This window comes from Gorilla gorilla, chromosome X (assembly GCF_029281585.2).
Source record: "Gorilla gorilla gorilla isolate KB3781 chromosome X, NHGRI_mGorGor1-v2.1_pri, whole genome shotgun sequence".
In the NCBI taxonomy this organism is placed as follows: Eukaryota; Metazoa; Chordata; class Mammalia; order Primates; family Hominidae; genus Gorilla; species Gorilla gorilla.
The window spans coordinates 168,233,078-168,377,256 of NC_073247.2; positions in this window are offsets into that span (position 1 = coordinate 168,233,078).

Below are 144,179 nucleotides of genomic sequence, written 5' to 3' on the forward strand. Positions count from 1 at the left end.
TAGATACTTGCATGTTCCTACAGATAGCGGTGTAGATATTTCCATGTTCGTACAGATAGCCGTGTAGATATTTCCATGTTCCTACAGATAGCGGTGTAGATATTTCCACGTTTATAGAGATAGCAGTGTAGATATTTCCATGTTCATACAGATTGCGGTGTAGATATTTCCATGTTTATACAGATAGCAGTGGAGTTATTTCTATGTTTAAAGAGATAGCAGTGTAGATATTTTCATTGATATACAGATAGCTGTGTAGATATTTGCATGTTCATACAGGTAGCGGTGTAGATATTTTCATGTTCATACAGAATGTGGAGTAGATATTTCCATGTTCATACAGTTAGCGGTGTAGATATTTCCACGTTCATACAGATGGCGGTGTAGATATTTACATGTTCATACAGATGGCGGTGCAGATATTTCCATGTTTATACAGATAGCGGTGTAGATATTTCCATGTTCATACAGATACCGGTGTAGATATTTCCATGTTCATACAGATAGCGGTGTAGATATTTCCATGTTCATACCGATAGCAGTGTAGATATTTCCATGTTCATACAGTTAGCGGTGTAGATATTTCCATGTTCGTATAGATGGCGGTGTAGATATTTCCATGTTCCTACAGATGGCGGTGTAGATATTTCCATGTTCGTACAGATGGCGGTGTAGATATTTCCATGTTCATAGAGGTGGCGGTGTAGATATTTCCATGTTTATGCAGATAGCGGTATAGATATTTCTATGTTTATACAGATGGTGGTGTAGATATTTCCATGTTTATAGAGATGTCGGTCTAGATATTTCCATGTTTACAGAGATAGTGGTGTAGTTATTTCCAAGTTTATAGAGACAGCGTTATAGATATTTCCATGTTTATACAGATACCGGTGATGATATTTCCATGTTTATACAGATAGCGGTGTAGATATTTCCATGTTTATACAGATAGCAGTTTAGATATTTCCATGTTTATAGAGATAGTGGTGTAGATGATTTCAATTTTATACCGAGAGCAGTGTAGATATTTCCAAGTTCATACAGATAGCGGTGTTGATATTTCCACGTTTATAGAGATGGCGGTGTAGATATTTCCCTGTTCATACAGATGGCGGTGTAGATATTTCCACGTTCATACAAATGGCGCTGTACATATTTCCATGTTCATAGAGATGGCGCTGTAGATATTTCCATGTTCATACAAATGGCGGTGTAGATATTTCCATGTTCATAGAGATGGCGGTGTAGATATTTCCTTGTTTATACAGATAGCAGTGTAGTTGTTTCCATGTTTATAGAGATAGCAGTGAAGATATTTCCATTGATATACAGATAGCTGTGTAGATATTTGCATGTTCATACAGATAGCGGTGTAGATATTTCCATGTTTATACAGATAGCGGTGTAGATATTTCCATGTTCATACAGATAGCGGTGTAGGTATTTCCATGTTTATACAGATAGCGGTGTAGATATTTCCATATTAATACAGATGTCGGTGTAGATATTTCAATGTTCATACAGATGGCGGTGTAGACATTTCGAAGTTTATAGAGATAGCGCAGTAGTTATTTCCATATTTATGGAGAAATCTGTGTAGATATTTCCATGTATATGCAGATAGCTGTGTAGATATTTCCATGTTCATACAAATGGCGGTGTAGATATTTCCATGTTCATACAGTTAGCGGTGTAGATATTTCCATGTTCATACAGATCGCGGTGTAGATATTTACATGTTCATACAGATAGCGGTGTAGATATTTCCATGTTCATACAGATGGCGGTGTAGATATTTCCATGTTCATACAGATAGCGGTGTAGATATTTCCATGTTCATTCAGTTAGCGGTGTAGATATTTCCATGTTCATACAGATGCCGTTGCAGATATTTCCATGTTCATAGAGATGGCAGTGTAGATATTTCCATGTTCGTACGGATGGCAGTGTAGATATTTCCATGTTTATACAGGTGGCGGTGTAGATATTTCCATTTTTATACAGATAGTAGTGTAGTTATTTTCATGTTTATAGAGATAGCAGTGTAGATATTTCCATTGATATACAGATAGCTGTGTAGATATTTGCATGTTCATACAGATAGCGGTGTAGATATTTCCATGTTCGTACAGATAGCGGTGTAGATATTTCCATGTTCATACAGATAGCGGTGTAGATATTTCCATGTTCATACAGATAAAGGTGTAGATATTTCCATGTTCATACAGATAGCGGTGTAGATATTTAAAAGTTCATACAGTTAGCAGTGTAGATATTTCCATGTTCATACAGATGGCAGTGTAGATATTTACACGTTCATACAGATGGCAGTATAGATATTTCCATGTTCGTACAGATGGCGGTGTAGATATTTCCATGTTCATAGAGATGGCGGTGTAGATATTTCCATATTTTTGCAGATATCGGTATAGATATTTCCATGTTCATGCAGATGGTTGTGTAGATATTTCCATGTTTATAGAGATGGTGGTCTAGATATTTCCATGTTTATAGGGATGGCGGTGTAGATACTTTCATGTTTACACAGATGGCGGTGTTGATATTTCCATGTTTACAGAGATAGCGGTGTGGATATTTCCATGTTTAAGCAGATAGCAGTGTAGATATTTCCATGTTTATACAGATAGCGATGCGGATATTTCCATGTTTATACAGATAGTTGGGCAGATATTTCCATGTTTATACAGATAGCGGTGTAGATATTTCCATCTTAATAAAGATGGCGGTGTAGATATGTCCATGTTTGTACAGATGGCGGTGTAGATATTTCCATGTTCATACAGACGGCGGTGTAGATATTTCGAAGTTTATAGAGATAGCGCTGTTGTTATTTCCATATTTACAGAGAAATCTGTGAAAATATTTTCATGTATATTCAGATAGCTGTGTAGATATTTCCATGTTCATGCAGATAGCGGTGTAGATATTTCCATGTTCATCCAGATGCCGGTGTACATATATCCATGTTCATACAGATGGCGGTGAAGATATTTCCATGTTCATACTGATGGCGGTGTAGATATTTCCATGTTCATACAAATGGCGGTGTAGATATTTAAATGTTTTTCGAGATGGCAGTGTATATATTTCCATGTTCAAACAAATGGCGGTGTAGATATTTCCAAGTTCATACAGTTAGCGGTGTAGATATTTCCATGTTTATACAGATGGCGGTGTAGATATTTCCATGTTCATAGAGATGGCGGTGTAGATATTTCCATATTTATGCAGATATCGGTATAGATATTTCCATGTTCATACAGATGGTGGTGTAGTTATTTCCATGTTATAGAGATGGCGGTCTAGATATTTCCATGTTTATAGGGATGGCGGTGTAGATATTTCCATGTTTACACAGATGGCGGTGTAGATATTTCCATGTTCATACAAATGGCGGTGTAGATATTTCCATGTTCATCGAGATGGCGGTGTAGATATTTCCATGTTCATACAAATGGCGGTGTAGATATTTCCAAGTTCATACAGTTAGCGGTGTAGATATTTCCATATTCATACAGATGGCGGTGTAGATATTTCCATATTCATAGAGATGGCGGTGTAAATATTTCCATATTTATGCAGATGTCGGTATAGATATTTCCATGTTCATACAGATGGTGGTGTAGATATTTCCATGTTTATAGAGATGGCGGTCTAGATATTTCCATGTTTATAGGGATGGCGGTGTAGATATTTGCATGTTTACACAGATGGTGGTGTAGATATTTCCATGTTTACACAGATAGCAGTGTGGATATATCCATGTTTATGCAGATAGCAGTGTAGATATTTCCATGTTTATACAGATAGCGGTGCGGATATTTCCATGTTTATACAGATAGTTGGGCAGATATTTCCATGTTTATACAGATAGCGGTGTAGATATTTCCATCTTAATACAGATGGCGGTGTAGATATGTCCATGTTTGTACAGATGGCGGTGTAGATATTTCCATGTTCATACAGATGGCGGGGTAGATATTTCGAAGTTTATAGAGATAGCGCTGTAGTTATTTCCATATTTACAGAGAAATCTGTGAAAATATTTTCATGTACATTCAGATAGCTGTGTAGATATTTCTATGTTCATACAGACGGCGGTGTAGATATTTCCATGTTCATACAAATGGCGGTGTAGATATTTCCATGTTCATAGAGATTGCGGTGTAGATATTTCCATGTTCATACAAATGGCGGTGTAGATATTTCCATGTTCATACAGATGGCGGTGTAGATATTTCCATTTTTATACAGATAGCAGTGTAGTTATTTCCATGTTAATAGAGATAGCAGTGTGGATATTTCCATTGTTATACAGATAGCTGTGTAGATACTTGCATGTTCCTACAGATAGCGGTGTAGATATTTCCATGTTCGTACAGATAGCCGTGTAGATATTTCCATGTTCCTACAGATAGCGGTGTAGATATTTCCACGTTTATAGAGATAGCAGTGTAGATATTTCCATGTTCATACAGATGGCGGTGTAGATATTTCCATGTTCATACAAATGGCTGTGTAGATATTTCCATGTTCATAGAGATGGCGGTATAGATATTTCCATGTTCATACAAATGGCAGTGTAGATATTTCCATGTTCATAGAGATTGCGGTGTAGATATTTCCATGTTTATACAGATAGCAGTGTAGTTATTTCTATGTTTAAAGAGATAGCAGTGTAGATATTTTCATTGATATACAGATAGCTGTGTAGATATTTGCATGTTCATACAGATAGCGGTGTAGATATTTTCATGTTCATACAGATAGCGGTGTAGATATTTCCATGTTCATACAGATAGCGGTGTAGATATTTCCATGTTCATACAGATAGCGGTGTAGATATTTCTTTGTTCATACAGATAGCGCTGTAGATATTTCCATGTTCATACAGTTAGCGGTGTAGATATTTCCATGTTCATACTGATGGCGGTGTAGATATTTACATGTTCATACAGATGGCGGTGTAGATATTTCCATGTTCCTACGGATGGCAGTGTAGATAATTCCATGTTCATACAGATGGCGGTGTATATATTTCCATGTTTATACAGATAGCAGTGTAGTTATTTCCATGTTTATAGAGATAGCAGTGTAGATATTTCCATTGATATACAGATAGCTGTGTAGATATTTCCATGTTTATACAGATAGCGGTGTAGATATTTCCATGTTCATACAGATAACGGTGTAGGTATTTCCATGTTCATACAGATGGCGGTGTAGATATTTCAAAGTTCATACAGATAGCGGTGTAGGTATTTCCATGTTCATAGAGATGGTGGTGTAGATAATTCCATGTTTATACAGATAGCAGTGTAGATATTTCCATGTTTATAGAGATAGCAGTGTAGATATTTCCATTGATATACAGATGGCTGTGTAGATATTTGCATGTTAATACACGTAGCGGTGTAGATATTTCCATGTTCATACAGATAGCGGTGTAGATATTTCCATGTTTGTACAGAGAGCGGTGGTGTAGATATTTCCAAGTTTATAGATATAGCGGTGTAGGTATTTCCATGTTTATACACATAGCGGTGTAGATATTTCCATGTTTATACAGATAGCGGTGTAGATATTTCCATTTTTATACAGATAGCAGTGTAGATATTTCCATGTACATACAGAGAGCGGTGTAGCTATTTCCACCTTTATAGAGACGGCGGTGTAGATATTTCCATGTTCATTCAGATGGCGGTGTAGATATTTCCATGTTTTTACAGATGGTGGTGTAGATATCTCCATGTTTATAGAGATAGCGGTGTAGACACTTCCCCGTTTTGCAGATAGCAGTGTAGATATTTCCATGTTTATACAGATAGTAGTGTAGATATTTCCATGTTTATACAGATAGCGGTGAAGGTATTTCCATGTTTATACAGATAGCGGTGTACATATTTCCATGTTTATACAGATAGCGGTGTAGGTATTTCTATCTTTATACACATAGCGCTGTAGATATTTCCATGCTTATACACTTAGCGGTTAAGATATTTCCATGTTTATACAGATAGCGGTGTAGGTATTTCCATCTTTATAGTGATGGGGCTGTGGAGATTTCCATGTTCAAACAGATGGCGGTGTAGAAATTTCCATGTTTACACAGATAGCGGTGTAGACATTTCCATGTTTACACAGATACCGTTGTAGATATTTCCATGTTTATAGAGATAGCGGTGTAGATATTTCCATGTTTATACAGATAGCTGTGAAGATATTTCCATGTTTACAGAGGTAGCGGTGTAGATATTTCCATGTTTATGCAGATAGCGGTGTAGATATTTAAATGTTTATACATATAGCGGTGTAGATATTACCATGTCCATACTGATTGTGGGGTAAATATTTATTTCCATCTTTATACAGATGGTGGTGTAGATATTTCCATATTCACACAGATGGCTGTGGAGATATTTAAATGTTTATAGAGATGGCAGTGTAGATATTTCCATGTTTCTACAGATGGCGGTGTAGATATTTCCATGTTTATAGAGATAGCGTTGTAGATATCTAGATGTTTATACGTACAGCGGTGTAGATTTTTCCATGTTCATACAGTAGGGGTGTAGGTATTTCTATGTATATACAGATAGCGGTGTGGATATTTCCATGTTTTTACAGATGGCAGTGTAGATATTTCCATGTTTATACAGATAGCGGTGTAGATATTTCCATGTTCATACAGATAACGGTGTAGGTATTTCCATGTTCATACAGATGGCGGTGTAGATATTTCAAAGTTCATACAGATAGCGGTGTAGGTATTTCCATGTTCATAGAGATGGTGGTGTAGATATTTCCATGTTTATACAGATAGCAGTGTAGATATTTCCATGTTTATAGAGATAGCAGTGTAGATATTTCCATTGATATACAGATGGCTGTGTAGATATTTGCATGTTAATACACGTAGCGGTGTAGATATTTCCATGTTCATACAGATAGCGGTGTAGATATTTCCATGTTTGTACAGAGAGCGGTGGTGTAGATATTTCCAAGTTTATAGATATAGCGGTGTAGGTATTTCCATGTTTATACACATAGCGGTGTAGATATTTCCATGTTTATACAGATAGCGGTGTAGATATTTCCATTTTTATACAGATAGCAGTGTAGATATTTCCATGTACATACAGAGAGCGGTGTAGCTATTTCCACCTTTATAGAGACGGCGGTGTAGATATTTCCATGTTCATTCAGATGGCGGTGTAGATATTTCCATGTTTTTACAGATGGTGGTGTAGATATCTCCATGTTTATAGAGATAGCGGTGTAGACACTTCCCCGTTTTGCAGATAGCAGTGTAGATATTTCCATGTTTATACAGATAGTAGTGTAGATATTTCCATGTTTATACAGATAGCGGTGAAGGTATTTCCATGTTTATACAGATAGCGGTGTACATATTTCCATGTTTATACAGATAGCGGTGTAGGTATTTCTATCTTTATACACATAGCGCTGTAGATATTTCCATGCTTATACACTTAGCGGTTAAGATATTTCCATGTTTATACAGATAGCGGTGTAGGTATTTCCATCTTTATAGTGATGGGGCTGTGGAGATTTCCATGTTCAAACAGATGGCGGTGTAGAAATTTCCATGTTTACACAGATAGCGGTGTAGACATTTCCATGTTTACACAGATACCGTTGTAGATATTTCCATGTTTATAGAGATAGCGGTGTAGATATTTCCATGTTTATACAGATAGCTGTGAAGATATTTCCATGTTTACAGAGGTAGCGGTGTAGATATTTCCATGTTTATGCAGATAGCGGTGTAGATATTTAAATGTTTATACATATAGCGGTTTAGATATTACCATGTCCATACTGATTGTGGGGTAAATATTTATTTCCATCTTTATACAGATGGTGGTGTAGATATTTCCATATTCACACAGATGGCTGTGGAGATATTTAAATGTTTATAGAGATGGCAGTGTAGATATTTCCATGTTTCTTCAGATGGCGGTGTAGATATTTCCATGTTTATAGAGATAGCGTTGTAGATATCTAGATGTTTATACGTACAGCGGTGTAGATTTTTCCATGTTCATACAGTAGGGGTGTAGGTATTTCTATGTATATACAGATAGCGGTGTGGATATTTCCATGTTTTTACAGATGGCAGTGTAGATATTTCCATGTTTATAGAGATGGCGGTGTAGCTATTTCCTTGTTTATACAGAAAGCGGTGTAGATATTTGCATGTTTATACAGATAGCGGTGTAGATATTTCCATGTTCATACAGATAGCGGTGTAGATATTTCCATGTTCATCCAGATGGCAGTGTAGATATTTCCATGGTCATACAGATGGCGGTGTAGGTATTTCCATGTTTACAGGGAAAGCGGTGTAGATATTTTCATCTTGATACACATAGCGGTGCAGATATTTCCAAGTTTATAGAGATAGCGGTGTAGATATTTCCATGTTTATACAGACGGCAATGTATATATTTCCATGTTCATACAGATGTCGGTGTAGCTATTTCCATGTTTACACAGATGGCAGTGTAGATATTTCCATGTATACACAGATAGCGTTGTAGATATTTCTATGTTTATAGAGATAGCGGTGTAGATATTTCCATGTTCATAAAGATAGCGGTGTAGATATTTACATGTTCATACAGTTAGCGGTGTAGATAATTCCATGTTCATACAGCTAGCATTGTTGACATTTCCATGTTCTTACAGATGGCGGTGTAGATATTTCCATGCTCATACAGATGGCGGTGTAGATATTTCCATGTTCATTGAGATGGCAGTGAAGATATTTCCATGTTCATATGGATGGTGGGGAAGATATTTCCATGTTTACACAGATAGCGGTGTAGACATTTCCATGTTTACACAGATAGCGGTGTGGATATTTCCATGTTTATGCAGATAGCAGTGTAGATATTTCCATGTTTATACAGATAGCGGTGCGGATATTTCCATGTTTATACAGATAGTTGGGCAGATATTTCCATGTTTATACAGATAGCGGTGTATATATTTCCATCTTAATACAGATGGCGGTGTAGATATGTCCATGTTTGTACAGATGGCAGTGTAGATATTTACATCTTCATGCAGATGGCGGTGTAGATATTTCGAAGTTTATAGAGATAGCGCTGTAGTTATTTCCATATTTATAGAGAAATCTGTGTAGATATTTCCATGTATATTCAGATAGCTGTGTAGATATTTCCATATTCATGCAGATAGCGGTGTAGGTAATTCCATGTTCATCCAGATGCCGGTGCACATATATCCATGTTCATACAGATGGCGGTGAAGATATTTCCATGTTCATACAGATGGTGGTGTAGATATTTCCATGTTCATACAAATGGCGGTGTAGATATTCCCATGTTCACAGAGATGGCGGTGTAGATATTTGCATGTTCATACAAATGGCGGTGTAGATATTTCCATGTTCATAGAGTTGGCGGTGTAGATATTTCCATGTTTATACAGATAGCGGTGTAGTTATTTCCATGTTTATAGAGATAGCAGTGTAGATATTTCCATTGATATACAGATAGCTCTGTAGATATTTGCATGTTCATACAGATAGCGGTGTAGATATTTCCATGTTCATACAGATAGTGGTGTAGATATTTCCATGTTCATATAGTTAGCGGTGTAGATATTTCCATGTTCATACAGATGGCGGTGTAGATATTTACATGTTCATACAGATGGCGGTATAGATATCTCCATGTTCGTACAGATGGCGGTGTAGATATTTCCATGTTCATAGAGATGGCGGTGTAGATATTTCCATGTTTATGCAGATAGCGGTATAGATATTTCCATGTTTATACAGATGGTGCTGTAGATATTTCCATGTTTATAGAGATGGCAGTCTAGATATTTCCATGTTTATAGAGACAGTGGTGTAGTTATTTCCAAGTTTATAGAGACAGAGTTGTAGATATTTCCATGTTTATACAGATAGCGGTGAAGATATTTCCATGTTTATACAGATAGCGGTGTAGATATTTCCATGTTTATTAGATAGCGGTGTAAATATTTCCATGTTTATAGAGATAGTGGTGTAGATATTTCCAATTTTATACAGATAGCAGTGTAGATATTTCTAAGTTCATACAGATAGCGGTGTAGATATTTCCATGTTCATACAGATGGCGGTGTAGATATTTCCATGTTTATAGAGATGGCGGTGTAGATATTTCCATGTTTACACAGATAGAGGTGTAGACATTTCCATGTTTACACAGATAGCGGTGTGGATATTTCCATGTTTATGCAGATAGCGGTGTAGATATTTCCATGTTTATACAGACAGCGGTGCGCTTATTTCCATGTTTATACAGATTGTGGTGGAGATATTTCCATGTTTATACAGATAGCGGTGTAGATATTTCCATCTTATTACAGATGGCAGTGTAGATATGTCTATGTTCGTACAGATGGCGGTGTAGATATTTTGAAGTTTATAGAGATAGCGCTGTAGTTATTTCCATATTTATAGAAAAATCTGTGTAGATATTTCCATGTATATTCAGATACCTGTGTAGATATTTCCATGTTCATACAAATGGCGGTGTAGATATTTTCATGTTCATAGAGATGGCGGTGTAGATATTTCCAGGTTCATACAAATGGCGTTGTAGATATTTCCATGTTCATAGAGATGGCGGTGTAGATATTTCCATGTTTATACAGATGGCAGTGTAGATATTTCCATGTTTATAGAGATGGCGGTGTAGATATTTCCATGTTCCTACAGATGGCGGTGTAGGTATTTCCATGTTCATACAGATGGCGGTGAAGGTATTTGCATGTTCATACAGATGTATGTGTACATATTTCCATGATCATACAGATGGTGGTGTAGATATTTCCAAGTTCATACAGATTTCGCGGTAGATATTTCCAAGTTCATACAGATGGCGGTTTAGATATTTCCATGTTCATACAGATGGCGGTGTAGATATTTCCATGTTTATAGAGATTGCGGTGAAGATATTTCCATGTTTATACAGATGGCAGTGTAGGTATTCCCATTTTTATTCAGATGGCGGTGTAAATATTTCCATTTTATACAGATAGCGGTGTAGATATTTCCATGTTCATACAGATTGCGGTGAAGATATTTCCATCTTTATAGAGATAGCGGTGTAGATATTTCCATGTTCATACAGATAGCGGTTTAGATATTTCCATGTTTATAGAGATGGCGGTGTAGATATTTCCAAGTTCATACAGATGGCGGAGTAGATATTTCCATGTTTATAGATATGGTGGTGTAGATATTTCCATGTTTATACAGATGGCGGTGCAGATATTTCCATGTTTATAGAGATAACGGTGTAGATATTTCCATGTTTATGAACATAGCGGTGTAAATATTTCCATGTTTATAGAGACAGCGGTGTAGACATTTCCATGTTAATAGAGATAACATTCTGGATATTTCCATGTTTCTACAGATAGCGGTGTAGATATTTCAATGTTCATACAGATAGTAGTGTAGATATCTCCATGTTTATAGAGATAGCGGTGTAGACACTTCCCTGTTTTACAGATAGCAGTGTTGATATTTCCATGTTTATACAGATAGCGGTGTAGATATTTCCATGTTTATACATATAGCGTTGTAGATATTTCCATGCTTATACACTTAGCGGTGTAGATATTTCCATGTTTATACAGATAGCGGTGTAGATATTTCCATGTTTATACTGATAGCGGTGTAGATATTTCCATGTTTATACAGATAGCGGTGTAGGTAATTCCTTCTTTATAGTGACGGCGCTGTGGATATTTCCATGTTCAAACAGATGGCGGTGTAGAAATTTCCATGTTTACACAGATAGCGGTGTAGACATTTCCATGTTTACACAGATACCGTTGTAGGTATTTCCATGTTTATAGAGATAGCGGTGTAGATATTTCCATGTTTATACAGATAGCTGTGAAGATATTTCCACGTTTATAAAGATAGCGGTGTAGATATGTCCATGTTCATACAGACAGCGGTTTAGATATTTTCAGGTTTTTACAGATAGTGGTGTAGATATTTCCATGTTTTTACTGACAGCCTTGTAGATATTTCCATGTTTATACAGATGGCGGTGTAGATATTTACGTTTATACAGATGGCGGTGTACGTATTTCCATTTTTATGGAGATGGCGGTCTAGATATTTTCATTTTTATGGAGATAGCGGTGTAGTTATTTCCATGTTTAGAGAGTTAGCGGAGTTGATATTTCCATGTTCGTTCAGATAGCGCCGTAGATATTTCCATGTTCATACAGATAGCGGTGTAGATATTTCCATGTTCATACAGATAGCGTTGTAGATACTTCCATGTTCATTCAGATGGCGGAGTAGTTATTTCCATGTTTATAGAGATAGCGTTGTAGATGCCTCCATGTTTATACAGATGGCGCTGTAGATATTTTCATGTTCATGCAGATAGCGGTGTAGGTGTTTCCATGTTTATAGAGATGGCGGTGTAGATATTTTCTTGTTTATACATATAGCAGTGAAGATATTTCCATGTTCATAGAGATCGCGGTGTAGATATTTCCATGTTTTTCCAGATATCCTTGTAGATATTTCCATGTTTATACAGATGGCGGTGTAGATATTTCCATGTTTATACAGATGGCGGTGTAGGTATTTCCATGTTTATGGAGATGGCGGTCTAGATACTTTCATGTTTAAGGAGATAGCGGTGTAGTTATTTCCATGTTTAGAGAGATAGCGGAGTTGATATTTCCATGTTCATTCAGATAGCGGTGTAGATATTTCCATGTTCATACAGATAGCGGTGTAGATACTTCCAGGTTCATTCGGATGGCGGAGTTGTTCTTGCCATGTTTATAGAGATAGCATTGAAGATGCCTCTATGTTTATACTGATGGTGCTGTAGGTATATTCATTTTCATACGGATAGCGGTGTAGGTATTTCCATGTTTATAGAGATGGCAGTTTAGATATTTCCTTGTTAATACAGATAGCAGTGAAGATATTTCCATGTTCATAGAGATAGCGGTGTAGATATTTCCATGTTTATACAGATAGCAGTGTAGGTATTTCCATGTTCATACAGATAGCGGAGTAGATATTTGCATCTTTATGCATTTGGCGGCGTAGATATTTAAATGTTCATACAGATGGCGGTGTAGATATTTCCATGGTTATAGAGAGGGCGGTGTTGATGTTTCCATGTTTATACAGATGGCGGTGTAGATATTTCCACGTTTATACAGATGTCGGTGTAGATATTTCCATGTTCATACAGATGGCGGTGTAGATATTTCAATGTTTATACAGATAGTAGTGTAGATATCTCCATGTTTATAGAGATAGCGGTGTAGACACTTCCCTGTTTTGCAGATAGCAGTGTAGATATTACCATGTTTATACAGATAGCGGTGTAGATATTTCCATGTTTATACAGATAGCGTTGCAGATATTTCCATGCTTATACACGTAGCGGTGTAGATATTTCCATCTTTATACACTTAGCGGTGTAGATATTTCCATGTTTATACAGATAGCGGTGTAGGTATTTCCATCTTTATAGTGATGGCGCTGTGGATATTTCCATGTTCAAACAGATGGCGCTGTAGAAATTTCCATGTTTACACAGATAGCGGTGTAGACATTTCCATGTTTACACAGATACCGTTGTAGATATTTCAATGTTTATAGAGATAGCGGTGTAGATTTTTCCATGTTTATACAGATAGCTGTGAAGATATTTCCATGTTTATAAAGATAGCGGTGTAGTTATTTCCATGTTCATACAGATAGCGGTTTAGGTATTTTCATGTTTATACTGATAGCGGTGTAGATATTTCCATGTTTTTACAGATAGCCTTGTAGATATTTCCATGTTTAAACTGATGGTGGTGTAGATATTTCCATGTTTATACAGATGGCGGTGTAGGTATTTCCATGTTTATGGAGATGGCGGTCTAGATACTTTCATGTTTAAGGAGATAGCGGTGTAGTTATTTCCATGTTTAGAGAGATAACGGAGTTGATATTTCCATGTTCATTCAGATAGCGGTGTAGATATTTCCATGTTCATACAGATAGCGGTGTAGATATTTCCATGTTCATACAGATAGCGTTGTAGATACTTCCATGTTCATTCAGATGGCGGAGTAGTTATTTCCATGTTTATAGAGAAAGCGTTGTAGATGCCTCTATGTTTATACAGATGGCGCTGTAGATGTATTCATGTTCATACAGATAGCGGTGTAGGTATTTCCATGTTTATAGAGATGGCGGTGTAGATATTTCCTTGTTTATACAGATAGCGGTGAAGATATTTCCATGTTCATAGAGATAGTGGTGTAGATATCTCCATGTTTATACAGATAGCAGTGTAAGTATTTCCATGGTCATACAGATAGCGGTGTAGATATTTGCATCTTTATGCAGGTGGCGGCGTAGATATTTAAATATTCATACAGATGGTGGTGTAGATATTTCCATGATTATAGAGATGGCATTGTAGATATTTCCATTTTTATACGAATGGCCATGTGGATATTTCCATGTTCATACAGATGGCGGTGTAGATATTTCCATGTTTACACAGATGGCAGTGTAGATATTTCCATGTATACACAGATAGCGTTGTAGATATTTCTATGTTTATAGAGATAGCGGTGTAGATTTTTCCATGTTTATACAGAAGGCGGTGTACATATTTCCAACTTTATAGAGATGGAGTTGTAGATATTTCCATGTTCATAGAGAGGGCGGTATAGATATTTCCGTGTTTATAAAGATGGCGGTGTAGATATTTCCATTTTTAGAGAGATGGCGGTTTAGATATTTTCATGTTTATAGAGATAGCCGTGTAGATACTTCCATGTTTATACAGATGGCGCTGTAGGTATTTTCATGTTCATACAGATAGCGGTGTAGATATTTCCATGTTTGTAGGGATGGCAGTGTAGATATTTCCTTGTTTATACAGATAGCGGTGTAGATATTTCCATGTTAACAGAGGAAGCGTTGTAGATATTTCTATGATTATGCAGATAGCGGTGTAGATATTTAAATGTTTATACAGATGGCGGTGTAGATATTTCCATGTCCATACTGATTGCGGTGTAGATATATATTTCCCTCTTTATACAGATGGTGGTGTAGATATTTCCATGTTCATACAGATAGCGGTGTAGATATTTCCTTGTTCATACAGATAGCGGTGTAGATATTTCCATGTTCATACAGTTAGCGGAGTAGATATTTCCATGTTCATACAGGTGGCGGTGTAGATATTTCCATGTATACACAGATAGCGTTGTAGATATTTCTATGTTTATAGAGATAGCGGTGTAGATATTTCCATGTTTAGACAGATGGCGGTGTACATATTTCCATCTTTGTAGAGATGGTGTTGTAGATATTTCCATGTTCATAGAGAGGGCGGTATAGATATTTCCGTGTTTATGAAGATGGCGGTGTAGATATTTCCGTGTTTATAGAGATGGCGGTTTAGATATTTTCATGTTTATAGAGATAGCCGTGTAGATACTTCCATGTTCATACAGATGGCGCTGTAGATATTTTCATGTTCATACAGATAGCTGTGTAGATATTTCCATGTTTATAGAGATGGCGGTGTAGATATTTCCTTGTTTATACAGATAGCGGTGTAGATATTTCCATGTTTACAGAGGTAGCGGTGTAGATATTTCCATGTTTATGCAGATAGCGGTGTAGATATTTAAATGTTTATAGAGATAGCGGTGTAAATATTTCCATGTCTATACTGATTGCGGTGTAGATATTTATTTCCATCTTTATACAGGTGGTGGTGTAGATATTTCCATATTCACTCAGATGGCTGTGGAGATACTTAAATGTTTAAAGAGATGGCAGTGTAGATATTTCCATGTTTCTACAGATGGCGGTGAAGATATTTCCATGTTTATAGAGATAGCGGTGTAGATATCTAGATGTTTATACATACAGCGGTGTAGATATTTCCATGTTCATGCAGTAGTGGTGTAGATATTTCTATGTATATACAGATAGCGGTGTGGAAATTTCCATGTTTTTACAGATGGCAGTGTAGATATTTCCATGTTTATAGAGATGGCGGAGTAGCTATTTCCTTGTTTATACAGATAGTGGTGTAGATATTTGCATGTTTATAGAGATAGCGGTGTAGATATTTCCATGTTCATACAGATAGTGGTGTAGATTTTCCATGTTCATACAGATGGCGGTGTAGATATTTCAATGTTTATACAGGAAGTAGTGTAGATATCTCCATGTTTATAGAGATAGCGGTGTACACACTTCCCTGTTTTGCAGATAGCAGTGTAGATATTTCCATGTTTATACAGATAGCGGTGTAGATATTTCCATGTTTATACAGATAGCGGTGTAGATATTTCCATGTTTATACAGATAGCGTTGTAGATATTTCCATGCTTATACACTTAGCAGTGTAGATATTTCCATGTTTATACAGATAGCGGTGTAGGTATTTCCATTTTTATAGTGATGGCGCTGTGGATATTTCCATGTTCAAACAGATGGCGCTGTAGAAATTTCCATGTTTACGCAGATAGTGGTGTAGACATTTCCATGTTTACACAGATACCGTTGTAGATATTTCCATGTTTATAGAGATAGCGGTGTAGATATTTCCATGTTTATACAGATAGCTGTGAAGATATTTCCATGTTTATAAAGATAGCGGTGTAGATATTTCCATGTTCATACAGATAGCGGTTAAGTTATTTTCATGTTTATACAGATAGCGGTGTAGATATTTCCATGTTTTTACAGATATCCTTGTAGATATTTCCATGTTTATACAGATGGCGGTGTAGATATTTCCATGTTTATACAGATGGCGGTGTAGGTATTTCCATGTTTATGGAGATGGCGGTCTAGATACTTTCATGTTTAAGGAGATAGCGGTGTAGTTATTTCCATGTTTAGAGAGATAGCGGAGTTGATATTTCCATGTTCATTCAGATAGCGGTGTAGATATTTCCATGTTCATACAGATAGCGGTGTAGATACTTCCAGGTTCATTCAGATGGCGGAGTAGTTATTGCCATGTTTATAAAGATAGCATTGAAGATGCCTCTATGTTTATACTGATGGCGCTGTAGGTATATTCATTTTCATACGGATAGCGGTGTAGGTATTTCCATGTTTATAGAGATGGCAGTTTAGATATTTCCTTGTTAATACAGATAGCGGTGAAGATATTTCCATGTTCATAGAGATAGCGGTGTAGATATTTCCATGTTTATACAGATAGCAGTGTAGGTATTTCCATGTTCATACAGATAGCGGAGTAGATATTTGCATCTTTATGCATTTGGCGGCGTAGATATTTAAATGTTCATACAGATGGCGGTGTAGATATTTCCATGGTTATAGAGAGGGCGGTGTTGATGTTTCCATGTTTATACAGATGGCGGTGTAGATATTTCCATGTTTATACAGATGTCGGTGTAGATATTTCCATGTTCATATAGATAGCCGTGTAGATATTTCCATGTTCATACAGATGGCGGTGTAGATATTTCAATGTTTATACAGATAGTAGTGTAGATATCTCCATGTTTATAGAGATAGCGGTGTAGACACTTCCCTGTTTTGCAGATAGCGGTGTAGATATTACCATGTTTATACAGATAGCGGTGTAGATATTTCCATGTTTATACAGATAGCGTTGCAGATATTTCCATGCTTATACACGTAGCGGTGTAGATATTTCCATCTTTATACACTTAGCGGTGTAGATATTTCCATGTTTATACAGATAGCGGTGTAGGTATTTCCATCTTTATAGTGATGGCGCTGTGGATATTTCCATGTTCAAACAGATGGCGCTGTAGAAATTTCCATGTTTACACAGATAGCGGTGTAGACATTTCCATGTTTACACAGATACCGTTGTAGATATTTCAATGTTTATAGAGATAGCGGTGTAGATATTTCCATGTTTATACAGATAGCTGTGAAGGTATTTCCATGTTTATAAAGATAGCGGTGTAGTTATTTCCATGTTCATACAGATAGCGGTTTAGGTATTTTCATGTTTATACTTATAGCGGTGTAGATATTTCCATGTTTTTACAGATAGCCTTGTAGATATTTCCATGTTTAAACTGATGGTGGTGTAGATATTTCCATGTTTATACAGATGGCGGTGTAGGTATTTCCATGTTTATGGAGATGGCGGTCTAGATACTTTCATGTTTAAGGAGATAGCGGTGTAGTTATTTCCATGTTTAGAGAGATAGCGGAGTTGATATTTCCATGTTCATGCAGATAGCGGTGTAGATATTTCCATGTTCATCCAGATGTCGGTGTACATATATCCATGTTCATATAGATGGCGGTGAAGATACTTCCATGTTCATACAGATGGCGGTGTAGATAGTTCCATGTTCATACAAATGGCGGTGTAGATATTTCCATGTTCATACAGATGGCGGTGTAGATATTTCCATGTTCATACAAATGGCGGTGTAGATATTTCCATGTTCATAGAGATGGTGGTGTAGGTATTTCCACGTTTATACAGATAGCAGTGTAGTTATTTACATTGTTTACAGAGATAGCAGTGTGGATATTTCCGTTGATATACAGGTAGCTTTGTAGATATTTGCATGTTCATACAGATAGCGGTGTAGATATTTCCATGTTCATAAATATAGCGGTGTAGATATTTCCATGTTCATACAGATAGCGGTGTAGATATTTCCATGTTCATACAGATGGCGGTGTAGATATTTACATGTTCATACAGATGGCGGTATAGATATTTCCATGTTCGTACAGATGGCGGTGTAGATATTTCCATGTTCATAGAGATGGCGGTGTAGATATTTCCAAGTTTATGCAGATAGCGGTATAGATATTTCCATATATATACAGATGGTGGTGTAGATATTTCCATGTTTATAGAGATGGCGGTCTAGATATTTCCATGTTTATAGAGATAGTGGTGTAGTTATTTCCAAGTTTATAGAGACAGCGTTGTAGGTATTTCCATGTTTATACAGATAGCGGTGAAGATATTTCCATGTTTATACAGATAGTGGTGTAGATATTTCCATGTTTATACAGATAGCAGTGTAGATATTTCCATGTTTATAGAGATAGTGGTGTAGGTAATTTCAATTTTATACAGAGAGCAGTGTAGATATTTCCAAGTTCATACAGATAGCGGTGTAGATATTTCCACGTTTATAGAGATGGCGGTGTAGATATTTACATGTTCATACAGATGGCGGTGTAGATATTTCCATGTTCATACAGATAGCGGTGTAGATATTTCCATCTTCATACAGATACCGGTTTAGATATTTGCATGTTCATACAGATAGCGGTGTAGATATTTCCATGTTCATACCAATAGCGGTGTAGATATTTCCATGTTCATACAGTTAGCGGTGTAGATATTTCCATGTCAATACAGATGGCAGTGTAGATATTTACATGTTCATACAGATGGCGGTGTAGATATTTCCATGTTCGTACAGATGGCGGTGTAGATATTTCCATGTTCATGCAGATAGCGGTATAGATATTTCCATGTATATACAGATGGTGGTGTAGATATTTCCATGTTTATAGAGGTGGTGGTCTATATATTTCCATGTTAACAGAGATAGTGGTGTAGTTATTTCCAAGTTTATAGAGACAGCGTTGCAGATATTTCCATGTTTATACAGATAGCGGTGAAGATACTTCCATGTTTATACAGATAGCGGTGTAGATATTTGCATGTTTATACAGATATCAGTGTAGATATTTCCATGTTAATAGAGATAGTGGTGTAGATAATTTCAATTTTATACCGAGAGCAGTGTAGATATTTCCAACTTCATACAGATAGCGGTGTAGATATTTCCATCTTAATACAGATGGCGGTATAGATATGTCCATGTTTGTACAGATGGCGGTGTAGATATTTCCATGTTCATACAGATGGCGGTGTAGATATTTGGAAGTTTATAGAGATAGCGCTGTAGTTATTTCCATATTTATAGAGAAATCTTTGTAGATATTTCCATGTATATTCAGATAGCTGTGTAGATATTTCCATGTTCATGCAGATAGCGGTGTAGATATTTCCATGTTCATCCAGATGTCGGTGTACATATATCCATGTTCATACAGATGGCGGTGAAGATACTTCCATGTTCATACAGATGGCGGTGTAGACAGTTCCATGTTCATACAAATGGCGGTATAGATATTTCCATGTTCATAGAGATGGCGGTGTAGATATTTCCATGTTCATACAAATGGCCGTGTAGATATTTCCATGTTCATAGAGATGGCGGTGTAAATATTTCCATGTTTATACAGATAGCAGTGTAGTTATTTCCATGTTTATAGAGATAGCAGTGTAGATATTTCCATTGATATACAGATAGCTGTGTAGATATTTGCATGTTCTTACAGATAGCGGTGTAGATATTTCCATGTTCATACAGATAGCGGTGTAGATATTTCCATGTTCATACAGATAGCGGTGTAGATATTTCCTAGTTCATACATATAGCGGTGTAGATATTTCCGTGTTCATACAGATGGCGGTGTACATATTTCCATGTTCATACAGATGGCGGTGTAGATATTTCCATGTTCATACAGATGGCGGTGTAGATATTTCGAAGTTTATAGAGACAGCGCTGTAGATATTTCCATATTTATAGAGAAAACTGTGTAGATATTTCCATGTATATTCAGATAGCTGTGTAGATATTTCCATGTTCATGCAGATAGCGGTGTAGATATTTCCATGTTCATCCAGATGTCGGTGTACATATATCCATGTTCATATAGATGGCGGTGAAGATACTTCCATGTTCATACAGATGGCGGTGTAGATAGTTCCATGTTCATACAAATGGCGGTGTAGATATTTCCATGTTCATACAAATGGCGGTGTAGATATTTCCATGTTCATAGAGATGGTGGTGTAGGTATTTCCACGTTTATACAGATAGCAGTGTAGTTATTTACATTGTTTACAGAGATAGCAGTGTGGATATTTCCGTTGATATACAGGTAGCTTTGTAGATATTTGCATGTTCATACAGATAGCGGTGTAGATATTTCCATGTTCATAAATATAGCGGTGTAGATATTTCCATGTTCATACAGATAGCGGTGTAGATATTTCCATGTTCATACAGATGGCGGTGTAGATATTTACATGTTCATACAGATGGCGGTATAGATATTTCCATGTTCGTACAGATGGCGGTGTAGATATTTCCATGTTCATAGAGATGGCGGTGTAGATATTTCCAAGTTTATGCAGATAGCGGTATAGATATTTCCATATATATACAGATGGTGGTGTAGATATTTCCATGTTTATAGAGATGGCGGTCTAGATATTTCCATGTTTATAGAGATAGTGGTGTAGTTATTTCCAAGTTTAAAGAGACAGCGTTGTAGGTATTTCCATGTTTATACAGATAGCGGTGAAGATATTTCCATGTTTATACAGATAGTGGTGTAGATATTTCCATGTTTATACAGATAGCAGTGTAGATATTTCCATGTTTATAGAGATAGTGGTGTAGGTAATTTCAATTTTATACAGAGAGCAGTGTAGATATTTCCAAGTTCATACAGATAGCGGTGTAGATATTTCCACGTTTATAGAGATGGCGGTGTAGATATTTCCATGTTCATACAGATGGCGGTGTAGATATTTCCATGTTTATACAGATTGCGGTGCGGATATTTCCATGTTTATACAGATAGTTGGGCAGATATTTCCATGTTTATACAGGTAGCGGTGTAGATATTTCCATCTTAGTACAGATGGCGGTGTAGATATGTCCATGTTCGTACAGATGGCGGTGTAGATATTTCCATTTTCATACAGATGGCTTTGTAGTTATTTCGAAGTTTATAGAGATAGCGCTGTAGTTATTTCCATATTTATAGAGAAATCTGTGTAGATATTTCCATGTATATTCAGATACCTGTGTAGATATTTCCATGTTCATGCAGATAGCGGTGTAGATATTTTCATGTTCATCCAGATTCCGGTGTACATATATCCATGTTCATACAGAAGGCGGTGAAGATATTTCCATGTTCATACAGATGGCGGTGTAGATATTTCCATGTTCATACAAATGGCGGTGTAGATATTTCCATGTTCATAGAGATGGCGGTGTAGATATTTCCATGTTCATAGAGATGTCAGTGTAGATATTTCCATGTTTATACAGATAGCAGTGTAGTTATTTCCATGTTTATAGAGATAGCAGTGTAGATATTTCCATTGATATACAGATAGCTTTGTAGATATTTGCATGTTCATACAGATAGCGGTGTAGATATTTCCATGTTCATAAAGATAGCGATGTAGATATTTCCATGTTCATACAGATAGCGGTGTAGATATTTCCATGTTCATACAGATAGCGGTGTAGATATTTCCATGTTCATACAGATGGCGGTGTAGATATTTCCATGTTCATACAGATGGCGGTGTAGATATTTCCATGTTCATACAGATGGCGGTGTAGATATTTCCATGCTTATAGGGATGGCGGTGTAGATATTTCCATATTTGCACAGATAGCGGTGTAGACATTTCCATGTTTACACAGATAGCGGTGTGGATATTTCCATGTTAATGCAGATAGCAGTGTAGATATTTCCATGTTTATACAGATTGCGGTGCGGATATTTCCATGTTTATACAGATAGTTGGGCAGATATTTCCATGTTTATACAGATAGCGGTGTAGATATTTCCATCTTAGTACAGATGGCGGTGTAGATATGTCCATGTTCGTACAGATGGCGGTGTAGATATTTCCAAGTTCATACAGATGGCGGTGTAGACATTTCGAAGTTTATAGAGATTGCTCTGTAGTTATTTCCATATTTATAGAGAAATCTGTGTAGGTATTTCCATGTATATGCAGATTGCTGTTTAGATATTTCCATGTTCATGCAGAAAGCGGTGTAGATATTTCCATGTTCATCCAGATGCCGGTGTAGATATATCCATGTTCATACAGATGGCCATGAAGATATTTACATGTTCATACTGATGGCGGTGTAGATATTTCCATGTTCATACAAAAGGCGGTGTAGATATTTCCACGTTCATAGAGATGGCAGTGTAGATATTTCCATGTTCCTACAAATGGCGGTGTAGATATTTCCATGTTCATAGAGATGGCGGTGTAGATATTTCCATGTTTATACAGATAGCTGTGTAGTTATTTCCATGTTTATAGAGATAGCAGTGTAGACATTTGCATTGATATACAGATAGCTGTGTAGATATTTGCATGTTCATACACAAAGCGGTGTAGATATTTCCATGTACATACAGATAGCAGTGTAGATATTTCCATGTTCATACAGATAGCAGTGTAGATATTTCCATGTTCATACAGATAGCGGTGTAGATATATCCATGTTCATACAGATAGCGGTGTAGATATTTCCATCTTCATACAGCTAGCGGTGTAGATATTTCCATGTTCATACAGATGGCGGTGTAGATATTTACATGTTCATACAGATGGCAGTGTAGATATTTCCATGTTCATACAGATGGCGGTGTAGATATTTCCATGTTTATACAGATAGCGGTGTAGATATTTCCATGTTCATTCAGTTAGCGGTGTAGGTATTTCCATGTTCATACAGATGGCGTTGCAGATACTTACATGTTCATACGGATTGCGGTGTAGATATTTCCATGTTCGTATGGATGGCAGTGTAAATATTTCCATGTTCATACAGGTGGCGGTGTAGATATTTCCATGTTTATACAGATAGCAGTGTAGTTATTTCCATGTTTATAGAGATAGCAGTTTAGATATTTCCATTGGTATACAGATAGCTGTGTAGATATTTGCATGTTCATACAGATAGCGGTGTAGATATTTCCATGTTCGTACAGATAACGGTGTAGATATTTCCATGTTCATACAGATAGCGGTGTAGGTATTTCCATGTTCATACAGATAACGGTGTAGATATTTCCATGTTCATACAGTTGGGGGTGTATATATTTACATGTTCATACAGATGGCGGTATAGATATTTCCATGTTCATACAGATGGCGGTGTAGGTATTTCCATGTTCATAGAGATGGCGGTGAAGGTATTTCCATATTTATGCAGATAGCGGTATAGATATTTCCATGTTTATACAGATGGTGGTGTAGATATTTCCACGTTTATAGAGATGGCGGTCTAGATATTTCCATGTTTACAGTGATAGTGGTGTAGTTATTTCCAAGTTTAAAGAGACAGCGTAGTAGATATTTCCATTTTTATACAGATAGCGGTGAAGATATTTCCATGTTTATACAGATAGCGGTGTAGATATTTCCCTGTTTATACAGATAGCAGTGTAGATATTTCCATGTTTATACAGACAGTGGTGTAGATAATTTCAATTTTATACAGAGAGCAGTGTAGATATTTCCAAGTTCATACAGATAGCAGTGTAGATATTTCCACGTTTATAGAGATGGCGGTGTAGGTATTTCCATGTTCATACAGATGGCGGTGTAGATATTTCCATGTTTATAGGGATGGCGGTGTAGATATTTTCATGTTTACACAGATGGCGGTGTAGATATTTCCATGTTTACACAGATAGCGGTGTGGATATTTCCAGGTTTATGCAGATAGCGGTGTTGATATTTCCATGTTTATACAGATAGCGGTGCAGATATTTCCATGTTTATACAGATAGTTAGGCAGATATTTCCATGTTTATACAGATAGCGGTGTAGATATTTCCATGTTTATAGAGATAGCAGTGTGGATATTTCCATTAATATACAGATAGCTGTGTAGATATTTGCATGTTCATACAGACAGCGGTGTGGATATTTCCATGTTCATACAGATAGCGGTGTAGATTTTCCATGTTCATACAGATAGCGGTGTATATATTTCCATGTTCATACAGATAGCGGTGTAGATATTTCCATGTTCATACAGATGGCGGAGTAGATATTTCCCTGTTCATACAGATGGCGGTGTAGATATTTCCATGTTCATACAGATAGTGGTGTAGATATTTCCATGTTCATACAGTTAGTGGTGTAGATATTTCCATGTTCATACAGATGGCGGTGTAGATATTTACATGTTCATACAGATGGCGGTATAGATATTTCCATGTTCTTACAGATGGCGGTGTAGATATTTCCATGTTCATAGAGATGGCGGTGTAGATATTTCCATGTTTATGCAGATAGCGGTATAGATATTTCCATATTTATACAGATGGTGGTGTAGATATTTCCATGTTTATAGAGATGGCGGTGTAGATATTTCCATGTTCGTATGGATGGCAGTGTAGATATTTCCATGTTCATACAGGTGGCGGTGTAGATATTTCCATGTTTATACAGATAGCAGTGTAGTTATTTCCATGTTTATAGAGATAGCTGTGTACATATTTCCATTGTTATACAGATAGCTGTGTAGATATTTGCATGTTCATACAGATAGCGGTGTAGATATTTCCATGTTCATACAGATAGCGGTGTAGATATTTCCATGTTCATACAGATAGCGGTGTAGATATTTCCATGTTCATACAGATAGCGGTGTAGATATTTCCATGTTCATACAGATAGTGGTGTAGATATTTCCATGATCATACAGTTAGCGGTGTAGATATTTCCATGTTCATACAGATGGCGGTGTAGATATCTGCATGTTCATACAGATGGCGGTGTAGATATTTCCATGTTCGTACGGATGGCAGTGTAGATATTTCCATGTTCGTACACATGCTGGTGTAGATATTTCCATGTTCATAGAGATGGCGGTGTAGATATTTCCATATTCATACAAATAGCGGTGTAGATATATCCGTGTTCATAGAGATGGCGGTGTAGATATTTCCATGTTTATACAGATAGCAGTGTAGTTATTTCCATGTTTATAGAGATAGCAGTGTAGATATTTCCATTGATATACAGATAGCTGTGTAGATATTTGCATGTTCCTACCGATAGCGGTGTGGATATTTCCATGTTCATACAGATAGCGGTGTAGATATTTCCATGTTCATACAGATAGCGGTGTAGATATTTCCTTGTTCATACAGATAGCGGTGTAGATATTTCCATGTTCATACAGATAGTGGTGTAGATATTTCCATGTTCATACAGATAGCGGTGTAGATATTTCCATGTTCATACAGATGGCGGTGTAGATATCTGCATGTTCATACAGATGCCGGTGTAGATATTTCCATGTTTGTACGGATGGCAGTGTAGATATTTCCATGTTCGTACACATGCTGGAGTAGATATTTCCATGTTCATATAGATGGCGGTGTAGATATTTCCTTCTTAATACAGATGGCGGTGTAAATATGTCTATGTTCGTACAGATTGCGGTGTAGGTATTTCCATGTTCATAGAGATGGCGGTGTAGATATTTCGAAGTTTATAGAGATAGCGCTGTAGTTATTTCCATATTTATACAGAAATCTGTGTAGATATTTCCATGTATATGCAGATAGCTGTGTAGATATTTCCATGTTCATGTAGATAGCGGTGTAGATATTTCCATGTTCATCCAGATGCCGGTGTAGATATATCCATGTTCATACAGATGGCGGTGAAGATATTTCCATGTTCATACAGATGGCGGTGTAGATATTTCCATGTTCATACAAATGGCGGTGTAGATATTTCCATGTTCATAGAGATGGCGGTGTAGATATTTCCATGTTCATACAAATGGCGGTGTAGATAATTCCATGTTCATATAGATGGCGGTGTAGATATTTCCATGTTTATACAGATAGCAGTGTAGTTATTTCCATGTTTATAGAGATAGTGGTGTAGATAATTTCAATTTTATACAGATAGCTGTGTAGATATTTGCATGTTCATACAGATAGCGGTGCAGATATTTCCATGTGCATACAGATAGCGGTGTAGATATTTCCATGTTCATACAGATAGCGGTGTAGATATTTCCATGTTCATACAGATAGCGGTGTAGATATTTCCATGTTCATACAGATAGCGGTGTAGATATTTCCATGTTCATACAGATAGAGGTGTAGATATTTCCATGTTCATACAGTTAGCGGTGTAGATATTTCCATGTTCATACAGATGGCGGTGTAGATATCTGCATGTTCATACAGATGGCGGTGTAGATATTTCCATGTTCGTACGGATGGCAGTGTAGATATTTCCATGTTCGTACACATGCTGGTGTAGATATTTCCATGTTCATAGAGATGGCGGTGTAGATATTTCCATGTTCATACAAATAGCGGTGGAGATATATCCGTGTTCATAGAGATGGCGGTGTAGATATTTCCATGTTTATACAGATAGCAGTGTAGTTATTTCCATGTTTATAGAGATAGCGGTGTAGATATTTCCATTGATATACAGATATCTGTGTAGATATTTCCATGTTTATACAGATAGCGGTGAAGATATTTCCATGTTTATACAGATAGCGGTGTAGATATTTCCATGTTTATACAGATAACAGTGTAGATATTTCCATGTTTATAGAGATAGTGGTGTAGATAATTTCAATTTTACACAGATAGCAGTGTAGATATTTCCAAGTTCATACAGATAGCGGTGTAGATATTTCCACGTTTATAGAGATGGCGGTGTAGATATTTCCATGTCCATACAGATGGCGGTGTAGATATATCCATGTTTATAGGGATGGCAGTGTAGATATTTTCATGTTTACACAGATGGCGGTGTAGATATTTCCATGTTTACACAGATAGCGGTGTAGACATTTCCATGTTTACACAGATATCGGTGTGGATATTTCCATGTTAATGCAGATAGCGGTGTAGATATTTCCATGTTTATACAGATAGCGGTGCGGATATTTCCATGTTTATACAGATGGGCAGATATTTCCATGTTTATACAGGTAGCGGTGTAGATATTTCCTTCTTAATACAGATGGCGGTGTAAATATGTCTATGTTCGTACAGATTGCGGTGTAGGTATTTCCATGTTCATAGAGATGGCGGTGTAGATATTTCGAAGTTTATAGAGATAGCGCTGTAGTTATTTCCACATTTATAGAGATATCTGTGTAGATATTTCCATGTATATGCAGATAGCTGTGTAGATATTTCCATGTTCATGCAGATAGCGGTGTAGATATTTCCATGTTCATCCAGATGCCGGTGTAGATATATCCATGTTCATACAGATGGCGGTGAAGGTATTTCCATGTTCATACAGATGGCGGTGTAGATATTTCCATGTTCATACAAATGGCGGTGTAGATATTTCCTTGTTCATAGAGATGGCGGTGTAGATAATTCCATGTTCATGCAGATAGCGGTGTAGATATTTCCATGTTCATACCAATAGCAGTGTAGATATTTCCATGTCCATACAGTTAGCGGTGTAGATATTTCCATATTCGTACGGATGGCAGTGTAGATATTTCCATGTTCATACAGGTGGTGGTGTAGATATTTCCATGTTTATACAGATAGCAGTGTTGTTATTTCCAAGTTTATAGAGATAGCAGTGTAGATATTTCCATTGATATATAGATATCTGCGTAGATATTTGCATGTTCCTACACATAGCGGTGTAGATATTTCCATGTTCGTACAGATAGCGGTGTAGATATTTCCATGTTCATACAGATAGCGGTGTAGATATTTCCATGTTCATACAGATAACGGTGTAGATATTTCCATGTTCATACAGATGTCCGTGTAGATATTTACATGTTCATACAGATGGCGGTGTAGATATTTCCATGTTCGTACAGATGGTAGTGTAGATATTTCCACGTTCATAGAGATGGCGGTGTAGATATTTCCATGTTTATGCAGATAGCGGTATAGATATTTCCATGTTTATACACATGGTGGTGTAGATATTTCCATGTTTTTAGAGATGGCGGTCTAGATATTTCCATGTTTATAGAGATAGTGGTGTAGTTATTTCCAGGTTTATAGAGACAGCGTTGTAGATATTTCCATGTTTATACAGATAGCGGTGAAGATATTTCCATGTTTATACAGATAGCGGTGTAGATATTTCCATGTTTATACAGATAGCAGTGAGGATATTTCCATGTTTATACAGATAGCGCTGTAGATATTTCCCTGTTTATAGAGATAGCAGTGTAGATGTTTCCATGTTTATAGAGATAGCGGTGTAGATATTTCCTTCTTAATACAGATGGCGGTGTAAATATGTCTATGTTCGTACAGATTGCGGTGTAGGTATTTCCATGTTCATCGAGATGGCGGTGTAGATATTTCGAAGTTTATAGAGATAGCGCTGTAGTTATTTCCATATTTATAGAGAAATCTGTGTAGATATTTCCATGTATATGCAGATAGCTGTGTAGATATTTCCATGTTCATGAAGATAGCGGTGTAGATATTTCCATGTTCATCCAGATGCCGGTGTAGATATATCCATGTTCATACAGATGGCGGTGAAGATATTTCCATGTTCATACAGATGGCGGTGTAGATATTTCCATGTTCATACAAATGGCGGTGTAGATATTTCCATGTTCATAGAGATGGCGGTGTAGATATTTCCATGTTCATACAAATGGCGGTGTAGATAATTCCATATTCATATAGATGGCGGTGTAGATATTTCCATGTTTATACAGATAGCAGTGTAGTTATTTCCATGTTTATAGAGATAGTGGTGTAGATAATTTCAATTTTATACAGATAGCTGTGTAGATATTTGCATGTTCATACAGATAGCAGTGCAGATATTTGCATGTTCATACAGATAGCGGTGTAGATATTTCCATGTGCATACAGATAGCGGTGTAGATATTTCCATGTTCATACAGATAGCAGTGTAGATATTTCCATGTCCATACAGTTAGCGGTGTAGATATTTCCATGTTCATGCAGATGGCGGTGTAGATATTTCCATGTTCATACAGATGGCGGTGTAGATATTTCCATATTTGTTCGGATGGCAGTGTAGATATTTCCATGTTCATACAGGTGGCGGTGTAGATATTTCCATGTTTATACAGATAGCAGTGTTGTTATTTCCAAGTTTATAGAGATAGCAGTGTAGATATTTCCATTAATATATAGATAGCTGCGTAGATATTTGCATGTTCCTACACATAGCGGTGTAGATATTTCCATGTTCGTACAGATAGCGGTGTAGATATTTCCATGTTCATACAGATAGCGGTGTAGATATTTCCATGTTCATACAGATAACGGTGTAGATATTTCCATGTTCATACAGATGTCCGTGAAGATATTTACATGTTCATACAGACAGCGGTGTAGATATTTCCATGTTCGTACAGATGGTAGTGTAGATATTTCCATGTTCATAGAGATGGCGGTGTAGATATTTCCATGTTTATGCAGATAGCGGTATAGATATTTCCATGTTTATACACATGGTGGTGTAGATATTTCCATGTTTATAGAGATGGCGGTCTAGATATTTCCATGTTTATAGAGATAGTGGTGTAGTTATTTCCAAGTTTATAGAGACAGCGTTGTAGATATTTCCATGTTTATACAGATAACGGTGAAGATATTTCCATGTTTATACAGATAGCGGTGTAGATATTTCCATGTTTATACAGATAGCAGTGAGGATATTTCCATGTTTATACAGATAGCGCTGTAGATATTTCCCTGTTTATAGAGATAGCAGTGTAGATGTTTCCATGTTTATAGAGATAGTGGTGTAGATAATTCCAAATTTATACAGATAGCATTGTAGATATTTCCAAATTCATACAGATAGCGGTGTAGATATTTCCACGTTTATAGAGATGGCGGTGTAGATATTTCCATGTTCATACAGATGGCGGTGTGGATATTTCCATGTTTATAGGGATGGCGGTATAGATATTTTCATGTTTACAAAGATGGCGGTGTAGATATTTCCATGTTTACCCAGATAGCGGTGTAGACATTTCCATGTTTACACAGATATCGGTGTGGATATTTCCATGTTTATGCAGATAGCGGTGTAGATATTTCCATGTTTATACAGATAGCGGTGCGGATATTTCCATGTTTATACAGATGGGCAGATATTTCCATGTTTATACAGGTAGCGGTTTACATATTTCCTTCTTAATACAGATGGCGGTGTAAATATGTCTATGTTCGTACAGATTGCGGTGTAGGTATTTCCATGTTCATAGAGATGGCGGTGTAGATATTTCGAAGTTTATAGAGATAGCGCTGTAGTTATTTCCATATTTATAGAGAAATCTGTGTAGATATTTCCATGTATATGCTGATAGCTGTGTAGATATTTCCATGTTTGTGCAGATAGCGGTGTAGATATTTCCATGTTCATCCAGATGCAGGTGTAGATATATCCATGTTCATACAGATGGCGGTGAAGATATTTCCATGTTCATACAGATGGCGGTGTAGATATTTCCATGTTCATACAAATGGCGGTGTAGATATTTCCATGTTCATAGAGATGGCGGTGTAGATATTTCCATGTTCATACAAATGGCGGTGTAGATAATTCCATGTTCATATAGATGGCGGTGTAGATATTTCCATGTTTATACAGATAGCAGTGTAGTTATTTCCGTGTTTATAGAGATAGTGGTGTAGATAATTTCAATTTTATACAGATAGCTGTATAGATATTTGCATGTTCATACAGATAGCGGTGCAGATATTTCCATGTGCATACAGATAGCGGTGTAGATATTTCCATGTTCATACAGATAGCGGTGTAGATATTTCCATGTTCATACAGATAGCGGTGTAGATATTTCCATGTTCATGCAGATAGCAGTGTAGATATTTCCATGTTCATACCAATAGCAGTGTAGATATTTCCATGTCCATACAGTTAGCGGTGTAGATATTTCCATGTTCATACAGATGGCGGTGTAGATATTTCCATGTTCATACAGATGGCGGTGTAGATATTTCCATATTCATACGGATGGCAGTTTAGATATTTCCATGTTCATACAGGTGGCGGTGTAGATATTTCCATGTTTATACAGATAGCAGTGTTGTTATTTCCAAGTTTATAGAGATAGCAGTGTAGATATTTCCATTGATATATAGATAGCTGCGTAGATATTTGCATGTTCCTACACATAGCGGTGTAGATATTTCCATGTTCCTACAGGTGGCGGTGTATATATTTCCATGTTTATACAGATAGCAGTGTAGTTATTTCTATGTTTATAGAGATAGCAGTGTAGATATTTCCACTGATATACAGATAGCTGTGTAGATATTTGCATGTTCATACAGATAGCCGTGAAGATATTTCCATGTTCATACAGATAGCAGTGAAGATATTTCCATGCTCATGTAGTTAGCGGTGTAGATATTTCCATATTCATACAGATAGTGGTGTAGATATTTCCATGTTCATACAGATAGCGTTGTAGATATTTCCATGTTCATACAGTCAGCGGTGTAGGTATTTCCATGTTCATACAGATGGCATTATAGATATTTACATATTCATACAGATGGCGGTGTAGATATTTCCATGTTCGTACGGGTGGCAGTGTAGATATTTCCATGTTCATACAGGTGGCGGTGTAGATATTTCCATGTTTATACAGATAGCAGTGTAGTTATTTCCATGTTTATAGAGATAGCAGTGCAGATATTTCCATTGATAAACAGATAGCTGTGTAGATATTTGCATGTTCATACAGATAGCGGTATAGATATTTCCATGTTCATACAGATAGCGGGGTAGATATTTCCATGTTCATACAGATGGCGGTGTAGATATTTACATGTTCATAGAGATGGCGGTGTAGATATATCCATGTTCATGCAGATTGCGGTATAGATATTTCCATGTTTATACAGATGGTGGTGCAGATATTTCCATGTTTATAGAGATGGCGGTCTAGATATTTCCATGTTTATAGAGATAGTGGTGTAGTTTTTTCCAAGTTTATAGAGACAGTGTTGTAGATATTTCCATGTTTATACAGATAGCGGTGAAGATATTTCCATGTTTATAGAGATAGCGGTGTTGATATTTCCATGTTTATACAGATAGCGGTGTAGATATTTCCATGTTTATAGAGACAGTGGTGTAGATAATTCCAATTTTATACAGATGGCAGTGTACATATTTCCGTGTTCATACAAATGGCGGTGTAGATATTTCCATGTTCATAGAGATGGCGGTGTAGATATTTCCATGTTTATACAGATAGCAATGTAGTTATTTCCATGTTTATAGAGATAGCAGTGTTGATATTTCCATTGATATACAGATAGCTGTGTAGATGTTTTCATGTTCATACACATAGCGGTGTAGATATTTCCATGTTCATACAGATAGCGGTGTAGATATTTCCATGTTCGTACAGATGGCGATGTAGATATTTCCACGTTCATAGAGATGGCGGTGTAGATATTTCCATGTTTATGCAGATAGCGGTATAGATATTTCCATGTTTATACAGATGGTGGTGTAGATATTTCCATGTTTATAGAGATGGCGGTCTAGATATTTCCATGTTTATTGATATAGTGGTGTAGTTATTTCCAAGTTTAAAGAGACAGCGTTGTAGATATTTCCATGTTTATAGAGATAGCGGTGAAGATATTTCCATGTTTATACAGATAGCGGTGTAGATATTTCCATGTTTATACAGATAGCGGTGTAGATATTTCCATGTTTATAGAGATAGCGGTGTAGATAATTTCAATTTTATACAGATAGCGGTGTGGATATTTCCAATTTCATACAGATAGCGGTGTAGATATTTCAACGTTTATAGAGATGGCTGTGTACATATTTCCATGTTCATACAGATGGCGGTGTAGATATTTCCGTGTTTATAGAGATGGCGGTGTAGATATTTTCATGTTTACACAGATAGCGGTGTAGACATTTCCATGTTTACACAGATAGCGGTGTGGATATTTCCATGTTTATGCAGATAGCGGTGTAGATATTTCCATGTTCATGCAGATAGCGGTGTGGATATTTCCATGTTTATACAGATAGTGTTGCAGATATTCCCATGTTTATACAGATAGCGGTGTAGATATTTCCATGTTAATACAGACGGCCGTGTAGATATGTCCATATTCGTACAGATGGCGGTGCAGATATTTCCAGCTCATACAGTTAGCGGTGTAGATATTTCCATGTTCATACAGAGGGCAGTGTAGATATTTACATGTTCTTACAGATGGCGGTGTAGGTATTTCCATGTTCGTATGGATGGCAGTGTAGATATTTCCATGTTCCTACAGGTGGCGGTGTATATATTTCCATGTTTATACAGATAGCAGTGTAGTTATTTCTATGTTTATAGAGATAGCAGTGTAGATATTTCCATTGATATACAGATGGCTGTGTAGATATTTCCATGTTCATAGAGATGGCGGTGTAGATATTTCTATGTTTATGCAGATAGCGGTGTAGATATTTCCGTGTTTGTAGACAGAGCGGTGTAGTTATTTCCACATTTATACAGATAACGGTGTAGATATTTCCATGTTTATATGGATAGCGGTGTAGATATTTCCATGTATATACAGATAGCGGTGTAGATACTTCCATGTTTTTGCAGATTGCATTGTAGATATTTCCATGTTTATAGAGATGGCGGTGTAGATATTTCCGTGTTGATACAGATAGCGGTGTAGATATTTCCATGTTTATAGTGATAGCAGTGTAGATATTTCCATGTTCATACAGATGGCGGTGTAGATATTTCCATGTTCCTAGATATGGCGGTGTAGATATTTCCATGTTCATACGGATGGCGGTGTAGATATTTCCCCGTTTATAGAGATGGTGGTGTAGATATTTCCATCATTATACAGATAGCTGTGTAGATATTTCCATGTTTATACAGACGGCGGTTTTGATATTTCAACCTTTATAGAGATAGCGGTGTAGATATTTCCATGTTCCTTCAGATGGCGGTTTAGATAGTTCCATGTTTATAGAGATGGCGGTATAGATATTTCCATGTTTATACAGATGGCGATGTAGATATTTCCGTTTTTAGAGATGGCGGTGTAGATATTTCCATGTTTGTACAGGTAGCGGTGAAGACATTTCCATATTTATACAGGTAGCGGTGCAGATATGTGAATTCATTAAACCTCTTCTTCTTTATAAATTACCCAGTCTTGAGTATGTCTTTATCAGCAACATGGAAATTGACCTATACACTCACTGTCCATGAATGATTCTCTGTTAGCCCATTTGCATTGTTATAAAGAAATACTGGAGGCTGGGTGGTTTATAAAGAAATGAGGTTTATTTGGCTCCTTGTTCTGAAGGCTGTACGTGTAGCATAGTACTGGCACCTGCTTCCAGGGAGGGCCTCAGGAACCTTCCAAGCATGGTGGAAGGTGAAGGGAATCCAGCATATCACATGGTGAGAGAGAAAGCAAGAGAGACAGGGAGGAGGTGTCAGTCTCTTTTAAACAACCAGATATCGCATGAACTCACAGGGTAAGAACTCATTCATTACCAAGAGGACAGCACCAAGCCATTCAGGAGGCATCTATCTCCAACATTGGGGATCACATTTTAACGTGAGATTTGAAGGGGACAAACATCCAAACTATGTCAGATACCAAAGCTGACAATGCTTAGGATCTTTAGCTGTTCCAGGTTCTGGGAAAAGGGAGAGAGTTAGCTTCCCTCGTTTATGCTGTGCTACTGCATATTATATTAGTAATTATTGTTCTCTAAAGGTTCTTAAAAGCAAATAAACAAATGCAAGGCAAGACATATGATATGCAAGGCAAAACATACGAAATGCAAGGCAAATGCATTAAAAACTTTTGAGTGTTAATGTATAGATTTTATTTTATCTTTTTAATTTCTTTTGCTTAACCAAATAGATTATGTAGTTTTGATTAACTGGCCATGAAATAGCTCTGCCTACATAGAATTTCCCATGAATAATTGGTTGTGGAGACTTTTGTGTGTGACCCAAATCCTCCCTCAAAACTGAAGTTTGCCCAGCTATTGGGAGTGTTGGCAAATCATGCCTCTCAGCTGATTCTCTCTAGAATTTATTCTCAGGAGATCTAATTAATAACTTGTCAAGCTGATGTCCATCCTTGGGGACAACTCGTATCTGAAGAATGGCCAGTGAAAGGTATTAAAACTCCATACTCCTGCCTCAATTTAGGGCAACTCTGAAGGGTCACCCCAGCTTCTCATCTCCCCCTTGAGATTAGCTGAGGTATTTGTTGTGACTGCCTCACATCTCAACTCCCTTTATCCAATTCAGCTTTTTCGCCACAGTTGTTGGTTCCTAGGATTTTACCCAGTTAAATGTTCTCTACACAAATCTCTATCTCAAATCTGCTTTACAGGGAATGTGGCCTCAGACAGGTTTTCATTAGGTTCTGGACATAACTCTCATTAGTCATTGATATGATTCGGCTGTGTCTCTGCCCGAATCTCACCTTGATTGTAATTATCCCCGCATGTCAAGGATGGAGTCAGGTGGAGATAATTGAATCATAGGGGCGGGTTCCCCCTACTGTTCTCCTGGTAGCGAATAAGTCTCACGAGATCTGATGGTTTTCAAATGGGAGTTTCCCTACACAAGCTTTCTTCTCTGCTACCATTTAAGATGTGCCTTTGCTTCTTTTTTGCCTTCTGCCGTGACTGTGAGGCCTCCCCAGCCATGTGGAATTGTGAGTTCATTAAACCTCTTTCCTTTATAAATTACCCGGTCTTGGGTAGGACTTTATTAGCAGCATGAGAACAAACTAGTACAGTCTGTTCTATAAGCCCAAGTCGGATCACAGAGTCCCGCTTTCTGTTTCTTTTTTTTTCTAGCCCATATTTCTACTAAAACTTGACTCATAAAGACTCAAAACAAAATAATTAAGCATGCCTAATATTTATTTAATATTTTATACGTGTCAGGTACTGTATTTTGTAACTTATCTTTTAATAATCTTTCCAAATCTCTAAAAGGAGAATTCTGCTTTTTTATAGAGAAAATAAGGATGGCTCTGAAAATGTTAGTAGTAGGGGAAGCAGGGTGAGGGACATAGGGGGCACTTTGTGTTATTTGTGCATTTTACCATCAGTCTAAAATCAGGTCAAAATAAAAAAAAATGAGAAGTAGAAGCAGGTTGTTAAGATTTTCAGTGTGACTCTAGAATTTTTTTGTTTGTTGTTTGTTTTGGAGTGTAGTGGTAAGATCTCTGCTCACTGCAACCTCCACTTCCCAGGCTCAAGCAATTCTCCTGCCTCAGTCTCCCAAGTAGCTGGGATTATAGGTGCCTGCCACCACACCCAGCTAATTTTTGTATTTTTTTTTTAGTAGAGATGGGGTTTCAGCATGTTGGCCAGGCCAGTCTCCAACTTCTGACTTCAAGTCATCCGCCCGCCTCAGCCTCCCGAAGTGCTGGGATTATAGGCATGAGCCACCACACCTGGCCCAAAGTTCATATTTTAACTACTAACCTAAATTATTTTAAAAACAAAAGCCTCCTTGGACTCAAACCAGGTCAGAGTGACATGATCATGTGCCTGTTTTGTGCAGGGTGAAGTGAGATTATTATCTAGGAATTAGCTGAAATGTCTTGTTGTGGGCATAATTATTTCATATAAATTCTAAGCTTCATATTAGCACTTAGATTATAATTATCTAAAGAATAGAGAACAATTTCATATAATTTTCAGTGTATCAGGTGAATCAACAGTATACATACAAGCATGCAGATGAATTTCAGTGAATATAGTGGTGACAATGCTCAACAGAATAAGTGTCCCCCACCCCAACCCTGCATCTTGCTCTTTCACTGTCCTAAAGATAGAACAAAATGGTTCAGGCATCCAGCTTGTCCCCTCCACACTTCACACTTTTACTTAATAGCAGCTTATCTTTAACACTTTGTCATCTTTAAGATGTTGCTAATTCTTTCTGGTAGATCCCAGGACTGAGGATGAGGAAGAATGATTTTATTTAAATAAGGTTGCTTAATTAAAAAACAATTTTTTTAGTTTTAAAATATTTTCATTATTTTATAAAATGTTTGTGGGTACAAAGGAGGTTTATATATTTGTGGGGTACATGAGATGTTTTAATACAGGCATGCAGTGTGAAATAATCACATCATGAGGAATGGGCTTTCCATCCCCTCAAGCATTTATCCTCTGAGTTAAAAACTATTCAATTGGCTGGGCGCGGTGGCTCACGCCTGTAGTCCCAGCTCTTTGGGAGGCCGAGGTGGGCGGATCACCTGAGGTCAGGAGTTTGAGACCAGCCTGGCCAACATGATGAAACCCCATCTCTACTAAAAATACAAAAATTAGCCAGGTGTGGTGGCGAGTGCCTGTCATCCCAGCTACTCGGGAGGCTGAGACAGGAGAATCATTTGAACCTGGGAGGTGGAGGTTACAGTGAGCCGAGATCATGCCATTGTACTCCAGCCTGAGTGACAAGAGTGAAACTCCATGTCAAAAACAAACAAAAATCAATTACATTCTTTAAGTTATTAAAATTAAACATTGTAAATGATATTTTTTCCCAAAGCTTTTTCAAAGAAAAAAAAAGTAGAAACAAAGACACTTTCTACTGATTTCCAGCATGGTGACTCTGTATTTCTAGCATGTGTTAAGGTGAAAAATTGATTTTATGTTTAATACAAAACATAGCATAATGTAATGAAAAGCAAGATTGTAATGATAAAGGAAAATAACACTAGTGCTAATTTTTTTCAATTTGAAGCATTGGATTAAAATGAATTAGGTTATATTCCAACATGTTTATATTGAATTTCTTTTTTCTCCAATTGGTTTCTTTTTATTAATGGGGGAGTGTTGCATTTGTATAAGGTTTCCCTATTATATTCAATTGTTTTGAGATGCTTTTAATATGAAGTTTTTATGTTTTCTTTTTGATGTATACATGTTATGCTTTTATGCTGAATTTGATAATTGGTGCTGTATGTGCAAAGCAAATGTAATTTCCCAGCTTTTATTTTTTAAAGCCCTGGGAAGCAACATAATAAAGTAGAAATGGTATCAAGACAAGAGTTAGAATACCTGGATTCTAAAATTTAAATTAAATTAGGATCTAGTGACATTATAGGTGTTCCTTGATCTTCTGATGACCTGATTCCTCAAAAGAAAAATAAAATAATCTATAAATTGTTTCTAATTCTAAAACTCTATCAATCCTATTTTTAAAATTGTAATTAGTTGAACTGTGTAAGGTCACAAAAATCCCTATTAAGAAACTAAAATAAAATTTTATCATATCTTAAAAATACTCTGATCTTTTTTTATATGCTGACATGAATTCTAATTATTTTTGAGCCCCTAAAAAACATTTAAGATCACAGTTTATGTTTTATTATTGACTTTCAGATAATTAACATTTTACTGATAGATATGAACAAATCTACTCTAACAGAGATAGTCATTAGTTTATTTCTCTCTTTTCAGTATCAATAAAAAGTATCGATTTACCAATAACAATGAATTAATTGCCTGAAATAAATGAAACGTAAGCAGCAAAAGTGAACCTTTTAGTATAACTCTTCTTGTAAACATTGACTTAGTTCAAAGGGAGCTTATCTTTAAAAAAAAGCTCTAATTCATGTCTATTGGTATAGATATAATCTTTTGTTCCTTGAAAATAGATCCTACTATACTCCAGACACTATGCCACTTGGTGCAGATATTAACACAAATAGCAATTGATCATTGTCCTCATGGAGTTTATTTTAAAGAGAACAAAGTGAGACAAAGGCACACAAGCAAAGAACTACAATACAAAGGGGATGGCATCTGACTCAGCATGGAGGTGTCACGGAAGGTGTTGTTTTGCTTAGGTTTTGAAGTGTGGGTAGGAGATGGCCCATGTTGAGAGTGGGAACTGGGAATTAAAAAGATGAGGAGGTCTCTGCAAATCTACATGGATGGGAAGTAGCATGCTGATGTGGGAAACAACTAAAAAGTTCCAGAATGCATGGTTTATAAAGCGTGAGTCAGAGAGGGCTAGACCAGTAGCCAGATCAAGGATATCTCACATGTTATAGTCATGAATTAGTGCATTGACCTGCAGGCCATGGGAGTCACTGAAGGTTTCAGTCAGGTAAGTGAGCTGATCAGAACAGTCCTTTAGATAGGCCGCTCTTTTGGCTGTAAGGGGGACACGTTTGAAGTAGGGCTATAGCTAAAAATATACAGACACTTCCTCTTGTCTACAGCCCTGCTGGCATCTGTTGTATTTTGACTTTTTAATAATAGCCATTCCAACCGGTATGAAATGGTATCTCATTGTGTTTTGATTTGCAATTTTCTGATGATTAGTGATTCTAACCATTTTTTTTTTGTATTTGTTGGCCATTTGTATGTGCTCTTTTGAGATGAGTTTGTTCATGTCCTTTGCCCATTTTTTAATTGGGTTATTTTTTTTGTAATTGATTTAAGTTCCCTGTAGATTCTGGATACTAAAAAACAAACAAAAACCAGAAGTAAATAAATTCTCAGGACACACACACCCACACCCACACCCACAGAGAGAGAGAGAGAGACAGAGAGCGCCTAGGTAAGAGGCCACCAACCACCAGGGTCTAAACTGGGAACACTTTCTAGTACAGAATGAATGGAAAGGATTCATGAAATATCTAGAAAGTAACGTTAATGAGATTTACATGTATGGAGTGAATGAGGAGAAACAGGGATCATTCAGGATTCTGGTAGGGATAACAGGGGGAGCCATTAGTTGAAATTTTGAAGTGGGAGAAGGAGAGGCAGTTTTAGGGAGAAAGATGAGATGTTTTTTAGGTATTTCAAACCCTTGAAGCTTCTATGGGACATCGAAGTGGAAATAACAGTCTGTGGGTTGGGACAATAAAGAAAGAAATTGGTTGAAGACTAGGGGAAGAGTATAGAGCAAAGAAATATTTAAGATAATAAACATAGAGAGATAGCTGAAAATGTGGGACTGGATTACAAAGGAAGAGTGATTTAGTTATGAAGCCCAAGGGCTGACAGGAATGGGTGACTACTCGAGGAGTTCATATGCATCTGTTATTGTATGAATAAAAAAAATTATCTGTTCCTTCCTAAAGATATCTTCAACCTGTTTTTGGATACATATGGGCACTGCTTTTCATTCTCTTAGCCCCATTTCTTATTTTAGCCTCTGCTGTAGCAATCAGTTCTGCACAGGCTTTGACCCAGGCTTTGACTAGTTGGTGCAGGTGTGATATGACACTTACCTGGAATGGCCCACAGTTTGTGGCTGCTCTCACTTAAGCAGGTGGGATGCTCATGTAGGTGTAACCTAGAAGCTTGGTAGAGTTTATGCCCATGGGGCAACCTGTGACTACTCAAAAATAAAGCCCTTTCCTCCTCCCAGATTGAGGAGTCTTGCATTATGTAATAAAACTCCTTAGAAGGCCTATTAGGTTCCAATACAGCATTAGGCAACTTGATAAGGTATCCCATCATCAGCCTTCCTTTCTTCCCTCATTCCTCTGCCTCTCACTCTTTCTTCCTAAGTTAACTTCTTAGATAAAATGCCAACTTTCTATGTTTTGTTTCACATCAGGGAAAATAATTGTATATCCCATTTCAAAAGCACATAAAAAGGTTACTGTATAGAAAATTTGTCTTTAATAGATTAAGGTGTAATTTTCAAAATACTTTAAAATTTTATTTCAGATACGTTTTTCATTTTTATAAGCTTTATCTAAAAGCAGAGTTCACCTAAGAATATACCTAAGAGCATATTACATAGAATATATTTTATATTTCAGTAGTTTAGCTAGGATTCTTTCAAAATTGAGAGGATCTACAAATATTTCTAACACATTAGTTTTCAGTCTTAAGGCTCAGTCAAGAACAAAGCTCCTAAACTTTGCATTGGTGATTGAGAACATTTTAAAATTGTTATTTAATTCATTAATTTATTTTTAAAAAATTTTCACATTGTAATCATATAGATTTATAGGATACAATTTGATGTTTCAATGAATATGTATGTTGTCTAATGATCCAATAAGGATAGTTAGTGTATTAATTACCTCATGCATTTATCATTTCTTTTTCATAAGAAATTTCAAAATCCTTTCTTCTAGATACTTTGTAATATACAATACTTTACTTTTAACTATAGTCACCCTGCTTTGCAAAGAACACTTCAAATTATTCTTCCTATATAATTGTGATTTCATAACTGTTAACCAATCTATCTCCATTTTGCCCTCCCCACTTCTTCCTCACTGTTTGGTAACCACTATTCTACTCTACTTCTCTATTAACATTTTTTTTTAAGATTCCACATATGAGAGAGATCATGCGGTATTTGCTTTCTGTGTCTGGCTTATTTCACCTAACATTGTATCCTACAGGGTCATCCATGTTGTTGCAACTGGCAGAATTTCATTCTTTTTTTATTGCTGAATAGTATTTCATTGTGTATGTGTCCATATATATATATATTATATATAATAATATGTATGATTATAATTACACATAAAATTATATATAATTGTAATTAATTTTATGTATAATTATAATTACACATAAAATTATATATAATTATAATTATAATTATATATAATTATATATATATAATAATATATATTATATGTAATATATAATATACATAACGTATATTATATATAATATACATAACGTATATTATATATATTATATATAATATATATTATATATATTATACATGATATACATTATGTATAATATACATGATATACATTATACATAATATACATGATATATATTATACATAATATACATGATATATATTATACATAATATACATGATATATATTATACATAATATACATGATATATATTATACATAATATACATGATATATATTATGTATAATATACATGATATATATTATGTATAATATACATAATATATATTATATATATATAATTCACTTCTTTGTTTTTAGACACATAGGTTGATTCCATATCTGATTATTAGAAATAGTGCTACAGTAAACATAAGAGTGCAGATATTTTTCAAACACAATGATTTCATTTCCTATGGATATATACCCAGTAGTGGGATTGCTGGGTTATGTGATCGAATAATTGTTTTTTTGTTTTTTTTTATTTTTTAGCGAACTTCCATAAAGTTTTGCTTAATGGTTGTACTAGTTTACAACTCCATCAACAGTGTGTAAGTGTTCCCTTTTCTCCACTTCCTTGCCAACTCTTGTTATCTTTTCCCTTTTTGGTAATAGCCATTCTAATGGGTGAACTGGTATCTCATTGTGGTTTTGATTTGCATTTCCCTGATGGTTAGTGATGTTGAACATGATTTTATTATATATTCGTCTTGACCATTTCTATATTTTCTCTTGTGGCATGTCTTTTAGTTTATTTTGTCCTTTTTTTTTTTTTGAGAAGGAGTCTTGCTCTGTTGCCCAAGCTGGAGTACAGTGGTGCAATCGGGGCTCACGGCAACCTCCATCTCCCTCTTTCAAGCATTTCCCCTGCCTCAGCCTGCTGAGTAGCTGGGGTTACAGGCACACGCCATCATGTTTGGCTAAATTTTTGTATTTTTAGTAGAGAAATGATTTCACCATATTGGTCAGGCTGGTCTCAAACTCCTGACCTCAGGCAATCCACCTGCCTCAGCCTCCCAGTTTTGCCCATTTTAAAATAAGTTTTTTATGTTTTTGCTGTTGAGTTGTTTAAGTTTCTTATATAATCTGGGCATTAACTCCTTAGCAGATGTATAGTTTGCAAATATTGCATCCCACTCTGTAGGTTGTTTTTTCACTCTGTTAAGTTTCCTTTGCTGTGCAAAAGCATTTTAGTTTGATGAAACCCCATTTATCTATTTTTGCTTTTGTTGCCTGTGCTTTTGACGTCTCATTTAAAAAATCCTTGTACAACCCAAAGTTATAGAGAATTTCCCACATGTTATCTTCTAGTAGTTTTTCATAGTTTTCAAACTTACCTTTAGGTCTTTAATCGCATTTGAGTTGATTTTGTATAAGGTAAAAGATAGGGGTCTAATTTCATTATCCCACATATAAATATCCAATCTTCTCAGTACCATTTAATGAAGACACTGTCTTTACCCCTGTGTGTGCTCTTGACTCCTTTTTTGAAAATCAGTTGACTTTAGGTATGAGAATTTATTTCTGAGCTGTATATTCTCTTCCATTGGTCTATGTGTTTGCTTTATGGCAGTGCCATGCTGTTTTGCTTACTATGGCTTTGTAGTATATTTTGAAGTCAGGTAGTGTGGTGCCTCCAGCTTTGTTATTTTTGCACAGGATTGCTTTGGTTATTTGGGGTCTTTTCTGGTTTCATACAAATTTTAGGGTATTTTTTTCTATTTCTGTGAAGAATTTCATTGTTATTTTGATAGGGATTGCATTGAATCTGTAGGACATTTTGTTAGTATGGTCATTTCAGTAGTATCAATTCTTCCATTCCATGAGTATATAGTGTCCATTTTTTGTGTATCGTAAATTTTTCCATCAGTGTGTTATAGTTTTCATTGAAGAGATCTTTCACGACCTTGATTAAATTTATCTGCAGATTTCTTGGTAGCTATTGTAAATGGAATTCCTTTCTTGACGACTTTTTCAGATAGTTCACTATTAGTGTATAGAAACACCACTGAATTTTCTGTGTTGATTTTGTATACTACAACTTTACTGAATTTATTTATGATTTCTAGTAGTTTTTGGTCAAGTCTTTAGGGTTCTCACTCTATATAAGTATATATAGAAAGAACCCTAAAGAGAGAGAGATCATATATATCTATATGATCATATATATAGATGTATACATATGTATGTGAGATCACATTTTCTACAAACAGAAACAATCTGACTTCCTTCTTTCCAGTTTGGATCCCTCTTATTTATTTCTTTTGTCTAATTGCTCTGGCTCTGACCTCCAGTACTATGCTAAATAGAAGTGGTAGAAGTTGACATCCTTGTCTTCCTCCATATCATAGAGGAAAAGCATTTAACTATTCACCATAAATAAGATGTTAGCTGTGGGTTTGTCACATATGGCCTTTACTGCGTTGAGGTACACTCCTATACCTACTTTCTTGACAGTTTTTATCATAAACGAATGTTGACTTTTGTCAAGTGTTCTTTTTGCATCTGTTGAAATGATCACATGGTTTTTGTTTTTCTTTCTATTGTGGTGGTGTATCATATTTACTGATTTGTGCATGTTAAGCCATCCTTTCATCCCTGGGATGAATCCCACTTGATTATAGTGAATACTCTTTTTAGTGTGCTGTCGAAGTCAGTTCACTTGTATCTTGTTGAGAATTTTTGTATCTATGTTCTTCAGGAATATTGGCCTGTTATTTTCATTTTGTGCGTGTCTTTGTCTGGTTTTAGAATCAGGATATTGCGAGCCTCATAAGATGAGTATGGAAGTATTCCTTCCTCATTACTTTTGTGGAAAAGTTTGTGGAGAATTGGTAGTTATTCTTTAACTGTTTGGTAGAATTCAGCAGTGAAGACATCAGGTCCTGGGTGTTGGTTGTTGTTGTTGTTGTTTTGATGGAAGATGTTTTATTATTGATTCAATTTCCAAACTCATTATTGATGTGTTCAGATGTTATATTTCCTCACAATTTAATCTGGGTAGTTGTATGTGTGCAGAAATTTATTCACTTTATTCTACATTATCAAATTTGTTGGCATATAGTTATGAGTAATGTCTTACAATCCCTTATATTTCTGTGGTGTATCAGTTGTAATGTCTCCTTTTTCATCTTTTATTTCTTTGAATTTTCTCTCCTTTTGTCTTAGTTTAGCTAAAGGTTTGTCAGTTTTACCTTTACACTTTGTCTTATTTATCTTTTGAAATATTTTTTAGTGTCTGTTTCCTTTATATCTGCTGTGAGCTTTATTATTTCCTTCCTTCTACCAATTTTGGGTTTAGTTTGTTTTTGATGTTCTAGTTACTTGAAGTGTATAATTTTGCTTTGTGATTTGAAAATCTTTCTTCATTTTTGGTGTAGGCTTTTATTGCTATAAATTTCCCTCTTAGAACTGCTTTTGCTACGTTCCATAGGTTTGGGTATGTTGGATTTTCATTCTTACTTGTCTCAGTGACTTTTGAAATTGTCCTATTAATGTCTTAATGAGACCTATTGATTTCTTGGGTGCATGCTATTTAATTTCCATGTTTTTATAAAATTTCCAAGGGCTTTCCTGTTGTTGATTTCTGGCTTTATATCACTGTAATCAGAAAAGATACTTCATATGATATCTGTCTTCTTAAGTTTGTTAAGACTTATTATGTGTCATAATGTATGATTGGTCCTAGAGAATGTTTGGTGTACAGTTGAGAATAATTTGTATTCTGCAGCTGCTGGATGATGTATTAGTCTGTTTTCATACTGCTGATAAAGACATACCCGAGACTGGGTAATTTACAGAGAAAAAGAGGTTTAGTGGACTCATAGTTCCACGTGGCTGGGGAGGTCTCCCAATCATGATGGAAGGCGAAAGGCACATCTTACATGGTAGCAAACAAAATAGAATTGAGAACCAAGTGAAAGGGTTCCCCCTAATAAAACCATCAGATCTTGTGAGACGTATTCACTACCACAAGAACAGTATGGGGGAAACCGCCCCCATGATTCAATTATCTCCCACTGGTTCCCTCCCACAACATGTATGAATTATGGGAGCTATAATCAAGATGAGATTTCGGTGGGGATATACAGCCAAACCATATCAGGTGAGATCTTCTTTACCTGCTAGGTCCATTTGGTCTATGGTATAGTTTGAGTCTGTCATTTTTTGGTTGATTTTCTCTTCATATAATCTGTCCATTTTTAAAGTGGAGTGTTGAAATTTCCTACTAATATTGTATTGCAGTCCATCTCTACCTTTAAATCTAATATTTGCTTTACATATCTGGTTGTTCTGGTGTTGGGTACATATATAGTTACACCTAAGTAACATATATGTTACGTCCTCTTATTGAATTGGACCTTTTATCATTTCATTATACAGTGACATTCTTTTTTTATATAGTTTTTTTTATTTAAAGCCTTTTAAAATATGACATGACTGTGGCTACTCCTGCTTGCTTTTCATTTGTTTGCATAAAATATATTTTTCCATCTCTTCACTTTCAGTCTATTTGTCTTTAATAGTGAGGTAAGTATCATGTAGGCAGCACATAGGTGTGTTTTGCTATCTGAATCCATTCATCCAATTTATATCTTTTAAGTAGAGTTTAATCCACTTCTATTCAAGTTTATTATTGATAAATTAGGACTTCCTTCTACCATTTCATTAGTTGTTTTTTAGATTACTTGTTCACTTCTTCCTTTCTTATTGTTCATCTCTCTAGTTTGGTGGTTTTCTGTGGTGCTAAGCTTTGTTTCTTTTCCCTTTTTTGGTGTGTGTGTGTGTATCTGCTGTAATTTATTTCTTTCTGGTTAGTGAAACTAACATACAGAGTCCTGTATTTGTAACAGACTATTTTACACTGATAACAACTTAACTTCTGTCACATAAAAATACTCTTGACTTCTCCCCCCCCACACACACAATTTATATTTTTGTTACGTTACATTGCATCTTTATGAATGGTAGACTCAATGGAACATAGGATCTATGTCACAACTAAATCAATTATTTAATGGCAGCATTAAAGCAGCCCAAAGAATGTGAAAAACTGGTGTGGGTGTATTTAACTTTTTAAAAACTATGTTTCATAATGTTTTCATTAAAAAGTCTTTATCAGTTTGCTAATGCCTAATTTTTACAACCAGCCACCATAGATTTTACAGGATAAATATATTATTTCAGTGGTAATTGAAGCAGAATTTTTGTTGCTCTTCTTACCCTTAGAGATTGTGTATTATCCTCAGACGTAATTCTTTGATTTTTTTTTCTTTTCATGTTGTTACACATAGTTACCAACAATCAACGTGAGAATAACCTTTGAATATTTTCAAGCATTAAGATTTGTTTATACAGCTGCACAATTAGACAACCAACACTCTTGGGTCTTTACCTCTCAGCATACACCTGATTATTAACTTAAAGGTATGATGGGAAAAGTATCAATTTTTCTTGGTCACCTAGATTTAGAAATATGTAATAACTATAAGCTTGGGTCTGCTTCTTCAGAAGCCTAGGAAGTGGAGTGATGGTTCTCTGAAGAGGCTGGAAACAAAGTATGTGTTTCCAGAAGGCTTAATAGAATATGTTGAGACATAGGCCATTAACACAAAAGTGAAAGAAATGCAAAAAATGTATGAAAGTAAGGATTTGAGAAGGGAAATTTTATTTTTCAGTCTAAGATTCCTATGAATTATATGAAAGTAAATGTCCTATCCTTAAAATTAGCCAAAGGAAGCACTTTACTTATCAATATGATATGACTTTTCATACTCTTATCTAAAGATATCCTAAACTAAGATCCAGTTTTCTAAGAAAAGACTTTTTACTCATGCTTTAAAGCATGCTAGATGATTCCTACCACATCACATAATGTTGTTTACATGTATGATTTAAACTGCATTTATTCTTCAACTCACTGGTTCCTTAGGCTTCTTATCTTTCCTTGCACGCTTAGATAATTTTATGTAAAATTGATTTTTAGAAGTTTAGTTGCTGGGCGTAGTGGCTGTCACCTGTAAACCCAGTAGTTTGGGAATTCAAGGCAGGTGGATTGCTTGAGTCTTGGAGTTTGAGGCCTGCCTGGGAAAGATGACAAACCCCATTTGTACAAAAATAAAAATATTAGCTGGATATGGTGGCACATGCCTGTGGTCCCAGCTACTCCAAGGCTGAGGTGGGAGGATGACTTGAGTCCGAGAGGCAGAGGTGTGAGCCAAGATCATGCCCTGCTCTTCAGCCTGGGCAAAGAAGCCAGACCCTGTTTCAAAAAAAAAAATCTAGTGAGATTTGATTTCTATTTCTATGTGATTCAAAACTAGGAGAGCTTCAAGGCTAATGACTATTAAAAAATGGCCATTGCTACTTGCATTTTCTATGAAGCCAGCATACACAGCAACGTGCAACCTAAAAACCAAGCTATTTAATATGTAGCTTAGATTTCAGGTTTGATTGTCTTTGAGGTTTGATTATTGCAGAGATCAATTGCCAGACCAAATATAGACTAATTCTGTATTTGGTCTTTTTATCATATGAAACATCCCAGCCTTGGGTATAAATTAAGAGCAAGTACGGATGTTTATACCGATAGCGGTGTAGATATTTCCATGTTTATACAGATAGCGGTGTAGATATTTTCATGTCTATACAGATAGCGGTGTGGATGTTTCCATGTTTATACAGATAGTGGTGTAGATATTTCCATATTTATAGAGATAGCGGTGTAGATATTTCCATGTTTCTACAGATAGCGTGGTAGATATTTCCATGTTTATAGAGACAGCGGTGTAGATATTTCTATATTTATAGAGATAGCGGTGTAGTTATTTCCATGTTTATACAGATAGCGGTGTAGATATTTCCATGTTTATACAGGTAGCGGTGTAGATATTTCCATGTTTGTACAGGTAGCGGTGAAGATATTTCCATATTTATACAGGTAGCGGTGCAGATATGTGAATTCATTAAACCTCTTTTTCTTTATAAATTACCCAGTCTTGGGTATGTCTTTATCAGCAGCATGAAAATTGACTAATACACTCACTGTCCATGAATGATACTCTGTTAGCCCATTTGCATTGTTATAAAGAAATACCTGAGGCTGGGTAATTTATAAAGAAATGAGGTTTATTTGGCTCCTTGTTCTGAAGGCTGTACATGAAGCATAGTACTGGCACCTGCTTCCAGGGAGGGCCTCAGGAACCTTCCAATCATGGTGGAAGGTGAAGGGAAACCAGCATATCACATGGTGAGAGAGGAAGCAAGAGAGACAGGGAGGAGGTGTCAGTCTCTTTTAAACAACCAGATATCGCATGAACTCACAGGGTAAGAACTCATTCATTACCAAGAGGACAGCACCAAGCCATTCAGGAGGCATCTATCTCCGACATTGGGGATCACATTTTAACGTGAGATTTGAAGGGGACAAACATCCAAACTATGTCAGATACCAAAGCTGACAATGCTTAGGATCTTTAGCTGTTCCAGGTTCTGGGAAAAGGGAGAGAGTTACCTTCCCTCGTCTATGCTGTGCTACTCCATATTATATTGGTAATTATTTTTCTCTAAAGGTTCTTAAAAGCAAATAAACAAATGCAAGGCAAAACATTTGAAATGGAAGGCAAAACACAAGAAATGCAAGGCAAATGCATTAAAAACTTTTGAGTGTTAATATATAGATTTTATTTTATCTTTTTAATTTCTTTTGCTTAACCAAATAGATTATGTAGTTTTGATTAACTGGCCATGAAATAGCTCTGCCTACATAGAATTTCCCATGAATAATTGGTTGTGGAGACTTTTGTGTGTGACCCAAATCCTCCCTCAAAACTGAAGTTTGCCCAGCTATTGGGAGTGTTGGCAATTCATGCCTCTCACCTATTCTCTCTAGAATTTATTCTCAGGAGATCTAATTAATAACTTGTCAAGCTGATGTCCATCCTTGGGGACAACTCGTATCTGAAGAATGGTCAGTGAAAGGTATTAAAACTCCATACTCCTGCCTCAATTTAGGGCAACTCTGAAGGGTCACCCCAGCTTCTCAGCTCCCCCTTGAGATTAGCTGAGGTATTTGTTGTGACTGCCTCACATCTCAACTCCCTTTATCCAATTCAGCTTTTTCGCCACAGTTGTTGGTTCCTAGGATTTTACCCAGTTAAATGTTCTCTACACAAATCTCTATCTCAAATCTGCTTTACAGGGAATGTGGCCTCAGACAGGTTTTCATTAGGTTCTGGACATAACTCTCATTAGTCATTGATATGATTCGGCTGTGTCTCCGGCCGAATCTCACCTTGATTGTAATTATCCCCGCATGTCAAGGATGGAGTCAGGTGGAGATAATTGAATCATAGGGGCGGGTTCCCCCTACTGTTCTCCTGGTAGCGAATAAGTCTCACGAGATCTGATGCTTTTAAAATGGGAGTTTTCCTACACAAGCTTTCTTCTCTGCTACCATTTAAGATGTGCCTTTGCTTCTTTTTTGCCTTCTGCCGTGACTGTGAGGCCTCCCCAGCCATGTGGAATTGTGAGTTCATTAAACCTCTTTCCTTTATAAATTACCCGGTCTTGGGTAGGACTTTATTAGCAGCATGAGAACAAACTAGTACAGTCTGTTCTATAAGCCCAAGTCGGATCACAGAGTCCCGCTTTCTTTTTTTTTTTCTAGCCCATATTTCGACTAAAACTTGACTCATATAGACTTAAAACAAAATAATTAAGCATGGCTAATATTTATTTAATATTTTATACGTGTCAGGTACTGTATTTTGTAACTTATCTTTTAATAATCTTTCCAAATCTCTAAAAGGAGAATTCTGCTCTTTTATAGAGAAAATAAGGATGGCTCTGAAAATGTTAGTATTAGGGGAAGTAGGGTGAGGGACATAGGGGGCACTTTGTGTTATTTGTGCATTTTACTATCAATCTAAAATCAGGTCAAAATAAAAATTAAAAAAATGAGTAGAAGCAGCTTGTTGAGATTTTCAGTGTGACTCTAGAATTTTTTTTTTTGTTTTGGAGTGTAGTGGTATTATCTCTGCTCACTGCAACCTCCACTTCCCAGGCTCAAGCAATTCTCCCCCTCAGTCTCCCAAGTAGCTCGGATTATAGGTGCCCTCCCCCACACCCAGCTAATTTTTGTATTTTTTTTTTTTAGTAGAGATGGGGTTTCAGCATGTTGGCCAGGCCAGTCTCCAACTCCTGACTTCAAGTCATCCGCACGCCTCAGCCTCCCGAAGTGCTGGGATTATAGGCATGAGCCACCACTCCTGGCCCAAAGTTCATATTTTAACTACTAACCTAAATTATTTTAAAAACAAAAGCCTCCTTGGACTCAAACCAGGTCAGAGTGACATGATCATGTGCCTGTTTTGTGCAGGGTGAAGTGAGATTATTATCTAGGAAATAGCTGAAATGTCTTGTTGTGGGCATAAATATTTCATATAAATTCTAAGCTTCATATTAGCACTTAGATTATAATTATCTAAAGAATAGAGAACAATTTCATATAATTTTCAGTGTATCAGGCGAATCAAAAGTATACATACAAGCATGCAGATGAATTTCAGTGAATATAGTGGTGACAATGCTCAACAGAATATGTGTCCTCCACCCCATCCCTGCTTCTTGCTCTTTCACTGTCCTAAAGATAGAACAAAATGGTTCAGGCATCCAGCTTGTCCCCTCCACACTTCACACTTTTACTTAATAGCAGCTTATCTTTAACACTTTGTCATCTTTAAGATGTTGCTAATTCTTTCTGGTAGATCCCAGGACTGAGGATGAGGAAGAATGATTTTATTTAAATAAAGTTGCTTAATTAAAAAACAATTTTTTTTAGTTTTAAAATATTTTCATTATTTTATAAAACTTTTGTGGGTACATAGGAGGTTTATATATTTGTGGGGTACATGAGATGTTTTGATACAGGCATGCAGTGTGAAATAATCACATCATGAGGAATGGGCTTTCCATCCCCTCAAGCATTTATCCTCTGAGTTAAAAACTATTCAATTGGCTGGGCGCGGTGGCTCACGCCTGTAGTCCCAGCTCTTTGGGAGGCCAAGGGGGGCGGATCGCCTGAGGTCAGGAGTTTGAGACCAGCCTGGCCAACATGATGAAACCCCATCTCTACTAAAAATACAAAAATTAGCCAGGTGTGGTGGCGAGTGCCTGTCATCCCAGCTACTCGGGAGCCTGAGACAGAAAAATCATTTGAACCTGGGAGGTGGAGGTTACAGTGAGCCGAGATCATGCCATTGTACTCCAGCCTGAGTGACAAGAGTGAAACTCCATGTCAAAAACAAACAAAAATCAATTACATTCTTTAAGTTATTAAAATTAAACATTGTAAATGATTTTTTTTCCCAAAGCTTTTTCAGAGAAAAAAAAAAGTAGAAACAAAGACACTTTCTACTGATTTCCAACATGGTGACTGTATTTCTAGCATGTGTTAAGGTGAAAAATTGATTTTATGTTTAATACAAAACATAGCATAATGTAATGAAAAGCAAGATTGTAATGATGAAGGAAAATAACATTAGTGCTAATTTTTTTCAATTTGAAGCATTGGATTAAAATGAATTAGGTTATATTCCAACATGTTTATATTGAATTTCTTTTTTCTCCAATTGGTTTCTTTTTATTAATGGGGGAGTGTTGCATTTGTATAAGGTTTCCCTATTATATTCAATTGTTTTGAGATGCTTTTAATATGAAGTTTTTATGTTTTCTTTTTGATGTATACATGTTATGCTTTTATGCTGAATTTGATAATTGGTGCTGTATATGCAAAGCAAATGTAATTTCCCAGCTTTTATTTTTTAAAGCCCTGGGAAGCAACATAATGAAGTAGAAATAGTATCAAGACAGGAGTTAGAATACCTGGATTCTAAAATTTAAATTAAATTAGGATCTAGTGACATTATAGGTGTTCCTTGATCTTCTGATGACCTGATTCCTCAAAAGAAAAATAAAATAATCTATAAATTGTTTCTAATTCTAAAACTCTATCAATCCTATTTTTAAAATTATAATTAGTTGAACTCTATAAGGTCACAAAAATCCCTAAAAAACTAAAATAAAATTTTATCATATCTTAAAAATACTCTGATCTTTTTTATATGCTGACATGAATTCTAATTATTTTTGAGCCCCTAAAAAACATTTAAGATCACAGTTTATGTTTTATTATTGACTTTCAGATAATTAACATTTTACTGATAGAGATATGAACAAATCTACTCTAACAGAGATAGTCATTAGTTTATTTCTCTCTTTTCAGTATCAATAAAAAGTATCGATTTACCAATAACAATGAATTAATTGCCTGAAATAAATGAAACGTAAGCAGCAAAAGTGAACCTTTTAGTATAACTCTTCTTGTAAACATTGACTTAGTTCAAAGGGAGCTTATCTTTAAAAAAAAAGCGCTAATTCATGTCTATTGGTATAGATACAATCTTTTGTTCCTTGAAAATAGATCCTACTATACTCCAGACACTATGCCACTTGGTGCAGATATTAACACAAATAGCAATTGATCATTGTCCTCATGGAGTTTATTTTAAAGAGAACAAAGTGAGACAAAGGCACACAAGCAAAGAACTACAATACAAAGGGGATGGCATCTGACTCAGCATGGAGGTGTCACGGAAGGTGTTGTTTTGCTTAGGTTTTGAAGTGTGGGTAGGAGATGGCCCATGTTGAGAGTGGGAACTGGGAATTAAAAAGATGAGGAGGTCTCTGCAAATCTACATGGATGGGAAGTAGCATGCTGATGTGGGAAACAACTAAAAAGTTCCAGAATGCATGGTTTATAAAGCGTGAGTCAGAGAGGGCTAGACCAGTAGCCAGATCAAGGATATCTCACATGTTATAGTCATGAATTAGTGCATTGACCTGCAGGCCATGGGAGTCACTGAAGGTTTCAGTCAGGTAAGTGAGCTGATCAGAACAGTCCTTTAGATAGGCCGCTCTTTTGGCTGTAAGGGGGACACGTTTGAAGTAGGGCTATAGCTAAAAATATACAGACACTTCCTCTTGTCTACAGCCCTGCTGGCATCTGTTGTATTTTGACTTTTTAATAATAGCCATTCCAACCGGTATGAAATGGTATCTCATTGTGTTTTGATTTGCATTTTTCTGATGATTAGTGATTCTAAGCATTTTTTTTTTCGTGTATTTGTTGGCCATTTGTATATGTTCTTTTGAGAAGTGTTTGTTCATGTCCTTTGCCCATTTTTTAATTGGGTTATTTTTTTTTCTAATTGATTTAAGTTCCCTGTAGATTCTGGATACTAAAAAACAAACAAAAACCAGAAGTAAATAAATTCTCAGGACACACACACCCACACCCACACCCACAGAGAGAGAGAGAGAGAGAGAGCGCCTCGGTAACAGGCCACCAACCACCAGGGTCTAAACTGGGAACACTTTCTAGTACAGAATGAATGGAAAGGATTCATGAAATATCTAGAAAGTAACGTTAATGAGATTTACATGTATGGAGTGAATGAGGAGAAACGGATCATTCAGGATTCTGGTGGGAATAACAGGGGGAGCCATTAGTTGAAATTTTGAAGTGGGAGAAGGAGAGGCAGTTTTAGGGAGAAAGATGAGTTGTTTTTTAGGTATTTCAAACCCTTGAAGCTTCTATGGGACATCGAAGTGGAAATAACAGTCTGTGGGTTGGGACAATAAAGAAAGAAATTGGTTGAAGACTAGGGGAAGAGTATAGAGCAAAGAAATATTTAAGATAATAAACATAGAGAGATAGCTGAAAATGTGGGACTGGATTACAAAGGAAGAATGATTTAGTTATGAAGCCCAAGGGCTGACAGGAATGGGTGACTACTCGAGGAGTTCATATGCATCTGTTATTGTATGAATAAAAAAAATTATCTGTTCCTTCCTAAAGATATCTTCAACCTGTTTTTGGATACATATGGGCACTGCTTTTCATTCTCTTAGCCCCATTTCTTATTTTAGCCTCTGCTGTAGCAATCAGTTCTGCACAGGCTTTGACCCAGGCTTTGACTAGTTGGTGCAGGTGTGATATGACACTTACCTGGAATGGCCCACAGTTTGTGGCTGCTCTCACTTAAGCAGGTGGGATGCTCCTGTAGGTGTAACCTAGAAGCTTGGTAGAGTTTATGCCCATGGGGCAACCTGTGACCACTCAAAAATAAAGCCCTTTCCTCCTCCCAGATTGAGGAGTCTTGCATTATGTAATAAAACTCCTTAGAAGGCCTATTAGGTTCCAATACAGCATTAGGCAACTTGATAAGGTATCCCATCATCAGCCTTCCTTTCTTCCCTCATTCCACTGCCTCTCACTCTTTCTTCCTTAGTTAACTTCTTAGATAAAATGCCAACTTTCTATATTTTGTTTCACATCAGGGAAAATAATTGTATATCCCATTTCAAAAGCATATAAAAAGGTTACGTATAGAAAATTTGTCTTTAATAGATTAAGCTGTAATTTTCCAAATACTTTAAAATTTTATTTCAGAAACGTTTTTCCTTTTTATAAGCTTCATCTAAAAGCAGAGTTCACCTAAGAACATACCTAAGAGCATATTACATAGAATATATTTTATATTTCAGTAGTTTAGCTAGGATTCTTTCAAAATTGAGAGGATCTACAAATATTTCTAACACATTAGTTTTCAGTCTTAAGGGTGAGTCAAGAACAAAGCTCCTAAACTTTGCATTGGTGATTGAGAACATTTTAAAATTGTTATTTAATTCATTAATTTATTTTTTAAAAATTTTCACATTGTAATTATATAGATTTATAGGATACAATTTGATGTTTCAATGAATATGTATGTTGTCTAATGATCCAATAAGGATACTTAGTGTATTAATTACCTCATGCATTTATCATTTCTTTTTCATAAGAAATTTCAAAATCCTTTCTTCTAGATACATTGTAATATACAATACTTTACTTTTAACTATAGTCACCCTGCTTTGCAAAGAACACTTCAACTTATTCTTCCTATATAATTGTGATTTCATAACTGTTAACCAATCTATCTCCATTTTGCCCTCCCCACTTCTTCCTCACTGTTTGGTAACCACTATTCTACTCTACTTCTCTATTAACTTTTTTTTTTAAGATTTCACATATGAGAGAGATCATGCGGTATTTGCTTTCTGTGTCTGGCTTATTTCACTTAACATTGTATCCTGCAGGGTCATCCATGTTGTTGCAACTGGCAGAATTTCATTCTTTTTTTGTGGCTGAATAGTAGTTCATTGTGTGTGTGTCCATATACATATATATATATATAATTAATTTTATGTATAATTATAATTACACATAAAATTATATATAATTATAATTATAATTATATGTAATTATACATATAATAATATATATTATATGTAATATATAATATACATAATATACGTTATGTATATTATACATAATATACGTTATGTATATTATACATAATATACGTTATGTATATTATATATATATGTATTATATATGTATGCATATATATTATACGTTATATATTATATATACTATACATAATATATTATGTATATTATATACATAATATATTATGTATATAATATACATAACATATTATGTATAGTATACATAATATATATTACATATAATATACATAATATATATTATATATAATATACATAATATATTATATATATTATACATCATATATATTATATAATATACATAATATATATTATATAATATACATAGTATATATTATATATTATATATATTATGTATAATATATATAATATATATTATGTATAATATATATTATATACATAATATATATTATATGTAATATACATAGTATATATTATACATAATATACATAATATATATTATATATATTATACATAATATATATTATATATAATATACATAATATATATTGTATATAATATACATAATATATATTGTATATAATATACATAATATATATTATATATAATATACGTAATATATATTATATATGATATACGTAATATATATTATATATGATATACATAATATATATTATATATGATATACATAATATATATTATATATGATATACATAATATATATTATATATGATATACATAATATATATTATATATAATATACATAATATATACTGTATATATATAATTCACTTGTTTGTTTTTAGACACATAGATTGATTCCATATCTGATTATTAGAAATAGTGCTACAGTAAACATAAGAGTGCAGATATTTTTCAAACACAATGATTTCATTTCCTATGGATGTATACCCAGTAGTGGGATTGCTGGGTTATGTGATCGAATGATTGTTTTTTTGTTTTCTTTTTATTTTTTAGCGAATTTCCATAAACTTTTGCTTAATGGTTGTACTAGTTTACAACCCCATCAACAGTGTGTAAGTGTTCCCTTTTCTCCACTTCCTTGCCAACTCTTGTTATCTTTTACCTTTTTGGTAATAGCCATTCTAATGGGTGAACTGGTATCTCATTGTGGTTTTGATTTGCATTTCCCTGATGGTTAGTGATGTTGAACATGATTTTATTATATATTCGTCTTGACCATTTCTATATTTTCTCTTGTGGCATGTCTTGTAGTTTATTTTGTCCTTTTTTTTTTTTTTTTTTTGAGAAGGAGTCTTGCTCTGTTGCCCAAGCTGGAGTACAGTGGTGCAATCGGGGCTCACGGCAACCTCCATCTCCCTGGTTCAAGCAATTCCCCTGCCTCAGCCTGCTGAGTAGCCGGGGTTACAGGCACACGCCATCATGTTTGGCTAAATTTTTGTATTTTTAGTAGAGAAATGATTTCACCATATTGGTCAGGCTGGTCTCAAACTCCTGACCTCAGGCAATCCACCTGCCTCAGCCTCCCAGTTTTGCCCATTTTTAAATAAGTTATTTATGTTTTTGCTGTTGAGTTGTTTAAGTTTCTTATATAATCTGGGCATTAACTCCTTAGCAGATGTATAGTTTGCAAATATTGTATCCCATTCTGTAAGTTGTTTTTTTCACTCTGTTAAGTTTCCTTTGCTGTGCAAAAGCATTTTAGTTTGATGAAACCCCATTTATCTATTTTTGCTTTTGTTGCCTGTGCTTTTGACGTCTCATTTAAAAAATCCTTGTACAACCCAAAGTTATAGAGAATTTCCCACATGTTATCTTCTAGTAGTTTTTCATAGTTTTCAATCTTACCTTTAGGTCTTTAATCGCATTTGAGTTGATTTTTGTATAAGGTAAAAGATAGGGGTCTGATTTCATTATCCCACATGTAGATATCCAATCTTCTCAGTACCATTTAATGAAGACACTGTCTTTACCCCTGTGTGTGCTCTTGACTCCTTTTTTGAAAATCAGTTGACTTTAGGTATGAGAATTTATTTCTGAGCTGTATATTCTCTTCCATTGGTCTATGTGTTTGCTTTATGGCAGTGCCATGCTGTTTTGCTTACTATGGCTTTGTAGTATATTTTGAAGTCAGGTAGTGTGGTGCCTCCAACTTTGTTATTTTTGCACAGGATTGCTTTGGTTATTTGGGGTCTTTTCTGGTTTCATACAAATTTTAGGGTATTTTTTTCTATTTCTGTGAAGAATTTCATTGTTATTTTGATAGGGATTGCATTGAATATGTAGGACATTTTGTTAGTATGGTCATTTCAATAGTATCAATTCTTCCATTCCATGAGTATATAGTGTCCATTTTTTGTGATTGTAAATTTTTCCATCAGTGTGTTATAGTTTTCATTGAAGAGATCTTTCACGACCTTGATTAAATTTATCTGCAGATTTCTTGGTAGCTATTGTAAATGGAATTCCTTTCCTGATGACTTTTTCAGATAGTTCACTATTAGTGTATAGAAACACCACTGAATTTTCTGTGTTGATTTTGTATACTACAACTTTACTGAATTTATTTATGATTTCTAGTAGTTTTTGGTCAAGTCTTTAGGGTTCTCACTCTATATAAGTATATATAGAAAGAACCCTAAAGAGAGAGAGATCATATATATCTATATGATCATATATATAGATGTATACATATGTATGTGAGATCACATTTTCTACAAACAGAAACAATCTGACTTCCTTCTTTCCAGTTTGGATCCCTCTTATTTATTTCTTTTGTCTAATTGCTCTGGCTCTGACCTCCAGTACTATGCTAAATAGAAGTGGTAGAAGTTGACATCCTTGTCTTCCTCCATATCATAGAGGAAAAGCATTTAACTATTCACCATAAATAAGATGTTAGCTGTGGGTTTGTCACATATGGCCTTTACTGCGTTGAGGTACACTCCTATACCTACTTTCTTGACAGTTTTTATCATAAACGAATGTTGACTTTTGTCAAGTGTTCTTTTTGCATCTGTTGAAATGATCACATGGTTTTTGTTTTTCTTTCTATTGTGGTGGTGTATCATATTTACTGATTTGTGCATGTTAAGCCATCCTTTCATCCCTGGGATGAATCCCACTTGATTATAGTGAATACTCTTTTTAGTGTGCTGTCGAAGTCAGTTCACTTGTATCTTGTTGAGAATTTTTGTATCTATGTTCTTCAGGAATATTGGCCTGTTATTTTCATTTTGTGCGTGTCTTTGTCTGGTTTTAGAATCAGGATATTGCGAGCCTCATAAGATGAGTATGGAAGTATTCCTTCCTCATTACTTTTGTGGAAAAGTTTGTGGAGAATTGGTAGTTATTCTTTAACTGTTTGGTAGAATTCAGCAGTGAAGACATCAGGTCCTGGGTGTTGGTTGTTGTTGTTGTTGTTTTGATGGAAGATGTTTTATTATTGATTCAATTTCCAAACTCATTATTGATGTGTTCAGATGTTATATTTCCTCACAATTTAATCTGGGTAGTTGTATGTGTGCAGAAATTTATTCACTTTATTCTACATTATCAAATTTGTTGGCATATAGTTATGAGTAATGTCTTACAATCCCTTATATTTCTGTGGTGTATCAGTTGTAATGTCTCCTTTTTCATCTTTTATTTCTTTGAATTTTCTCTCCTTTTGTCTTAGTTTAGCTAAAGGTTTGTCAGTTTTACCTTTACACTTTGTCTTATTTATCTTTTGAAATATTTTTTAGTGTCTGTTTCCTTTATATCTGCTGTGAGCTTTATTATTTCCTTCCTTCTACCAATTTTGGGTTTAGTTTGTTTTTGATGTTCTAGTTACTTGAAGTGTATAATTTTGCTTTGTGATTTGAAAATCTTTCTTCATTTTTGGTGTAGGCTTTTATTGCTATAAATTTCCCTCTTAGAACTGCTTTTGCGACGTTCCATAGGTTTGGGTATGTTGGATTTTCATTCTTACTTGTCTCAGTGACTTTTGAAATTGTCCTATTAATGTCTTAATGAGACCTATTGATTTCTTGGGTGCATGCTATTTAATTTCCATGTTTTTATAAAATTTCCAAGGGCTTTCCTGTTGTTGATTTCTGGCTTTATATCACTGTAATCAGAAAAGATACTTCATATGATATCTGTCTTCTTAAGTTTGTTAAGACTTATTATGTGTCATAATGTATGATTGGTCCTAGAGAATGTTTGGTGTACAGTTGAGAATAATTTGTATTTTGCAGCTGCTGGATGATGTATTAGTCTGTTTTCATACTGCTGATAAAGACATACCCGAGACTGGGTAATTTACAGAGAAAAAGAGGTTTAGTGGACTCATAGTTCCACGTGGCTGGGGAGGTCTCCCAATCATGATGGAAGGCGAAAGGCACATCTTACATGGTAGCAAACAAAATAGAATTGAGAACCAAGTGAAAGGGTTCCCCCTAATAAAACCATCAGATCTTGTGAGACGTATTCACTACCACAAGAACAGTATGGGGGAAACCGCCCCCATGATTCAATTATCTCCCACTGGTTCCCTCCCACAACATGTATGAATTATGGGAGCTATAATCAAGATGAGATTTCGGTGGGGATATACAGCCAAACCATATCAGGTGAGATCTTCTTTACCTGCTAGGTCCATTTGGTCTATGGTATAGTTTGAGTCTGTCATTTTTTGGTTGATTTTCTCTTCATATAATCTGTCCATTTTTAAAGTGGAGTGTTGAAATTTCCTACTAATATTGTATTGCAGTCCATCTCTACCTTTAAATCTAATATTTGCTTTACATATCTGGTTGTTCTGGTGTTGGGTACATATATAGTTACACCTAAGTAACATATATGTTACGTCCTCTTATTGAATTGGACCTTTTATCATTTCATTATACAGTGACATTCTTTTTTTATATAGTTTTTTTTATTTAAAGCCTTTTAAAATATGACATGACTGTGGCTACTCCTGCTTGCTTTTCATTTGTTTGCATAAAATATATTTTTCCATCTCTTCACTTTCAGTCTATTTGTCTTTAATAGTGAGGTAAGTATCATGTAGGCAGCACATAGGTGTGTTTTGCTATCTGAATCCATTCATCCAATTTATATCTTTTAAGTAGAGTTTAATCCACTTCTATTCAAGTTTATTATTGATAAATTAGGACTTCCTTCTACCATTTCATTAGTTGTTTTTTAGATTACTTGTTCACTTCTTCCTTTCTTATTGTTCATCTCTCTAGTTTGGTGGTTTTCTGTGGTGCTAAGCTTTGTTTCTTTTCCCTTTTTTGGTGTGTGTGTGTGTATCTGCTGTAATTTATTTCTTTCTGGTAAGTGAAACTAACATACAGAGTCCTGTATTTGTAACAGACTATTTTACACTGATAACAACTTAACTTCTGTCACATAAAAATACTCTTGACTTCTCCCCCTCACACACACAATTTATACTTTTGTTACGTTACATTGCATCTTTATGAATGGTAGACTCAATGGAACATAGGATCTATGTCACAACTAAATCAATTATTTAATGGCAGCATTAAAGCAGCCCAAAGAATGTGAAAAACTGGTGTGGGTGTATTTAACTTTTTAAAAACTATGTTTCATAATGTTTTCATTAAAAAGTCTTTATCAGTTTGCTAATGCCTAATTTTTACAACCAGCCACCATAGATTTTACAGGATAAATATATTATTTCAGTGGTAATTGAAGCAGAATTTTTGTTGCTCTTCTTACCCTTAGAGATTGTGTATTATCCTCAGACGTAATTCTTTGATTTTTTTTCTTTTCATGTTGTTACACATAGTTACCAACAATCAACGTGAGAATAACCTTTGAATATTTTCAAGCATTAAGATTTGTTTATACAGCTGCACAATTAGACAACCAACACTCTTGGGTCTTTACCTCTCAGCATTCACCTGATTATTAACTTAAAGGTATGATGGGAAAAGTATCAATTTTTCTTGGTCACCTAGATTTAGAAATATGTAATAACTATAAGCTTGGGTCTGCTTCTTCAGAAGCCTAGGAAGTGGAGTGATTGTTCTCTGAAGAGGCTGGAAACCAAGTATGTGTTTCCAGAAGGCTTAATAGAATATGTTGAGACATAGGCCATTAACACAAAAGTGAAAGAAATGCAAAAAATGTATGAAAGTAAGGATTTGAGAAGGGAAATTTTATTTTTAAGTCTAAGATTCCTATGAATTATATGAAAGTAAATGTCCTATCCCTAAAATTAGCCAAAGGAAGCACTTCACTTATCAATGTGATATGACTTTTCATACTCTTATCTAAAGATACCCTAAACTAAGATCCAGTTTTCTAAGAAAAGACCTTTTACTCATGCTTTAAAGCATGTTAGATGATTCCTACCACATCACATCATGTTGTTTACATGTATGATTTAAACTGCATTTATTCTTCAACTCACTGGTTCCTTAGGCTTCTTATCTTTCCTTGCACGCTTAGATAATTTTATGTAAAATTGATTTTTAGAAGTTTAGTTGCTGGGCGTAATGGCTGTCACCTGTAAACCCAGTACTTTGGGAATTCAAGGCAGGTGGATTTCTTGAGTCTTGGAGTTTGAGGCCTGCCTGGGAAAGATGACAAACCCCATTTGTACAAAAATAAAAATATTAGCTGGATATGGTGGCACATGCCTGTGGTCCCAGCTACCCCAAGTCTGAGGTGGGTGGATGGCTTGAGTCCGAGAGGCAGAGGTGTGAGCCAAGATCATGCGCTGCTCTTCATCCTGGGCAACGAAGCCAGACACTGTTTCAAAAAAAAAAATCTAGTGAGATTAGATTTCTATTTCTATGTGATTCAAAATTAGGAGAACTTCAAGGCTAATGAATATTAAAAAATGGCCATTGCTACTTGCATGTTCCATGAAGCCAGCATACACAGCAATGTGCTACCTGAAAACCAAGCTATTTAATATGTAGCTTAGATTTCAGATTTGATTGTCTTTGAGGTTTCATTATTGCAGAGATCAATTGCCAGACCAAATATAGACTAATTATGTACTTGGTCTTTTTTCATATGAAACATCCCAGCCTTGGGTATAAATTAAGAGCAAATACGGATGTTTATACCGATAGCGGTGTAGATATTTCAATGTTTATACAGTTAGCGGTGTAGATATTTCCATGTCTATACAGATAGCGGTGTGGACATTTCCATGTTTATACAGATAGTGGTGTAGATATTTCCATGTTTATACAGATAGCGGAATAGATATTTCCATGTTTATACACATAGCGGTGCAGATATTTCCATGTATATACAGATAGCGGTGTAGATATTTCCATGTTTATACAGATGGCAGTGTAGATATTTCCATGTTTATAGAGATGGCGGTGTAGATATTTCCATGTTCCTACAGATGGCGGTGTAGGTATTTCCATGTTCATACAGATGGCGGTGAAGATATTTGCATGTTCATACAGATGTATGTGTACATATTTCCATGATCATACAGATGGTGGTGTAGATATTTCCAAGTTCATACAGATTTCGCGGTAGATATTTCCAAGTTCATACAGATGGCGGTGTAGATATTTCCATGTTCATACAGATGGCGGTGTAGATATTTCCATGTTTATAGAGATTGCGGTGAAGATATTTCCATGTTTATACAGATGGCAGTGTAGGTATTCCCATTTTTATTCAGATGGCGGTGTAAATATTTCCATTTTATACAGATAGCGGTGTAGATATTTCCATGTTCATACAGATTGCGGTGAAGATATTTCCATCTTTATAGAGATAGCGGTGTAGATATTTCCATGTTCATACAGATAGCGGTTTAGATATTTCCATGTTTATAGAGATGGCGGTGTAGATATTTCCAAGTTCATACAGATGGCGGAGTAGATATTTCCATGTTTATAGATATGGTGGTGTAGATATTTCCATGTTTATACAGATGGCGGTGCAGATATTTCCATGTTTATAGAGATAACGGTGTAGATATTTCCATGTTTATGAACATAGCGGTGTAAATATTTCCATGTTTATAGAGACAGCGGTGTAGACATTTCCATGTTAATAGAGATAACAGTCTAGATATTTCCATGTTTCTACAGATAGCGGTGTAGATATTTCAATGTTCATACAGATAGTAGTGTAGATATCTCCATGTTTATAGAGATAGCGGTGTAGACACTTCCCTGTTTTACAGATAGCAGTGTTGATATTTCCATGTTTATACAGATAGCGGTGTAGATATTTCCATGTTTATACATATAGCGTTGTAGATATTTCCATGCTTATACACTTAGCGGTGTAGATATTTCCATGTTTATACAGATAGCGGTGTAGATATTTCCATGTTTATACTGATAGCGGTGTAGATATTTCCATGTTTATACAGATAGCGGTGTAGGTAATTCCTTCTTTATAGTGACGGCGCTGTGGATATTTCCATGTTCAAACAGATGGCGGTGTAGAAATTTCCATGTTTACACAGATAGCGGTGTAGACATTTCCATGTTTACACAGATACCGTTGTAGGTATTTCCATGTTTATAGAGATAGCGGTGTAGATATTTCCATGTTTATACAGATAGCTGTGAAGATATTTCCACTTTTATAAAGATAGCTGTGTAGATATTTCCATGTTCATACAGACAGCGGTTTAGATATTTTCAGGTTTATACAGATAGTGGTGTAGATATTTCCATGTTTTTACTGACAGCCTTGTAGATATTTCCATGTTTATACAGATGGCGGTGTAGATATTTCCATGTTTATACAGATGGCGGTGTACGTATTTCCATGTTTATGGAGATGGCGGTCTAGATATTTTCATTTTTATGGAGATAGCGGTGTAGTTATTTCCATGTTTAGAGAGTTAGCGGAGTTGATATTTCCATGTTCGTTCAGATAGCGCCGTAGATATTTCCATGTTCATACAGATAGCGGTGTAGATATTTCCATGTTCATACAGATAGCGTTGTAGATACTTCCATGTTCATTCAGATGGCGGAGTAGTTATTTCCATGTTTATAGAGATAGCGTTGTAGATGCCTCCATGTTTATACAGATGGCGCTGTAGATATTTTCATGTTCATGCAGATAGCGGTGTAGGTGTTTCCATGTTTATAGAGATGGCGGTGTAGATATTTTCTTGTTTATACAGATAGCGGTGAAGATATTTCCATGTTCATAGAGATCGCGGTGTAGATATTTCCATGTTTATACAGATAGCAGTGTAGGTATTTCCATGTTCATACAGATAGCGGTGTAGATATTTGCATCTTTATGCAAGTGGCAGTGTAGATATTTAAATGTTCATACAGATGGCGATGTAGATATTTCCATGATTATAGAGAGGGCGGTGTTGATGTTTCCATGTTTATACAGATGGCGGTGTAGATATTTCCATGTTTATACAGATGGCGGTGTAGATATTTCCATGTTTATAGAGATGGCGGTGTAGATATTTCCATCTTTATACAGATGGCCCTGTAGATATTTCCATGTTCATACAGATGACGGTGTAGATATTTCCATGTTTACACAGATGGCAGAGTAGATATTTCCATGTATACACAGATAGCGTTGTAGATATTTCTATGTTTATAGAGATAGCGGTGTAGATATTTCCATGTTTAGACAGATGGCGGTGTACATATTTCCATCTTTGTAGAGATGGTGTTGTAGATATTTCCATGTTCATAGAGAGGGCGGTATAGATATTTCCGTGTTTATGAAGATGGCGGTGTAGATATTTCCGTGTTTATAGAGATGGCGGTTTAGATATTTTCATGTTTATGGAGATAGCCGTGTAGATAATTCCATGTTCATGCAGATGGCGCTGTAGATATTTTCATGTTCATACAGATAGCTGTGTAGATATTTCCATGTTTATAGAGATGGCGGTGTAGATATTTCCATGTTTATACAGATGGCGGTGTAGGTATTTCCATGTTTATGGAGATGGCGGTCTAGATACTTTCATGTTTAAGGAGATAGCGGTGTAGTTATTTCCATGTTTAGAGAGATAGCGGAGTTGATATTTCCATGTTCATTCAGATAGCGGTGTAGATATTTCCATGTTCATACAGATAGCGGTGTAGATACTTCCAGGTTCATTCAGATGGCGGAGTAGTTATTGCCATGTTTATAGAGATAGCATTGAAGATGCCTCTATGTTTATACTGATGGTGCTGTAGGTATATTCATTTTCATACGGATAGCGGTGTAGGTATTTCCATGTTTATAGAGATGGCAGTTTAGATATTTCCTTGTTAATACAGATAGCGGTGAAGATATTTCCATGTTCATAGAGATAGCGGTGTAGATATTTCCATGTTTATACAGATAGCAGTGTAGGTATTTCCATGTTCATACAGATAGCGGAGTAGATATTTGCATCTTTATGCATTTGGCGGCGTAGATATTTAAATGTTCATACAGATGGCGGTGTAGATATTTCCATGGTTATAGAGAGGGCGGTGTTGATGTTTCCATGTTTATACAGATGGCGGTGTAGATATTTCCACGTTTATACAGATGTCGGTGTAGATATTTCCATGTTCATATAGATAGCCGTGTAGATATTTCCATGTTCATACAGATGGCGGTGTAGATATTTCAATGTTTATACAGATAGTAGTGTAGATATCTCCATGTTTATAGAGATAGCGGTGTAGACACTTCCCTGTTTTGCAGATAGCAGTGTAGATATTACCATGTTTATACAGATAGCGGTGTAGATATTTCCATGTTTATACAGATAGCGTTGTAGATATTTCCATGCTTATACACGTAGCGGTGTAGATATTTCCATCCTTATACACTTAGCGGTGTAGATATTTCCATGTTTATACAGATAGCGGTGTAGGTATTTCCATCTTTATAGTGATGGCGCTGTGGATATTTCCATGTTCAAACAGATGGCGCTGTAGAAATTTCCATGTTTACACAGATAGCGATGTAGACATTTCCATGTTTACACAGATACCGTTGTAGATATTTCAATGTTTATAGAGATAGCGGTGTAGATATTTCCATGTTTATACAGATAGCTGTGAAGGTATTTCCATGTTTATAAAGATAGCGGTGTAGTTATTTCCATGTTCATACAGATAGCGGTTTAGGTATTTTCATGTTTATACTGATAGCGGTGTAGATATTTCCATGTTTTTACAGATAGCCTTGTAGATATTTCCATGTTTAAACTGATGGTGGTGTAGATATTTCCATGTTTATACAGATGGCGGTGTAGGTATTTCCATGTTTACGGAGATGGCGGTCTAGATACTTTCATGTTTAAGGAGATAGCGGTGTAGTTATTTCCATGTTTAGAGAGATAACGGAGTTGATATTTCCATGTTCATTCAGATAGCGGTGTAGATATTTCCATGTTCATACAGATAGCGGTGTAGATATTTCCATGTTCATACAGATAGCGTTGTAGATACTTCCATGTTCATTCAGATGGAGGAGTAGTTATTTCCATGTTTATAGAGAAAGCGTTGTAGATGCCTCTATGTTTATACAGATGGCACTGTAGATGTATTCATGTTCATACAGATAGCGGTGTACGTATTTCCATGTTTATAGAGATGGCGGTGTAGATATTTCCTTGTTTATACAGATAGCGGTGAAGATATTTCCATGTTCATAGAGATAGTGGTGTAGATATTTCCATGTTTATACAGATAGCAGTGTAAGTATTTCCATGGTCATACAGATAGCGGTGTAGATATTTGCATGTTTATGCAGGTGGCGGCGTAGATATTTAAATATTCATACAGATGGTGGTGTAGATATTTCCATGATTATAGAGATGGCATTGTAGATATTTCCATTTTTATACGAATGGCCATGTGGATATTTCCATGTTCATACAGATGGCGGTGTAGATATTTCCATGTTTACACAGATGGCAGTGTAGATATTTCCATGTATACACAGATAGCGTTGTAGATATTTCTATGTTTATAGAGATAGCGGTGTAGATTTTTCCATGTTTATACAGAAGGCGGTGTACATATTTCCATCTTTATAGAGATGGAGTTGTAGATATTTCCATGTTCATAGAGAGGGCGGTATAGATATTTCCGTGTTTATAAAGATGGCGGTGTAGATATTTCCATTTTTAGAGAGATGGCGGTTTAGATATTTTCATGTTTATAGAGATAGCCGTGTAGATACTTCCATGTTTATACAGATGGCGCTGTAGGTATTTTCATGTTCATACAGATAGCGGTGTAGATATTTCCACATTTATAGAGATGGCGGTGTAGATATTTCCATGTTCATACAGATGGCGGTGTAGATATTTCCATGTTTATAGAGATGGCGGTGTAGATATTTCATGTTTATACTGATGGCGGTGTAGATATTTCCATGTTTATAGAGATGGCGGTGTAGATATTTCCATGTTTACACAGATAGCGGTGTAGATATTTCCATGTTTACACAGATAGCGTTGTAGATATTTCTATGTTTATAGAGATAGCGGTGTAGATTTTTCCATGTTTATACAGAAGGCGGTGTACATATTTCCATCTTTATAGAGATGGAGTTGTAGATATTTCCATGTTCATAGAGAGGGCGGTATAGATATTTCCGTGTTTATAAAGATGGCGGTGTAGATATTTCCATTTTTAGAGAGATGGCGGTTTAGATATTTTCATGTTTATAGAGATAGCCGTGTAGATACTTCCATGTTTATACAGATGGCGCTGTAGGTATTTTCATGTTCATACAGATAGCGGTGTAGATATTTCCATGTTTGTAGAGATGGCAGTGTAGATATTTCCTTGTTTATACAGATAGCGGTGTAGATATTTCCATGTTAACAGAGGAAGCGTTGTAGATATTTCTATGATTATGCAGATATCGGTGTAGATATTTAGATGTTTATACAGATGGCGGTGTAGATATTTCCATGTCCATACTGATTGCGGTGTAGATATATATTTCCCTCCTTATACAGATGGTGGTGTAGATATTTCCATGTTCATACAGATAGCGGTGTAGATATTTCCATGTTCATACAGATAGCGGTGTAGATATTTCCATGTTCATACAGTTAGCGGAGTAGATATTTCCATGTTCATACAGGTGGCGGTGTAGATATTTCCATGTATACACAGATAGCGTTGTAGATATTTCTATGTTTATAGAGATAGCGGTGTAGATATTTCCATGTTTAGACAGATGGCGGTGTATATATTTCCATCTTTGTAGAGATGGTGTTGTAGATATTTCCATGTTCATAGAGAGGGCGGTATAGATATTTCCGTGTTTATGAAGATGGCGGTGTAGATATTTCCGTGTTTATAGAGATGGCGGTTTAGATATTTTCATGTTTATAGAGATAGCCGTGTAGATAATTCCATGTTCATGCAGATGGCGCTGTAGATATTTTCATGTTCATACAGATAGCTGTGTAGATATTTCCATGTTTATAGAGATGGCGGTGTAGATATTTCCATGTTTATACAGATGGCGGTGTAGGTATTTCCATGTTTATGGAGATGGCGGTCTAGATACTTTCATGTTTAAGGAGATAGCGGTGTAGTTATTTCCATGTTTAGAGAGATAGCGGAGTTGATATTTCCATGTTCATTCAGATAGCGGTGTAGATATTTCCATGTTCATACAGATAGCGGTGTAGATACTTCCAGGTTCATTCAGATGGCGGAGTAGTTATTGCCATGTTTATAGAGATAGCATTGAAGATGCCTCTATGTTTATACTGATGGTGCTGTAGGTATATTCATTTTCATACGGATAGCGGTGTAGGTATTTCCATGTTTATAGAGATGGCAGTTTAGATATTTCCTTGTTAATACAGATAGCGGTGAAGATATTTCCATGTTCATAGAGATAGCGGTGTAGATATTTCCATGTTTATACAGATAGCAGTGTAGGTATTTCCATGTTCATACAGATAGCGGAGTAGATATTTGCATCTTTATGCATTTGGCGGCATAGATATTTAAATGTTCATACAGATGGCGGTGTAGATATTTCCATGGTTATAGAGAGGGCGGTGTTGATGTTTCCATGTTTATACAGATGGCGGTGTAGATATTTCCACGTTTATACAGATGTCGGTGTAGATATTTCCATGTTCATATAGATAGCCGTGTAGATATTTCCATGTTCATACAGATGGCGGTGTAGATATTTCAATGTTTATACAGATAGTAGTGTAGATATCTCCATGTTTATAGAGATAGCGGTGTAGACACTTCCCTGTTTTGCAGATAGCAGTGTAGATATTACCATGTTTATACAGATAGCGGTGTAGATATTTCCATGTTTATACAGATAGCGTTGTAGATATTTCCATGCTTATACACGTAGCGGTGTAGATATTTCCATCCTTATACACTTAGCGGTGTAGATATTTCCATGTTTATACAGATAGCGGTGTAGGTATTTCCATCTTTATAGTGATGGCGCTGTGGATATTTCCATGTTCAAACAGATGGCGCTGTAGAAATTTCCATGTTTACACAGATAGCGGTGTAGACATTTCCATGTTTACACAGATACCGTTGTAGATATTTCAATGTTTATAGAGATAGCGGTGTAGATATTTCCATGTTTATACAGATAGCTGTGAAGGTATTTCCATGTTTATAAAGATAGCGGTGTAGTTATTTCCATGTTCATACAGATAGCGGTTTAGGTATTTTCATGTTTATACTGATAGCGGTGTAGATATTTCCATGTTTTTACAGATAGCCTTGTAGATATTTCCATGTTTAAACTGATGGTGGTGTAGATATTTCCATGTTTATACAGATGGCGGTGTAGGTATTTCCATGTTTACGGAGATGGCGGTCTAGATACTTTCATGTTTAAGGAGATAGCGGTGTAGTTATTTCCATGTTTAGAGAGATAACGGAGTTGATATTTCCATGTTCATTCAGATAGCGGTGTAGATATTTCCATGTTCATACAGATAGCGGTGTAGATATTTCCATGTTCATACAGATAGCGTTGTAGATACTTCCATGTTCATTCAGATGGAGGAGTAGTTATTTCCATGTTTATAGAGAAAGCGTTGTAGATGCCTCTATGTTTATACAGATGGCGCTGTAGATGTATTCATGTTCATACAGATAGCGGTGTACGTATTTCCATGTTTATAGAGATGGCGGTGTAGATATTTCCTTGTTTATACAGATAGCGGTGAAGATATTTCCATGTTCATAGAGATAGTGGTGTAGATATTTCCATGTTTATACAGATAGCAGTGTAAGTATTTCCATGGTCATACAGATAGCGGTGTAGATATTTGCATGTTTATGCAGGTGGCGGCGTAGATATTTAAATATTCATACAGATGGTGGTGTAGATATTTCCATGATTATAGAGATGGCATTGTAGATATTTCCATTTTTATACGAATGGCCATGTGGATATTTCCATGTTCATACAGATGGCGGTGTAGATATTTCCATGTTTACACAGATGGCAGTGTAGATATTTCCATGTATACACAGATAGCGTTGTAGATATTTCTATGTTTATAGAGATAGCGGTGTAGATTTTTCCATGTTTATACAGAAGGCGGTGTACATATTTCCATCTTTATAGAGATGGAGTTGTAGATATTTCCATGTTCATAGAGAGGGCGGTATAGATATTTCCGTGTTTATAAAGATGGCGGTGTAGATATTTCCATTTTTAGAGAGATGGCGGTTTAGATATTTTCATGTTTATAGAGATAGCCGTGTAGATACTTCCATGTTTATACAGATGGCGCTGTAGTTATTTTCATGTTCATACAGATAGCGGTGTAGATATTTCCACATTTATAGAGATGGCGGTGTAGATATTTCCATGTTCATACAGATGGCGGTGTAGATATTTCCATGTTTATAGAGATGGCGGTGTAGATATTTCATGTTTATACTGATGGCGGTGTAGATATTTCCATGTTTATAGAGATGGCGGTGTAGATATTTCCATGTTTACACAGATAGCGGTGTAGATATTTCCATGTTTACACAGATAGCGTTGTAGATATTTCTATGTTTATAGAGATAGCGGTGTAGATTTTTCCATGTTTATACAGAAGGCGGTGTACATATTTCCATCTTTATAGAGATGGAGTTGTAGATATTTCCATGTTCATAGAGAGGGCGGTATAGATATTTCCGTGTTTATAAAGATGGCGGTGTAGATATTTCCATTTTTAGAGAGATGGCGGTTTAGATATTTTCATGTTTATAGAGATAGCCGTGTAGATACTTCCATGTTTATACAGATGGCGCTGTAGGTATTTTCATGTTCATACAGATAGCGGTGTAGATATTTCCATGTTTGTAGAGATGGCAGTGTAGATATTTCCTTGTTTATACAGATAGCGGTGTAGATATTTCCATGTTAACAGAGGAAGCGTTGTAGATATTTCTATGATTATGCAGATAGCGGTGTAGATATTTAGATGTTTATACAGATGGCGGTGTAGATATTTCCATGTCCATACTGATTGCGGTGTAGATATATATTTCCCTCCTTATACAGATGGTGGTGTAGATATTTCCATGTTCATACAGATAGCGGTGTAGATATTTCCATGTTCATACAGATAGCGGTGTAGATATTTCCATGTTCATACAGTTAGCGGAGTAGATATTTCCATGTTCATACAGGTGGCGGTGTAGATATTTCCATGTATACACAGATAGCGTTGTAGATATTTCTATGTTTATAGAGATAGCGGTGTAGATATTTCCATGTTTAGACAGATGGCGGTGTACATATTTCCATCTTTGTAGAGATGGTGTTGTAGATATTTCCATGTTCATAGAGAGGGCGGTATAGATATTTCCGTGTTTATGAAGATGGCGGTGTAGATATTTCCGTGTTTATAGAGATGGCGGTTTAGATATTTTCATGTTTATAGAGATAGCCGTGTAGATACTTCCATGTTCATACAGATGGCGCTGTAGATATTTTCATGTTCATACAGATAGCTGTGTAGATATTTCTATGTTTATAGAGATGGCGGTGTAGATATTTCCTTGTTTATACAGATAGCGGTGTAGATATTTCCATGTTTACAGAGGTAGCGGTGTAGATATTTCCATGTTTATGCAGATAGCGGTGTAGATATTTAAATGTTTATAGAGATAGCGGTGTAGATATTTCCATGTCTATACTGATTGCCGTGTAGATATTTATTTCCATCTTTATACAGGTGGTGGTGTAGATATTTCCATATTCACTCAGATGGCTGTGGAGATACTTAAATGTTTAAAGAGATGGCAGTGTAGATATTTCCATGTTTCTACAGATGGCGGTGAAGATATTTCCATGTTTATAGAGATAGCGGTGTAGATATCTAGATGTTTATACATACAGCGGTGTAGATATTTCCATGTTCATGCAGTAGTGGTGTAGATATTTCTATGTATATACAGATAGCGGTGTGGAAATTTCCATGTTTTTACAGATGGCAGTGTAGATATTTCCATGTTTATAGAGATGGCGGAGTAGCTATTTCCTTGTTTATACAGATAGCGGTGTAGATATTTGCATGTTTATAGAGATAGCGGTGTAGATATTTCCATGTTCATACAGATAGTGGTGTAGATTTTCCATGTTCATACAGATGGCGGTGTAGATATTTCAATGTTTATACAGGAAGTAGTGTAGATATCTCCATGTTTATAGAGATAGCGGTGTAGACACTTCCCTGTTTTGCAGATAGCAGTGTAGATATTTCCATGTTTATACAGATAGCGGTGTAGATATTTCCATGTTTATACAGATAGCGGTGTAGATATTTCCATGTTTATACAGATAGCGTTGTAGATATTTCCATGCTTATACACTTAGCAGTGTAGATATTTCCATGTTTATACAGATAGCGGTGTAGGTATTTCCATTTTTATAGTGATGGCTCTGTGGATATTTCCATGTTCAAACAGATGGCGCTGTAGAAATTTCCATGTTTACGCAGATAGCGGTGTAGACATTTCCATGTTTACACAGATACCGTTGTAGATATTTCCATGTTTATAGAGATAGCGGTGTAGATATTTCCATGTTTATACAGATAGCTGTGAAGATATTCCCATGTTTATAAAGATAGCGGTGTAGATATTTCCATGTTCATACAGATAGCGGTTAAGTTATTTTCATGTTTATACAGATAGCGGTGTAGATATTTCCATGTTTTTACAGATATCCTTGTAGATATTTCCATGTTTATACAGATGGCGGTGTAGATATTTCCATGTTTATACAGATGGCGGTGTAGGTATTTCCATGTTTATGGAGATGGCGGTCTAGATACTTTCATGTTTAAGGAGATAGCGGTGTAGTTATTTCCATGTTTAGAGAGATAGCGGAGTTGATATTTCCATGTTCATTCAGATAGCGGTGTAGATATTTCCATGTTCATACAGATAGCGGTGTAGATACTTCCAGGTTCATTCAGATGGCGGAGTAGTTATTGCCATGTTTATAGAGATAGCATTGAAGATGCCTCTATGTTTATACTGATGGCGCTGTAGGTATATTCATTTTCATACGGATAGCGGTGTAGATATTTCCATGTTTATAGAGATGGCAGTTTAGATATTTCCTTGTTAATACAGATAGCGGTGAAGATATTTCCATGTTCATAGAGATAGCGGTGTAGATATTTCCATGTTTATACAGATAGCAGTGTAGGTATTTCCATGTTCATACAGATAGCGGAGTAGATATTTGCATCTTTATGCATTTGGCGGCGTAGATATTTAAATGTTCATACAGATGGCGGTGTAGATATTTCCATGGTTATAGAGAGGGCGGTGTTGATGTTTCCATGTTTATACAGATGGCGGTGTAGATATTTCCATGTTTATACAGATGTCGGTGTAGATATTTCCATGTTCATATAGATAGCCGTGTAGATATTTCCATGTTCATACAGATGGCGGTGTAGATATTTCAATGTTTATACAGATAGCGGTGTAGGTATTTCCATCTTTATAGTGATGGCGCTGTGGATATTTCCATGTTCAAACAGATGGCGCTGTAGAAATTTCCATGTTTACACAGATAGCGGTGTAGACATTTCCATGTTTACACAGATACCGTTGTAGATATTTCAATGTTTATAGAGATAGCGGTGTAGATATTTCCATGTTTATACAGATAGCTGTGAAGATATTTCCATGTTTATAAAGATAGCGGTGTAGTTATTTCCATGTTCATAGAGATAGCGGTTTAGGTATTTTCATGTTTATACTGATAGCGGTGTAGATATTTCCATGTTTTTACAGATAGCCTTGTAGATATTTCCATGTTTAAACTGATGGTGGTGTAGATATTTCCATGTTTATACAGATGGCGGTGTAGGTATTTCCATGTTTATGGAGATGGCGGTCTAGATACTTTCATGTTTAAGGAGATAGCGGTGTAGTTATTTCCATGTTTAGAGAGATAACGGAGTTGATATTTCCATGTTCATTCAGATAGCGGTGTAGATATTTCCATGTTCATACAGATAGCGGTGTAGATATTTCCATGTTCATACAGATAGCGTTGTAGATACTTCCATTTTCATTCAGATGGCGGAGTAGTTATTTCCATGTTTATAGAGAAAGCGTTGTAGATGCCTCTATGTTTATACAGATGGCGCTGTAGATGTATTCATGTTCATACAGATAGCGGTGTAGGTATTTCCATGTTTATAGAGATGGCGGTGTAGATATTTCCTTGTTTATACAGATAGCGGTGTAGATATTTCCATGTTTGTAGAGATGGCAGTTTAGATATTTCCTTGTTTATACAGATAGCGGTGTAGATATTTCCATGTTAACAGAGGAAGCGTTGTAGATATTTCTATGATTATGCAGATAGCGGTGTAGATATTTAAATGTTTATACAGATGGCGGTGTAGATATTTCCATGTCCATACTGATTGCGGTGTAGATATATATTTCCCTCTTTATAGAGATGGTGGTGTAGATATTTCCATATTCTCACAAATGGCTGTGTAGATATTTCCATGTTTATAGAGATGGCAGTGTAGATACTTCCATGTTTTTACAGATGGTGGTGTAGATATTTCCATGTTCATATAGTAGCGGTGTAGATATTTCTATGTATATACTGATAGCGATGTGGATATTTCCATGTTTTTACAGATGGCAGTGTAGATATTTCCATGTTTATAGAGATGGCGGTGTAGCTATTTCCTTGTTTATACAGAAAGTGGTGTAGATATTTGCATGTTTATACAGATAGCGGTGTAGATATTTCCATGTTCATACAGATAGCGGTGTAGATATTTCCATGTTCATCCAGATGGCAGTGTAGATATTTCCATGGTCATACAGATGGCGGTGTAGGTATTTCCATGTTTACAGAGAAAGCGGTGTAGATATTTTCATCTTGATACACATAGCGGTGCAGATATTTCCAAGTTTATAGAGATAGCGGTGTAGATATTTCCATGTTTATACAGATGGCCATGTAGATATTTCCATGTTCATACAGATGTCGGTGTAGCTATTTCCATGTTTACACAGATGGCAGTGTAGATATTTCCATGTATACACAGATAGCGTTGTAGATATTTCTATGTTTATAGAGATAGCGGTGTAGATATTTCCATGTTTATACAGATGGCGCTGTAGATATTTTCATGTTCTTACAGATAGTGGTGTAGATATTTCCATGTTTATAGAGATGGCAGTGTAGATATTTCCTTGTTTATACAGATAGCGGTGTAGATATTTCCATGTTAACAGAGGAAGCGGTGTAGATATTTCCATGATTTCGCAGATAGCGGTGTAGATATTTAAATGTTTATACAGATAGTGGTGTAGATATTTCATTGTCCATACTGATTGCGGTGTAGATATTTATTTCCATCTTTATACAGATGGTGGTGTAGATATTTCCATGTTGATACACATAGCGTTGCAGATATTTCCAAGTTTATAGAGATAGCGGTGTAGATATTTCCATGTTTCTACAGATAGCGGTATAGATATTTCCATGTTTATACAGATGGTGGTGTAGATATTTCCATGTTTATAGAAATGGCGGTCTAGATATTTCCATGTTTATAGAGATAGTGGTGTAGATATTTCCAAGTTGATAGAGATAGCGGTGTAGGTATTTCCATCTTTATACAGATAGCGGTGTAGATATTTCCATTTTTATACAGATAGCAGTGTAGATATTTCCATGTACATACAGAGAGCGGTGTAGATATTTCCACATTTATAGAGATGGCGGTGTAGATATTTCCATGTTCATACAGATGGCGGTGTAGATATTTCCATGTTTATAGAGATGGCGGTGTAGATATTTCATGTTTATACTGATGGCGGTGTAGATATTTCCATGTTTATAGAGATGGCGGTGTAGATATTTCCATGTTTACACAGATAGCGGTGTAGATATTTCCATGTTTACACAGATAGCGTTGTAGATATTTCTATGTTTATAGAGATAGCGGTGTAGATTTTTCCATGTTTATACAGAAGGCGGTGTACATACTTCCATCTTTATAGAGATGGAGTTGTAGATATTTCCATGTTCATAGAGAGGGCGGTATAGATATTTCTGTGTTTATAAAGATGGCGGTGTAGATATTTCCATTTTTAGAGAGATGGCGGTTTAGATATTTTCATGTTTATAGAGATAGCCGTGTAGATACTTCCATGTTTATACAGATGGCGCTGTAGGTATTTTCATTTTCATACAGATAGTGGTGTAGATATTTCCATGTTTGTAGAGATGGCAGTGTAGATATTTCCTTGTTTATACAGATAGCGGTGTAGATATTTCCATGTTAACAGAGGAAGCGTTGTACATATTTCTATGATTATGCAGATAGCGGTGTAGATATTTAAATGTTTATACAGATGGCGGTGTAGATATTTCCATGTCCATACTGATTGCGGTGTAGATATATATTTCCCTCTTTATACAGATGTTGGTGTAGATATTTCCATATTCTCACAAATGGCTGTGTAGATATTTCCATGTTTATAGAGATGGCAGTGTAGATACTTCCATGTTTCTACAGATGGCGGTGTAGATATTTCCATGTTCATATAGTAGCGGTGTAGATATTTCTATGTATATACTGATAGCGATGTGGATATTTCCATGCTTTTACAGATGGCAGTGTAGATATTTCCATGTTTATAGAGATGGCGGTGTAGCTATTTCCTTGTTTATACAGATAGCGGTGTAGATATTTGCATATTTATAGAGATAGCGGTGTAGATATTTCCATGTTCATACAGATAGCGGTGAAGATATTTCCATGTTCATCCAGATGGCGGTGTAGATATTTCCATGGTCATACAGATGGCGGTGTAGATATTTCCATGTTTACAGAGATAGCGGTGTAGATATTTCCATGTTGTTACACATAGCGGTGCAGATATTTCCAAGTTTATAGAGATGGCGGTGTAGATATTTCCATGTTTCTACAGATAGCGGTATGGACATTTCCATGTTTATACAGATGGCGGTGTAGATATTTCCATGTTTGTAGAAATGGCAGTCTAGATATTTCCATGTTTATAGAGATAGTGGTGTAGATATTTCCAAGTTTATAGATATAGCGGTGTAGGTATTTCCATGTTTATACACATAGCGGTGTAGATATTTCCATGTTTATACAGATAGCGGTGTAGATATTTCCATTTTTATACAGATAGCAGTGTAGATATTTCCATGTACATACAGATAGCGGTGTAGCTATTTCCACCTTTATAGAGACGGCGGTGTAGATATTTCCATGTTCATACAGATGGCGGTGTAGATATTTCCATGTTTTTACAGATGGTGGTGTAGATATCTCCATGTTTATAGAGATAGCGGTGTAGACACTTCCCCGTTTTGCAGATAGCAGTGTAGATATTTTCATGTTTATACAGATAGTAGTGTAGATATTTCCATGTTTATACAGATAGCGGTGAAGATATTTCCATGTTTATACAGATAGCGGTGTACATATTTCCATGTTTATACAGATAGCGGTGTAGGTATTTCTATCTTTATACACATAGCGTTGTAGATATTTCCATGCTTATACACTTAGCGGTGAAGATATTTCCATGTTTATACAGATAGCGGTGTAGGTATTTCCATCTTTATAGTGATGGTGCTGTGGATATTTCCATGTTCAAACAGATGGCGGTGTAGAAATTTCCATGTTTACACAGATAGCGGTGTAGACATTTCCATGTTTACACAGATACCGTTGTAGATATTTCCATGTTTATAGAGATAGCGGTGTAGATATTTCCTTGTTTATACAGATAGCTGTGAAGATATTTCCATGTTTACAGAGGTAGCGGTGTAGATATTTCCATGTTTATGCAGATAGCGGTGTAGATATTTAAATGTTTATACATATAGCGGTGTTGATATTACCATGTCCATACTGATTGTGGGGTAAATATTTATTTCCATCTTTATACAGATGGTGGTGTAGATATTTCCATATTCACACAGATGGCTGTGGAGATATTTAAATGTTTATAGAGATGGCAGTGTAGATATTTCCATGTTTCTACAGATGGCGGTGTAGATATTTCCATGTTTTTAGAGATAGCGTTGTAGATATCTAGATGTTTATACATGCAGCGGTGTAGATTTTTCCATGTTCATACAGTAGGGGTGTAGGTATTTCTATGTATATACAGATAGCGGTGTGGATATTTCCATGTTTTTACAGATGGCAGTGTAGATATTTCCATGTTTATAGAGATGGCAGTGTAGCTATTTCCTTGTTTATACAGAAAGCGGTGTAGATATTTGCATGTTTATACAGATAGCGGTGTAGATATTTCCATGTTCATCCAGATGGCAGTGTAGATATTTCCATGGTCATACAGATGGCGGTGTAGGTATTTCCATGTTTACAGAGAAAGCGGTGTAGATATTTTCATCTTGATACACATAGCGGTGCAGATATTTCCAAGTTTATAGAGATAGCGGTGTAGATATTTCCATGTTTATACAGACGGCCATGTATATATTTCCATGTTCATACAGATGTCGGTGTAGCTATTTCCATGTTTACACAGATGGCAGTGTAGATATTTCCATGTATACACAGATAGCGTTGTAGATATTTCTATGTTTATAGAGATAGCGGTGTAGATATTTCCATGTTTATACAGATGGCGGTGTGCATATTTCCATCTTTATAGAGATGGCGTTGGAGATATTTCCATGTTCATACAGAGGGGCGTATAGATATTTGCGTGTTTATAAAGATGGCGGTGTAGATATTTCCGTTTTTAGAGAGATGGCGGTTTAGATATTTTCATGTTTTTAGAGATAGCAGTGTAGATACTTCCATGTTTATACAGATGGCGCTGTAGATATTTTCATGTTCTTACAGATAGTGGTGTAGATATTTCCATGTTTATAGAGATGGCAGTGTAGATATTTCCTTGTTTATACAGATAGCGGTGTAGATATTTCCATGTTAACAGAGGAAGCGGTGTAGATATTTCCATGATTTCGCAGATAGCGGTGTAGATATTTAAATGTTTATACAGATAGTGGTGTAGATATTTCATTGTCCATACTGATTGCGGTGTTGATATTTATTTCCATCTTTATACAGATGGTGGTGTAGATATTTCCTTGTTGATACACATAGCGTTGCAGATATTTCCAAGTTTATAGAGATAGCGGTGTAGATATTTCCATGTTTCTACAGATAGCGGTATAGATATTTCCATGTTTATACAGATGGTGGTGTACATATTTCCATGTTTATAGAAATGGCGGTCTAGATATTTCCATGTTTATAGAGATAGTGGTGTAGATATTTCCAAGTTGATAGAGATAGCGGTGTAGGTATTTCCATCTTTATACAGATAGCGGTGTAGATATTTCCATTTTTATACAGATAGCAGTGTAGATATTTCCATGTACATACAGAGAGCGGTGTAGATATTTCCACATTTATAGAGATGGCGGTGTAGATATTTCCATGTTCATACAGATGGCGGTGTAGATATTTCCATGTTTATAGAGATGGCGGTGTAGATATTTCATGTTTATACTGATGGCGGTGTAGATATTTCCATGTTTATAGAGATGGCGGTGTAGATATTTCCATGTTTACACAGATAGCGGTGTAGATATTTCCATGTTTACACAGATAGCGGTATAGGCATTTCCATGTTTACACAGATTGCGTTGTAGATATTCGCATGTTTATAGAGATAGTGGTGTCGTTATTTCCATGTTTATACAGATAGCGGTGTAGATATTTGCATGTTCATACAGATAGCGGTGTAGGTATTTGCATGTTCATACAAATAGCGGTGTAGATATTTCCATGTTCATACAGATAGCGGTGTAGATATTTCCATGTTCATACAAATGGCGGTGTAGCGATTTCCATGTTCATAGAGATGGCGGTGTAGATATTTCCATGTTTATACGGATAGCAGTGTAGTTATTTCCATGTTTATAGAGATAGCAGTATATATATTTCCATTGATATACAGATAGCTGTGTAGATATTTGCATGTTCATACAGATAGTGGTGTAGATAGTTCCATGTTCATACAGATAGCGGTGTAGATATTTCCATGTTCATACAGATGGCGGTGTAGATATTTCCATGTTTATAGAGATGGCGGTCTAGATATTTCCAAGTTTATAGAGATAGTGGTGTAGTTATTTCCAAGTTTATAGAGATAGCGGTGTAGATATTTCCATGTTTATACAGATATCGGTGTAGATATTTCTATGTTTCTACAGATAGCAGTGCGGATATTTGCATCTTAATACAGATGGCGGTGTAGATATTTCCATGTTCATAGAGATGGCGTTGCAGCTGTTTCCATGTTCATAGAGATGGCGGTGTATATACTTCCAGTTTTATAGAGATAGCAGTGTAGTTATTTCCATGTTTGTAGAGATAGCGGTGTAGAGTTTTCCATGTATATACAGATAGCTATGTAGATATTTCCATGTTCATACAGATAGCGATGTAGATATTTCCATGTTCATAGAGATGGCAGTGTAGATATTTCCATGTTCATAGAGATGGCGGTGTAGATATTTGCAATTCATATGGATGGCGGTGTAGATATTTCCACGTTCATGCAGATGATGGTGTAGATATTTCCATGTTTATAGCGATGGCAGTGTAGATATTTCCATGTTTTTACAGAGGGCAGCTTGGATATTTCCATGTTTCCACAGATAGCGGTGTAGATATTTCCATGTTGATACATATAGCGATTTAGATATCTCGAAGTTTATAGAGATAGCGGAGTAGATATTTCCATTTTTATAGAGATATCGTTGTAGATATTTCCATGTTTATACAGATGGCATTATAGATATTTCCATGTTTGTACAGATAGCGGTGTAGATATTTCCATGTTCATAGAGATAGTGGTGTAGATAATTCCAATTTTATACAGATAGCAGTGTGGTTATTTCCATGTTCAAACAGATAGCGGTGTAGATATTTCCATGCTTATACAGACGGCGGTGTAGATATTTCCATATTTATAGAGATGGCGGTGTAGATATCTCCATGTTTAAACAGATATCGGCGTAGATATTTCCATGTTTACGCAGACAGCACTGCAGACATTTCCATGTTTACGCAGATAGCGTTGTTATTTACATGTTTGTAGATATAGCGGTGTAGTTATTTCCATGTTTATACAGATAGCGGTGAAGATATTTCCATGTTGACACAGATAGCGGTGTGGATATTTCCATGTTTATACAGATAGCGGTGTACATATTTCCATGTTTATACAGATAGCGGTGCAGATATTTCCATGTTTATACAGATAGTGGTGCAGATATTTCTATTTTCAAACAGATAGAGATGTAGATGTTTCCATGTTCATAAAGATAGCGGTGTAGATATTTACATGTTCATACAGCTAGCATTGTTGATATTTCCATGTTCATACAGATGGCGGTGTAGATATTTCCATGCTCATACAGATGGCGGTGTAGATATTTCCATGTTCATTGAGATGGCAGTGAAGATATTTCGATGTTCATATGGATGGTGGGGAAGATATTTCCATGTTTACAAAGATAGCGGTGTAGACATTTCCATGTTTACACAGATAGCGGTGTGGATATTTCCATGTTTATGCAGATAGCAGTGTAGATATTTCCATGTTTATACAGATAGCGGTGCGGATATTTCCGTGTTTATACAGATAGTTGGGCAGATATTTCCATGTTTATACAGATAGCGGTGTAGATATTTCCATCTTAATACAGATGGCGGTGTAGATATTTCGAAGTTTATAGAGATAGCGCTGTAGTTATTTCCATATTTATAGAGAAATCTGTGTAGATATTTCCATGTATATTCAGATAGCTGTGTAGATATTTCCATGTTCATGCAGATAGCGGTGTAGGTAATTCCATGTTCATCCAGATGCCGGTGCACATATATCCATGTTCATACAGATGGTGGTGAAGATATTTCCATGTTCATACAGATGGTGGTGTAGATATTTCCATGTTCATACAAATGGCGGTGTAGATATTTCCATGTTCACAGAGATGGCGGTGTAGATATTTGCATGTTCATACAAATGGCGGTGTAGATATTTCCATGTTCATAGAGTTGGCGGTGTAGATATTTCCATGTTTATACAGATAGCGGTGTAGTAATTTCCATGTTTATAGAGATAGCAGTGTAGATATTTCCATTGATATACAGATAGCTCTGTAGATATTTGCATGTTCATACAGATAGCGGTGTAGATATTTCCATGTTCATACAGATAGCGGTGTAGATATTTCCATGTTCATACAGATAGCGGTGTAGATATTTCCATGTTCATACCAATAGCGGTGTAGATATTTCCATGTTCATATAGATAGCGGTGTAGATATTTCCATGTTCATACAGATGGCGGTGTAGATATTTACATGTTCATACAGATGGCGGTATAGATATCTCCATGTTCGTATAGATGGCGGTGTAGATATTTCCATGTTCATAGAGATGGCGGTGTAGATATTTCCATGTTTATAGAAATGGCGGTCTAGATATTTCCATGTTTATAGAGATAGTGCTGTAGATATTTCCAAGTTGATAGAGATAGCGGTGTAGGTATTTCCATCTTTATACAGATAGCGGTGTAGATATTTCCATTTTTATACAGATAGCAGTGTAGATATTTCCATGTACATACAGAGAGCGGTGTAGATATTTCCACATTTATAGAGATGGCGGTGTAGATATTTCCATGTTCATACAGATGGCGGTGTAGATATTTCCATGTTTATAGAGATGGCGGTGTAGATATTTCATGTTTATACTGATGGCGGTGTAGATATTTCCATGTTTATAGAGATGGCGGTGTAGATATTTCCATGTTTACACAGATAGCGGTGTAGATATTTCCATGTTTACACAGATAGCGTTGTAGATATTTCTATGTTTATAGAGATAGCGGTGTAGATTTTTCCATGTTTATACAGAAGGCGGTGTACATACTTCCATCTTTATAGAGATGGAGTTGTAGATATTTCCATGTTCATAGAGAGGGCGGTATAGATATTTCTGTGTTTATAAAGATGGCGGTGTAGATATTTCCATTTTTAGAGAGATGGCGGTTTAGATATTTTCATGTTTATAGAGATAGCCGTGTAGATACTTCCATGTTTATACAGATGGCGCTGTAGGTATTTTCATTTTCATACAGATAGTGGTGTAGATATTTCCATGTTTGTAGAGATGGCAGTGTAGATATTTCCTTGTTTATACAGATAGCGGTGTAGATATTTCCATGTTAACAGAGGAAGCGTTGTACATATTTCTATGATTATGCAGATAGCGGTGTAGATATTTAAATGTTTATACAGATGGCGGTGTAGATATTTCCATGTCCATACTGATTGCGGTGTAGATATATATTTCCCTCTTTATACAGATGGTGGTGTAGATATTTCCATATTCTCACAAATGGCTGTGTAGATATTTCCATGTTTATAGAGATGGCAGTGTAGATACTTCCATGTTTCTACAGATGGCGGTGTAGATATTTCCATGTTCATATAGTAGCGGTGTAGATATTTCTATGTATATACTGATAGCGATGTGGATATTTCCATGCTTTTACAGATGGCAGTGTAGATATTTCCATGTTTATAGAGATGGCGGTGTAGCTATTTCCTTGTTTATACAGATAGCGGTGTAGATATTTGCATATTTATAGAGATAGCGGTGTAGATATTTCCATGTTCATACAGATAGCGGTGAAGATATTTCCATGTTCATCCAGATGGCGGTGTAGATATTTCCATGGTCATACAGATGGCGGTGTAGATATTTCCATGTTTACAGAGATAGCGGTGTAGATATTTCCATGTTGTTACACATAGCGGTGCAGATATTTCCAAGTTTATAGAGATGGCGGTGTAGATATTTCCATGTTTCTACAGATAGCGGTATGGACATTTCCATGTTTATACAGATGGCGGTGTAGATATTTCCATGTTTGTAGAAATGGCAGTCTAGATATTTCCATGTTTATAGAGATAGTGGTGTAGATATTTCCAAGTTTATAGATATAGCGGTGTAGGTATTTCCATGTTTATACACATAGCGGTGTAGATATTTCCATGTTTATACAGATAGCGGTGTAGATATTTCCATTTTTATACAGATAGCAGTGTAGATATTTCCATGTACATACAGATAGCGGTGTAGCTATTTCCACCTTTATAGAGACGGCGGTGTAGATATTTCCATGTTCATACAGATGGCGGTGTAGATATTTCCATGTTTTTACAGATGGTGGTGTAGATATCTCCATGTTTATAGAGATAGCGGTGTAGACACTTCCCCGTTTTGCAGATAGCAGTGTAGATATTTTCATGTTTATACAGATAGTAGTGTAGATATTTCCATGTTTATACAGATAGCGGTGAAGATATTTCCATGTTTATACAGATAGCGGTGTACATATTTCCATGTTTATACAGATAGCGGTGTAGGTATTTCTATCTTTATACACATAGCGTTGTAGATATTTCCATGCTTATACACTTAGCGGTGAAGATATTTCCATGTTTATACAGATAGCGGTGTAGGTATTTCCATCTTTATAGTGATGGTGCTGTGGATATTTCCATGTTCAAACAGATGGCGGTGTAGAAATTTCCATGTTTACACAGATAGCGGTGTAGACATTTCCATGTTTACACAGATACCGTTGTAGATATTTCCATGTTTATAGAGATAGCGGTGTAGATATTTCCTTGTTTATACAGATAGCTGTGAAGATATTTCCATGTTTACAGAGGTAGCGGTGTAGATATTTCCATGTTTATGCAGATAGCGGTGTAGATATTTAAATGTTTATACATATAGCGGTGTTGATATTACCATGTCCATACTGATTGTGGGGTAAATATTTATTTCCATCTTTATACAGATGGTGGTGTAGATATTTCCATATTCACACAGATGGCTGTGGAGATATTTAAATGTTTATAGAGATGGCAGTGTAGATATTTCCATGTTTCTACAGATGGCGGTGTAGATATTTCCATGTTTATAGAGATAGCGTTGTAGATATCTAGATGTTTATACATGCAGCGGTGTAGATTTTTCCATGTTCATACAGTAGGGGTGTAGGTATTTCTATGTATATACAGATAGCGGTGTGGATATTTCCATGTTTTTACAGATGGCAGTGTAGATATTTCCATGTTTATAGAGATGGCAGTGTAGCTATTTCCTTGTTTATACAGAAAGCGGTGTAGATATTTGCATGTTTATACAGATAGCGGTGTAGATATTTCCATGTTCATCCAGATGGCAGTGTAGATATTTCCATGGTCATACAGATGGCGGTGTAGGTATTTCCATGTTTACAGAGAAAGCGGTGTAGATATTTTCATCTTGATACACATAGCGGTGCAGATATTTCCAAGTTTATAGAGATAGCGGTGTAGATATTTCCATGTTTATACAGACGGCCATGTATATATTTCCATGTTCATACAGATGTCGGTGTAGCTATTTCCATGTTTACACAGATGGCAGTGTAGATATTTCCATGTATACACAGATAGCGTTGTAGATATTTCTATGTTTATAGAGATAGCGGTGTAGATATTTCCATGTTTATACAGATGGCGGTGTGCATATTTCCATCTTTATAGAGATGGCGTTGGAGATATTTCCATGTTCATACAGAGGGGCGTATAGATATTTGCGTGTTTATAAAGATGGCGGTGTAGATATTTCCGTTTTTAGAGAGATGGCGGTTTAGATATTTTCATGTTTATAGAGATAGCAGTGTAGATACTTCCATGTTTATACAGATGGCGCTGTAGATATTTTCATGTTCTTACAGATAGTGGTGTAGATATTTCCATGTTTATAGAGATGGCAGTGTAGATATTTCCTTGTTTATACAGATAGCGGTGTAGATATTTCCATGTTAACAGAGGAAGCGGTGTAGATATTTCCATGATTTCGCAGATAGCGGTGTAGATATTTAAATGTTTATACAGATAGTGGTGTAGATATTTCATTGTCCATACTGATTGCGGTGTTGATATTTATTTCCATCTTTATACAGATGGTGGTGTAGATATTTCCTTGTTGATACACATAGCGTTGCAGATATTTCCAAGTTTATAGAGATAGCGGTGTAGATATTTCCATGTTTCTACAGATAGCGGTATAGATATTTCCATGTTTATACAGATGGTGGTGTACATATTTCCATGTTTATAGAAATGGCGGTCTAGATATTTCCATGTTTATAGAGATAGTGGTGTAGATATTTCCAAGTTGATAGAGATAGCGGTGTAGGTATTTCCATCTTTATACAGATAGCGGTGTAGATATTTCCATTTTTATACAGATAGCAGTGTAGATATTTCCATGTACATACAGAGAGCGGTGTAGATATTTCCACATTTATAGAGATGGCGGTGTAGATATTTCCATGTTCATACAGATGGCGGTGTAGATATTTCCATGTTTATAGAGATGGCGGTGTAGATATTTCATGTTTATACTGATGGCGGTGTAGATATTTCCATGTTTATAGAGATGGCGGTGTAGATATTTCCATGTTTACACAGATAGCGGTGTAGATATTTCCATGTTTACACAGATAGCGGTATAGGCATTTCCATGTTTACACAGATAGCGTTGTAGATATTCGCATGTTTATAGAGATAGTGGTGTCGTTATTTCCATGTTTATACAGATAGCGGTGTAGATATTTGCATGTTCATACAGATAGCGGTGTAGGTATTTGCATGTTCATACAAATAGCGGTGTAGATATTTCCATGTTCATACAGATAGCGGTGTAGATATTTCCATGTTCATACAAATGGCGGTGTAGCGATTTCCATGTTCATAGAGATGGCGGTGTAGATATTTCCATGTTTATACGGATAGCAGTGTAGTTATTTCCATGTTTATAGAGATAGCAGTATATATATTTCCATTGATATACAGATAGCTGTGTAGATATTTGCATGTTCATACAGATAGTGGTGTAGATAGTTCCATGTTCATACAGATAGCGGTGTAGATATTTCCATGTTCATACAGATGGCGGTGTAGATATTTCCATGTTTATAGAGATGGCGGTCTAGATATTTCCAAGTTTATAGAGATAGTGGTGTAGTTATTTCCAAGTTTATAGAGATAGCGGTGTAGATATTTCCATGTTTATACAGATATCGGTGTAGATATTTCTATGTTTCTACAGATAGCAGTGCGGATATTTGCATCTTAATACAGATGGCGGTGTAGATATTTCCATGTTCATAGAGATGGCGTTGCAGCTGTTTCCATGTTCATAGAGATGGCGGTGTATATACTTCCAGTTTTATAGAGATAGCAGTGTAGTTATTTCCATGTTTGTAGAGATAGCGGTGTAGAGTTTTCCATGTATATACAGATAGCTATGTAGATATTTCCATGTTCATACAGATAGCGATGTAGATATTTCCATGTTCATAGAGATGGCAGTGTAGATATTTCCATGTTCATAGAGATGGCGGTGTAGATATTTGCAATTCATATGGATGGCGGTGTAGATATTTCCACGTTCATGCAGATGATGGTGTAGATATTTCCATGTTTATAGCGATGGCAGTGTAGATATTTCCATGTTTTTACAGAGGGCAGCTTGGATATTTCCATGTTTCCACAGATAGCGGTGTAGATATTTCCATGTTGATACATATAGCGATTTAGATATCTCGAAGTTTATAGAGATAGCGGAGTAGATATTTCCATTTTTATAGAGATATCGTTGTAGATATTTCCATGTTTATACAGATGGCATTATAGATATTTCCATGTTTGTACAGATAGCGGTGTAGATATTTCCATGTTCATAGAGATAGTGGTGTAGATAATTCCAATTTTATACAGATAGCAGTGTGGTTATTTCCATGTTCAAACAGATAGCGGTGTAGATATTTCCATGCTTATACAGACGGTGGTGTAGATATTTCCATATTTATAGAGATGGCGGTGTAGATATCTCCATGTTTAAACAGATATCGGCGTAGATATTTCCATGTTTACGCAGACAGCACTGCAGACATTTCCATGTTTACGCAGATAGCGTTGTAGTTATTTACATGTTTGTAGATATAGCGGTGTAGTTATTTCCATGTTTATACAGATAGCGGTGAAGATATTTCCATGTTGACACAGATAGCGGTGTGGATATTTCCATGTTTATACAGATAGCGGTGTACATATTTCCATGTTTATACAGATAGCGGTGCAGATATTTCCATGTTTATACAGATAGTGGTGCAGATATTTCTATTTTCAAACAGATAGAGATGTAGATGTTTCCATGTTCATAAAGATAGCGGTGTAGATATTTACATGTTCATACAGCTAGCATTGTTGATATTTCCATGTTCATACAGATGGCGGTGTAGATATTTCCATGCTCATACAGATGGCGGTGTAGATATTTCCATGTTCATTGAGATGGCAGTGAAGATATTTCGATGTTCATATGGATGGTGGGGAAGATATTTCCATGTTTACAAAGATAGCGGTGTAGACATTTCCATGTTTACACAGATAGCGGTGTGGATATTTCCATGTTTATGCAGATAGCAGTGTAGATATTTCCATGTTTATACAGATAGCGGTGCGGATATTTCCGTGTTTATACAGATAGTTGGGCAGATATTTCCATGTTTATACAGATAGCGGTGTAGATATTTCCATCTTAATACAGATGGCGGTGTAGATATTTCGAAGTTTATAGAGATAGCGCTGTAGTTATTTCCATATTTATAGAGAAATCTGTGTAGATATTTCCATGTATATTCAGATAGCTGTGTAGATATTTCCATGTTCATGCAGATAGCGGTGTAGGTAATTCCATGTTCATCCAGATGCCGGTGCACATATATCCATGTTCATACAGATGGTGGTGAAGATATTTCCATGTTCATACAGATGGTGGTGTAGATATTTCCATGTTCATACAAATGGCGGTGTAGATATTTCCATGTTCACAGAGATGGCGGTGTAGATATTTGCATGTTCATACAAATGGCGGTGTAGATATTTCCACGTTCATAGAGTTGGCGGTGTAGATATTTCCATGTTTATACAGATAGCAGTGTAGTAATTTCCATGTTTATAGAGATAGCAGTGTAGATATTTCCATTGATATACAGATAGCTCTGTAGATATTTGCATGTTCATACAGATAGCGGTGTAGATATTTCCATGTTCATACAGATAGCGGTGTAGATATTTCCATGTTCATACAGATAGCGGTGTAGATATTTCCATGTTCATACCAATAGCGGTGTAGATATTTCCATGTTCATATAGATAGCGGTGTAGATATTTCCATGTTCATACAGATGGCGGTGTAGATATTTACATGTTCATACAGATGGCGGTATAGATATCTCCATGTTCGTATAGATGGCGGTGTAGATATTTCCATGTTCATAGAGATGGCGGTGTAGATATTTCCATGTTTATGCAGATAGCGGTATAGATATTTCCATGTTTATGCAGATATCGGTATAGATATTTCCATGTTTATACAGATGATGCTGTAGATATTTCCATGTTTATAGAGATGGCAGTCTAGATATTTCCATGTTTATAGAGACAGTGGTGTAGTTATTTCCAAGTTTATAGAGACAGAGTTGTAGATATTTCCATGTTTATACAGATAGCGGTGAAGATATTTCCATGTTTATTAGATAGCGGTGTAGATATTTCCATGTTTATAGAGATAGTGGTGTAGATATTTCCAATTTTATACAGATAGCAGTGTAGATATTTCTAAGTTCATACAGATAGCGGTGTAGATATTTCCATGTTCATACAGATGGCGGTGTAGATATTTCCATGTTTATATAGATGGCGGTGTATATATTTTCATGTTTACACAGATGGCGGTGTAGATATTTCCATGTTTACACAGATAGAGGTGTAGACATTTCCATGTTTACACAGATAGCGGTGTGGATATTTCCATGTTTATGCAGATAGCGGTGTAGATATTTCCATGTTTATACAGACAGCGGTGCGCTTATTTCCATGTTTATAGAGATTGTGGTGGAGATATTTCCATGTTTATAAAGATAGCGGTGTAGATATTTCCATCTTATTACAGATGGCAGTGTAGATATGTCTATGCTCGTACAGATGGCGGTGTAGATATTTCCATGTTCATACAGATGGCGGTGTAGATATTTTGAAGTTTATAGAGATAGCGCTGTAGTTATTTCCATATTTATAGAAAAATCTGTGTAGATATTTCCATGTATATTCAGATACCTGTGTAGATATTTCCATGTTCATGCAGATGCCGGTGTACATATATCCATGTTCATACAGATGGCGGTGAAGATATTTCCATGTTCATACAGATGGCGGTGTAGATATTTCCATGTTCATACACATGGCGGTGTAGATATTTTCATGTTCATAGAGATGGCGGTGTAGATATTTCCAGGTTCATACAAATGGCGGTGTAGATATTTCCATGTTCATAGAGATGGCGGTGTAGATATTTCCATGTTTATACAGATAGCAGTGTAGTTATTTCCATGTTTATATAGATAGCAGTGTAGATATTTCCATTGATATACAGATAACTGTGTAGATATTTGCATGTTCATACAGATAGCGGTGAAGATATTTCCATGTTCATACAGATTGCGGTGTAGATATTTCCATGTTCATACAGGTAGCGGTGTAGGTATTTAGATGTTCATACAGATAGCGGTGTAGATATTTCCATGTTCATACAGATAGCGGTGTAGATGTTTCCATGTTCATACAGTTAGCTGTGTAGATATTTCCATGTTCATACAGATGGCGGTGTAGATATTTCCATGTTCATACAAATAGCGGTGTAGATATTTCCATGTTCATACAGATAGCGGTGTAGATTTTTCCATGTTCATACATTTAGCGGTGTAGATATTTCCAGGTTCTTACAGATGGCGGTGAAGATATTTACATGTTCATACAGATGGCGGTGTAGATATTTCCATGTTCGTACGGATGGCAGTGTAGATATTTCCATGTTCATACAGGTGGCGGTGTAGATATTTCCATGTTTATACAGATAGCAGTGTAGTTATTTCCATGTAAATAGAGATAGCTGTGTAGATATTTCCATTGATATACAGATATCTGTGTAGATATTTGCATGTTCATACAGATAGCGGTGTAGATATTTCCATGTTCGCACAGATAGCGGTGTAGATATTTCCATGTTCATACAGATAGCGGTGTAGATATTTCCATGTTCATACAGATAACGGTGTAGATATTTCCATGTTCATACAGACAGCGGTGTAGATATGTCCATGTTCATACAGGTAGCGGTGTAGATATTTCCATGTTCATACAGATGGCGGTGTAGATATTTACATGTTCATACAGAGGGCGGTATAGATATTTCCATGTTCATAGAGATGGCGGTGAAGATATTTCCATGTTCATACAAATGGCGGTGTAGATATTTCCATGTTTATACAGATAGCGGTGTAGATATTTCCATCTTAATACAGATGGCGGTGTAGATATGTCCATGTTTGTACAGATGGCGGTGTAGATATTTCCATGTTCATACAGATGGCGGTGTAGATATTTCAAAGTTTATAGAGATAGCCCTGTAGTTATTTCCATATTTATAGAGAAATCTGTGTAGATATTTCCATGTATATTCAGATAGCTGTGTAGATATTTCCATGTTCATGCAGATAGCGGTGCAGATATTTCCATGTTCATCCAGATGTCAGTGTACATATATCCATGTTCATACAGATGGCGGTGAAGATACTTCCATGTTCATACAGATGGCGGTGTAGATAGTTCCATGTTCATACAAATGGCGGTATAGATATTTCCATGTTCATAGAGATGGCGGTGTAGATATTTCCATGTTCATACAAATGGCGGTGTAGATATTTCCATGTTCATACAGATAGCGGTGTAGATATTTCCATGTTCATACAGATAACGGTGTAGATATTTCCATGTTCATACAGACAGCGGTGTAGATATGTCCATGTTCTTACAGGTAGCGGTGTAGATATTTCCATGTTCATACAGATGGCGGTGTAGATATTTACATGTTCATACAGAGGGCGCTATAGATATTTCCACGTTCGTAGAGATGGCGGTGTAGATATTTCCATGTTCATAGAGATGGCGGTGTAGTTATTTCCATGTTTATGCAGATAGCGGTGTGGATATTTCCATGTTTATGCAGATAGCGGTTTAGAAATTTCCATGTTTTTACAGATAGCGGTGCGGTTATTTCCATGTTTATACAGATAGTTGGGCGGATATTTCCATGTTTATACAGATAGCGGTGTAGATATTTCCATCTTAATACAGATGGCGGTCTAGATATGTCCTTGTTTGTACAGATGGCGGTGTAGATATTTCCATGTTCATACAGATGGCCGTGTAGATATTTCAAAGTTTATAGAGATAGCCCTGTAGTTATTTCCATATTTATAGAGAAATCTGTGTAGATATTTCCATGTATATTCAGATAGCTGTGTAGATATTTCCATGTTCATGCAGATAGCGGTGTAGATATTTCCATGTTCATCCAGATGTCGGTGTACATATATCCATGTTGATACAGATGGCGGTGAAGATACTTCCATGTTCATACAGATGGCGGTGTAGATAGTTCCATGTTCATACAAATGGCGGTATAGGTATTTCCATGTTCATAGAGATGGCGGTGTAGGTATTTCCATGTTCATTCAAATGGCGGTGTAGATATTTCCATGTTCATAGAGATGGCGGTGTAGATATTTCCATGTTTATACAGATAGCACTGTAGTTATTTCCATGTTTATAGAGATAGCAGTGTAGATATTTCCATTGATATACAGATAGCTGTGTAGATATTTGCATGTTCATACAGATAGCGGTGTAGATATTTCCATGTTCATACAGTTAGCGGTGTAGATATTTCCATGTTCATACAGCTAGCATTGTAGATATTTCCATGTTCATACAGATAGCGGTGTAGATATTTCCATGCTCATACAGATGGCGGTGAAGATATTTCCATGTTCATTGAGATGGCGGTGAAGATATTTCCATGTTCATACGGATGGCGGGGTAGATATTTCCATGTTCATACAGATGGCGTTGTAGATATTTCCATGTTTATAGAGATGGCGGTGTAGATATTTCCATGTTTATACAGAAAGCGGTGTAGATATTTCCATGTTTACACAGATAGCGGTGTAGGACTTTCCATGTTTACACAGATAGCGTTGTAGATATTTACATGTTTATAGAGATAGTGGTGTAGTTATTTCCAAGTTTATACAGATAGCGGTGAAGATATTTCCATGTTTACACAAATAGCGGTGTGGACATTTCAATGATTATACAGATAGCGGTTTAGATATTTCCATGTTTATACAGATAGCGGTGCAGATATTTCCATGTTTATTCAGATAGCGGTGTGAATATTTCCATGTTTATACAGATAGCGGTGTAGATATTTCCACCTTAATACAGATGGCGTTGTAGATATTTCCATGTTCCTACAGTTGGCAGTGTAGGTATTTCCATGTTCCTACAGATGGCATTGTAGATATTTCCATGTTCATACAAATGCCGGTGTAGATATTTCCATGTTCATACAGATAGCGGTGTAGATATTTCCATGTTCATGCAGATAGCGGTGTAAAATTTCCATGTTCATACAGATAGTGGTGCGGATATTTCCATGTTTAAACAGATAGCGGTGTGGATATTTCCATGTTTATACAGATAGCGGTGTAGATATTTCCATGTTTACACAGATAGCGGTGTAGGCATTTCCATGTTTACACAGATAGCGGTGTGGATATTTCCATGTTTATGCAGATAGCAGTGTAGATATTTCCATGTTTATACAGATAGCGGTGCATATATTTCCATGTTTACACAGATAGTTGGGCAGATATTTCCATGTTTATACAGATAGTTGGGCGGATATTTCCATGTTTATACAGATAGCGTTGTAGATATTTCCATCTTAATACAGATGGCGGTCTAGATATGTCCTTGTTTGTACAGATGGCGGTGTAGATATTTCCATGTTCATACAGATGGCCGTGTAGATATTTCAAAGTTTATATAGCCCTGTAGTTATTTCCATATTTATAGAGAAATCTGTGTAGATATTTCCGTGTATATTCAGATAGCTGTGTAGATATTTCCATGTTCATGCAGATAGCGGTGTAGATATTTCCATGTTCATCCAGATGTCGGTGTACATATATCCATGTTGATACAGATGGCGGTGAAGATACTTCCATGTTCATACAGATGGCGGTGTAGATAGTTCCATGTTCATACAAATGGCGGTATAGGTATTTCCATGTTCATAGAGATGGCGGTGTAGGTATTTCCATGTTCATTCAAATGGCGGTGTAGATATTTCCATGTTCATAGAGATGGCGGTGTAGATATTTCCATGTTTATACAGATAGCACTGTAGTTATTTCCATGTTTATAGAGATAGCAGTGTAGATATTTCCATTGATATACAGATAGCTGTGTAGATATTTGCATGTTCATACAGATAGCGGTGTAGATATTTCCATGTTCATACAGTTAGCGGTGTAGATATTTCCATGTTCATACAGCTAGCATTGTAGATATTTCCATGTTCATACAGATAGCGGTGTAGATATTTCCATGCTCATACAGATGGCGGTGAAGATATTTCCATGTTCATTGAGATGGCGGTGAAGATATTTCCATGTTCATACGGATGGCGGGGTAGATATTTCCATGTTCATACAGATGGCGTTGTAGATATTTCCATGTTTATAGAGATGGCGGTGTAGATATTTCCATGTTTATACAGAAAGCGGTGTAGATATTTCCATGTTTACACAGATAGCGGTGTAGGACTTTCCATGTTTACACAGATAGCGTTGTAGATATTTACATGTTTATAGAGATAGTGGTGTAGTTATTTCCAAGTTTATACAGATAGCGGTGAAGATATTTCCATGTTTACACAAATAGCGGTGTGGACATTTCAATGATTATACAGATAGCGGTTTAGATATTTCCATGTTTATACAGATAGCGGTGCAGATATTTCCATGTTTATTCAGATAGCGGTGTGAATATTTCCATGTTTATACAGATAGCTGTGTAGATATTTCCACCTTAATACAGATGGCGTTGTAGATATTTCCATGTTCCTACAGTTGGCAGTGTAGGTATTTCCATGTTCCTACAGATGGCATTGTAGATATTTCCATGTTCATACAAATGCCGGTGTAGATATTTCCATGTTCATACAGATAGCGGTGTAGATATTTCCATGTTCATGCAGATAGCGGTGTAAAATTTCCATGTTCATACAGATAGTGGTGCGGATATTTCCATGTTTAAACAGATAGCGGTGCGGATATTTCCATGTTTATACAGATAGCGGTGTAGATATTTCCATGTTTACACAGATAGCGGTGTAGGCATTTCCATGTTTACACAGATAGCGGTGTGGATATTTCCATGTTTATGCAGATAGCAGTGTAGATATTTCCATGTTTATACAGATAGCGGTGCGTATATTTCCATGTTTACACAGATAGTTGGGCAGATATTTCCATGTTTATACAGAAAGTTGGGCGGATATTTCCATGTTTATACAGATAGCGGTGTAGATATTTCCATCTTAATACAGATGGCGGTCTAGATATGTCCTTGTTTGTACAGATGGCGGTGTAGATATTTCCATGTTCATACAGATGGCCGTGTAGATATTTCAAAGTTTATAGAGATAGCCCTGTAGTTATTTCCATATTTATAGAGAAATCTGTGTAGATATTTCCATGTATATTCAGATAGCTGTGTAGATATTTCCATGTTCATGCAGATAGCGGTGTAGATATTTCCATGTTCATCCAGATGTCGGTGTACATATATCCATGTTGATACAGATGGCGGTGAAGATACTTCCATGTTCATACAGATGGCGGTGTAGATAGTTCCATGTTCATACAAATGGCGGTATAGGTATTTCCATGTTCATAGAGATGGCGGTGTAGGTATTTCCATGTTCATTCAAATGGCGGTGTAGATATTTCCATGTTCATAGAGATGGCGGTGTAGATATTTCCATGTTTATACAGATAGCACTGTAGTTATTTCCATGTTTATAGAGATAGCAGTGTAGATATTTCCATTGATATACAGATAGCTGTGTAGATATTTGCATGTTCATACAGATAGCGGTGTAGATATTTCCATGTTCATACAGTTAGCGGTGTAGATATTTCCATGTTCATACAGCTAGCATTGTAGATATTTCCATGTTCATACAGATAGCGGTGTAGATATTTCCATGCTCATACAGATGGCGGTGAAGATATTTCCATGTTCATTGAGATGGCGGTGAAGATATTTCCATGTTCATACGGATGGCGGGGTAGATATTTCCATGTTCATACAGATGGCGTTGTAGATATTTCCATGTTTATAGAGATGGCGGTGTAGATATTTCCATGTTTATACAGAAAGCGGTGTAGATATTTCCATGTTTACACAGATAGCGGTGTAGGACTTTCCATGTTTACACAGATAGCGTTGTAGATATTTACATGTTTATAGAGATAGTGGTGTAGTTATTTCCAAGTTTATACAGATAGCGGTGAAGATATTTCCATGTTTACACAAATAGCGGTGTGGACATTTCAATGATTATACAGATAGCGGTTTAGATATTTCCATGTTTATACAGATAGCGGTGCAGATATTTCCATGTTTATTCAGATAGCGGTGTGAATATTTCCATGTTTATACAGATAGCGGTGTAGATATTTCCACCTTAATACAGATGGCGTTGTAGATATTTCCATGTTCCTACAGTTGGCAGTGTAGGTATTTCCATGTTCCTACAGATGGCATTGTAGATATTTCCATGTTCATACAAATGCCGGTGTAGATATTTCCATGTTCATACAGATAGCGGTGTAGATATTTCCATGTTCATGCAGATAGCGGTGTAAAATTTCCATGTTCATACAGATAGTGGTGCGGATATTTCCATGTTTAAACAGATAGCGGTGCGGATATTTCCATGTTTATACAGATAGCGGTGTAGATATTTCCATGTTTACACAGATAGCGGTGTAGGCATTTCCATGTTTACACAGATAGCGGTGTGGATATTTCCATGTTTATGCAGATAGCAGTGTAGATATTTCCATGTTTATACAGATAGCGGTGCGTATATTTCCATGTTTACACAGATAGTTGGGCAGATATTTCCATGTTTATACAGATAGTTGGGCGGATATTTCCATGTTTATACAGATAGCGGTGTAGATATTTCCATCTTAATACAGATGGCGGTCTAGATATGTCCTTGTTTGTACAGATGGCGGTGTAGATATTTCCATGTTCATACAGATGGCCGTGTAGATATTTCAAAGTTTATAGAGATAGCCCTGTAGTTATTTCCATATTTATAGAGAAATCTGTGTAGATATTTCCATGTATATTCAGATAGCTGTGTAGATATTTCCATGTTCATGCAGATTGCGGTGTAGGTATTTCCATGTTCATCCAGATGCCGGTGCACATATATCCATGTTCATACAGATGGCGGTGAAGATATTTCCATGTTCATACAGATGGCGTTGTAGATATTTCCATGTTCATACAAATGGCGGTGTAGATATTTTCATGATCATAGAGATGGCGGTGTAGATATTTCCAGGTTCATACAAATGGCGGTGTAGATATTTCCATGTTCATAGAGATGGCGGTGTAGTTATTTCCATGTTTATACAGATAGCAGTGTAGATATTTCCATTGATATACAGATAACTGTGTAGCTATTTGCATGTTCATACAGATAGCGGTGAAGATATTTCCATGTTCATACAGATAGCGGTGTAGATATTTCCATGTTCATACAGATAGCGGTGTAAGTATTTAGATGTTCATACAGATAGCGGTGTAGATATTTCCATGTTCATACAGATAGCGGTGTAGATATTTCCATGTTCATATAGTTAGCTGTGTAGATATTTCCATGTTCATACAGATGGCGGTGTAGATATTTCCATGTTCATACAAATAGCGGTGTAGATATTTCCATGTTCATACAGATAGTGGTGTAGATATTTCCATGTTCATACCCATAGCGGTGTAGACATTTCCATGTTCATACATTTAGCGGTGTAGATATTTCCATGTTCTTACAGATGGCGGTGAAGATATTTACATGTTCATACAGATGGCGGTGTAGATATTTCCATGTTCATACGGATGGCAGTGTAGATATTTCCATGTTCATACAGGTGGCGGTGTAGATATTTCCATGTTCATCCAGATGTCGGTGTACATATATCCATGTTCATACAGATGGTGGTGAAGATACTTCCATGTTCATACAGATGGCGGTGTAGATATTTCAAAGTTTATAGAGATAGTCCTGTAGGTATTTCCATATTTCTAGAGAAATCTGTGTAGATATTTCCATGTATATTCAGAAAGCTGTGTAGATATTTCCATGTTCATGCAGATAGCGGTGTAGATATTTCCATGTTCATCCAGATGTCGGTGTACATATATCCATGTTCATACAGATGGCGGTGAAGATACTTCCATGTTCATACAGATGGCGGTGTAGATAGTTCCATGTTCATACAAATGGCGGTATAGATATTTCCATGTTCATAGAGATGGCGGGGTAGATATTTCCATGTTCATACAAATGGCGGTGTAGATATTTCCATGTTCATACAGATAGCGGTGAAGATATTTCCATGTTCATACAGATAACGGTGTAGATATTTCCATGTTCATACAGACAGCGGTGTAGATATGTCCATGTTCATACAGGTAGCGGTGTAGATATTTCCATGTTCATAGAGATGGCGGTGTAGATATTTACATGTTCATACAGAGGGCGCTATAGATATTTCCATGTTCGTAGAGATGGCGGTGTAGATATTTCCATGTTCATAGAGATGGCGGTGTAGTTATTTCCATGTTTATGCAGATAGCGGTGTGGATATTTCCATGTTTATGCAGATAGCGGTGTAGATATTTCCATGTTTATACAGATAGCGGTGCGGATATTTCCATGTTTATACAGATAGTTGGGCGGATATTTCCATGTTTATACAGATAGCGGTGTAGATATTTCCATCTTAATACAGATGGCGGTGTAGAGATGTCCATGTTTGTACAGATGGCTGTGTAGATATTTCCATGTTCATACAGATGGCGGTGTAGATATTTCAAAGTTTATAGAGATAGCCCTGTAGTTATTTCCATATTTATAGAGAAATCTGTGTAGATATTTCCATGTATATTCAGATAGCTGTGTAGATATTTCCATGTTCATGAAGATAGCGGTGTAGATATTTCCATGTTCATCCAGATGTCGGTGTACATATATCCATGTTCATACAGATGGCGGTGAAGACACTTCCATGTTCATACAGATGGCGGTGTAGATAGTTCCATGTTCATACAAATGGCGGTATAGATATTTCCATGTTCATAGAGATGGCGGTGCAGATATTTCCATGTTCATACAAATGGTGGTGTAGATATTTCCATGTTCATAGAGATGGCGGTGTAGATATTTCCATGTTTATACAGATAGCACTGTAGTTATTTCCATGTTTATAGAGATAGCAGTGTAGATATTTCCATTGATATACAGATAGCTGTGTAGATATTTGCATGTTCATACAGATAGCGGTGTAGATATTTCCATGTTCATACAGTTAGCGGTGTAGATATTTCCATGTTCATACAGCTAGCATTGTAGATATTTCCATGTTCATACAGATGGCGGTGAAGAGATTTCCATGCTCATACAGATGGCGGTGTAGATATTTCCATGTTCATTGAGATGGCGGTGAAGATATTTCCACGTTCATACGGATGGCGGGGTAGATATTTCCATGTTCGTACAGATGGCGTTGTAGATATTTCCATGTTTATAGAGATGGCGGTGTAGATATTTCGATGTTTATACAGAAAGCGGTGTAGATATTTCCATGTTTACACAGATAGCGGTGTAGGACTTTCCTTGTTTACACAGATAGCGTTGTAGATATTTACATGTTTATAGAGATAGTGGTGTAGTTATTTCCAAGTTTATACAGATAGCGGTGAAGTTATTTCCATGTTTACACAAATAGCGGTGTGGACATTTCAATGATTATACAGATAGCGGTGTAGATATTTCCATGTTTATACAGATAGCGGTGCAGATATTTCCATGTTTATTCAGATAGCGGTGAGGATATTTCCATGTTTATACAGATAGCGGTGTAGATATTTCCTTGTTTATACAGATAGCGTTGTAGATATTTCCATGTTTATACAGATAGCGGTGTAGATATTTCCACCTTAATACAGATGGCTTTGTAGATATTTCCATGTTCCTACAGTTGGCAGTGTAGGTATTTCCATGTTCCTACAGATGGCATTGTAGATATTTCCATGTTCATACAAATGCCGGTGTAGATATTTCCATGTTCATACAGATAGCGGTGTAGATATTTCCATGTTCATGCAGATAGCGGTGTAGAAATTTCCATGTTCATACAGATAGCGTTGCGGATATTTCCATGTTTATTCAGATAGCGGTGCGGATATTTCCATGTTTATACAGATAGCGGTGTAGATATTTCCATGTTTACACAGATAGCGGTGTAGACATTTCCATGTTTACACAGATAGCGGTGTGGATATTTCCATGTTTATGCAGATAGCAGTGTAGATATTTCCATGTTTATACAGATAGCGGTGCGGATATTTCCATGTTTACACAGATAGTTGGGCAGATATTTCCATGTTTATACAGATAGTCGTGTAGATATTTCCATCTTAATACAGATGGCGGTGTAGATATGTCCATGTTTGTACAGATGGCAGTGTAGATATTTCCATCTTCATGCAGATGTCGGTGTAGATATTTCGACGTTTATAGAGATAGCGCTGTAGCTATTTCCATATTTATATAGAAATCTGTGTAGATATTTCCATGTATATTCAGATAGCTGTGTAGATATTTCCATGTTCATGCAGATTGCGGTGTAGGTATTTCCATGTTCATCCAGATGCCGGTGCACATATATCCATGTTCATACAGATGGCGGTGAAGATATTTCCATGTTCATGCAGATGGCGGTGTAGATATTTCCATGTTCATACAAATGGCGTTGTAGATATTTCCATGTTCACAGAGATGACGGTGTAGATATTTGCATGTTCATACAAATGGCGGTGTAGATATTTCCATGTTCATAGAGATGGCGGTGTAGATATTTCCATGTTTATACAGATAGCAGTGTAGTTATTTCCATGTTTATAGAGACAGCAGTGTAGATATTTCCATTGATATACAGATAGCTCTGTAGATATTTGCATGTTCATACAGATAGCGGTGTAGATATTTCCAAGTTCATACAGATAGCGGTGTAGATATTTCCATGTTCATACAGATAGCGGTGTAGATATTTCCATGTTCATACCAATTGCGGTGTAGATATTTCCATGTTCATTCAGTTAGCGGTGTAGATATTTCCATGTTCATTCAGATGGCGGTGTAGATATTTACATGTTCATACAGATGGCGGTATAGATATCTCCATGTTCGTACAGATGGCGGTGTAGATATTTCCATGTTCATACAGATGGCGGTGTAGATATTTCCATGTTCATACAGATAGCGGTGTAGATATTTCCATGTTCATACAGATAGCGGTATAGATATTTCCTTGTTTATACAGATGGTGGTGTAGGTAATTCCATGTTTATAGAGATGGCGGTCTAGATATTTGCATGTTTATAGAGATAGTGGTGTAGTTATTGCCAAGTTTATAGAGACAGCCTTGTAGATATTTCCATGTTTATACAGATAGCAGTGAAGATATTTCCATGTTTACACAGATAGCGGTGTAGATATTTCCATGTTCATACAGATAGCAGTGTAGATATTTCCATGTTTATAGGGATAGTGGTGTAGATAATTTCAATTTTATACAGATAGCAGTGTAGGTATTTCCAAGTTCATACAGATAGCAGTGTAGATATTTCCACGTTTATAGAGATGGCGGTGTAGATATTTCCATGTTCATACAGAGGGCGGTGTAGATATTCCCATGTTTATAGAGATGGCGGTGTAGATATTTTCATGTTTACACAGATGGCGTTGAAGATATTTCCATGTTTACACAGATAGCGGTGTAGATATTTCAATGTTTTCACAGAAATCGGTGCGGATATTTCCATGTTTACATAGATTGTTGGGCAGATATTTCCATGTTTATACAGATAGCGGTGCAGATATTTCCATGTTTATACAGATAGTTGGGCAGATATTTCCATGTTTATACAGATAGCGGTGTAGATTTTTCCATGTTAATACAGATGGCGGTGTAGATATGTCCATGTTCGTACAGATGGCAGTGTAGATATTTCCACGTTCATACAGATGGTGGTGTAGGTATTTCGAAGTATATAGAGATAGCGCTGTAGTTATTTCCATATTTATAGAGAAATCTGTGTAGATATTTCCATGTATATGCAGATAGCTGTATAGATATTTCCGTGTTCATGCCGATAGCGGTGTAGATATTTCCATGTTCATCCAGATGCCGGTGTTGATATATCCATGTTCGTACAGATGTCGGTGAAGATATTTCCATGTTCATACTGATGGCGGTGTAGATATTTCCATGTTCATAGGGATGGCGGTGTAGATATTTCCATGTTCATAGGGATGGCGGTGTAGATATTTCCATGTTCATACAAATGGCGGTGTAGATATTTCCATGTTCATAGGGATGGCGGTGTAGATATTTCCATATTTATACAGATATCAGTGTAGTTATTTCCATGTTTATTGAGATAGCAGTGTAGATATTTCCATTAATATACAGAGAGCTGTGTAGATATTTGCATGTTCATACAGATAGCGGTGTAGATATTTCCATGTTCATACAGATAGCGGTGTTGGTATTTCCATGTTCATACTGATAGTGGTGTAGATATTTCCATGTTCATACAGATAGCGGTGTAGATATTTCCATGTTGATACTCATAGCGGTGTAGATATTTCCATGTTGATACTCATAGCGGTGTAGATATTTCCATCTTCATACAGATTACGGTGTAGATATTTCCACGTTCATACAGATAGCGGTGTAGATATTTCCACGTTCACACAGATATCGGTGTAGTTATATCCATGTTCATACAGTTAGCGGTGTAGATATTTCCATGTTCATACAGATGGCGGTATAGATATTTCCATGTTCATACAGATGGCGGTGTAGATATTTCCATGTTCGTACAGGTGGCGGTGTAGATATTTTTATGTTTATACAGATAGCGGTGCGGATATTTCCATGTTTATACAGATAGTTGGGCAGATATTTCCATCTTTATACAGATAGCGGTGTAGATATTTCCACCTTAATACAGATGGCGTTGTAGATATTTCCATGTTCCTACAGTTGGCAGTGTAGGTATTTCCATGTTCCTACAGATGGCATTGTAGATATTTCCATGTTCATACAAATGCCGGTGTAGATATTTCCATGTTCATACAGATAGCGGTGTAGATATTTCCATGTTCATGCAGATAGCGGTGTAAAATTTCCATGTTCATACAGATAGTGGTGCGGATATTTCCATGTTTAAACAGATAGCGGTGCGGATATTTCCATGTTTATACAGATAGCGGTGTAGATATTTCCATGTTTACACAGATAGCGGTGTAGGCATTTCCATGTTTACACAGATAGCGGTGTGGATATTTCCATGTTTATGCAGATAGCAGTGTAGATATTTCCATGTTTATACAGATAGCGGTGCATATATTTCCATGTTTACACAGATAGTTGGGCAGATATTTCCATGTTTATACAGATAGTTGGGCGGATATTTCCATGTTTATACAGATAGCGGTGTAGATATTTCCATCTTAATACAGATGGCGGTCTAGATATGTCCTTGTTTGTACAGATGGCGGTGTAGATATTTCCATGTTCATACAGATGGCCGTGTAGATATTTCAAAGTTTATAGAGATAGCCCTGTAGTTATTTCCATATTTATAGAGAAATCTGTGTAGATATTTCCATGTATATTCAGATAGCTGTGTAGATATTTCCATGTTCATGCAGATAGCGGTGTAGATATTTCCATGTTCATCCAGATGTCGGTGTACATATATCCATGTTGATACAGATGGCGGTGAAGATACTTCCATGTTCATACAGATGGCGGTGTAGATAGTTCCATGTTCATACAAATGGCGGTATAGGTATTTCCATGTTCATAGAGATGGCGGTGTAGGTATTTCCATGTTCATTCAAATGGCGGTGTAGATATTTCCATGTTCATAGAGATGGCGGTGTAGATATTTCCATGTTTATACAGATAGCACTGTAGTTATTTCCATGTTTATAGAGATAGCAGTGTAGATATTTCCATTGATATACAGATAGCTGTGTAGATATTTGCATGTTCATACAGATAGCGGTGTAGATATTTCCATGTTCATACAGTTAGCGGTGTAGATATTTCCATGTTCATACAGCTAGCATTGTAGATATTTCCATGTTCATACAGATAGCGGTGTAGATATTTCCATGCTCATACAGATGGCGGTGAAGATATTTCCATGTTCATTGAGATGGCGGTGAAGATATTTCCATGTTCATACGGATGGCGGGGTAGATATTTCCATGTTCATACAGATGGCGTTGTAGATATTTCCATGTTTATAGAGATGGCGGTGTAGATATTTCCATGTTTATACAGAAAGCGGTGTAGATATTTCCATGTTTACACAGATAGCGGTGTAGGACTTTCCATGTTTACACAGATAGCGTTGTAGATATTTACATGTTTATAGAGATAGTGGTGTAGTTATTTCCAAGTTTATACAGATAGCGGTGAAGATATTTCCATGTTTACACAAATAGCGGTGTGGACATTTCAATGATTATACAGATAGCGGTTTAGATATTTCCATGTTTATACAGATAGCGGTGCAGATATTTCCATGTTTATTCAGATAGCGGTGTGAATATTTCCATGTTTATACAGATAGCTGTGTAGATATTTCCACCTTAATACAGATGGCGTTGTAGATATTTCCATGTTCCTACAGTTGGCAGTGTAGGTATTTCCATGTTCCTACAGATGGCATTGTAGATATTTCCATGTTCATACAAATGCCGGTGTAGATATTTCCATGTTCATACAGATAGCGGTGTAGATATTTCCATGTTCATGCAGATAGCGGTGTAAAATTTCCATGTTCATACAGATAGTGGTGCGGATATTTCCATGTTTAAACAGATAGCGGTGCGGATATTTCCATGTTTATACAGATAGCGGTGTAGATATTTCCATGTTTACACAGATAGCGGTGTAGGCATTTCCATGTTTACACAGATAGCGGTGTGGATATTTCCATGTTTATGCAGATAGCAGTGTAGATATTTCCATGTTTATACAGATAGCGGTGCGTATATTTCCATGTTTACACAGATAGTTGGGCAGATATTTCCATGTTTATACAGAAAGTTGGGCGGATATTTCCATGTTTATACAGATAGCGGTGTAGATATTTCCATCTTAATACAGATGGCGGTCTAGATATGTCCTTGTTTGTACAGATGGCGGTGTAGATATTTCCATGTTCATACAGATGGCCGTGTAGATATTTCAAAGTTTATAGAGATAGCCCTGTAGTTATTTCCATATTTATAGAGAAATCTGTGTAGATATTTCCATGTATATTCAGATAGATGTGTAGATATTTCCATGTTCATGCAGATAGCGGTGTAGATATTTCCATGTTCATCCAGATGTCGGTGTACATATATCCATGTTGATACAGATGGCGGTGAAGATACTTCCATGTTCATACAGATGGCGGTGTAGATAGTTCCATGTTCATACAAATGGCGGTATAGGTATTTCCATGTTCATAGAGATGGCGGTGTAGGTATTTCCATGTTCATTCAAATGGCGGTGTAGATATTTCCATGTTCATAGAGATGGCGGTGTAGATATTTCCATGTTTATACAGATAGCACTGTAGTTATTTCCATGTTTATAGAGATAGCAGTGTAGATATTTCCATTGATATACAGATAGCTGTGTAGATATTTGCATGTTCATACAGATAGCGGTGTAGATATTTCCATGTTCATACAGTTAGCGGTGTAGATATTTCCATGTTCATACAGCTAGCATTGTAGATATTTCCATGTTCATACAGATAGCGGTGTAGATATTTCCATGCTCATACAGATGGCGGTGAAGATATTTCCATGTTCATTGAGATGGCGGTGAAGATATTTCCATGTTCATACGGATGGCGGGGTAGATATTTCCATGTTCATACAGATGGCGTTGTAGATATTTCCATGTTTATAGAGATGGCGGTGTAGATATTTCCATGTTTATACAGAAAGCGGTGTAGATATTTCCATGTTTACACAGATAGCGGTGTAGGACTTTCCATGTTTACACAGATAGCGTTGTAGATATTTACATGTTTATAGAGATAGTGGTGTAGTTATTTCCAAGTTTATACAGATAGCGGTGAAGATATTTCCATGTTTACACAAATAGCGGTGTGGACATTTCAATGATTATACAGATAGCGGTTTAGATATTTCCATGTTTATACAGATAGCGGTGCAGATATTTCCATGTTTATTCAGATAGCGGTGTGAATATTTCCATGTTTATACAGATAGCGGTGTAGATATTTCCACCTTAATACAGATGGCGTTGTAGATATTTCCATGTTCCTACAGTTGGCAGTGTAGGTATTTCCATGTTCCTACAGATGGCATTGTAGATATTTCCATGTTCATACAAATGCCGGTGTAGATATTTCCATGTTCATACAGATAGCGGTGTAGATATTTCCATGTTCATGCAGATAGCGGTGTAAAATTTCCATGTTCATACAGATAGTGGTGCGGATATTTCCATGTTTAAACAGATAGCGGTGCGGATATTTCCATGTTTATACAGATAGCGGTGTAGATATTTCCATGTTTACACAGATAGCGGTGTAGGCATTTCCATGTTTACACAGATAGCGGTGTGGATATTTCCATGTTTATGCAGATAGCAGTGTAGATATTTCCATGTTTATACAGATAGCGGTGCGTATATTTCCATGTTTACACAGATAGTTGGGCAGATATTTCCATGTTTATACAGATAGTTGGGCGGATATTTCCATGTTTATACAGATAGCGGTGTAGATATTTCCATCTTAATACAGATGGCGGTCTAGATATGTCCTTGTTTGTACAGATGGCGGTGTAGATATTTCCATGTTCATACAGATGGCCGTGTAGATATTTCAAAGTTTATAGAGATAGCCCTGTAGTTATTTCCATATTTATAGAGAAATCTGTGTAGATATTTCCATGTATATTCAGATAGCTGTGTAGATATTTCCATGTTCATGCAGATTGCGGTGTAGGTATTTCCATGTTCATCCAGATGCCGGTGCACATATATCCATGTTGATACAGATGGCGGTGAAGATATTTCCATGTTCATACAGATGGCGTTGTAGATATTTCCATGTTCATACAAATGGCGGTGTAGATATTTTCATGATCATAGAGATGGCGGTGTAGATATTTCCAGGTTCATACAAATGGCGGTGTAGATATTTCCATGTTCATAGAGATGGCGGTGTAGTTATTTCCATGTTTATACAGATAGCAGTGTAGATATTTCCATTGATATACAGATAACTGTGTAGCTATTTGCATGTTCATACAGATAGCGGTGAAGATATTTCCATGTTCATACAGATAGCGGTGTAGATATTTCCATGTTCATACAGATAGCGGTGTAAGTAGATGTTCATACAGATAGCGGTGTAGATATTTCCATGTTCATACAGATAGCGGTGTAGATATTTCCATGTTCATATAGTTAGCTGTGTAGATATTTCCATGTTCATACAGATGGCGGTGTAGATATTTCCATGTTCATACAAATAGCGGTGTAGATATTTCCATGTTCATACAGATAGTGGTGTAGATATTTCCATGTTCATACCCATAGCGGTGTAGACATTTCCATGTTCATACATTTAGCGGTGTAGATATTTCCATGTTCTTACAGATGGCGGTGAAGATATTTACATGTTCATACAGATGGCGGTGTAGATATTTCCATGTTCATACGGATGGCAGTGTCGATATTTCCATGTTCATACAGGTGGCGGTGTAGATATTTCCATGTTCATCCAGATGTCGGTGTACATATATCCATGTTCATACAGATGGTGGTGAAGATACTTCCATGTTCATACAGATGGCGGTGTAGATATTTCAAAGTTTATAGAGATAGTCCTGTAGGTATTTCCATATTTCTAGAGAAATCTGTGTAGATATTTCCATGTATATTCAGAAAGCTGTGTAGATATTTCCATGTTCATGCAGATAGCGGTGTAGATATTTCCATGTTCATCCAGATGTCGGTGTACATATATCCATGTTCATACAGATGGCGGTGAAGATACTTCCATGTTCATACAGATGGCGGTGTAGATAGTTCCATGTTCATACAAATGGCGGTATAGATATTTCCATGTTCATAGAGATGGCGGGGTAGATATTTCCATGTTCATACAAATGGCGGTGTAGGTATTTCCATGTTCATACAGATAGCGGTGAAGATATTTCCATGTTCATACAGATAACGGTGTAGATATTTCCATGTTCATACAGACAGCGGTGTAGATATGTCCATGTTCATACAGGTAGCGGTGTAGATATTTCCATGTTCATAGAGATGGCGGTGTAGATATTTACATGTTCATACAGAGGGCGCTATAGATATTTCCATGTTCGTAGAGATGGCGGTGTAGATATTTCCATGTTCATAGAGATGGCGGTGTAGTTATTTCCATGTTTATGCAGATAGCGGTGTGGATATTTCCATGTTTATGCAGATAGCGGTGTAGATATTTCCATGTTTATACAGATAGCGGTGCGGATATTTCCATGTTTATACAGATAGTTGGGCGGATATTTCCATGTTTATACAGATAGCGGTGTAGATATTTCCATCTTAATACAGATGGCGGTGTAGAGATGTCCATGTTTGTACAGATGGCTGTGTAGATATTTCCATGTTCATACAGATGGCGGTGTAGATATTTCAAAGTTTATAGAGATAGCCCTGTAGTTATTTCCATATTTATAGAGAAATCTGTGTAGATATTTCCATGTATATTCAGATAGCTGTGTAGATATTTCCATGTTCATGAAGATAGCGGTGTAGATATTTCCATGTTCATCCAGATGTCGGTGTACATATATCCATGTTCATACAGATGGCGGTGAAGACACTTCCATGTTCATACAGATGGCGGTGTAGATAGTTCCATGTTCATACAAATGGCGGTATAGATATTTCCATGTTCATAGAGATGGCGGTGCAGATATTTCCATGTTCATACAAATGGTGGTGTAGATATTTCCATGTTCATAGAGATGGCGGTGTAGATATTTCCATGTTTATACAGATAGCACTGTAGTTATTTCCATGTTTATAGAGATAGCAGTGTAGATATTTCCATTGATATACAGATAGCTGTGTAGATATTTGCATGTTCATACAGATAGCGGTGTAGATATTTCCATGTTCATACAGTTAGCGGTGTAGATATTTCCATGTTCATACAGCTAGCATTGTAGATATTTCCATGTTCATACAGATGGCGGTGAAGAGATTTCCATGCTCATACAGATGGCGGTGTAGATATTTCCATGTTCATTGAGATGGCGGTGAAGATATTTCCACGTTCATACGGATGGCGGGGTAGATATTTCCATGTTCGTACAGATGGCGTTGTAGATATTTCCATGTTTATAGAGATGGCGGTGTAGATATTTCGATGTTTATACAGAAAGCGGTGTAGATATTTCCATGTTTACACAGATAGCGGTGTAGGACTTTCCTTGTTTACACAGATAGCGTTGTAGATATTTACATGTTTATAGAGATAGTGGTGTAGTTATTTCCAAGTTTATACAGATAGCGGTGAAGTTATTTCCATGTTTACACAAATAGCGGTGTGGACATTTCAATGATTATACAGATAGCGGTGTAGATATTTCCATGTTTATACAGATAGCGGTGCAGATATTTCCATGTTTATTCAGATAGCGGTGAGGATATTTCCATGTTTATACAGATAGCGGTGTAGATATTTCCTTGTTTATACAGATAGCGTTGTAGATATTTCCATGTTTATACAGATAGCGGTGTAGATATTTCCACCTTAATACAGATGGCTTTGTAGATATTTCCATGTTCCTACAGTTGGCAGTGTAGGTATTTCCATGTTCCTACAGATGGCATTGTAGATATTTCCATGTTCATACAAATGCCGGTGTAGATATTTCCATGTTCATACAGATAGCGGTGTAGATATTTCCATGTTCATGCAGATAGCGGTGTAGAAATTTCCATGTTCATACAGATAGCGTTGCGGATATTTCCATGTTTATTCAGATAGCGGTGCGGATATTTCCATGTTTATACAGATAGCGGTGTAGATATTTCCATGTTTACACAGATAGCGGTGTAGACATTTCCATGTTTACACAGATAGCGGTGTGGATATTTCCATGTTTATGCAGATAGCAGTGTAGATATTTCCATGTTTATACAGATAGCGGTGCGGATATTTCCATGTTTACACAGATAGTTGGGCAGATATTTCCATGTTTATACAGATAGTCGTGTAGATATTTCCATCTTAATACAGATGGCGGTGTAGATATGTCCATGTTTGTACAGATGGCAGTGTAGATATTTCCATCTTCATGCAGATGTCGGTGTAGATATTTCGACGTTTATAGAGATAGCGCTGTAGCTATTTCCATATTTATATAGAAATCTGTGTAGATATTTCCATGTATATTCAGATAGCTGTGTAGATATTTCCATGTTCATGCAGATTGCGGTGTAGGTATTTCCATGTTCATCCAGATGCCGGTGCACATATATCCATGTTCATACAGATGGCGGTGAAGATATTTCCATGTTCATGCAGATGGCGGTGTAGATATTTCCATGTTCATACAAATGGCGTTGTAGATATTTCCATGTTCACAGAGATGACGGTGTAGATATTTGCATGTTCATACAAATGGCGGTGTAGATATTTCCATGTTCATAGAGATGGCGGTGTAGATATTTCCATGTTTATACAGATAGCAGTGTAGTTATTTCCATGTTTATAGAGACAGCCGTGTAGATATTTCCATTGATATACAGATAGCTCTGTAGATATTTGCATGTTCATACAGATAGCGGTGTAGATATTTCCAAGTTCATACAGATAGCGGTGTAGATATTTCCATGTTCATACAGATAGCGGTGTAGATATTTCCATGTTCATACCAATTGCGGTGTAGATATTTCCATGTTCATTCAGTTAGCGGTGTAGATATTTCCATGTTCATTCAGATGGCGGTGTAGATATTTACATGTTCATACAGATGGCGGTATAGATATCTCCATGTTCGTACAGATGGCGGTGTAGATATTTCCATGTTCATACAGATGGCGGTGTAGATATTTCCATGTTCATACAGATAGCGGTGTAGATATTTCCATGTTCATACAGATAGCGGTATAGATATTTCCTTGTTTATACAGATGGTGGTGTAGGTAATTCCATGTTTATAGAGATGGCGGTCTAGATATTTGCATGTTTATAGAGATAGTGGTGTAGTTATTGCCAAGTTTATAGAGACAGCCTTGTAGATATTTCCATGTTTATACAGATAGCAGTGAAGATATTTCCATGTTTATACAGATAGCGGTGTAGATATTTCCATGTTCATACAGATAGCAGTGTAGATATTTCCATGTTTATAGGGATAGTGGTGTAGATAATTTCAATTTTATACAGATAGCAGTGTAGGTATTTCCAAGTTCATACAGATAGCAGTGTAGATATTTCCACGTTTATAGAGATGGCGGTGTAGATATTTCCATGTTCATACAGAGGGCGGTGTAGATATTCCCATGTTTATAGAGATGGCGGTGTAGATATTTTCATGTTTACACAGATGGCGTTGAAGATATTTCCATGTTTACACAGATAGCGGTGTAGATATTTCAATGTTTTCACAGAAATCGGTGCGGATATTTCCATGTTTACATAGATTGTTGGGCAGATATTTCCATGTTTATACAGATAGCGGTGCAGATATTTCCATGTTTATACAGATAGTTGGGCAGATATTTCCATGTTTATACAGATAGCGGTGTAGATTTTTCCATCTTAATACAGATGGCGGTGTAGATATGTCCATGTTCGTACAGATGGCAGTGTAGATATTTCCACGTTCATACAGATGGTGGTGTAGGTATTTCGAAGTATATAGAGATAGCGCTGTAGTTATTTCCATATTTATAGAGAAATCTGTGTAGATATTTCCATGTATATGCAGATAGCTGTATAGATATTTCCGTGTTCATGCAGATAGCGGTGTAGATATTTCCATGTTCATCCAGATGCCGGTGTTGATATATCCATGTTCGTACAGATGTCGGTGAAGATATTTCCATGTTCATACTGATGGCGGTGTAGATATTTCCATGTTCATAGGGATGGCGGTGTAGATATTTCCATGTTCATAGGGATGGCGGTGTAGATATTTCCATGTTCATACAAATGGCGGTGTAGATATTTCCATGTTCATAGGGATGGCGGTGTAGATATTTCCATATTTATACAGATATCAGTGTAGTTATTTCCATGTTTATTGAGATAGCAGTGTAGATATTTCCATTAATATACAGAGAGCTGTGTAGATATTTGCATGTTCATACAGATAGCGGTGTAGATATTTCCATGTTCATACAGATAGCGGTGTTGGTATTTCCATGTTCATACTGATAGTGGTGTAGATATTTCCATGTTCATACAGATAGCGGTGTAGATATTTCCATGTTGATACTCATAGCGGTGTAGATATTTTCATGTTGATACTCATAGCGGTGTAGATATTTCCATCTTCATACAGATTACGGTGTAGATATTTCCACGTTCATACAGATAGCGGTGTAGATATTTCCACGTTCACACAGATAGCGGTGTAGTTATATCCATGTTCATACAGTTAGCGGTGTAGATATTTCCATGTTCATACAGATGGCGGTATAGATATTTCCATGTTCATACAGATGGCGGTGTAGATATTTCCATGTTCGTACAGGTGGCGGTGTAGATATTTTTATGTTTATACAGATAGCGGTGCGGATATTTCCATGTTTATACAGATAGTTGGGCAGATATTTCCATCTTTATACAGATAGCGGTGTAGATATTTCCATCTTAATACAGATGGCGATGTAGATATGTCCATGTTCGTACAGATGGCGGTGAAGATATTTAAATGTTCATACAGATGGCGGTGTAGATATTTTGAAGTTTATAGAGATAGCGCTGTAGATATTTCCATATTTATAGAGAAATCTGTGTAGATATTTCCATGTATATGCAGATAGCTGTGTAGATATTTCCATGTTCATGCAGATAGCGGTGTAGATATTTCCATGTTCATCCAGATGCCGGTGTAGATATATCCATGTTCATACAGATGGCGGTGAAGGTATTTCCATGTTCATACAGATGGCGGAGTAGATATTTCCATGTTCATACACATGGCGGTTTAGATATTTCCATGTTCATAGAGATGGCGGTGTAGATATTTCCATGTTCATACAAATGGCAGTGTAGATATTTCCATGTTCATACAGATAGCGGTGTAGATATTTCCATGTTCATACAGTTAGCAGTGTAGATATTTCCATGTTCATACAAATGACGGTGTAGATATTTCCATGTTCATAGAGATGGCGGTGTAGATATTTCCATGTTTATACAGATAGCAATGTAGTTCTTTCCATGTTTATAGAGATAGCAGTGTAGATATTTCCATTGATATTCAGATAGCTGTGTAGATATTTGCATGTTCATACAGATAGCGGTGTAGATATTTCCATGTTCATACAGTTAGCGGTGTAGATATTTCCATGTTCCTACAGATGGCGGTGTAGTTATTTCCATGTTCATACAGATGGCGGTGTAGATATTTCCATGTTCATACAGATGGCGGTGTAGATATTTCCATGTTCATAAGGATGGCAGTGTATATATTTCCATGTTCATACCGTTGGCGGTGAAGATATTTCCAAGTTTTTACTGATAGCTGTGTAGTTATTTCCATGTTTATAGAGATAGCAGTGTAGATATTTCCATTGATATACAGATAGCTGTGTAGAAATTTGCATGTTCATACAGATAGCGGTGTAGATATTTCCATGTTCATACAGATAGCGGTGAAGATATTTCCATGTTGATACAGATATCAGTGTAGATTTTTCCATGTTCATACAGATATCGGTGTAGATATTTCCATGTTCATACAGATAGCGGTGTAGATATTTCCATGTTCATACAGTTAGCGGTGTAGATATTTCCATGTTCATACAGATGGCGGTGTAGATATTTACATGTTCATACAGATGGTGGTGTAGATATTTCCATGTTCGTACAGATGGCGGTGTAGTTATTTCCATGTTCATAGAGATGGCGGTGTAGATATTTCCATGTTTATGCAGATAGCGGTATAGATATTTCCATGTTTATACAGATGGTGGTGTAGATATTTCCATGTTTATAGAGATGGCGGTCTGGATATTTCCATGTTTATAGAGATAGTGGTGTAGTTATTTCCAAGTTTATAGAGACAGCGTTGTAGATATTTCCATGTTTGTACAGATAGCGGTGAAGATATTTCCATGTTTATACAGATAGCGGTGTAGATATTTCCGTGTTTATACAGAAAGCCGTGTAGATATTTCCATGTTTATAGAGATAGTGGTGTAGATAATTCCAATTTAATACAGATAGCAGTGTAGACATTTCCAAGTTCATACAGATAGCGGTGTAGATATTTCCACGTTTATAGAGATGGAGTGTGTAGATATTTCCATGTTCATACAGATGGCGGTGTAGATATTTCCATGTTTATAGAGATGGTGGTGTAGATATTTTCATGTTTACACAGATGGCGGTGTAGATATTTCCATGTTTACACAGATAGCGGTGTAGGCATTTCCATGTTCACACTGATAGCGGTGTGGATATTACAATGTTTATGCAGATAGCGGTGTAGATATTTCCACGTTTATAGAGATGGAGTGTGTAGATATTTCCATGTTCATACAGATGGCGGTGTAGTTACTTCCATGTTTATAGAGATGGCGGCGTAGATATTTTCATGTTTACACAGATAGCGCGGTAGACATTTCAATGTTTTCACAGAAAGCGGTGCGGATATTTCCATGTTTATAAAGATAGTTGGGCAGATATTTCCATGTTTATACAGATAGCGGTGCGGATATTTCCATGTTTATACAGATATTTGGGCAGATATTTCCATGTTTATACAGTTAGCGGTGTAGATTTTTCCATCTTAATACAGATGGCCGTGTGGATATGTCCATGTTCGTACAGATGGCAGTGTAGATATTTCCATTTTCATACAGATGGTGGTGTAGGTATTTCGAAGTATATAGAGATAGCGCTGTAGTTATTTCCATATTTATAGAGAAATCTGTGTAGATATTTCCATGTATATGCAGATAGCTGTATAGATATTTCCGTGTTCGTGCAGATAGCGGTGTAGATATTTCCATGTTCATCCAGATGCCGGTGTTGATATATCCATGTTCGTACAGATGGCGGTGAAGATATTTCCATGTTCATACAGATGGCGGTGTAGATATTTCCATGTTCATACAAATGGCGGTGTAGATATTACCATGTTCATAGAGATGGCGGTGTAGATATTTCCATGTTCATACAAATGGCGGTGTAGATATTTCCATGTTCATAGAGATGGCGGTGTAGATATTTCCATGTTTATACAGATATCAGTGTAGTTATTTCCATGTTTATAGAGATATCAGTGAAGATATTTCCATTAATATACAGATAGCTGTGTAGATATTTGCATGTTCATACTGATAGCGGTGTAGATATTTCCATGTTCATACAGATAGCGGTGTAGGTATTTCCATGTTCATACTGATAGCGGTGTAGATATTTCCATGTTCATAGAGATAGCGGTGTAGATATTTCCATGTTGATACACATATCGGTGTAGATATTTCCATGTTCTTACAGATTACGGTGTAGATATTTCCACGTTCACACAGATAGAGGTGTAGATATTTCCATGTTCACACAGATAGCGGTGTAGATAAATCCATGTTCATACAGTTAGCGGTGTAGATATTTCCATGTTCATACAGACGGCGGTGTAGATATTTACATGTTCATACAGATGGCAGTGTAGATATTTCCATGTTCGTACAGGTGGCGGTGTAGATATTTCCATGTTTATACAGATAGCGGTGCGGATATTTCCATGTTTATACAGATAGTTGGGCAGATATTTCCATGTTTATACAGATAGCGGTGTAGATATTTCCATCTTAATACAGATGGCGGTGTAGATAAGTCCATGTTCGTACAGATGGCGGTGTAGATATTTAAATGTTCATACAGATGGCGGTGTAGATATTTCGAAGTTTATGGAGATAGCGCTGTAGATATTTCCATATTTATAGAGAAATCTGTGTAGATATTTCCATGTATATGCAGAGAGCTGTGCAGATATTTCCATGTTCATGCAGATAGCGGTGTAGATATTTCCATGTTCATCCAGATGCCGGTGTAGATATATCCATGTTCATACAGATGGCGGTGAAGATATTTCCATGTTCATACAGATGGTGGTGTAGATATTTCCATGTTCATACATATGGCGTTTTAGATATTTCCATGTTCATAGAGATGGCGGTGAAGATATTTCCATGTTCATACAAATGGCGGTGTAGATATTTCCATGTTCATACAGATAGCGGTGTAGATATTTCCATGTTCATACAGATAGCGGTGTAGATATTTCCATGTTGATACACATAGCGGTGTAGATATTTCCATGTTCTTACAGATTACGGTGTAGATATTTCCACGTTCCCACAGATAGCGGTGTAGATATTTCCATGTTCACACAGATAGCGGTGTAGATAAATCCATGTTCATACAGTTAGCGGTGTAGATATTTCCATGTTCATACAGATGGCAGTGTAGATATTTACATGTTCATACAGATGGCGGTATAGATATTTCCATGTTCGTACAGATGGCGGTGTAGATATTTCCATGTTCATAGAGATGGCGGTGTAGATATTTCCATGTTTATGCAGATAGCGGTATAGATATTTCCATGTTTATACAGATGGTGGTGTAGATATTTCCATGTTTATAGAGATGGCGGTCTGGATATTTCCATGTTTATAGAGATAGTGGTGTAGTTATTTCCAAGTTTATAGAGACAGCGTTGTAGATATTTCCATGTTTGTACAGATAGCGGTGAAGATATTTCCATGTTTATACAGAGAGCGGTGTAGATATTTCCGTGTTTATACAGAAAGCCGTGTAGATATTTCCATGTTTATAGAGATAGTGGTGAAGATAATTCCAATTTAATACAGATAGCAGTGTAGACATTTCCAAGTTCATACAGATAGCGGTGTAGATATTTCCACGTTTATAGAGATGGAGTGTGTAGATATTTCCATGTTCATACAGATGGCGGTGTAGATATTTCCATGTTTATAGAGATGGTGGTGTAGATATTTTCATGTTTACACAGATGGCGGTGTAGATATTTCCATGTTTACACAGATAGCGGTGTAGACATTTCCATGTTCACACTGATAGCGGTGTGGATATTACAATGTTTATGCAGATAGCGGTGTAGATATTTCCACGTTTATAGAGATGGAGTGTGTAGATATTTCCATGTACATACAGATGGCGGTGTAGTTACTTCCATGTTTATAGAGATGGCGGTGTGGATATTTTCATGTTTACACAGCTGGCGGTGAAGATATTTCCATGTTTACACAGATAGCGCGGTAGACATTTCAATGTTTTCACAGAAAGCGGTGCGGATATTTCCATGTTTATAAAGATAGTTGGGCAGATATTTCCATGTTTATACAGATAGCGGTGCGGATATTTCCATGTTTATACAGATAGTTTGGCAGATATTTCCATGTTTATACAGTTAGCGGTGTAGATTTTTCCATCTTAATACAGATGGCCGTGTAGATATGTCCATGTTCGTACAGATGGCAGTGTAGTTATTTCCATTTTCATGCAGATGGTGGTGTAGGTATTTCGAAGTATATAGAGATAGTGCTGTAGTTATTTCCATATTTATAGAGAAATCTGTGTAGATATTTCCATGTATATGCAGATAGCTGTATAGATATTTCCGTGTTCATGCAGATAGCGGTGTAGATATTTCCATGTTCATCCAGATGCCGGTGTTGATATATCCATGTTCGTACAGATGGCGGTGAAGATATTTCCATGTTCATACAGACGGCGGTGTAGATATTTCCTTGTTCATACAAATGGCGGTGTAGATATTTCCATGTTCATAGAGATGGCGGTGTAGATATTTCCATGTTCATACAAATGGCGGTGTAGATATTTCCATGTTCATAGAGATGGCGGTGTAGATATTTCCATGTTTATACAGATATCAGTGTAGTTATTTCCATGTTTATAGAGATATCAGTGTAGATATTTCCATTAATATACAGATAGCTGTGTAGATATTTGCATGTTCATACTGATAGCGGTGTAGATATTTCCATGTTCATACAGATAGCGGTGTAGGTATTTCCATGTTCATACTGATAGCGGTGTAGATATTTCCATGTTCATACAGATAGCGGTGTAGATATTTCCATGTTGATACACATAGCGGTGTAGATATTTCCATGTTCTTACAGATTACGGTGTAGATATTTCCACGTTCCCACAGATAGCGGTGTAGATATTTCCATGTTCACACAGATAGCGGTGTAGATAAATCCATGTTCATACAGTTAGCGGTGTAGATATTTCCATGTTCATACAGACGGCGGTGTAGATATTTACATGTTCATACAGATGGCAGTGTAGATATTTCCATGTTCGTACAGGTGGCGGTGTAGATATTTCCATGTTTATACAGATAGCGGTGCGGATATTTCCATGTTTATACAGATAGTTTGGCAGATATTTCCATGTTTATACAGATAGCGGTGTAGATATTTCCATCTTAATACAGATGGCGGTGTAGATATGTCCATGTTCGTACAGATGGCGGTGTAGATATTTAAATGTTCATACAGATGGCGGTGTAGATATTTTGAAGTTTATGGAGATAGCGCTGTAGATATTTCCATATTTATAGAGAAATCTGTGTAGATATTTCCATGTATATGCAGATAGCTGTGCAGATATTTCCATGTTCATGTGGATAGCGGTGTAGATATTTCCATGTTCATCCCGATGCCGGTGTAGATATATCCATGTTCATACAGATGGCGGTGAAGATATTTCCATGTTCATACAGATGGTGGTGTAGATATTTCCATGTTCATACACATGGCGGTTTAGTTATTTCCATGTTCATAGAGATGGCGGTGAAGATATTTCCATGTTCATACAAATGGCGGTGTAGATATTTCCATGTTCATACAGATAGTGGTGTAGATATTTCCATTTTCATACAGTTAGCGGTGTAGATATTTCCATGTTCATACAAATGGCGGTGTAGATATTTCCAAGTTCATAGAGATGTAGGTGTAGATATTTCCATGTTTATACAGATAGCAATGTAGTTCTTTCCATGTTTATAGAGATTGCAGTGTAGATATTTCCATTGATATTCAGATAGCTGTGTAGATATTTGCAGGTTCATACAGATAGCGGTGTAGATATTTCCATGTTCATGCTGATAGCGGTGTAGATATTTCCATGTTCATACAGTTAGCGGTGTAGATATTTCCATGTTCATACAGATGGCGGTGTAGTTATTTCCATGTTCATACAGATGGCGGTGTAGATATTTCCATGTTCATACAGATGGCGGTGTAGATATTTCCATGTTCGTACGGATGGCAGTGTATATATTTCCCTGTTCATACCAGTGGCGGTGAAGTTATTTCCAAGTTTTTACAAATAGCTGTGTAGTTATTTCCATGTTTATACAGATAGCAGTGTAGATATTTCCATTGATATACAGATAGCTCTGTAGATATTTGCATGTTTGTACAGATAGCGGTGTAGATATTTCCATGTTCATACGGATAGCGGTGTAGATATTTCCATGTTTATAGAGATAGTGGTGTAGATAATTCCAATTTTATTCTGATAGCAGTGTAGATATTTCCAAGTTCATACAGATAGCGGTGTAGATATTTCCACGTTTATAGAGATGGCGGTGTAGATATTTCCATGTTCATACAGATGGCGGTGTAGATATTTCCATGTTCATACACGTGGCGGTGTAGATGTTTCCATGTTTAAACAGATGGCAGTGAAGTTATTTCCTTGTTTATAGAGATATCAGTGTAGATATTTCCATTGATATACAGATAGCTTTGTAGATATTGGCATGTTCATAGAGATAGCGGTGTAGATATTTCCATGCTCGTACAGATAGCGGTGTAGATATTTCCATGTTCATACAGATTGCGGTGTAGATATTTCCATGTTCATACAGATAACGGTGTAGGTATTTCCATGTTCATACAGATAGCGGGGTAGATATTTCCCTGTTCATACAGTTAGCGGAGTAGATATTTCCATGTTCATTCAGAAGGCGGTGTAGATATTTACATGTTCATACAGATGGCGGTGTAGATATTTCCATGTTCGTACAGATGGCTTTGTAGATATTTCCATGTTGATAGAGATGGCGGGGTACATGTTTCCATGTTTATGCAGATAGCGGTATAGATATTTCCATGTTTATACAGATGGTGGTGTAGGTATTTCCATGTTTATAGAGATAGCGGTGTAGGACTTTCCATGTTTACACAGATAGCGTTGTAGATATTTACATGTTTATAGAGATAGTGGTGTAGTTATTTCCAAGTTTATACAGATAGCGGTGAAGATATTTCCATGTTTACACAAATAGCGGTGTGGACATTTCAATGATTATACAGATAGCGGTTTAGATATTTCCATGTTTATACAGATAGCGGTGCAGATATTTCCATGTTTATTCAGATAGCGGTGTGAATATTTCCATGTTTATACAGATAGCGGTGTAGATATTTCCACCTTAATACAGATGGCGTTGTAGATATTTCCATGTTCCTACAGTTGGCAGTGTAGGTATTTCCATGTTCCTACAGATGGCATTGTAGATATTTCCATGTTCATACAAATGCCGGTGTAGATATTTCCATGTTCATACAGATAGCGGTGTAGATACTTCCATGTTCATGCAGATAGCGGTGTAAAATTTCCATGTTCATACAGATAGTGGTGCGGATATTTCCATGTTTAAACAGATAGCGGTGCGGATATTTCCATGTTTATACAGATAGCGGTGTAGATATTTCCATGTTTACACAGATAGCGGTGTAGGCATTTCCATGTTTACACAGATAGCGGTGTGGATATTTCCATGTTTATGCAGATAGCAGTGTAGATATTTCCATGTTTATACAGATAGCGGTGCGTATATTTCCATGTTTACACAGATAGTTGGGCAGATATTTCCATGTTTATACAGATAGTTGGGCGGATATTTCCATGTTTATACAGATAGCGGTGTAGATATTTCCATCTTAATACAGATGGCGGTCTAGATATGTCCTTGTTTGTACAGATGGCGGTGTAGATATTTCCATGTTCATACAGATGGCCGTGTAGATATTTCAAAGTTTATAGAGATAGCCCTGTAGTTATTTCCATATTTATAGAGAAATCTGTGTAGATATTTCCATGTATATTCAGATAGCTGTGTAGATATTTCCATGTTCATGCAGATAGCGGTGTAGATATTTCCATGTTCATCCAGATGTCGGTGTACATATATCCATGTTGATACAGATGGCGGTGAAGATACTTCCATGTTCATACAGATGGCGGTGTAGATAGTTCCATGTTCATACAAATGGCGGTATAGGTATTTCCATGTTCATAGAGATGGCGGTGTAGGTATTTCCATGTTCATTCAAATGGCGGTGTAGATATTTCCATGTTCATAGAGATGGCGGTGTAGATATTTCCATGTTTATACAGATAGCACTGTAGTTATTTCCATGTTTATAGAGATAGCAGTGTAGATATTTCCATTGATATACAGATAGCTGTGTAGATATTTCCATGTTCATACAGTTAGCGGTGTAGATATTTCCATGTTCATACAGCTAGCATTGTAGATATTTCCATGTTCATACAGATAGCGGTGTAGATATTTCCATGCTCATACAGATGGCGGTGAAGATATTTCCATGTTCATTGAGATGGCGGTGAAGATATTTCCATGTTCATACGGATGGCGGGGTAGATATTTCCATGTTCATACAGATGGCGTTGTAGATATTTCCATGTTTATAGAGATGGCGGTGTAGATATTTCCATGTTTATACAGAAAGCGGTGTAGATATTTCCATGTTTACACAGATAGCGGTGTAGGACTTTCCATGTTTACACAGATAGCGTTGTAGATATTTACATGTTTATAGAGATAGTGGTGTAGTTATTTCCAAGTTTATACAGATAGCGGTGAAGATATTTCCATGTTTACACAAATAGCGGTGTGGACATTTCAATGATTATACAGATAGCGGTTTAGATATTTCCATGTTTATACAGATAGCGGTGCAGATATTTCCATGTTTATTCAGATAGCGGTGTGAATATTTCCATGTTTATACAGATAGCGGTGTAGATATTTCCACCTTAATACAGATGGCGTTGTAGATATTTCCATGTTCCTACAGTTGGCAGTGTAGGTATTTCCATGTTCCTACAGATGGCATTGTAGATATTTCCATGTTCATACAAATGCCGGTGTAGATATTTCCATGTTCATACAGATAGCGGTGTAGATATTTCCATGTTCATGCAGATAGCGGTGTAAAATTTCCATGTTCATACAGATAGTGGTGCGGATATTTCCATGTTTAAACAGATAGCGGTGCGGATATTTCCATGTTTATACAGATAGCGGTGTAGATATTTCCATGTTTACACAGATAGCGGTGTAGGCATTTCCATGTTTACACAGATAGCGGTGTGGATATTTCCATGTTTATGCAGATAGCAGTGTAGATATTTCCATGTTTATACAGATAGCGGTGCGTATATTTCCATGTTTACACAGATAGTTGGGCAGATATTTCCATGTTTATACAGATAGTTGGGCGGATATTTCCATGTTTATACAGATAGCGGTGTAGATATTTCCATCTTAATACAGATGGCGGTCTAGATATGTCCTTGTTTGTACAGATGGCGGTGTAGATATTTCCATGTTCATACAGATGGCCGTGTAGATATTTCAAAGTTTATAGAGATAGCCCTGTAGTTATTTCCATATTTATAGAGAAATCTGTGTAGATATTTCCATGTATATTCAGATAGCTGTGTAGATATTTCCATGTTCATGCAGATTGCGGTGTAGGTATTTCCATGTTCATCCAGATGCCGGTGCACATATATCCATGTTGATACAGATGGCGGTGAAGATATTTCCATGTTCATACAGATGGCGTTGTAGATATTTCCATGTTCATACAAATGGCGGTGTAGATATTTTCATTATCATAGAGATGGCGGTGTAGATATTTCCAGGTTCATACAAATGGCGGTGTAGATATTTCCATGTTCATAGAGATGGCGGTGTAGTTATTTCCATGTTTATACAGATAGCAGTGTAGATATTTCCATTGATATACAGATAACTGTGTAGCTATTTGCATGTTCATACAGATAGCGGTGAAGATATTTCCATGTTCATACAGATAGCGGTGTAGATATTTCCATGTTCATACAGATAGCGGTGTAAGTATTTAGATGTTCATACAGATAGCGGTGTAGATATTTCCATGTTCATACAGATAGCGGTGTAGATATTTCCATGTTCATATAGTTAGCTGTGTAGATATTTCCATGTTCATACAGATGGCGGTGTAGATATTTCCATGTTCATACAAATAGCGGTGTAGATATTTCCATGTTCATACAGATAGTGGTGTAGATATTTCCATGTTCATACCCATAGCGGTGTAGACATTTCCATGTTCATACATTTAGCGGTGTAGATATTTCCATGTTCTTACAGATGGCGGTGAAGATATTTACATGTTCATACAGATGGCGGTGTAGATATTTCCATGTTCATACGGATGGCAGTGTAGATATTTCCATGTTCATACAGGTGGCGGTGTAGATATTTCCATGTTCATCCAGATGTCGGTGTACATATATCCATGTTCATACAGATGGTGGTGAAGATACTTCCATGTTCATACAGATGGCGGTGTAGATATTTCAAAGTTTATAGAGATAGTCCTGTAGGTATTTCCATATTTCTAGAGAAATCTGTGTAGATATTTCCATGTATATTCAGAAAGCTGTGTAGATATTTCCATGTTCATGCAGATAGCGGTGTAGATATTTCCATGTTCATCCAGATGTCGGTGTACATATATCCATGTTCATACAGATGGCGGTGAAGATACTTCCATGTTCATACAGATGGCGGTGTAGATAGTTCCATGTTCATACAAATGGCGGTATAGATATTTCCATGTTCATAGAGATGGCGGGGTAGATATTTCCATGTTCATACAAATGGCGGTGTAGATATTTCCATGTTCATACAGATAGCGGTGAAGATATTTCCATGTTCATACAGATAACGGTGTAGATATTTCCATGTTCATACAGACAGCGGTGTAGATATGTCCATGTTCATACAGGTAGCGGTGTAGATATTTCCATGTTCATAGAGATGGCGGTGTAGATATTTACATGTTCATACAGAGGGCGCTATAGATATTTCCATGTTCGTAGAGATGGCGGTGTAGATATTTCCATGTTCATAGAGATGGCGGTGTAGTTATTTCCATGTTTATGCAGATAGCGGTGTGGATATTTCCATGTTTATGCAGATAGCGGTGTAGATATTTCCATGTTTATACAGATAGCGGTGTGGATATTTCCATGTTTATACAGATAGTTGGGCGGATATTTCCATGTTTATACAGATAGCGGTGTAGATATTTCCATCTTAATACAGATGGCGGTGTAGAGATGTCCATGTTTGTACAGATGGCTGTGTAGATATTTCCATGTTCATACAGATGGCGGTGTAGATATTTCAAAGTTTATAGAGATAGCCCTGTAGTTATTTCCATATTTATAGAGAAATCTGTGTAGATATTTCCATGTATATTCAGATAGCTGTGTAGATATTTCCATGTTCATGAAGATAGCGGTGTAGATATTTCCATGTTCATCCAGATGTCGGTGTACATATATCCATGTTCATACAGATGGCGGTGAAGACACTTCCATGTTCATACAGATGGCGGTGTAGATAGTTCCATGTTCATACAAATGGCGGTATAGATATTTCCATGTTCATAGAGATGGCGGTGCAGATATTTCCATGTTCATACAAATGGTGGTGTAGATATTTCCATGTTCATAGAGATGGCGGTGTAGATATTTCCATGTTTATACAGATAGCACTGTAGTTATTTCCATGTTTATAGAGATAGCAGTGTAGATATTTCCATTGATATACAGATAGCTGTGTAGATATTTGCATGTTCATACAGATAGCGGTGTAGATATTTCCATGTTCATACAGTTAGCGTTGTAGATATTTCCATGTTCATACAGCTAGCATTGTAGATATTTCCATGTTCATACAGATGGCGGTGAAGAGATTTCCATGCTCATACAGATGGCGGTGTAGATATTTCCATGTTCATTGAGATGGCGGTGAAGATATTTCCACGTTCATACGGATGGCGGGGTAGATATTTCCATGTTCGTACAGATGGCGCTGTAGATATTTCCATGTTTAGAGAGATGGCGGTGTAGATATTTCGATGTTTATACAGAAAGCGGTGTAGATATTTCCATGTTTACACAGATAGCGGTGTAGGACTTTCCTTGTTTACACAGATAGCGTTGTAGATATTTACATGTTTATAGAGATAGTGGTGTAGTTATTTCCAAGTTTATACAGATAGCGGTGAAGATATTTCCATGTTTACACAAATAGCGGTGTGGACATTTCAATGATTATACAGATAGCGGTGTAGATATTTCCATGTTTATACAGATAGCGGTGCAGATATTTCCATGTTTATTCAGATAGCGGTGAGGATATTTCCATGTTTATACAGATAGCGGTGTAGATATTTCCTTGTTTATACAGATAGCGTTGTAGATATTTCCATGTTTATACAGATAGCGGTGTAGATATTTCCACCTTAATACAGATGGCTTTGTAGATATTTCCATGTTCCTACAGTTGGCAGTGTAGGTATTTCCATGTTCCTACAGATGGCATTGTAGATATTTCCATGTTCATACAAATGCCGGTGTAGATATTTCCATGTTCATACAGATAGCGGTGTAGATATTTCCATGTTCATGCAGATAGCGGTGTAGAAATTTCCATGTTCATACAGATAGCGTTGCGGATATTTCCATGTTTATTCAGATAGCGGTGCGGATATTTCCATGTTTATACAGATAGCGGTGTAGATATTTCCATGTTTACACAGATAGCGGTGTAGACATTTCCATGTTTACACAGATAGCGGTGTGGATATTTCCATGTTTATGCAGATAGCAGTGTAGATATTTCCATGTTTATACAGATAGCGGTGCGGATATTTCCATGTTTACACAGATAGTTGGGCAGATATTTCCATGTTTATACAGATAGTCGTGTAGATATTTCCATCTTAATACAGATGGCGGTGTAGATATGTCCATGTTTGTACAGATGGCAGTGTAGATATTTCCATCTTCATGCAGATGTCGGTGTAGATATTTCGACGTTTATAGAGATAGCGCTGTAGCTATTTCCATATTTATATAGAAATCTGTGTAGATATTTCCATGTATATTCAGATAGCTGTGTAGATATTTCCATGTTCATGCAGATTGCGGTGTAGGTATTTCCATGTTCATCCAGATGCCGGTGCACATATATCCATGTTCATACAGATGGCGGTGAAGATATTTCCATGTTCATGCAGATGGCGGTGTAGATATTTCCATGTTCATACAAATGGCGTTGTAGATATTTCCATGTTCACAGAGATGACGGTGTAGATATTTGCATGTTCATACAAATGGCGGTGTAGATATTTCCATGTTCATAGAGATGGCGGTGTAGATATTTCCATGTTTATACAGATAGCAGTGTAGTTATTTCCATGTTTATAGAGACAGCAGTGTAGATATTTCCATTGATATACAGATAGCTCTGTAGATATTTGCATGTTCATACAGATAGCGGTGTAGATATTTCCAAGTTCATACAGATAGCGGTGTAGATATTTCCATGTTCATACAGATAGCGGTGTAGATATTTCCATGTTCATACCAATTGCGGTGTAGATATTTCCATGTTCATTCAGTTAGCGGTGTAGATATTTCCATGTTCATTCAGATGGCGGTGTAGATATTTACATGTTCATACAAATGGCGGTATAGATATCTCCATGTTCGTACAGATGGCGGTGTAGATATTTCCATGTTCATACAGATGGCGGTGTAGATATTTCCATGTTCATACAGATAGCGGTGTAGATATTTCCATGTTCATACAGATAGCGGTATAGATATTTCCTTGTTTATACAGATGGTGGTGTAGGTAATTCCATGTTTATAGAGATGGCGGTCTAGATATTTGCATGTTTATAGAGATAGTGGTGTAGTTATTGCCAAGTTTATAGAGACAGCCTTGTAGATATTTCCATGTTTATACAGATAGCAGTGAAGATATTTCCATGTTTATACAGATAGCGGTGTAGATATTTCCATGTTCATACAGATAGCAGTGTAGATATTTCCATGTTTATAGGGATAGTGGTGTAGATAATTTCAATTTTATACAGATAGCAGTGTAGGTATTTCCAAGTTCATACAGATAGCAGTGTAGATATTTCCACGTTTATAGAGATGGCGGTGTAGATATTTCCATGTTCATACAGAGGGCGGTGTAGATATTCCCATGTTTATAGAGATGGCGGTGTAGATATTTTCATGTTTACACAGATGGCGTTGAAGATATTTCCATGTTTACACAGATAGCGGTGTAGATATTTCAATGTTTTCACAGAAATCGGTGCGGATATTTCCATGTTTACATAGATTGTTGGGCAGATATTTCCATGTTTATACAGATAGCGGTGCAGATATTTCCATGTTTATACAGATAGTTGGGCAGATATTTCCATGTTTATACAGATAGCGGTGTAGATTTTTCCATCTTAATACAGATGGCGGTGTAGATATGTCCATGTTCGTACAGATGGCAGTGTAGATATTTCCACGTTCATACAGATGGTGGTGTAGGTATTTCGAAGTATATAGAGATAGCGCTGTAGTTATTTCCATATTTATAGAGAAATCTGTGTAGATATTTCCATGTATATGCAGATAGCTGTATAGATATTTCCGTGTTCATGCAGATAGCGGTGTAGATATTTCCATGTTCATCCAGATGCCGGTGTTGATATATCCATGTTCGTACAGATGTCGGTGAAGATATTTCCATGTTCATACTGATGGCGGTGTAGATATTTCCATGTTCATAGGGATGGCGGTGTAGATATTTCCATGTTCATAGGGATGGCGGTGTAGATATTTCCATGTTCATACAAATGGCGGTGTAGATATTTCCATGTTCATAGGGATGGCGGTGTAGATATTTCCATATTTATACAGATATCAGTGTAGTTATTTCCATGTTTATTGAGATAGCAGTGTAGATATTTCCATTAATATACAGAGAGCTGTGTAGATATTTGCATGTTCATACAGATAGCGGTGTAGATATTTCCATGTTCATACAGATAGCAGTGTTGGTATTTCCATGTTCATACTGATAGTGGTGTAGATATTTCCATGTTCATACAGATAGCGGTGTAGATATTTCCATGTTGATACTCATAGCGGTGTAGATATTTCCATGTTGATACTCATAGCGGTGTAGATATTTCCATCTTCATACAGATTACGGTGTAGATATTTCCACGTTCATACAGATAGCGGTGTAGATATTTCCACGTTCACACAGATAGCGGTGTAGTTATATCCATGTTCATACAGTTAGCGGTGTAGATATTTCCATGTTCATACAGATGGCGGTATAGATATTTCCATGTTCATACAGATGGCGGTGTAGATATTTCCATGTTCGTACAGGTGGCGGTGTAGATATTTTTATGTTTATACAGATAGCGGTGCGGATATTTCCATGTTTATACAGATAGTTGGGCAGATATTTCCATCTTTATACAGATAGCGGTGTAGATATTTCCATCTTAATACAGATGGCGATGTAGATATGTCCATGTTCGTACAGATGGCGGTGAAGATATTTAAATGTTCATACAGATGGCGGTGTAGATATTTTGAAGTTTATAGAGATAGCGCTGTAGATATTTCCATATTTATAGAGAAATCTGTGTAGATATTTCCATGTATATGCAGATAGCTGTGTAGATATTTCCATGTTCATGCAGATAGCGGTGTAGATATTTCCATGTTCATCCAGATGCCGGTGTAGATATATCCATGTTCATACAGATGGCGGTGAAGGTATTTCCATGTTCATACAGATGGCGGAGTAGATATTTCCATGTTCATACACATGGCGGTTTAGATATTTCCATGTTCATAGAGATGGCGGTGTAGATATTTCCATGTTCATACAAATGGCAGTGTAGATATTTCCATGTTCATACAGATAGCGGTGTAGATATTTCCATGTTCATACAGTTAGCAGTGTAGATATTTCCATGTTCATACAAATGACGGTGTAGATATTTCCATGTTCATAGAGATGGCGGTGTAGATATTTCCATGTTTATACAGATAGCAATGTAGTTCTTTCCATGTTTATAGAGATAGCAGTGTAGATATTTCCATTGATATTCAGATAGCTGTGTAGATATTTGCATGTTCATACAGATAGCGGTGTAGATATTTCCATGTTCATACAGTTAGCGGTGTAGATATTTCCATGTTCCTACAGATGGCGGTGTAGTTATTTCCATGTTCATACAGATGGCGGTGTAGATATTTCCATGTTCATACAGATGGCGGTGTAGATATTTCCATGTTCATAAGGATGGCAGTGTATATATTTCCATGTTCATACCGTTGGCGGTGAAGATATTTCCAAGTTTTTACTGATAGCTGTGTAGTTATTTCCATGTTTATAGAGATAGCAGTGTAGATATTTCCATTGATATACAGATAGCTGTGTAGAAATTTGCATGTTCATACAGATAGCGGTGTAGATATTTCCATGTTCATACAGATAGCGGTGAAGATATTTCCATGTTGATACAGATATCAGTGTAGATTTTTCCATGTTCATACAGATATCGGTGTAGATATTTCCATGTTCATACAGATAGCGGTGTAGATATTTCCATGTTCATACAGTTAGCGGTGTAGATATTTCCATGTTCATACAGATGGCGGTGTAGATATTTACATGTTCATACAGATGGTGGTGTAGATATTTCCATGTTCGTACAGATGGCGGTGTAGATATTCCCATGTTCATAGAGATGGCGGTGTAGATATTTCCATGTTTATGCAGATAGCGGTATAGATATTTCCATGTTTATACAGATGGTGGTGTAGATATTTCCATGTTTATAGAGATGGCGGTCTGGATATTTCCATGTTTATAGAGATAGTGGTGTAGTTATTTCCAAGTTTATAGAGACAGCGTTGTAGATATTTCCATGTTTGTACAGATAGCGGTGAAGATATTTCCATGTTTATACAGATAGCGGTGTAGATATTTCCGTGTTTATACAGAAAGCCGTGTAGATATTTCCATGTTTATAGAGATAGTGGTGTAGATAATTCCAATTTAATACAGATAGCAGTGTAGACATTTCCAAGTTCATACAGATAGCGGTGTAGATATTTCCACGTTTATAGAGATGGAGTGTGTAGATATTTCCATGTTCATACAGATGGCGGTGTAGATATTTCCATGTTTATAGAGATGGTGGTGTAGATATTTTCATGTTTACACAGATGGCGGTGTAGATATTTCCATGTTTACACAGATAGCGGTGTAGGCATTTCCATGTTCACACTGATAGCGGTGTGGATATTACAATGTTTATGCAGATAGCGGTGTAGATATTTCCACGTTTATAGAGATGGAGTGTGTAGATATTTCCATGTTCATACAGATGGCGGTGTAGTTACTTCCATGTTTATAGAGATGGCGGCGTAGATATTTTCATGTTTACACAGATAGCGCGGTAGACATTTCAATGTTTTCACAGAAAGCGGTGCGGATATTTCCATGTTTATAAAGATAGTTGGGCAGATATTTCCATGTTTATACAGATAGCGGTGCGGATATTTCCATGTTTATACAGATATTTGGGCAGATATTTCCATGTTTATACAGTTAGCGGTGTAGATTTTTCCATCTTAATACAGATGGCCGTGTGGATATGTCCATGTTCGTACAGATGGCAGTGTAGATATTTCCATTTTCATACAGATGGTGGTGTAGGTATTTCGAAGTATATAGAGATAGCGCTGTAGTTATTTCCATATTTATAGAGAAATCTGTGTAGATATTTCCATGTATATGCAGATAGCTGTATAGATATTTCCGTGTTCGTGCAGATAGCGGTGTAGATATTTCCATGTTCATCCAGATGCCGGTGTTGATATATCCATGTTCGTACAGATGGCGGTGAAGATATTTCCATGTTCATACAGATGGCGGTGTAGATATTTCCATGTTCATACCAATGGCGGTGTAGATATTACCATGTTCATAGAGATGGCGGTGTAGATATTTCCATGTTCATACAAATGGCGGTGTAGATATTTCCATGTTCATAGAGATGGCGGTGTAGATATTTCCATGTTTATACAGATATCAGTGTAGTTATTTCCATGTTTATAGAGATATCAGTGAAGATATTTCCATTAATATACAGATAGCTGTGTAGATATTTGCATGTTCATACTGATAGCGGTGTAGATATTTCCATGTTCATACAGATAGCGGTGTAGGTATTTCCATGTTCATACTGATAGCGGTGTAGATATTTCCATGTTCATAGAGATAGCGGTGTAGATATTTCCATGTTGATACACATATCGGTGTAGATATTTCCATGTTCTTACAGATTACGGTGTAGATATTTCCACGTTCACACAGATAGAGGTGTAGATATTTCCATGTTCACACAGATAGCGGTGTAGATAAATCCATGTTCATACAGTTAGCGGTGTAGATATTTCCATGTTCATACAGACGGCGGTGTAGATATTTACATGTTCATACAGATGGCAGTGTAGATATTTCCATGTTCGTACAGGTGGCGGTGTAGATATTTCCATGTTTATACAGATAGCGGTGCGGATATTTCCATGTTTATACAGATAGTTGGGCAGATATTTCCATGTTTATACAGATAGCGGTGTAGATATTTCCATGTTCATACAGATGGCAGTGTAGATATTTCCATGTTCATACAGATGGCGGTGTAGATATTTCCATGTTCGTACGGATGGCAGTGTATATATTTCCCTGTTCATACCAGTGGCGGTGAAGTTATTTCCAAGTTTTTACAAATAGCTGTGTAGTTATTTCCATGTTTATACAGATAGCAGTGTAGATATTTCCATTGATATACAGTTAGCTCTGTAGATATTTGCATGTTCGTACAGATAGCGGTGTAGATATTTCCATGTTCATACGGATAGCGGTGTAGATATTTCCATGTTTATAGAGATAGTGGTGTAGATAATTCCAATTTTATTCTGATAGCAGTGTAGATATTTCCAAGTTCATACAGATAGCGGTGTAGATATTTCCACGTTTATAGAGATGGCGGTGTAGATATTTCCATGTTCATACAGATGGCGGTGTAGATATTTCCATGTTCATACACGTGGCGGTGTAGATGTTTCCATGTTTATACAGATGGCAGTGAAGTTATTTCCTTGTTTATAGAGATATCAGTGTAGATATTTCCATTGATATACAGATAGCTTTGTAGATATTGGCATGTTCATAGAGATAGCGGTGTAGATATTTCCATGCTCGTACAGATAGCGGTGTAGATATTTCCATGTTCATACAGATTGCGGTGTAGATATTTCCATGTTCATACAGATAACGGTGTAGGTATTTCCATGTTCATACAGATAGCGGGGTAGATATTTCCCTGTTCATACAGTTAGCGGAGTAGATATTTCCATGTTCATTCAGAAGGCGGTGTAGATATTTACATGTTCATACAGATGGCGGTGTAGATATTTCCATGTTCGTACAGATGGCTTTGTAGATATTTCCATGTTGATAGAGATGGCGGGGTACATGTTTCCATGTTTATGCAGATAGCGGTATAGATATTTCCATGTTTATACAGATGGTGGTGTAGGTATTTCCATGTTTATAGAGATGGCGGTCTAGATGTTTCCATGTTTACAGAGATAGTGGTGTAGTTATTTAGAAGTTTATAGAGACAGCGTTGTAGATATTTCCATGTGTATACAGATAGCGGTGAAGATATTTCCATGTTTATACAGATAGCGGTGTAGATACTTACATGTTTATACAGATAGCGGTGTAGATATTTCCATGTTTATACAGATAGTGGTGTAGATAATTCCAATTTTATACAGATAGCAGTGCAGATATTTCCAAGTTCATACAGATAGAGGTGTAGATATTTCCACGTTTATAGAGATGGCGGTGTAGGTATTTCCATGTTCATACAGATGGCGGTGTAGATATGTCCATGTTTATAGAGATGTCGGTGTAGTGGTTTTCATGTTTACACAGATGGCGGTGTTGATATTTCCATGTTTACACAGATAGCGGTGTAGACATTTCCATGTTTACACAGATAGCGGTGTGGATATTTCCATGTTTATGCCGATAGCGGTGTAGATATTTCCATGTTTATACAGATAGCGGTGCGGATATTTCCATGTTTATACAGATGGGCAGATATTTCCATGTTTATACAGATAGCGGTGTAGATATTTCCATCTTAATACAGATGGCAGTGTAGATATGTCCATGTTTGTACAGATGGCGGTGTAGATATTTCCATGTTCATACAGATGGCGATGTAGATATTTTGAAGTTTATACAGATAGCGCTGTAGTTATTTCCAAATTTACAGAGAAATCTGTGTAGATATTTCCATGTATATGCAGAGAGCTGTGTAGATATTTTCATGTTCATACAGATAGCGGTGTAGATATTTCCATGTTCATCCAGATGCCGGTGTAGATATATCCATGTTCATACAGATGGCGGTGAAGATATATCCATGTTCATACAGATGTCGGTGTAGATATTTCCATGTTCATACAAATGGCGGTGTAGATATTTCCATGTTCATAGAGATGGCGGTGTAGATATTTCCATGTTCATACAAATGGCGGTGTAGATATTTCCATTTTCATAGAGATGGCGGTGTAGATATTTCCATGTTTATGCAGATAGCAGTGTAGTTATTTCCATGTTTATAGAGATAGTGGTGTAGATAATTTCAATTTTATACAGATAGCTGTGCAGATATTTGCATGTTCATTCAGATAGCGGTGTAGATATTTCCATGTTCATACAGATAGCGGTGTAGATATTTCCATGTTCATACAGATGGCGGTGTAGATATTTCCATGTTCATGCAGATAGCGGTGTAGATATTTCCATGTTCATACCAATAGTGGTGTAGATATTTCCATTTCCATACAGTTAGCGTTGTAGATATTTCCATGTTCATACAGATGGCGGTGTAGATATTTACATGTTCATACAGATGGTGGTGTAGATATTTCCATGTTCGTACGGATGGCAGTGTAGATATTTCCATGTTCATACACATGGCAGTGTAGATATTTCCATGTTCATAGAGATGGCGGTGTAGATATTTCCATGTTCATACAAATAGCGATGTAGATATTTCCATATTCATAGAGATAGCGGTGTAGATATTTCCATGTTTATACAGATAGCAGTGTAGTCATTTCCATGTTTATAGAGATAGCAGTGTAGATATTTCCATTGATATACAGATAGCTGTGTAGATATTTGCATGTTCATACAGATAGCGGTGAAGATATTTAAATGTTCATACAGATAGCGGTGTAGATATTTCCATGTTCATACAGATAGCGGTGTAGTTATTTCCATGTTCATACAGATAGCGGTGTAGTTATTTCCATGTTCATACAGATAGCGGTGTAGTTATTTCCATGTTCATAGAGATAGCGGTGTAGTTATTTCCATGTTCATACAGTAAGCGGTGTAGATATTTCCATGTTCATACAGATGGCGGTGTAGATATTTCCATGTTCCTACAGATGGCGGTGTAGATATTTCCATGTTCATAGAGATGGCGGCGTAGATATTTCCATGTTTATGCAGATAGCGGTATAGATATCTCCATGTTTATACAGATGGTGGTGTAGATATTTCCATGTTCATACAGAGGGCGGTGTAGATATTTCCATGTTCATACAGATAGCGGTGTAGATATTTCCATGTCCATACAGATAGCGGTGTAGATATTTTCATGTTCATACAGATAGCGGTGTAGATATTTCCATGTTCATACAGTTAGCGGTGTAGATATTTCCATGTTCATACAGATGGCGGTGTAGATATTTACATGCTCATACAGATGTCGGTGTAGATATTTGAATGTTAATGCGGAAGGCAGTGTAGATATTTCCATGTTCATACAGGTGGCGGTGTAGATATTTCCATGTTTACACAGATAGCAGTGTAGTTATTTCCATGTTTATAGAGATAGCAGTGTAGATATTTCCATTGATATAGAGATAGCTATGTAGATATTTGCATGTTCATTCACATAGCGGTGTACATATTTCCATGATCGAACAGATAGCGGTGTAGATACTTCCATGTTCATACACATAGCCGTGTAGATATTTCCATGTTCATAAAGATAACGGTGTAGATATTTCCATCTTCATACAGATAACGGTGTAGACATTTCCATTTTCATACAGTTAGCAGTGTATATATTTCCATGTTCATACAGATGTCGGTGTAGATATGCCCATGTTCATACAGATGGCGGTGTAGATATGTCCATGTTCGTACAGATGGCGGTGTAGATATTTCCATGTTCATACAGATGGCGGTGTAGATATTTTGAAGTTTATAGAGATAGCGCTGTTGTTATTTCCATATTTACAGAGGAATCTGTGTAGATATTTCAATGTATATGCAGATAGCTGTGTAGATATTTTCATGTTCATGCTGATAGCAGTGTAGATATTTCCATGTTCCTCCAGATGCCGGTGTAGATATATCCATGTTCATACAGATGGCGGTGAAGATATATCCATGTTCATACAGATGGCGGTATAGATATTTCCATGTTCATACAAATGGCGGTGTAGGTATTTCCATGTTCATAGAGATGGCGGTGTAGATATTTCCATGTTCATACAAATGGCGGTGTAGATATTTCCATGTTCATACAAATGGCGGTGTAGATATTTCCATGTTCATACAAATGGCGGTGTAGATATTTCCATTTTCATAGAGATGGCGGTGTAGATATTTCCATGTTTATACAGATAGCAGTGTAGTTATTTCCATGTTTATAGAGATAATGGTGTAGATAATTTCAATTTTATACAGATAGCTGTGTAGATATTTGCATGTTCATTCAGATAGCGGTGTAGATATTTCCATGTTCATACAGATAGCGGTGTAGATATTTCCATGTTCATACAGATGGTGGTGTAGATATTTCCATGTTCATGCAGATAGCGGTGTAGATATTTCCATGTTCATACCAATAGTGGTGTAGATATTTCCATGTCCATACAGTTAGCGTTGTAGATATTTCCATGTTCATACAGATAGCAGTGTAGATATTTCCATGTTCAAACAGATAGCGGTGTAGATATTTCCATGTCCATGCAGAAAGCGGTGTAGATATTTCCATGTTCATCCAGATGGCTGTGTAGATATATCCATGTTCATACAGATGGCCGTGAAGATATTTCCATGTCCATACAGATGGCGGTGTAGATATTTCCATGTTCATACAAAAGGCGGTGTAGATATTTGCATGTTCATACACCTAGCGGTGTAGATATTTCCATGTTCATACAGATAGCGGTGTAGATATTTCCATGTTCATACAGATAGCAGTGTAGATATTTCCATGTTCAAACAGATAGCGGTGTAGATATTTCCATGTTCATACCAATAGCGGTGTAGATATTTCCATGTTCATACAGTTAGCGGAGTAGATATTTCCATGTTCATACAGATGGCGGTGTAGATATTTACATGTTCATACGGATGGCGGTGTAGATATTTCCATGTTCATACTGATGGCGGTGTAGATATTTCCATGTTCATTCAGTTAGCGGTGTAGATATTTTAATGTTCATACAGATGGCGTTGCAGATACTTACATGTTCATACAGATGGCGGTGTAGATATTTCCATGTTCGTACGGATGGCAGTGTAGATATTTCCATGTTCCTACAGGTGGCGGTGTAGATATTTCCACGTTTATACAGATAGCAGTGTAGTTATTTCCGTGTTTATAGAGATAGCAGTGTAGATATTTCCATTGATATACAGATAGCTGTGTAGATATTTGCCTGTTCATACAGATAGCTGTGTAGATATTTCCATGTTCATACAGATAGCGGTGTAGATATTTCCATGTTCATACGGTTAGTGGTGTAGATATTTCCATGTTCATAGAGATAACGGTGTAGGTATTTCCAGGTTCATACAGATAGCGGTGTAGATATTTCCATGTTCATACAGATAGCGGTGTAGATATTTCCATGTTCATACAGATAGCGGTGTAGATATTTCCATGTTCATACAGTTAGCGATGTAGTTATTTCCATGTTCATTCAGTAGGCGGTGTAGATATTTACATGTTCATACAGATAGCGGTGTAGATATTTCCAGGTTCATACAGATAGCGGTGTAGATATTTCCATCTTCATACAGATACCGGTTTAGATATTTCCATGTTCATACAGATAGAGGTGTAGATATTTCCATGTTCATACCAATAGCGGTGTAGATATTTCCATGTTCATACAGTTAGCGGTGTAGATATTTCCATGTCAATACAGATGGCAGTGTAGATATTTACATGTTGATACAGATGGCGGTGTAGATATTTCCATGTTCGTACAGATGGCGGTGTAGATATTTCCATGTTCATAGAGATGGCGGTGTAGATATTTCTATGTTCATGCAGATAGCGGTATAGATATTTCCATGTATATACAGATGGTGGTGTAGATATTTCCATGTTTATAGAGGTGGTGGTCTATATATTTCCATGTTTACAGAGATAGTGGTGTAGTTATTTCCAAGTTTATAGAGACAGCGTTGCAGATATTTCCATGTTCATACAGATAGTGGTGAAGATACTTCCATGTTTATACAGATAGCGGTGTAGATATTTCCATGTTTATACAGATATCAGTGTAGATATTTCCATGTTAATAGAGATAGTGGTGTAGATAATTTCAATTTTATACCGAGAGCAGTGTAGATATTTCCAACTTCATACAGATAGCGGTGTAGATATTTCCATCTTAATACAGATGGCGGTGTAGATATGTCCATGTTTGTACAGATGGCGGTGTAGATATTTCCATGTTCATACAGATGGCGGTGTAGATATTTGGAAGTTTATAGAGATAGCGCTGTAGTTATTTCCATATTTATAGAGAAATCTGTGTAGATATTTCCATGTTCATGCAGATAGCGGTGTAGATATTTCCATGTTCATCCAGATGTCGGTGTACATATATCCATGTTCATACAGATGGCGGTGAAGATACTTCCATGTTCATACAGATGGCGGTGTAGACAGTTCCATGTTCATACAAATGGCGGTATAGATATTTCCATGTTCATAGAGATGGCGGTGTAGATATTTCCATGTTCATACAAATGGCGGTGTAGATATTTCCATGTTCATAGAGATGGCGGTGTAGATATTTCCATGTTTATACAGATAGCAGTGTAGTTATTTCCATGTTTATAGAGATATCAGTGTAGATATTTCCTTTGATATACAGATAGCTGTGTAGATATTTGCATGTTCTTACAGATAGCGGTGTAGATATTTCCATGTTCATACAGATAGCGGTGTAGATATTTCCATCTTAATACAGATGGCGGTGTAGATATTTCCATGTTCATACAGATGGTGGTGTAGATATTTCCATGTTCATACAGATGGTGGTGTAGATATTTCCATGTTCATACATATGGCGGTTTAGATATTTCCATGTTCATAGAGATGGCGGTGAAGATATTTCCATGTTCATACAAATGGCGGTGTAGGTATTTCCATGTTCATAGAGATAGCGGAGTAGATATTTCCATGTTCATACAGTTAGCGGTGTAGATATTTCCATGTTCATACAAATGGCTGTGTAGATATTTCCAAGTTCATAGAGATGTAGGTGTAGATATTTCCATGTTTATACAGATAGCAATGTAGTTCTTTCCATGTTTATAGAGATAGCAGTGTAGATATTTCCATTGATATTCAGATAGCTGTGTAGATATTTGCAGGTTCATACAGATAGCGGTGTAGATATTTCCATGTTCATACAGTTAGCGGTGAAGATATTTCCATGTTCATATAGATGGCGGTGTAGATATTTACATGTTCATACAGATGGTGGTGTAGATATTTCCATGTTTATGCAGATGGCGGTGTAGATATTTCCATGTTCATAGAGATGGCGGTGTAGGTATTTCCATGTTTACGGAGATAGCGGTATAGATATTTCCATGTTTATACAGATGGTGGTGTAGATATTTCCATGTTTATAGAGATGGCGGTCTGGATATTTCCATGTTTATAGAGATAGTGGTGTAGTTATTTCCAAGTTTATAGAGACAGCGTTGTAGATATTTCCATGTTTATACAGATAGCGGTGAAGATATTTCCATGTTTATAAAGATAGCGGTGTAGATATTTCCGTGTTTATACAGATAGCGGTGTAGATATTTCCATGTTTATAGAGATAGTTGTGTAGATAATTCCAATTTTATACAGATAGCAGTGTAGATATTTCCAAGTTCATACAGGTAGCGGTGTAGATATTTCCACTTTTATAGAGATGGAGTGTGCAGATATTTACATGTTCATACAGATGGCGGTGTAGATATTTCCATGTTTATAGAGATGGCGGTGTAGATATTTTCATGTTTACACAGATGTCGGTGTAGATATTTACATGTTTACACAGATAGCGGTGTAGACATTTCCATGTTCACACTGATAGCGGTGTGGATATTTCCATGTTTATGCAGATAGCGGTGTAGATATTTCCATGTTTATACAGATAGCGGTGCGGATATTTCCATGTTTATACAGATAGTTGGGCAGATATTTCCATGTTTATACAGATATCGGTGAAGATATTTCCATTTTAATACAGATGGAGGTGTAGATATCTCCATGTTCGTACAGATGGTGATGCAGATGTTTCCATGTTCATGCAGATGGCGGTGTAGTATTTCGAAGTTTATAGAGATACCGCTGTAGTTATTTCCATATTTAGAGAGAAATCTGTGTAGATATTTCCATGTATATGCAGATAGCTGTGTAGATATTTCCATGTTCATGCAGATAGCGGTGTAAATATTTCCATGTTCATCCAGATGCCGGTGTAGATATCTCCATGTTCATACAGATGGCGGTGAAGGTATTTCCATGTTCATACAGATGGCGGTGTAGATATTTCCATGTTCATAGAGATGGCGGTGTAGATATTTCCATGTTCATACAAATGGCGGTGTAGATATTTCCATGTTCATAGAGATGGCGGTGTAGATATTTCCATGTTTATACACATAGCAGTGTAGTTATTTCCATGTTCATACAGATTGCTGTGTAGACATTTGCATGTTCATACAGATAGCGGTGTAGATAATTTCAATTTTATACTGATAGCTGGGTAGATATTTGCATGTTCATACAGATAGCGGTGTAGAAATTTCCATGTAGATAGAGATAGTGGTGTAGATAATTCCAATTTTATACACATAGCAGTGTAGATATTTCCAAGTTCTTACAGATAGCGGTGTAGATATTTCCACGTTTATAGAGATGGCGGTGTAGATATTTCCGTGTTTATACAGATGGCGGTGTAGATATTTCCATGTTTATAGAGATGGCGGTGTAGATATTTCCATGTTTGCACAGATGGCGGTGTAGATATTTCCATGTTTACACAGATCGCGGTGTAGACATTTCCATGTTTACGCCGATAGTGGTGTGGATATTTCCATGTTTATGCAGATAGCGGTGTAGATATTTTCATGTTTATACAGATAGCAGTGCGGATATTTCCATGTTTATACAGATAGTTGGGCAGATATTTCCAGGTTTATACAGATAGCGGTG